At 40.5% G+C, this 143513-nt stretch overlaps 6 protein-coding genes across 17 annotated transcripts in view; 5 read left to right on the forward strand and 1 right to left on the reverse strand.

The window, feature by feature from the left end:
* Positions 1–823: 823 nt before the first annotated feature.
* On the reverse strand, positions 824–64142 carry PI4KA (phosphatidylinositol 4-kinase alpha). 3 transcript variants are annotated; one of them, XM_048963666.1, is made up of 55 exons: positions 63843–64142; positions 61922–62038; positions 60575–60668; positions 59820–59908; positions 59336–59408; positions 58774–59033; positions 58234–58300; positions 56253–56401; positions 55823–55888; positions 54735–54831; positions 54256–54447; positions 53464–53564; positions 52577–52706; positions 50769–50898; positions 50081–50176; positions 49453–49636; positions 48792–48892; positions 48314–48482; positions 44414–44464; positions 32486–32594; positions 31902–32038; positions 24845–24978; positions 23726–23808; positions 23405–23475; positions 23181–23305; positions 22694–22775; positions 22018–22101; positions 21735–21824; positions 20623–20742; positions 19478–19570; positions 17750–17906; positions 17391–17518; positions 16565–16723; positions 16154–16305; positions 15533–15640; positions 14687–14814; positions 14482–14601; positions 14043–14122; positions 13707–13900; positions 12851–12941; positions 11940–12107; positions 11391–11444; positions 10563–10683; positions 10164–10293; positions 8084–8154; positions 7112–7184; positions 6931–7001; positions 6244–6353; positions 5535–5639; positions 4921–5046; positions 4488–4608; positions 3717–3876; positions 2322–2411; positions 1388–1471; positions 824–1152 (listed from the first exon to the last, which is right to left on the reverse strand). In XM_048963666.1, exons 1-55 carry the CDS (start codon positions 64056–64058, stop codon positions 1101–1103), a joined length of 6363 nt encoding a protein of 2120 aa, XP_048819623.1. In that variant the 5' UTR covers positions 64059–64142; the 3' UTR covers positions 824–1100. The 3 variants fall into 3 exon arrangements, with proteins under 3 accessions (XP_048819623.1, XP_048819622.1, XP_048819624.1); XM_048963665.1 differs by having other exon boundaries at positions 48792–48895; positions 63843–64141; XM_048963667.1 differs by lacking the exon at positions 63843–64142 and adding an exon at positions 62460–63804 and having other exon boundaries at positions 48792–48895.
* SERPIND1 (serpin family D member 1) lies at positions 33930–42351 on the forward strand. The gene is made up of 5 exons (XM_048963668.1): positions 33930–34052; positions 35922–36786; positions 40573–40846; positions 41292–41436; positions 41854–42351. Exons 2-5 carry the CDS (start codon positions 35931–35933, stop codon positions 42043–42045), a joined length of 1467 nt encoding a protein of 488 aa, XP_048819625.1. The 5' UTR covers positions 33930–34052; positions 35922–35930; the 3' UTR covers positions 42046–42351.
* A 79-nt stretch (positions 64143–64221) lies between the features above and the next one.
* Positions 64222–72521, forward strand: SNAP29 (synaptosome associated protein 29). The gene is made up of 5 exons (XM_048963669.1): positions 64222–64552; positions 65767–65963; positions 66994–67079; positions 67636–67740; positions 69135–72521. The coding sequence occupies exons 1-5, from the start codon at positions 64352–64354 to the stop codon at positions 69290–69292; spliced, it is 747 nt and encodes a 248-aa protein (XP_048819626.1). The 5' UTR covers positions 64222–64351; the 3' UTR covers positions 69293–72521.
* Positions 72522–82240: 9719 nt separating this feature from the next.
* Positions 82241–132934, forward strand: LOC125701542 (clathrin heavy chain 1-like). 9 transcript variants are annotated; one of them, XM_048963707.1, is made up of 35 exons: positions 82241–82471; positions 87758–87820; positions 92035–92242; positions 97360–97628; positions 97909–98070; positions 98844–98957; positions 100277–100450; positions 100749–100946; positions 101364–101564; positions 101686–101838; positions 102452–102574; positions 103331–103468; positions 103687–103851; positions 104276–104456; positions 104770–104933; positions 105961–106086; positions 106792–106934; positions 107453–107687; positions 109536–109658; positions 110030–110175; positions 110588–110771; positions 111338–111530; positions 111968–112125; positions 112218–112382; positions 112781–112888; positions 113229–113396; positions 113503–113652; positions 114545–114676; positions 114997–115107; positions 115515–115685; positions 116135–116356; positions 117051–117071; positions 119870–119945; positions 120946–124258; positions 124928–126743. In XM_048963707.1, exons 3-34 carry the CDS (start codon positions 92086–92088, stop codon positions 121059–121061), a joined length of 4947 nt encoding a protein of 1648 aa, XP_048819664.1. In that variant the 5' UTR covers positions 82241–82471; positions 87758–87820; positions 92035–92085; the 3' UTR covers positions 121062–124258; positions 124928–126743. The 9 variants fall into 9 exon arrangements, with proteins under 9 accessions (XP_048819664.1, XP_048819661.1, XP_048819660.1 ...); XM_048963704.1 differs by lacking the exon at positions 87758–87820 and having other exon boundaries at positions 120946–123996; positions 124099–124258; XM_048963703.1 differs by lacking the exons at positions 87758–87820; positions 124928–126743 and adding an exon at positions 132827–132934.
* Positions 126928–136954, forward strand: SLC25A1 (solute carrier family 25 member 1). Its single transcript, XM_048963711.1, has 9 exons — positions 126928–127141; positions 132827–132934; positions 133028–133127; positions 133250–133388; positions 133487–133571; positions 133725–133829; positions 134014–134129; positions 134241–134314; positions 135138–136954. The coding sequence occupies exons 1-9, from the start codon at positions 127051–127053 to the stop codon at positions 135250–135252; spliced, it is 933 nt and encodes a 310-aa protein (XP_048819668.1). The 5' UTR covers positions 126928–127050; the 3' UTR covers positions 135253–136954.
* Positions 136955–137656: 702 nt separating this feature from the next.
* LOC125701544 (uncharacterized) overlaps positions 137657–143513 on the forward strand; it is an 8045-nt gene continuing 2188 nt past the window's right edge. Inside the window, exons 1-2 of one of the 2 annotated variants that reach the window (XM_048963713.1) lie at positions 137657–138849; positions 142223–143181. In XM_048963713.1, the coding sequence (XP_048819670.1) occupies positions 138493–138849; positions 142223–142387 (522 nt within the window). In that variant the 5' untranslated portion in view covers positions 137657–138492 and the 3' untranslated portion in view covers positions 142388–143181. Of the gene's footprint in view, positions 138850–142222; positions 143182–143513 lie in introns of those variants that run through there. The other variant, XM_048963712.1, reaches the window with a different exon arrangement.

Here is a 143513-nt window from a genome sequence, read left to right on the forward strand (position 1 = left end):
CACCGCTGCTTCCTCGGCAGTCCGTGAGAGAAAGGAAGCCCTACGTGTACAGCGTTGCCCCACCTCCCAGGTAGGGCCGTTCTCCGATAAAAAACTAGCTCTCATCACGACTCCCCAAAGTTGGGAAAAAAAACATGGAGTTGAAGTACAGTGAGCAGCGCCTAGCACATTCTGTGGCCTTCTTAGCAGGAAGCAGGGGGTAGGACGTGCTCCTCTACGCAGGAAGCTTGAACAAGTGATTTCTCTCATGAGTAACATGTGACCATGGAGACAGATGAAAATCTGAAGAAAAAACATGTTTCTCCAGTAAAAAAAAAAAAAAAAAAAGCAAAAAAAAAAGTCACATTATAACGACCAGGGCCCAGTACACAAATTGCCAGAACAAAATAGTGTACTGAGTTTTATTTCATACATGTCAAAAACCTTGCGACAAAGTTTTTATTACATTTTCTTTTATTACATTTTCTAGATTAAATATGTTCAGAAGCCTCTTTTTTAAAACACACAGAAGGAAAAAAATACATTCTTCATGTACATATTAAATACCACATAGCAGGCAGCATGTACAGCGCAAAGTAGGAACATAAGGTATCACCACTGTGGACAATTATCAGGTTTTTCTCCTGCAGTAAAGTTTGAGCAATTCAACATTACTGCTTCTAAAGAGAAATGCATGCCCTTCCTTCACTTCCATGTTATTTTGTGGGATCATGCAGGGAAGTTTCTTACTTTTTAAAGCTATTACAGAAATCTTTGCATCACATGAAAAATTATCGAACTCTACAACTTTACCTCTTTCACACATTCACGATTAGAGTACAGGTTGTTTTTTTTTTTTTTTTTTTTTTTTCTCCATTTTAAATAATGATTGCAGCCCAACTCCAAAAATCCAGGGAAAAAGATAAATAGAACCTGATAGAGAGAAAGTAATCAATCAGACTGATTGTTGTAGTGTCCAGGAAACAGGTACCCACATGTGCACAAACATACAAAAAAGTGGAAGATAGTAAGATGTGATTGACCATATCTTATTTATTAAAAGTCCAGAGAAAGCGCATTGGATTGCCTGCATCATGTCAGCAGTGAATCTTTAGCATCACTCAGTATGGGATGTCATTCTGGTAGTACTGAATCATATCATAGGTCCTACTCCTAGAGAAGAAAAGCAAAGCCAGAGGTAAATGATAAAGAAAAACCAAAACACTGCAACCACTGTCAGAAAAACCACCATCAAGATCCCACAGAAATAAAATATGAGTGAAGCACAAAAACTCTGTTTTCGCTGCACTCAGTTTTGCCAGCTTATGGGTTCACCTTTCCCTTAACTATAGAGGATGGGTTCACCTTTCCTTTAACTATAGAGAAAAGACATACATAAATGCCAAACCTATTGCTGAGGAAACAATTCTGGATGATCTTGATGATGAAAGTTGCAGCCTCCCGTTCGGTCATGTTGGGGCTGAATCTGTGTCTATATAGGAAAAACAACAACAGCACCACAAAAAATAGGAGTACAAATTAATGACGTTTCTTTTGAGCATGACACAAATATGTTTCTGCAAAAGCTCAGCCCCATGTTGATTTCATTTGCTGCAAGTACGTAGTTCTTTCAAGACAACATGTACATAATAATAATAATATTTTAAAAGCACTTGTCTTTATTCTTACAGTGGAGGCTGAGGCTGTGAACTTTTGACCAGCTGAGTGGTAACAGCAGGTCTCTCTAGACAGCCACTGCCTCTAAAATACCTTAATACCTAGCAATGACTGTGAGTTCTAGCCCATTATACTTCATGAATTTGTGTTTATTTTTAGGAAAATGTAGTTAAGTTATATATAGGAAATACTGACTGCAGAACTATTCTGGAGGCATTAGCCCGAAGGGCTGCTTAAAATGTATGTGTTTGCATACAAACGTCAAACGTGTTTGACATTACAACAGTCCCAGTTCAGTACTGCATCTGCCAAACAAATTTGAAGTTGCTGCTCCTCAGATTTCAACATCACTTCAGATAGAACACATTACCTCTCATTAACGCAGATCTTTTCTTTACGTTCTTGCTTTGGTAGTGCTAAGAACTTTAAGATAAAACATGTGCTCACATAGTCACTTAAAAACAGTTTGAACCTAATCTTATGAAAAGGCCTCTGAAAATCCTGCTTTGTGAGATACCTCCAAAAAAATCTTATGTTTCTATAACACTAAGAAATACAAGATATTTGAGTAGCATGACAACAACACTTGCTGCAGGAACTGTGACAATATACACGCTACAGAGAGCAAGCATTATGAATTCCAGTTCATATAGATGCTGGCTTACTTTAAAAGCTTGATTGTCTGCCCTCGGAAACATGGCAGCCCTGTATCCAGCATTAATGTAACAAGTGAGACTACAGCATCCATGTAAGGCCTAGAACAAAAAAAAGAGGACAAAAAGGTTACAGCACTTGAACTTCTGCAGCTTTAGTAGGTAAAGCAGGCAGGTTGAGAAGACTGAGGCTGGACTACTCAGTCCAGACTTTTCTGTAATTAAAACAACACATGTAATCGTCTCATATTTGTTGGCAGAGCTACATCATTGCTTGTGATCTCTTTAATTAAATTTCATTCCTTTATATTGGACTATCAGAGATTTAAAATGCTGCAAGATGAGGAGCCCTCGAGAAAGATTATATAAAGCAATACTTTGGGAAATAATACTACTTTGGCAACAGAAAGATCCACCAGTGCATCAAAAGTGATACTACAGTAATTAGGAATCAGAAGATAATCTGTTACTCTACTACATAATTGTCTGCTACATCAGCTCAGCTTCTCTTCTTCCTCCTCTCCTCCCACTCAGAGGAGCTCCCACTAAATCTATCACTACTCTGCTGCTGGAGTGACATTTCTGGCTTGACATAAAACTCCCTAGATTGCGCCACTTCAAGGAAGCAAATTGTGCTCAACTCCAAGACAGCCCCTTCTGGGGCTACTTGCTGAGTAAACTAATTCTGCAAGATAACATCAGTAATGTTCCACACTCATGATGATAGAACAATCCCTTATCTGGGCTCTGTCATACTGTCCTCCTAACTATATACAACATCCACTTCACATCCATTTCGTACTCATTCTCCATGTTAAAGCAAAACTTGCAATGCCAAGTGGGAGCCCAAGCGAGAGCAGCCACAGGAACTTCTTGTGGCTTACAAGCATTCATGCTGGACCCTCAGCTCCTCGTCATCTTCCTCCCTTGTCCTCCTCCTATGATTCTTGTTTGCTTGATGTAAAGCATAGTAAAGTTACAGATCTCTAACGTTACTGGCTGGCAATCATCGCTGAAAAGCACAGCTACAAAATCTCTAATATTTTACAAGAGAAATAGTAGCACTTTTTCCACATAATTAACTCTAGCTGAAATGGCGATTAATATGATTGTCTCAGTTGGGAAAACCAGGTTATGATTCTCCTGTAGCTTCTTGTTGCAAAGTTTTAATTAACAACATGCTAAATTGAAGAAAGATGATCACGTTTATAAATTGAATGTAATATATGATCTTCTCAAATGTCATGAGGTCAGAAAAAAACCACAAAGTTTGGCTACAAAATTTGTTTCATGCAGCAGTTTGACAGACTAAGACCCTCTACAGACTGCTGTTCATTATTATTTAACATCCCATCTGGTTTTTGTTGTGCAAACACTTCCACTTTTAAGCAGTTAATAATGCTTTACCTGACTGCCAGATAGCCTCTGACACACATCTCCATAAACCATTTGAATGGAGTTGCTTCCATTTTTCCTCCCATTATCATCACCATCTCATCAGTCAGCTTAATGTCAGGCTCCCAGCCCAGATTACCACCAGGTGAGCTCTCAAACATGAATCCAAAATCTGTACACAAAAGATAAGCTGCTTCAGACATTCTGGTGGTTAGTTGTGCTTTCTTCTGTCAAAGCTGACAGAAGAAAGGAGGGGTGCATTTCACACCATAATATCTATTTTCCTACCGGCATTTCAATTCCAAATGGAAAGAAAGCTTTGATAAAGTATAAAAACACCAACAAAAGAATTATTTAACATTAAACAATACTCAAGGATGATGACATCAGATAAATAGGCTAAAACATCTGCAGTTCTAGAAAAACAAAGCTAAAGCAGATGTTACAGCCTTATGCAATTATATGAATTTACTCATCAACTTTAGTTCACACCCAAGCAGTAAAGAAACGTGTATATGTGTATATGTATTCATACATCCATACATATTTGTATACGCTTGTATACGTATGAATACATATAATCCACAGATCTGTATTCCTTCCCGAAGCTGGTAAGACCTTGTAAAACTGAAATTACGCAGGAGCAGCTAACACAAACACACAACAATATTAAAACGTCGGGTAAAACGTCCCACGTATTTAAAAGCTGAAATCTGATTAATCTCAAATTGAAATTCTATTAGCAGTATTTTACAGCAGAAGGAAAAGATGACTATGACTGACCAATGTGAATGATGTGTCCCTTTTTGTCCAGCATGATGTTGCCATTATGCCTGTCTTTAATTTGGAGCAGAAAAAGGAGAAGACTATATGCAGCCATACTGCGGATGAAATTATAGCGAGCCTGTAAAAGCAAGAAGTCAAAGCAAATAAGAACACATAATTTAATAACTCACTCATCTCAGAAGCAGATACAGATGAACATTATTTTTCCTTTATTAATGATTAATTTGAATCTATGTTCAATAATACTGTCCACATATCTACAGCTGCAGTAATTTCTTTAGCTAGCTTTCTCATAGCTAAAAATGAACTGCCTACATCAGAAGCCAGGTACAGCATTGCAGTAGTAATTATCTAGTTATTTGTCATTATTTCTTATGGCTAGAACACTACTCAGTTGAAACCGTACTACGACTGCAAACTGATATTTTACCTTCTGGAATGCTAGAGTAGACTCATCTCCATATTGCCTTGTAAAGTAATCGTACATCCCAAAGTCCGTCTGCCTGCCCAGCTGGTCACGGGACGTACAGTCAGGAATGCATTCAATAACACCACACTGAAGGGAAGAAGAAAAACAGGTCTGTACAGCATACTCCCAACATACATTTTCTACGTGGCTCTTGGCAGTCACAGAGGTCTCCCAAGAGATTTGGGAAAGCCTTCACATCAACAAATACAGAATTTCTAGTATGTTCATTAAAAAAACAAAAAAAAAAACCAAAAAAAGCTACGCCCAATGTTTGAGAATTTCCATGCAACATAAGACACAAGCAATTTGTGATTTTCTACAGACTTGCACAAAGTTGTCCCAAAAATCAAGCAACAAACATGAATAACCACAAGCAGCAAGATTTCTGAGCCAAAAGCCTTAGAAAAGAAGAAAGTAGGAGAAGAACGACTGTGTCAATAGTACTCTAAGTATTTGGCGTGACGTGCATAGTATTTCTTTGCAGAAATGTTAACTTATGTGTGCAGGTAAAGATTACTTTTTGTTTTTAAATTAGGAACTGCTTTCTACAGCAATAGAGTTAACTGCTCACTTACCCCAGGAGCTGTGGCCACCACTCTATATGGAAACACAAAAAGATCCAAGCCTACCAGCTGAAATATATTCTTGAAGAGATCAATGATTTGTAAAGCTAACATGTCCTGTTATGTAAGAAAAAAATTGCACAAGAATTACAGGGGTTACAGATCACAAGTCAGATGACAGAAATGCTCTGAAGAGCTCTGAAATGAACATAACTTTCCCCAGAAGGTTGTGCATACACCGTGGCTCTGGGGAAAATCAAAAAAGGAAAAGTAAAGGATGCTCAAACGGGTAGCAAACAAAACCAAAGATTTAACTGCTGACAACCTTTCTATCGTTCTTTGATTAAGAGGAATACTAACAACTTCAGAGATAATAGCCATCATTCTCCTTCAATCAAAAAGGACCAAGCTTCAACGTACAAGACAGTACAAGATACCACCTTGGAAATTACTCTGACATTACCAACTGTTCAATTGAAAAATGAACTCTAAAAAGATTTGTACATCATGGCATTACGTGAACTAACTCATAAAAATGACATTTGTATCCAAGCCAAATTTTCCAGAATAATATAACACAATTCTCTCCCCTAGTCCATACCTAGTAGGGATTCTCAAAATTCCAAAGAAAAAGCATTTCCAAGCTAAAATTATTTCCTTCTTTTATATCGTCACCTACAAATTTGTTTTTATATAACTGCAAAGTGTAGTAGCTTTGTACCTGTCTGCAGTCATCACCCACTTTGAAGATAGCTGCTTGCCAACAGATTTTCTTACTGTCCACTCCTTCTTCTGCACTTTCATCAATGGAATCAGAACGACATCGCAGACCTGCACAAAGAATAAAAAGCAAAACTCAGATGCACACCTCAGTTAGTATTTTCATACCATGACAAGTGCCCTACACTCAAAACTACATTTTACACTGAAGTACCACTATAAGAACTTCTGTTTTGCAAGATGAATTTCCTAAGGCAGTTTCCTTTCTGTATTAGAGTTGGAAAGTATACATCAAAAATCTCTTCATGATTTACTTGATAAATGCACAAATTACACTAAGCTAGTCACTTAGATTACCCTGCAAAAAACCACAGAAAGGCAATTAATTTATATGTCAGTCTAAAGTAACTGCACATATTTTTTTCAGGATACTTCTGTGGCGTGCTTCCAGGGACTTAAAAAAAAAAAAAAAAAAAAGAAGAAAAACAGAAAAAAACCCAGAAGTTCTCAAAAATTTTCTTCTCTTTCCATTTTATGCATTTTTATTTTTGAGCTGAGCCACTGCAGATTAAGTTCAATATGGAAGCATTTCTTTAATGCAGCAGCACAGGTCACTAAAAGCAGGCAATTTTAAAGAAAGTGCTGACTCTTACTTAATAGCATCAGTGATTAAAACACATTCACTAACCTTCTTTTTCAAGCTCGCTAACTCCACATCGTTTCACTTTAAATTTGGCCAGGTAGGGTGCTTTTGCTGCACTACATTGTAATAAATAAAAAGATGATGAGTGCAAGTCAGCCAAATGAGGATTTACAGAAAGACTAAATATCATGAATTAACTTAATGGAAGAATAAAAGAGCACACTACCTCTGCATAGGGGTTCCTGATTTGTAATCAATGTCCAGAACAATAGCTTCAGGATTGCTGGGCAGGTAGCAGCCTGCAAAAAGGAGCAGAGAGTAAAGAAAAGATTTATTGGCCAGTGTGACAGTGATACTTGGAGAACAACTGTTCTTACTGTCTACAGCTTCATTACATACTTTTGAATTAAATGAATGCTAGACATAAACTGGAGGATACGGTCTATATGTCACAAAGAATGTAGAACCCTTCCCATTGGTCAATGATTTCCATTAATTTCCGGCATACAGTTTTGAACTAATACTGCAGAATCTTTACCATAGAAATGCACAGATAGGACTTCTCTTACAAGAGTTTCTAGCAAGAGGTAGCAGCATATTCCAGTGCACTGTTAGCAGAAGAAAAATGGTAGGAGAACTGAAACCTATCAGACAGAGGTCAAAGTGCATTTTAAAAGAAAGATTCAGATGGGGAAAATACGGTTAAAATATATGTCTATGTGTTTGTGTATATATATACATATACGTACAAATAAATGAAAGGACTTTGAGATAGTCAAGGTCATGTTTCAAGGGCATGTCTGAAGCAAGAAAAAGGAAAACGAAGGCAACTGGACGTGTTCTATTCTCAAGATAAAATTTTAAAGATATTTAATCTCTTTCAATAAAAGGTGGTCCAAAAGAAAACTGTTAACTTCCCCTCTTCAGATATACTTTGCTGTTTTTACCTGTGTTACCTAATTTGACTGTAAGCACTTTGGGGAAAACTTTGGTGCACAATATAGAAATTAACAGCTGGTAAAAATATTCAAATTGCTTCAAGAGAAACAATCAACTGTAAGAAGAACAGCAACCTTGTCACCAGCACCAGAACTGTGAGCAGCCACTTGCCAGACATTTAGCATTTACTTACAGAAAATTTTGCACTGACACTGAATGCAAAAAGACCACTACATTATGTGATGAAATCACTTCTTACCAGGCTGCACTTTCACCTCAGACAGAGCACTCAAACAAGCTTTTTTTCTTTCATCTCCTTTAGGAAACGGCCTAGGAAGATTAATAATATTTTATTTAACTATATTCTATATACTATTGTGTGTACTTCCCTGGTGTTCCGTTTCAAATTTATACAATGACAAAGATGTCTTACTGCACCACTGTCTTACTGAAGTCCTTGCTTTGTAGATACAACATTAACTGGATGTATAGGCAGCTGTCAAATCCAAACAGCATAAGAGCAGTGAATTAAATATGAAGATACTTCATGCAGAGAAATTTGCACATAAAGTACGCTTTTGTCAACAGTGTAACAGTATAGTTATGCCAATATAATTCTCCTTTGTGGAACTTACACCAGAATAAGAACACTGCTTTGGAAGTGGGATAAGCTAACTGAAAAAGGACAAGCCAACAAAATATCTATGCAATTACACACCTAATTTGTTCACATACTTCGCATGATTGCAGATGTCAACTGGATAATTGGTAACATGGTTAACAAGTAGTACATGCAATTACCCAATTTGCACAGGCACTTGTGTTAACCATCTATTGAAATCAGCCATGCAATTGCACACATTTGGCGTAGCACCACGGAACTGAAAGTTATTACTTATGCTCTATTTTTAAGCAGTACAGTAGATTACTGAAGCAGCAACATAACACTTACATAATCATAGATTATAAATTTACTCATTTATTCCATCTACAAAGCAAACAGTATCTCCTCTCTGTTGCCTTTACATGGGAAATGCATAAATCATGTCTGTTTTAAGTACCTAAGGTGCAAAATGAAACGCTTGCAAATACAGTTATTAACAGTTGCTTGATTATGATTCCATGCTAACAAAAAGTGGTTTGATTTCATCCTAAATTTCAAGGTATTCATGTCCGAGAGCCCTCTTTTAATTCATCCTGCTGGGTGAAAACACTGAAGACATGGAGCATTTGATAAGTTTCTGTGAAGCAAGTGTCCTTTAACCTAATGCCTTTATACTGCTGGTTTGCAAAGCTTCATTTTAAAGGAGGTATTTTCTAAGAAATATGTATTATACAGCTTTCGAACATTTTAACACACTTGAGAATGTTCTGAAAATATGCAATAAAACCACACGTACTGATTTTAGAGCTTGCGTGCTGGGCTGCTGCCACCCACTGGCAAGATTTATAAAAGTTAAATTGAGCATCTTGCAGTCAGCAAGACTTAAAGATCAACAATCTGCTAATTCTGACAGTGCATCTTTCACTGTAGCCACAATTTAGGTACAAAGGGAAAATACTTATGTATAAAAAAAACCAATTATTTGTATTTCACCACATGAGATCTCCTTGTGAAGGGGAAGAGTGTCACACAATTTTAGCAGAAGTTATTTACAAGTACTTCAGGTGTTTTTGTTGATTGGTTTTTCATCATGTTTCATTTTTATTTATTTAGAAGTCCACACAAAGTGTGGATAACATGTTAAAATATGCAAAAAAAAAAAAAAAAAATGACAGCCAGCCTGCCACACTTAAATGCAGGAGTACTGCTTTTCCTGAACCAAACTTTTCAGGAGAATGCTAAATGCTTAACCAAGAAGCCCAATTAACAATGTAGGTGACAAGACTGATAGAATTTCAAACTATGTAAGAAATCGGATTGTTTTTCCAACTCCAATCACATATTGGAGCGCTCTTCTATGGAACTTCATTTCCTATTACTAACCACAATGTCTTTATAAAAATCGAATTAAATCTCAAGTTTACAATCATCTGCTTCCAGAATAAGAAGCAACAGCTGGTTAAGACAGAACTGCCAATTTCAAGCACAGAGATTAAGCCAGATATAAATTACCTCTAAGAGTCAAAGTAAAATGAGACCTTTCATCCTACTATGACTGTTAAGTTACACTTAAAAAAGAAAAAAATCAACTTCTTATCATATAAGTAATTAACTCTCTTTCACTGAAGATACTCTTTCAATACGACTAAAAGCAACTTAGCCTATTAACTGTGACACTGTTAATTTCCAGAAGTGCACCCACAAAAAAGCACAATTTCTGTGGTGTAACACTTACTTGATAATGGCTGAAACATTAGTGATTTTATTAAAGAAATCAAATTCCCGCTGGTAGAATTCCTTGGCTGGGCCAGATAATGAGCCAGTTATCTCCTCTACTAGCTGCTCTAGAAGTTCCCCAATGTCAGCTACACATGAAAAAGAAAACATCTGTGTTAGAAGCTTATTTCAGAAAGCTAAGTGATACATGTGATGGGTACAAAAAAAAAGTAGCAATGCAAACATTGCTGCATCTCTTTTGTCAGGTAGAATACTTCAACAGAACATGCCCTCTCTCTCTACAAACTGAAGTAGTTTCCAGCTTAAAGGATTCCCTCCTGTCAGGAGAAAGGAAGGAGATTCAGCCTCAACTGAGGCAAGAAAGGGGCTAAACTATATTATATTTCAAAGAACTCACGATCTTTTTGGTGTCCTTCTTCATCCAGGTAGATATTGGTTTTCATGTTCCAGATGAATTGGTGAGCCAAGAGCTGGGATTTGGCAGCTGCCCACAAGATGTATTCTCTAACATAACCCATCTGCAATTATAGCCAGTCCAATAAGAAAAAATCATTACAAATCAAGCAGACTCAACATTACTCATACTAACAGTGATTCTTAAAAGTCAAAAATATTTAACGGATGGAAAGAAGACTGCTGCAATCTCAATCATGTTGCTAAAAGGCTTCTGAAGAATGATTCTGTACTCTAAAAGGTAAGGAATTGACCTAACACGTTTTAGCTTTACTACTGACATATTCCATCACTAGCTTTGCACATCTGTGCTATTTTCTCCATGTTCCACATGGTTTTCAAATTTCCTTAAAATCTAGGTAGCTCATACTAGGTATGCAAACCAGAGGAAATGCAGTGGAACTACTGGTATTGCCTGGCACCACTAAATGCTCCTGTATTATCAGAAATGCACATACTATCTTATGGACTGCACATTTGGTGTAAAGAACTAAGTGCTTGCACAGTTCCACAGAAATTTTCTAGGCAATAAGAACAAACTTAGAAAAGAAGTTGAAGTGTACAAATGAATTCTACTCATCCCAGGGAGGGCATAAAAGAGCGCATCCAAAGCAAGACAGTGTCTAAAGGCATTTGTCTTTTATGTATTAGTTATACCATAACAATAAGCAGCACTATTTTAAGCTTAAATTTTGTCTGCTTAGCAGTTTTAAAGTCTAAAAGCCGTTTCCAAAGTTTGCTTGGTTAATGTGCAGCTGCTTCATATTCTCACCTTATCATACCGCAGTGCCTGCACAATCTGTGGAATGTAGAATAAAATGGCATCCTGAAAAAGATGTCGGAGTTTTTATTGTTATTGTTTTAGTATTCAAGAGGAGAAGACAGGTCACATACACAGTGAAAAGTTTCCTTCAGTTATGTGATAGAATAAAATTGCAAATACCGCCCCCTCTTTACTTTAAACTGCATATGTGCTCTCTCTTTTAATACAAGCATTTTTCTGCCCCGTTCAACTTCAAAAGTATTAACGATAATGTCTTTTATAGTCCTCATGCAAGTCTGACTAGTATTAAAAGTTCTCTGCTGAAAGGAGAATTTGGTAGTGTTTGAGGGGAGCACTGAAGAATTCAAGTTCGTGCAATTTATGACCAAATAATGACCAGGTACACAAGCCAGTAATATGTTGGACAGTCAACTTTTTCATCCCAGTCTCTTCATGCTCTCCAACTGGGTGTGCCCATTTTGCACACATATCTTTCAACAGTGCTAAAATTAAGCCTGTTGCCACAATGACTATGGTTGCGACTATGCCAAAACTCACCGGAGGAAAAGACCGCAGGACTTTAACTCCATACTGAGCTGTTAGAGGATGAGGTGGATACATGCTTGAAAAATAGGAAAGGCCAGTTGGTGGATCTGTTGGTGCCCAGCACAGAACATGACTGAGCTCAGGTGCATCAGCATCAATTGTATGCCAGGTAACCAAGTACTGAAAAAACAGGTCAGACCACATTAACAGCTTACAGCACCCAGTAATATCTAGGAAATGCACATCAGATAGTAATGCTATAATCTAGCTTATTAAAGCAGGGCAAGAAAAAACATGCTATATTTTATAGAACCACAACTATTTTATATTCTTTGGAAATCTAACGATTGGAATCATTCCACTTTCTAGATCACTACATGAAGTTAATGAGGTCAAATTACTAAAAGCATGGTAGAGAAGTACGGGGAAAAATAAGAACAGATGAGTTAAAAAAAAAAAGTGCAGCTTTCTTGTCTGTTTTAGAGGTGATGTACAGAATGCTTTACTGTGGATGAACATAACAAGCCTCTTCCATTTTAAGAGGCTTAGCATCTCAAGAGAGCGGGTTAAGCTTAAAATAACTTCAGCAGCAATGCTCACCATGACTTGGTCCTACGGTCTTTCTATGCATTATTCAAAAGGAGCAGAAATAGCAGGTGTACTGCAATTTATGAGCTCTGAGAAATTCCGTGTACAGTGAGAGCACACTTGGGAGCAAGCAAGCATTAACTTGCCACCTACTTTTATTCCTGTGATTTTTGCCTCAGCATCTTATTTCCACAGCTGTTTTGTCATTCTCTCCTACAGAAATACACTTAGCATTAAAACATACACTGTTCATACACTACAGCTAAGGCTGTATTTCCAGTATAACTGAACTAAATAGCCATTTTGGGGCCCTGTACATAAATATTCATTAGTACCTTTATTGCTTCAGGAACATCACTAACAGCTCCTGGGTCCAACCGAACCAGACGAGTTACTTCTGTTCCAATAGCTTCAGTGTTCTTAAATCTACATATAACCAGGAATACAATAACCTTATCATAAAACTTTGAAAGCCACTTCTATTTACACCAAGATGAAAGCAGCAAAGGGCAGGAAAGTAAATGCTCAACAAACAAATAGTCCAATCATCAAACAGTACATGCTGAGGGAACAATATGCTGTCAAAGAGAGGATTCAGGTTTAGGAACAACTGGTCCTCATCCAGTGCTTTTGTACTAATGGCTAGCATTTTAGCCCATAATTGAATTATTGGTTGAAATATAATGTCTGAGATTCTACAGAAAGCTTCACACAAACTACCACTGTTTTGCAAAAACTATCACTATTATAAGGAGGAAAGGATTTCCTTTCCCTTTCAAAGCCAACTATGCTAATTCTCCTGCTAGGAGAATTGCTTTTTAAAGTACAAGCCAATATACAGCTAGAACACTTAATTCAAAGATACTTCTAGAACTGTTTAAATGCTATGCCTGCTAACGGTTTAAACACTACTAATAAAACGAACATAATTTCTGCTGAACAAAACACTGTCTACATGTTAACATCAAACAGATGGAAGGGATAGAAATTGGACTCTGATAGATATCGAGCCAAGTTAATATATTTTTAAGTAATCCACTTTTTATTTGAAATGTCTCAACCAGCTATGAAGGTATACAAGGAGGCTGTAAGCAAGAGCAAGTACCATCAATAGTTATTGTGCCTGTATTCACTCAACTTCTAAGAAAGGCAGCAGGAATTACATCAGCTTTTTCTTTTGAAATTTCTCACCGGGTAGGCAGCTGTACAGCAAGGTGAGGAGAGATGCTCCAAGCTAGATTCACATTATCTTTCCATTGCTTCTCACTAAGACTGATATACTTCGATCTCCAGTTTGCCACACTGCTCTCCCCAGTTTGATCCAGCTCTAATTCAGGGGAGGAGAGTGGATTGTACCATGTGATTAAGCGTTCAATTTCAGTAGCCTGAGAGAAACAAGGAAAAAAAAAAAACCAACATTCTGTTGAAGTAAAAATACTTCTACTTCACTCTCTCATGGTACTTTAGTCAATACATCATGCAAAAACAACTGTCTTCAAAACTCATACTGCTTCCCTACAAACTCACCAGCAACGAGAGCAGTAACGTCCTTCGCTTCATGTAGTACTTGTGTAGCTGCGTACCTCTGTTAGTCTTCTTAGACATTCCTCAAATAAAGGTTAAAAACATTTTCAGTGTTTTATTATTCAGTATGTTAGTCTATTTTTAAACTGTCCACACCTTGCAACTTACACATTTAAGAATTGAATCACCATAAGACAATTGTAAATTTACATTTGAATGATCTTAGAAAGTCAGCAATGCAGCTACTCATGGTGCTTGCTTTAAGTGGCATAATTTGGATTTTTTTTTGCTGTTTTTTATGCCCCCACAATTTGGCATTGATAATCAAATACCCTGCCAGGAGAACGCTAGCCTAATGTTGAATATTGCCTGGAGACAACATCAACATATAAAATATACTGCAAAGTTGGATATAGTCAGCTGGTTACAGTTTAAAAGATACCTGATTTTTTAGATATGGTTGACATGCCACTGGACAGAGGGTAAGTATTTATCCATCCTTGCGTAGCCTGCTGCCGAGACCCAACATTGATGTCCAGGTTGCTCCTGGTGTCTTGATTATCTAACAACAGAACACAGATCTGATATAGAATGTAACCAAATAAAAAAAAAAATGGGCTTTTGAAACTGCAGATGAAGGATCTCACCAGGTGGCACAAGTTGGCTTGCTGTGAGATACTTTTTGTCTGAGAACATCGCTGTCCAAAACTTGATCAATATGCTGATGTCCTCACGAAGCCTCTTTTCCCCCTGCGTAGGGAACTTCGATGGCCAACTCAAGAAAATCATACAAAGAATGTTGAATGTATTAAAAAAAGCAAACAAAAGCAAACAAACAAACAAACATTTTTTTTTCCCCTCCTTTTGACCACAGTCTAAAAGAGATGAGACCAAATGTTATACTGTATTTTATTCTTATTTCTTCATTCTGTCTGCCTGAAGCTTTCCATTATAATTGAGAATTAAGGTGGTAGCCTGTCAGCATCTTGGATTCATTTGAAATTTAATATTATGATTTAATGTTATGGCTTCCTCACATTGTCAGACAGTCCTATTACTACGTTATGTCCTGCTGTGTTCATGTCAAATCTTGGGTGCTTGTACTCTCAAAATGATTTCTGAAAACAATATTTCAGCCACATGTTCTATAATAGCAGTTCTGTACATCTAACATCTAGGTACCGTTTTGAGCACTGAATGAACTCCAAAAAAAGAACAGAAAGAAAAAGAAAACAACTGCAACATTCCTGAAGATAATACATTAAAAACCACATATACTAAAAACAAAATACAAATTCTGTCTAAAAATCAAGATGGTTTATGAGCCACAAAGAATCACAAACAAAAGCCTTCATTAGAATGAACAAAGAAAAGGAAAGGAAGTTAATTTGCTAGAGAAAAACAGCTTGTGCTTTGAACTTGTTTTTGAACTTGAATTTGTTAGGAAATGTTACACATGCACATTCAGTGAGTAGTAGCAAATAAGACAGTACCTGAAATAATCAAAGGCAGTTGAATAAATCTTCTCTCTCAAAACATTTCGAATAGTTGCATTTGGAACCACATCAGCATGCAGCAAAGACAACCCCAATGTCAGCAACCTAATACATTCAAGAGAATGAAAACCCTGATGTTCCCAAAACAATGATTAAAGCAACACCATACAAACCATAATAAAAGCAATACTATATCTATAATTCTGTTCAACTTGTTGAGAAGTGCCTGTTTCAGAGCTCTCAGAACATTCTTTTATCATCAGCCTGTTCCTAAAGCTGTGATGACTGAACCACACAAAGTTGAAGCCTTCAAGTCACAAAAGAGAAACTGATTGATAGAGCAGAATTATTGCTAACTGATACACAGAATTGATTCCTGATGCCAATGATTCACTATATAAAATTATCGCAAAGTTTTCTGAAGCACCAGAACTGACTTTCAAAATAAAGTTAATACTTCTACTTTGAAAACAGAACTTAAACTCTGCATAATTCCAGGATTTTTAAAGAATTTTCACCACTTGAAGCCAATGACAAAATAAACAGTTTGCACTTAGTTATTTCGTCCCATATCTCATAACCATGCTACTGCGACCAAGGAAAAGAAACCCTGCTCACTTGAAACGGGGTCCAATTGCTGCCACATGCCGATTCAAACTGCCCTTTGCCCCTCCAATGTTCAAGGAAAGAGATCTCTGGAGCAGGCTGGAGAAGATCTCTATTTGGTCAGAACTGCAGTACTTGGCTATTTCAAATCTCTGCACCAGAAACTGAGAAAGAGACAGAGATGCTATGCATCCTTCAATTTTATTTTCAATCTTAAAATCAAACAAACCAGTTTCTTCTGTTTCAGACACTTTCATAACCATCACGCTCCTGTAAAAAGAGCATGTCTCTGAGCTTTGAGACAGAGGGACTACCATCATGATTCCACTAGCTCTCCAAATCACAAGAACAAACAGTACAGAATAGCTTAATAACAGCACTGTTCCAACATCATCATAGGGGGGACATTCCAGAAATACACACCTCTATCCAGATGTAATGTGGAGTGACTTCTGGCGGACAAGGTCTTGGCTGGCTTTCCTCTGAGGCTGCTAAAGGATCTGCTTCTTTCTGCTCAGCAGAAAACAAGCCAACTTTCTGCTCTACTGTCATTTGCCAGGCTCCTGCCATTTCCCGCATGAACTGCAAAAGCAAGATTATAAGATTGAAAAGCATCTTCTTGTATGGAAAGCACAATATTTCTCCACAAGGTACACAACAACAACAACAGACTACTTCTGTTCTGAAGTTCAGTTAATAACAGAAATACCAAGGGCAACAGCAGACAAGTGCTGTATTTTGTTGAGGATGCCAAACTATCAGTAGCACATGGTGCTGTCCTTTTTCTGCTAAAAGTTACTACACCCTGCCATAGGATTATAACTTTTACAAGTCTATCTTTTACGCAAGGGAATAATGCCAAGTACCAGAGGCACTAAATGATGAGCAGAGATATTAATGACTGTTTTAAAATATCATTCTATAAACTGCAGTAGTTCAGGATCTAATTCATGAGAAACACAGGTACCTCAAGCAGCAAAGTAAGTTGTCTAGCTGAGATCCTAACAGCCTTTATTTGCTTTATCATCCCTGCTGCTAAGAAGCATCCATTTCCCACAGTCCACGTAGTGAGGGTGTTCAGATTCCCAACAATACATCAAGAGAAACTTCCTGGCAGGTTAAAGTGTTTAACAATGCATTTACTATTCTTATTTTACATGGATTCAGAACAACTGTGAATCTCTCCATATATTCTTCTTTCCCTTCCCGCTTGCAGGGACAGAGAAAGAGTACTTAAATTGCTTCCTACCGGCACTTCTATTCCATTCTTGGCAGCAAGCAGCCACTCCCAGCAAGCAATTGCTGTTTCCATACCATGTTCGTTGAACATTTGCAAAGGTCCCCAGCACAGATGATGAAGAAGCTGGGGATCACAGTCTGAAAGCAAACATTCAAACACATTTCCACAGCAGAATAAATAAGAGCATAATCGGCATAAAAACAGCTGATAAGAAGGTTCAAGTTTAAGAGCATTTTCCCCAATACAAGCCAACTGACAACAGTTTCACTTCAAGTTGATGCATACAGAGTTAGTATGCAGATACCTTCTGTGTTTACTACATGTGGCATTCACATCCAGAACGCAGAAGTCCACTCGGTATTCATTACCTTTGCTGCTTATTAATAGCGCAGTCAACTTAAACATGGCCTGCGTGTAGAATTCAGTCTGGCCTGATTCAAGAGCATTGTTCAGCTCTTTGACCATCAGTTTATTCAGGTCAGATGTTCGTCCTGTAGCATTTGAGAACTGAATCATTCCAGACACCTGAAAAATATAATGAGGCTTTAAATAAAAAACAATATTTCTAGGAGTCTAGTATGGTACTGGTCATATGCTGAGTAAGGAAACTCAATACAAACAGATCTCTTTTAATTGTATTTTGCCAATGCACCTTAGCTTTGCCTGTAATTTAAGAATTTGATACAAGATGAAGTGGCCTTCTTCGATGTAGTGACGGTATTGGTGGACAATAGAAAGATGATCGATGTCATTTTCCTGGACTCAAGCAAGGCCTTCGACATGGTCCATCACTAAATCCTTATCTCCAAATTGGAAAGATGTGGATTTGATGGGTGGACCACCTGGTGGATAAGAAGTTATTTGAAAGGCTGCAGACAAAGGGCAGTGATCAATGGTTCTGTGTCCAGATGAAGGCTGGTAATGAGTATTGTCTCCCAGGAGTCTGTCTTGGGACCAGTGCTCTTTAACATCTTTATTAGTGATATCAGTGATGGAATTGAGTGAGGAACCCTCAGCAAGTTTGCTGATGACACCAAGCTGAGTGGTGCGGTTGACACAGTGGAAGGAAGGGGTGCCATTCAGAGGGACCTCAACAGGTTGAAAAGGTGGGCCGGGGTGAACTTAAATGAGGTTCAACACACAAAACCTTGCACTTTGCTACTAGGACTGGAGGAATCCCAGGCATCCTTACAGACTAGGAGCAGCCTTTGAGAGCAGCCCTGTGGAGAAGGACCTGGGGGTGCTGGGGGATGAAGAACTTAACGTGAGCCAGCAGTGTGCTTTTGCACCTTGGAAAGCAAATGGTATCCTGGGCTCCAACAGAAGAGGGGGGGCCAGCAGCGACAGGGAGGTGATTGTCCCCCTCTACTTGGCTCTTGTGAGGCCCTGTCTGGAGTACTGTGTCCAGGTCTGGAATCCCCAGTACAAGAAAGACAGGGAGCTGTTGGAGAGGGTCCAGAGGAGAGCCACAGAGATGATGAGAGGCTGGAGCACCTCCCCTGCGAAGACAGGCTGAGGGAGCTGGGCTTGTTCAGGCTGGAGAAAAGAAGGCTGCGGGGTGACCTCATTGCAGCCTTTCAGAACCTAAAGGGAGCCTACAAACAGGAGGGCGAATTAACTCTTTGAAAGGGTAGATAACTGCAGGACAAATTGAAGGAGGTAGGATTTAGGTCGGATGTCAGGGGGAAGCTCTTTACTATGAGAGTGGTGAGGTGATGGATCAGGCTACTTAGAGAGGTTGTTGATGTCCTGCCCATCCCTGGGGGTGTTCAAGGCCAGGTTGGATGGGGCCTTGGGCAGCCTGGTCTAGTATTAAATGGGGAGGTTGGTGGCCCTGCATGTGGCAGGAGGTGGTTGGAGCTTCATGATCCTTGAGGTCCCTTGCAACCCTGGCCATTCTGTGATTCTGTGATCAAATGCAAAAAAGCTACTTAATAACCTAGGAAAATTATACTCTTCTGTCTTGAAGGAATTTAACTTTAGAGTCCATGCTTAAAAGAACCTAAAAATCACAGAATAACGTAGGCTGGAAATCAGAATGTCCTGACACCAGACCTGGTGAACACTCCACACACTGTCTAAAAGTGTGTACTTACCTCCCCTGCATAGCGGTTACGCAAATTAAGAGAAGCCATGAAGTTGGAATAGTCCTTCTTCACACAAGTAGGTCTTTCAGTTAGCTGAGTTGCCTATGACCAAATCATATACAGCTATTTATATTGTTCACATCTAGTCAATAATCTTTTTTCCTTTCACACCTTTATCTACATTTTAAGCTTAGTTTCCTTAGTGCTTATAATCAGAATAGTATCAGGACTACGAGATACAAAAATACCACAATGGATACACATGAAACAAGCAACATGTGCATTGGTTACATGTTTACAGTTAGAAATTTTTCAAAATTTACACGCATGAACTTTTTGAAAGATAAAAAAGCATGAAAAACGTAATGAAATTCTATAATCTGACAGTCTTCTGTCACTCGATCCTTATATTTTTTTCCACGCAGTTCATGTAGACAAGTCGATCAAAACAAGTCGTGTGAACATGAAGAAGCCTTTTCTATTATTTCCTTTGTAGTTTTAAAGTTTCTTCCAGCACATTCTTGATTCTAAGTTTTTTAACTTTCCCTCTTCACAGAACTATGTCACAGCATTCCTACACCCTGCAGGAATTCTTTATCCTATCTACATGTAGTGACTAGTATTAGCTAGAAGGATGACAGTAAAGAGGGAATGCAAAAGAAAATCCTGCTAAAGCTTGGAATGAGGAAAGTTTCAGAGCTGCTGCTAGAAAACAAGCTGGCTGATTACAGAACAGATTCTACAGATTTCTTCAAGAATCAAACATATTTAAGACAAACATAAAACTGAATGAAATATGCAATGTGAAAGCATATGTTAAGTGAACCTACAATGCATTAGAGCAAATGAGCATTCTATTCTAAAAAGCATTTCAGCGTTACATAAAGATTTTATTTTCAAACTAACAAATATCATCCCTAAGTGTTTCTTCAGAAGAAATAGATACAGTTTTACTTTCTTTGCTTGTTAGCAGCCTACTTCTTAGTAACTCATGCAACTGACTGGAAGATACTCTGACTTGAGATGGAAAGAAATGAGACATCTGAGTAATTTTCATAAGTTATGTCAAATATGATTTAGAGGCTCTGTATTATCTGTCTAAACTTCACGTCATAAAATTAACATGACTGCTACACAAACAAGCAAATACTCACGCCCAAAGTGGTGTTTTCTCTGTTGTACCCAGCAAAGTGAAGAACACTTTCTGTAGCCATAGCCAGTCCTGTGTGCTGGGACAATCCTGATACCCAGTTCTGATGTTTGTTTAGGTACTCCTGAGGCATCAAAAAACATTTGTTAGAAAACTACTGTGCTTTTCAAAACAAGGCAGCTCACAGGCTAACACAGTATAACTGAAGAAAGCTTAATTTCAGATGTATGAGAGGACAAGTAGACTACCTCTTGTAGGTACTGCTCGCCAGCAAAAAGAAGCCTCATCCTAAATTTGCAAAGAGAAGGAGTTGTTTCATTTTGTAAAATGATTACGTGAACAAGGTAACACTTCAAATCTGAGATTCTTTTTAAATGGAATCAGTTTTCACAAAAAACCCCACAAAATAAAGTGCTTTGGATCAGTCTTGAGCCATCCCAGAAATTCTGTTTACGCTTCTGGATAGTCATAAAATTGGTCTAATCTGGATTGCATGCCTTCTTCTGCTATTTAACAAAAAGAGAACTCCATCATACTGTAGTGAGACTTCTTGTTTACATAAAGTGTTTTATTTATTAATACATCATAAAAAGTTTTTGCTAAGTTGACAGTGGTTTTTTTGTTTGTTTGTTTTTACCACTTTCTACAGAGCTCTAACATATGCAAGTATCTACTACATCCATGCTTAGTTAACATCTACAGTTTGCCATAGATTCATATGCAATGTTTTTATTTCTTTAACTGAAAAATAAACAGCAAGAATGAAAAAAACATGCTCCCAAGAAATAAGACTTATAACCTAACTATTCATTTCAGTCCAGCTGGTATTTTAAGCTACCTAATCTTTGGTAGACAGAATTATAACAAATTTTTATCTCTGAATTAAGTCTGGAATGACCAACTGTTTTCAAACCTGTCATGTTAAAGATACTCAAGTTTAGATCAAAACAACCAACAATTCTAGTTGTTCTCTGCAATACAATAAGGAAAATTTTAGTGAGACAAAATTTAAAACGAAGTTTGAACAGTCTGAGAAAGTAAAGAAAACAACACAACTTAATTCTAATTTTGAAGATTTACGATGATCAAAATCTCTCACAGGAACAGGCTCATTACCTGTAGATGAGATTTTGTAACAGAAGGAGCCCACTTCATTGCCTCTTGCAGAATCATCCCACAGCGTGCAGCAAAGTCTTTGACTATACTCTAGAATAACAAAGCAACAACAATGGATTACAGGATATTGAACAAGAAGCACTGGTTTTAATGGTGTAATAAGTAACATGGGTACTAAGATGTGTCAGATAGTAATAGAGAACTTTACCCACAGATTTATTGTCCTTTTAAAGTAGCTCAGAGTAACTCACATCTGAGACAAAGAAAATCGAGTGCTACCTACCTCTCTGGCTTCATGTGTGTCAGGGACAGTTATTCTATATGGAGCATCAGGAATGTCATAGTATGGTTGGTCCTTGTGAATATCCTAATCAAAAACAATAATCAGTTCTCAAAATAAAATACATAATCACTTAACTTGAATATTATAGACATCACTCTTCCTAAATAACTGCCCCCGGAGTAAATCTGAACAGATCTAAGAGATGGTTTTTATTCCAGTAAGGTTTTCAGTACATTTAACTACAGAATTCCAAAAATCTTCTGAAAATTCAGCATGAAAATAAAACTTAAAGTATTTCCATCCTTAAAAATATCAGTAGGTAGCAACTGAAATATTACAGATCAGTAATAGGCACTAAATACAAAAAATACACTGGAAATTGTACATGCTGACAACCTTCATCATTCAAAAACAAAACAAAACAAAGCATCAACAAATTTCTATGCAAAATGAGATAGTTAAACTATCCCAAATTGGTTAATACTGTTTCCTTTACTACAAAATTTGATTTTCTGAGTATCTGATAACTTGCAAGGACAATGAAATGCCATATAACGGCAAAACAAAGCAAAACGTTCAGTTCTATAGAAGTTAAAAAAAAAAAAAAAAAAAAAAAAAGGAAACATGCATCTTGTATTCCTAATAACATCATTGCATCATTATAAGAGAAACTTACTGCACTAAGAGACAGTGATAATGTCTGCAGAATGTCAAGCATAGTCTTCAGCACAGTCCCGCTCCACAGCAAGTGAGGAAATCTACAGCAAGACAGGATTGGAAGGAAATTATTTTATCAAGAAATGGAGCTCCTCATAGCATGCTAGGTGAACTCATACTCTATAGAAATCACAAAGTTTGCCTCGGCTCACAACTAGCTGGCTCAATACATGCTTGAAATCTCTCTGAAAAGCAAGTTCAGTAAAGCTATTCCATCAAAAAAGATGGAATATTTTCTGCAGTTACTTCATGGGCGCTTTGCTTCATCCATGGGAATGCTAAGCAGAGACAATTTAAGAGACTGGATTAAAAATACTGTTGCCTGTTATTTTACAAGGTGATGTTTCAGAAGTATCAGCCACCAAATCCACATCTGTTTTCCTTAATTGTGAGTATTCACAAAGCAGTCAATGTGAAAAGAACAGCAGAGTAAAATCTATACTCACTTGTCTACCAGACCAGATAAGTACTTGTCTGCAACTCTCCTGATCCTCTTGTGAATGTGGTTAAAATTCACCAGTAAGAACTGTGCGTGTCGCTCCAGCTCTTCTTCATTCTCCTTGGTTTTAGGCTAAAACACATGCCAGAGAAGTATGAAGCCAAGCACATTCTCTTAAAATGAATAAGAACTTCCACATTAATTTTAAAGTTCAGAGGCCGTGTTACCTACTTTATCAGCCATCATTGTCAGGAAAGCTTCAAACACCTTATCAGCAACAGCTATTACACACTGCATCATTCCTGAAGAATTGAGAGAAGTTACAGGTTTGATAAGAACTGAGCTTTCATTATGCTTAACAGTTAAAAAGCATTCGTGTTCACCAAGCCAGCATTGAGCCAAGCTGTTTCAAAACTAAGACAGAATATTTGGCAAGGACAAAACAACAAGCAATCTTGTGAATGAGATTCCTTTTTTGTTGTAATTGCTGGATTTGGTTTAATTTTGCACGCCTATAGATAATTTCCATGCATCTCATCTTAGTAAACTTACCAGATTTGTCTTTCTGAATTGCTTTATCCTCAAAATAGCAAAACATGACTTGGAAGCGATCTTGATCAGTTGAACGCAGTACCCTAGGAGAGGAAGAGTTTTGCATGCTTCTTTTCCTCTTTTATTTAAACATCATCAACACAAAACGACATACTCTAACAATACATTATGTTACCACATAATCATAGTAATGATTCATTCCATTGTAACTTTAAGTTTCTAATAAATGCGATACTTCCATTTGTTTCTACATTCAACTAAGTGGACCCTAATGTTAGCGGAAAAAAAAGATGTCTGCCATCAAGAGAACAACTTCCACACCTTAGGAATAGGAAACCTGATGATAATGCACTTACAAAAGCATCGCAAACAAACAAATCTAAAAAATATACTATCTTTGACATTTCTATAGGTTTTGTCTGTGTTGAATTTGTATAATGGAAATATCACTTAGCAAAAAAAAAAAAAGTTTCTAAAAATACAGCCAATATGTTTTTGATAAAAACCGTATGTATTGTCAGCTATTATCAAAGTAAAAATAGGATGGGGAAGTTTTTACCTACTTTCCTTACTACTAGACTTTCACCTCAGCTTTCAGCTACACAATGTTTTGCATAGCAGCAATGAATACATGTCTACAGAAATAAAATACATGAATTCACTAAGTCACATTAGTACAAGCTAACACACACTACTGAGGCAAAAAAAAAACACTCACTACAAAAAAAACCAACAACAAAACACATTTTCACAGCATCTACATTACATTAATCTCACAGAACAGACTATTTTTCAGATATTTTAATCCTTCTGCAATGCAAGGATGGGACTCTGTGCAGGAGATACGTTATATTTGTAAGACGTTCCCATGAAGAATCCTGTTGTCCATCTTCTGTTAATTCCTATACAGAGGAGCTCTCCTTTTTGTGGCTCTGCTATATTATCACATCCTTTTACCTACCATGATTTCTGTACAGATGAATTCTTAGTCTCAGAATCTTCAGTACAGATATTTTGATTCAATTTACTGATTCTCATTTGCCACAGTGTCTGGCAAATCTGACTTAAACATAAATTTAAAAAAAAAAATCATCAGAAGAACGGTACATATGTATATACCTCATGTACTCCAGACGGTAAACAGAAAGGAGATAAGTAGACATGGCAAAGTCCAACTTATTGATCAAAGCTGACACTTCTGGAGGAGGATCCAAGAGATTTATTATGGTACTCCGCAGTTCGTTTAATTCAGCCTAGAGATGAATACATGCAGTTATGTGAAGTGGGAGGGCTATATTAGTTTGTGTTCTGAAAATATTCACTTTTAGCTATTAGTCTTTTTAATGTTCACAAATAATATGCCAGGATACCTCTGTATGCAGACTAGGACCAGCATGCTCTAACACAGCAAGTCAGATTCCTAGTATGCAGAATTAAACAGAATTTGGAGTCAAGCTCCTTGCTAAAATGACTACTGTGTATGGGAACTGCTGAGTCACGGCCTGAACCTCTGATTGATCACCTGAGGTGAGCCATGAGTCAGCCAGAGGAGCACAGGTGAAGGCAATTCACCTGTGCTGCCGGAAGGGGTGGAGCCAGGCTCCACCCCTCCTGGACCTATTTAAGAGCTGGCTACCAGAGGGGAAGGATCTCTTCTGGAGATCCTCCTCTTTGATATCTTCTAGTGAGCTCAACCCAAGGGTAAGCTCTTCTACTTATTCTCTTTTTTGATCTCTGTTTGCTGTGCCTTACTCTTTTGATTATATTGCAATTATAACATCTTGGTTATACATATTGCAATTATAACATCTTGGTTATACACTTGGCGAGCCAGGCAGGCTGAATATTCTAAAATTAACATGTCTTTCCTGTGGAATTTCTATAAATGGGTCAAGGGGGAGAACAATACTCCCCTAGAGAAAATGATTCCAGGGCAGATCCCAGGGTTTGAGGGATCGCCCTATTACGAGTTAGCTGCCATCATTGAAAAATGGGGTCCCTTACGTGTTATGGGCAATCTCTCCCCATATCGCATGGCAGACTATTTTCAAGGACTTGGCAAGGACATTCTCATCACCAAAGAAAGACAATTGGCTGCTTCCATGGTGGCATGGCCACTATTAACCGCTTTAAATCATGCGGACTCAAGAAATAATACTTTAGAAACCGAAAATCAACTTTTGAAAGATCGCATTGAAAAGTTAGAGCACGAACTTGGCGTTTTAACGGGGAAGAAGCCAATTCTACATCTTCCTGTAAGCCAAATTCGTAATATTTCAATAAATGATGACCAGGCTCCTGAATCAACAGACTTCGTTGATCAGGACAACAAGAAATCCAAATCAGACCTTGAATGTCCAATTCAAACTGATCCATTGGAGGTCCGTCCTGTGATAACCCAAAAAACAAAAAAAGTACAGGACAGACCGGCAGGGGTGCCACCTGATCAATGGCCCCCTGCCCACACTCATTTACATGTGACAGCTCGGCCATACACAGCAACAGAATTAATGGATTTAGTACAACGATTTCGGCAGAAGCCCAGAGAAAGTGTGCCGGCTTGGTTATTGAGACTGTGGGATTCTGGGGCAGAAAGTGTCGTGGTGAATGGCCCAGAAATATCTAAGTTGGCCACCATGACTGTCCATCCTGCTCTTAGGCAAAGGTTATACGTGGGCAATCAATATCGTGATGAAAACCATTCCATACTGGAATGGTTAATGGCGGCCTGCCGTATGGTATGGCCAAATAAATCAGACATACCGTTACATACAGGTATGTGGTCCTCCATGGAGGACCTTCAGAACTATATCCGTGAACTGGGTGTAAGAGAGGCCATCTATGAAGATACATTTGATGGCCCTGATATGGTTAAATTTTCAGCAGGGATGAGAGATTTAATTCTACAACAAGCTCCCTCCCATCTGTACGGTACCTTAGTTTCAATATTAAATCCCCTTGTAGCATCAGAAGCCGTAGTCCAGCAGGTTGCCCAGTTAGTTGCCGATTTGGGAGAAACAGAACGCCTGCGGACTAGGCGCAATATTCGGTTTTTGGAGGAAGCAGAGGTCCTGCCGGTAAATAAAACCAGAATGCCGGCTACTCGAGCTCCTCGATCGGGACCCATAAGGGTATCCCGAAAACAAATGTTTAATGATTTAATTCGGGCTGGGGTCCAATTTGCTAAGATCGACCGCCAGCCCAATCACGTCCTTCTCCAGCTCTGGAGACAACTAAAGGACAATCAAAAATTCCAGAGCTACCCTAAGAAATCCAGGGTAAGAGCTATAGAAAGGGTTCCAACAACAACATGGAACCTAGAAGATTTTATTGTTCCAAACAGGAAAAAGAAGCCACCTCAGGTGTCTCGGGCCACAATGCCTGAGCCATCAGAAGCAAAAGAACTGGCCCTAGCACAATTCATGCAGTGACAAGGGGTGTTAGTCCCCGTAGGGCCTCCAGACGGGACCGGAGGCCCTATGTAGAATTAACAATTTATTGGTCCCGAAAAAATATTCAGAGAGTTATGGCATTAGTGGATACTGGAGCAGAAACATCAATTATCTATGGAGATCCAGGAAAATTTCATGGCGACAGAGTGATGATTGGTGGTTTTGGGGGACAGACTATTCCTGTCACCCAAACATGGTTAAAATTGGGGGTTGGGCGTCTCCCACCCCGGGAGTACAAGGTGTCTATTGCCCCAGTCCAAGAATACATCCTGGGCATAGACATTCTATGGGGTCTGGCTCTCCAAACAACTGTGGGAGAGTTCAGACTTCGACAAAGATGTATCAGTATCCGGGCGGTGCAGGCAATATTAAGAGGCCATGCGAAACATGAGCCTGTTTGCCTGCCAAAACCGCGCCGGATTACTAATGTTAGACAGTATAGACTCCCGGGTGGGCAAGATGAAATATCGAGAACGGTGCAGGAATTAGAAAAAGTGGGCATTATAAGACCTGCACACAGCCCGTATAACTCCCCCATATGGCCAGTGCGAAAGTCGGATGGCACATGGAGGATGACAGTAGATTACAGAGAATTAAATAAGGTCACGCCGCCTATTCATGCGGCCGTACCCAATATTGCTTCCCTAATGGACACATTGAGTAGGGAGATAAAAACCTATCATTGTGTCCTAGATCTAGCAAATGCATTCTTCAGTATCCCAATTGCTGAGGAATCGCAAGATCAGTTTGCGTTTACGTGGGGAGGCAGGCAGTGGACCTTTCAGGTCCTGCCACAGGGGTACGTGCATTCACCAACGTATTGTCATAATCTAGTGGCGCGTGACCTGGCTGACTGGAGAAAACCTGATGATGTTAACCTATATCATTATATTGATGATCTCCTGTTGACATCCGACTCACTGGAGGTAGTAGGACAGGCAGCTGATTCATTAACTGCCTATTTGCAACAAAGGGGATGGGCTGTAAATCCCCAAAAGGTGCAAGGTCCAGGCCTGTCCGTAAAATTCCTGGGGGTGGTTTGGTCAGGAAAGACCAAAGTGCTACCCAGTGCTGTTATAGATAAGGTTCAGGCATTTCCAGTCCCTACAACATCAAAGCAGCTGCAAGAGTTTCTAGGTATATTGGGTTATTGGCGTTCCTTTATACCTCACCTAGCGCAGCTGCTAAGGCCATTATACAGACTCACAAAAAAGGGGCAGCTATGGGACTGGGGGAAAGCCGAACAGGATGCTTTCCAACAAGCAAAACTGGCAGTTAAACAAGCTCAGGCATTGGGTATATTCGATCCTACCCTCCCAGCCGAGTTGGACGTTCATGTTACTCAAGACGGCTTCGGTTGGGGCCTGTGGCAGCGCCAGAGTTCTGTTCGGACCCCCATTGGTTTCTGGTCTCAGGTTTGGCACGGAGCAGAAGAAAGATACAGTATGATTGAAAAACAGTTATTGGCTGCCTATTCAGCATTACAGGCAGTAGAGCCAATAACTCAGACAGCTGCAGTTATAGTCAAGACCACTCTGCCAATTCAGGGGTGGGTGAAGGATCTGACCCACCTTCCTAAGACAGGGGTGGCCCAAGCACAAACAGTGGCACGATGGGTCGCCTATCTCAGCCAAAGGAGCAGTCTGTCTTCATCCCCCTTGAAAGAAGAACTTCAGAAGATCCTAGGCCCAGTTACATATCACAGTGATGCACCAAAAGAAATACTGGTCGCTCCACCAGAGAAGAGTCCCGTTCACGAGGGAAAATATCCTATCCCTGAAGATGCCTGGTACACAGATGGGTCCAGCAAGGGCAACCCGAGCAAGTGGAGAGCAATAGCATACCATCCTTCCACCGAGACAATCTGGTTCGATGAGGGGGATGGTCAGAGCAGCCAATGGGCAGAACTGCGAGCCGTGTGGATGGTTATAACCAAGGAACCCGGTGATGGTATCCTGAACATCTGCACAGATAGTTGGGCTGTGTACCGGGGGCTCACTCTCTGGATTGCACAGTGGGCCACCCAGGAATGGACTATCCACGCCCGACCGATCTGGGGCAAAGACATGTGGTTAGATATATGGAATACGGTCAAACACAGGACTGTACGTGTCTACCATGTTTCTGGTCATCAGCCCCTACAGTCACCGGGAAACGATGAAGCCGACACATTGGCCCGAGTTCGATGGATTGAGAATTCACCATCTGAGAACATCGCCCGCTGGCTACATCAGAAGCTACGGCATGCTGGACAAAAGACAATGTGGGCAGCTGCTAAAGCATGGGGACTGCCCATACAACTATCTGATATCGTCCAGGCATGCCAGGATTGCGACGCTTGCTCCAAGATGAGACCGAGATCGTTGCCCGAAACAACAGCCCATCTTGCTAGGGGACACAATCCTCTCCAGCGATGGCAGGTCGATTACATCGGGCCCCTTCCTCGTTCCGAAGGGGCAAGATATGCCCTGACCTGTGTCGACACTGCAAGTGGGCTACTGCAGGCCTATCCAGTACCGAAAGCAAACCAGGCATATACCATCAAGGCACTCACTAAACTGATGTCTGCCTACGGGACACCTCAAGTCATCGAGAGCGACCAAGGGACTCATTTTACTGGTACAACGATACAGCGCTGGGCAGAAGAAAATAACATCGAATGGCGATTCCACCTGCCATATAATCCAACAGGGGCAGGCCTCATCGAACGTTATAATGGTATTCTTAAGGCTGCCCTGAAGACAGACTCCCAGTCCTTGCAGGGGTGGACAAAAAGACTGTATGAAACCCTGCGGGACCTGAATGAAAGACCTCGAGATGGCAGACCCAGTGCCCTGAGAATGTTGCAGACGACATGGGCCACCCCGCTTAGGATCCAAATTACGGGCACTGATCATCAGGTAAGACCCCAAATTGGTAATGAAAATAATCTTCTGCTCCCTGCCCCTGAAAACTTAGAGCCAGGTACCCATAAAATAAAATGGCCCTGGAAGGTGCAGGTAGGACCCAAGTGGTGTGGCCTACTTGCACCTTGGGGGAGACTATTGGAGGTGGGAGGCTCAGTAGTCCCTCCAGTAATAGGTACATGGCCTACTGATATTATGGTCAACACTCCGATCTTTATTGCTAAAGGGACCCCCATCATGTCCCTATGGCAGATCAGGACACCTCCTTTGGTGCCTGATATCGTTATGCAGCCGCAGATATCCGGCAAAAAGGTGTGGTACAGGCGGCCAGGACGTGCCCCAGTACAAGCGGAAGTGTTGACCCAAGACAGAAATACGGCCTGTATCTTGCCCTGGAGAGCAGACCTTCCCCTCCTGGTACCTGTAAAACATCTGTATTACTCCCCGTGAGTCTGTGAGCCTTCAGGACCACCGGAAGGAACAAAATGCCATCAAGCGTTCCAGTGTTGCTGTCAGATCACGTACAACACCCGGTGATGGTCTGCATGGGACTGATGGAACATAGAATGGACTTGCACCTCAGGACCTCATGCCTCCAGGCACATCATCGAGCACTGGCCCATAGAAGAGTATGGACATCCACTAATCATCACTTGTCTTGAACTGTACCAACATACGTCGCGATAAAATTGTATAAGCGTCGCGATATACCGGATCTCTGTATTAGGGAAAGCTTACCCTTTTGTTAACCTGATCATTGGTTCACGCCGTGAAGGGGTGGAGTGTATGGGAACTGCTGAGTCACGGCCTGAACCTCTGATTGATCACCTGAGGTGAGCCATGAGTCAGCCAGAGGAGCACAGGTGAAGGCAATTCACCTGTGCTGCCGGAAGGGGTGGAGCCAGGCTCCACCCCTCCTGGACCTATTTAAGAGCTGGCTACCAGAGGGGAAGGATCTCTTCTGGAGATCCTCCTCTTTGATATCTTCTAGTGAGCTCAACCCAAGGGTAAGCTCTTCTACTTATTCTCTTTTTTGATCTCTGTTTGCTGTGCCTTACTCTTTTGATTATATTGCAATTATAACATCTTGGTTATACATATTGCAATTATAACATCTTGGTTATACACTACTAGTTCCCATGCAATTAGACCATGAAGAAATACAATTCCTCTAATTAACGTAATGTAATTTTGATCAATACTGATATTGTTCAGCTTCTGAAACTTCATGGAACCACTGCTTTGATGTTACAGAATTAGGTATATATGCACATGCAGACTTCTGTATTGTTCGGGAGCCAGAGACTTCTTATATGCTGCTGCAAATCAATTCGTCACACACTGCTACCATAAATGGCCCTAACATAAACATATACCCTAAAAACACTAGAGAGAGTATACTAGTACCACGCCAGAGAATAAAAGAAAGTTCAACTAAAATACATTTCTTTGAACAAGGAGAAAAAAATGAATGTGTTGTTTTCTTCCAAAGCTGTTTCTTTTTGTTTTCTCCCTACAGTTCAAGTGTTGTCTCCATCTGATACAGAATGGGTGAAACTAACTACTAAAAGGCTTCCGTCTCCGCAAAGACTTGATTTCTACAGCTAATGAAAATAGTATAGCTGCCAGCCTAAAAAAATATATTAACACACAGTAAAAGAATCTAAAACATTTCTATATACTGCTGTCAAAAGAGCTGTTTAAACAAGGCATTTTTGCTAAGAGGAGGCAGGTTAAATGCATACTCCGCCTTTGAAATATACAGTAATTCTTGGTTAATAAATCAATATAAATGCAATAGAAGAAACCAATACTTACAGAAGTCACAGTATCATTCTTCATGGCAGAATTGTACTGAAGAACAGATCTGAGTGGTTCTTTGCTAGGAAATGTGAGTAATGGAGACTTGGTGGCAATTTCACATACACCCTCATACCATTCCTCTGGCCAGAGACCTGAAACACAAAAAATGAAATGTGGAACAAGGGAGAAAAACAGAATTAATACTCCCTAGGTTAATCAGCATTACCAAGCTCTACGCTATTCCTCGAATCATTTTTTTTTATGCTCTTCAACACAAACACAGTGGTTCATGTTTCCAAGTATAACACACACATTTAAGTGATTCCAAGTGAAACTTCGAAAGGCATAGTAAGTTTCTACTTCTTTTCCCTTTGTACCCCATACATACCATACCCCATTTTCCACTTCAGGAACTTGGTGGTCAACATTAATACTTAAGTTACAGATAATTGCTGTATTAGCTTAAAAAAAAAAAAAAAAGTCAGGTTCAAGGATAAGTTGTACTGTGTTGAATCTCACAGCTAAACAGAACAGTTTTCATCTGCTTATCAGAAGTTTAAATACAAGCAGCAATGTTTTTCTCTTCAAATTTACATTACCTGATCCTTCCACAGCAAATCCCATGAGCACTGAATACAACCAGAAGTCACGGAACAGCTTTTGCAATCTGGGCTTGGCTTCCTTGATGGGTGGCAAGCGTCGAGTGAGCTAACAGAGAACAAAATAAAATCAGGAAATGGTGGCAATTACAGCAACCTAATTCCATATGAAGAAATCAACTTCTGTACTTCCATTTACTATGATTTACAAAGGGAATATTTTTTGTCACCCAAAGAAACTAATATAATATTACTAACATTATACTGAAGAAAACTATTTTTTTTTTTTTTTTTTAGAATAGCACAAATTCAAAATGCTGAAACTAAATTTCTGTGGTTTCACACAGGAATACCATCATACTGATACAGTAATCCAAAAAGAATACCTTATATTAGTATGCATCAACTGTAGAGAGGAAGAGACCACACGGTCTTTCAAACCGTGAGCTCAAGACAGCACCTTTAAGCTTTGTTTTAGCACAGAGGAACTCAAAATCAAAATATTAGTCAAGCATACTTCTGGTTGCCATTGTTTATTGGATTTGTGGAAATACACTGAGGCTCCAGCTGGGAATCTTTTATTGTTTTCGCCCACACACATAATGACATCAGTCCTGGAGAATTTACTATCTAAATAAGCAAGTAAAGGAACACCATTTTTAACACATCTATTCAAGCTGTCTGATAGCCTTTTCACAGACAATGGAGCAGTTTATACTCTCAAACAACAAAATGATGTGGAATTCTTACAAATTCACATCGAAACCTGACAGTCTTTTACCCTAAAATTGTTAGCAGCACAGAAAACGTTTAAAAAAATGAAAGGAAATCTTCACTAAACTGTGAACTTTACTAATATGACCAGATATTATTACTGTAGTCTTCATTTTCAGAATTGTATTTAATCTATCCTGAAGAGATCTTTTTCTTAAATGTAAAATAATTCTGTTGTGGTATGAAAACAGACAGGACTTCAGTAAAACCTTACATAAAGCTAACTCGGGACATATTTATAGATCATAAGGCAGTCTGCCATTAAAACAAATAACGGAAAATTCCTATACTGCAGTAAAATTAACCTGAGTCCTAGCTGGTGAACAGCACTGCTGAGTTGACAGCAAATGTCTATCACTGTGCCTCTGGTGCAGAAGTAGCCTCACAGATCCAGTAGCTTCAACCACATTTGAGGTGACGTTCAACTAATAACATAACCTCATCTTAGCACAAAACAGCAGTGACATGGTTTCTACTAGTCTTAAACTGCCAAGTTTACGTGCATGCTTGACTGTGAAACAACATACACACCAATTTTTGCTCAAAGATTTTCCTCAAACATGAGCCTGCAAAGCCATAAAAGTAGTTCAACAAACAACAAACAAAGCAATCCAGCAGAGATCACTAGGCAAGGGAGGGATTTTGGCTGACGAAGTAAGTCTAGCAGTGTTTGATTTAGAAAATGTTTACTTTGGGAGATATACAGAAAACTAGCACCAAAGTTCAGATTTAAAACTTGCCATTCCCCTCACTTGAGCTGCTCAACACATCTTTTCCACACTGTGACTTAAAGGTAAGCCTCATTCACATCCTCTGTTATTTTACGTAGATCTGAATCAAATGCACGTATATTGCAGAGTAGAGGAATGCTCTGTATAGGTGGAGGTGAGCACTGATTAAATGTTAGTGAAGATGAGAATATAAAGTTGGGAACTGCTGACAGCAAACTCTTATACGGCAAAAGCAGAAAATATTTTTCAGTAGTTACCGGACAAAGAATGTCAGCCTAGAGAGAAAAAAAAATAATTTTTTTCTCTTCTGGGGGTGGGGGAAATAAAAAAGAAAGATGAATTTATGATTTTATCAAGTTCTTTAATCACAATGTAAATCTTCTAGTGATCCTTCATCGTTGTAAGAACAATTCATTTTCTATATTGGTTAATCATCCTGTTTTAAGATTTTAAACTAATTACTTTCAGGGGAGAGTTCAAAAAAATTAAATCTTAGCTTAGTAACTTCAGTCCTGTTACGAGCCTGAAAAGTGCTGCAAGCAATGGTTTACAAACTTGTGCACCTATGTCTTTTACTTCTACAGCTCCTTGGTCTATTTGCTAATTTGCAAAACATTTTAAATCAACCTCTTAGTAAAACTTTACTCTCGTCATATTCAACTTTTTTTCCTACATTATAAATCTGTGTGATTATTTTCCTTTACTCAAAGCAAGTGCTATGAAGTGAAACTGATTTTATAAAGTCACCAAATAACTTTCTAAACAATCATTGTAAAAAAAAAAAATAAAAAAAAAAAATCAAGACTTTGGCATTCAGACACCCATTTTACAGTGTCACCTGACACAATTATCAAATGTTCATGTATTGGTCTTTGACTACTGCAAGAAGAAATTAAACTTTTTCATACCTTTTTAAGATCACTGTAACTACCGCAAGTCAGAATTATGGTGAAAAGTCTCTCAGACCTACTTCTTGTCAAATGAGTAAGGTTGATGGATTAACTTCAAATTACGTATCTAGAATTAGCTCTTGATTTTGAAGTCATGACACACCCCCCCCCCCCCAAAAAAAAAAAAAAAAAAGAAAAGAAAAGCAGCAGTGCTCTGCTTAAGAGACAAACAAGAGATGAAACTCCTTTTTGGAGAAAAAAAAAAACAAACAGGTTCTGCTTAAATATATTCATAGATACACTAAGCGAACTGAGAAATCTATCATCAAGATAACACTAAGACCGGAAGAACGGTTGCAAACAGGAACTTATAGAACTTCACATCATGAAGAAAATAGACAACACTACATACTGTGCAGTGCTACATAAAAGTAAATTGAAACTAAATACAACTAAATAAGAAACAGAATCAAGAATCCAAACAGGAGAGGCAGATAGTTGTACCACAGTTGTAAAAAGTGAGCACGCCCATGGCGTAACACACAAGGCAACAAACAGGCCAGCATGAACATTTAAGCATTTTACACACTGCAGCCCCACTAACAGCATGCAGTGCAGATAAACGTCTTTCGGTGAACTCCTTCAGTGGACCCCAGTCCCTCCTCCTACCAACCTCAGATCATTCAACTTCTCTTCAACTCATATTTTTAGTAATGAAGTTAGTAAACTTTAAGCAATTGTATTTTACACATAAATAGATCAGTGTATTTCAGGCAATGAATTTGTTATCACTGAGATATGTCAATAACTATTACTTAAGCAGGAGGAGTTCAACAAATTATCTAGCAGGATGGAGACATTATGTAAGCAAAAATGATTGCCAGTAAAACAGATTTATCTATCTACCTAAGACAGATAAATACTGTTGAATAAAGCAACTACAGACTTTGTGGCCTGACAGAATCTATTGAAGACCTAAAATTCTGGAACACACAATTAAAATTCAATTACCCTCTTTCTTTCAACTTTGTTGTCTTCCAGGTTTTCAGAATGAAGTTCCTATTTCATTTGTTTGCTTTGGCTGTCATCATAACCTCCGCATTTTGTGGAATCAAGGACTTTGGTGACCATTTTGAAAGCCTCAAAGATGCACATACACATGAAAATGGAACCTATGATATGCCAGACCTACCACTGGAGTTCCACAGAGAAAACACAATCACCAATGACTTGATTCCTGAAGAGGAGGAGGAAGAGGACTATCTAGATCTTGACAAGATATTGGGTGAAGACGACTACAGTGACGTTATTGATGCTGCTCCACACATAGTTTCTGAAATTCAGCAAGGAAATATTCTGGAACTTTTCCAAGGCAAAACCAGAATCCAGCGTCTTAATATCCTCAATGCGAACTTTGGCTTCAACCTTTATCGGAGTGTAGCAGACAAAGCCAACTCCTCAGACAATATTCTCATGGCTCCTGTTGGTATTTCCACTGCAATGGCTATGATTTCCCTGGGTCTGAAGGGTCAAACTCAGCAGGAAGTATTATCTGTTCTCGGTTTTGAAGACTTCATTAATGCCAGCACCAAATATGAGCTCATGACAGTCCATAACCTCTTTCGGAAACTCACTCACCGGCTTTTCAGGCGCAATTTTGGTTATACTCTGAGGTCTGTCAACGATCTTTATATTCGTAAGGACTTTTCCATTCTGAATGATTTCAGAAACAATATGAAAACATACTACTTCGCTGATGCCCAACCAGCTGATTTTTCAGATCCTAACTTCATAACCAAAACCAACGAACGCATCTTGAAGTTGACCAAAGGATTAATAAAGGAAGCTCTTGTGAATGTAAACCCCACAACGCTTATGATGATTCTTAACTGCCTTTACTTCAAAGGTAAGTAATCCCAGACTAAACTTGAATAGATTCTGTAGCTCAAAATAGACAAATTCTGATTCTGAAACTGATTCTCTCATCAAGAACACTCGCTATTATTAACCCCTTAGCTTGCATGTCTTCGTAGCACATCGATGTTCTAGTTACGCCTTGAAATCAATGCGTACTGTAGTAGAACAACACGAACATGTTATAGACAAATGCTTATAGTCCAAAAGCAAGACTAAAAAAAAACAACACATGAATGCAGAATAGCCTCAGAAAGCATGGACTCTGTATGAAAAGCATGAATCTTGGGTGGTGAGGAAGTACTTACATGCAAGTTACTAGACAGATTCATTCCCATTTCAGGTTATCGACTTCACTAAAATTGCAGAGGTTGATTCCAGTTAAAACGTTTAACATTCCTTAAGTACTATGGATTCAAAGGAATGACTATAAACACCTTCTAGCTTAAAGTACATGTTTATGTGATCAGAGTGTGATCCTTGTCAATGAATCTATCCAGAGAGCTAAAAACAATAATCAAAATATTCTTCTAAAATTAAAAAAGACATTCACTACTTGGAGTGTTTCAGAAATTCAGCGTGGCCTGTCTGCTGCTATGAGCTCCTATATGCTTCACTATAGACTGAACAATCAGAAATAAATATATATACACACAATATTCTCTTAATATTAACTCTTATTTTCAATTTCTTTACTCTTCAGTTTAGAGTCCCTAGTAAGATTTTCAACTTTGGCTATTTGCCTAAGGTTGAAAGTTGACTATGTTTACTTTTTTTCTAGTTAAAAAAACAAAACAAAACAATATTAAACAAGCAAAAAAAAAAAAAAAAAAAAGGCAGGAGGTGCAAGCAAAGAGGAACTGAGGAAAACGTCAAAACCCGTTACTGTGTAAGATGAAATCACATAAAAGCAAAGTAACACATCAGGAGGGAAAGAGAGATTACCACAAATAGCAAATACCACAGATAGCAAAGTTTGAGTACAACACACTGCTTTCTATAAAGGAGTTTCCTTTTCTCATTATGTCCCTGCTTCCTGAAAACACATACTCAAGGTCTCTCTTCGCTCTGCATTCTTAGCATTTGATTTTCCAACAGCGTTCCTCCAGCTTTACACAATGTATCTTTTTCATTTGTTTATAAGGAATTATTTCCTTGAATTATGTTGCTTTTCTCTTTAAAAGATCTGGAGCTCTCAGTAAGCATAAGATCCAAATAATTCCCTATTTCAAAGTACCTTCAAAGTACCATCCAAAATAAAAATATTTGTATCCTTAAATACATATCTAACAGTAATGTCTTGCCATAACAAAGGTGTTGATTTACTATCCATTAGACTACACAGAAAAAAAAAAAAAAAAGGATTATACAATGTGAAACAGATGCATTATTTTTCATGACGTGGTCACATTTAAAATATCTTCTGTTTTAAAATATGTACTCTGAAATCATTAAGTCCTTGCACTATCTCAAAAAAACAAAGACACCAACAGAAGTTAAATAGCTTTAACACTGGAACTCCTGAGCCATCAATATCAAAAAGACTCCTGTTTTTTTGTTTTTTTTTTTCTTTCCTTTCCCAGTCCTGTTAGTTTGAATTACCACTGTACCTGCTGCTGAAGATAGTAAATTTCTAACTCATAAAACCAAAACCAATCAATTCCATATCGAGATGCGTCATTCCTTTATCTTACAGTAACTGTCTCCTGGTACAGTCTCCTGGTAATTCCATATCAAGTGAAATAACTTTTCAGAAGCAGGTTCTGCTCCTTGTGTACCCAGTGTCTTTAATAGTTCATTTAAAAATACGACGTTTGTCCACATCTTTCGAATTACAACATTTACACTATTTGTATCACTGCAGACAAGCTGTGTTTAGCCTTCAAAGCCAAGAAACCTTTGAGTACTCTCATGTACGCAGAGAGGCTCAGTACAAGAGTCATTGAGCAACAGTATGGCTCCAGATATCAAAAAGTCTTAAGTTTCTCCTACGCAAAATCCATCAACAATTAACTGGAAGCTATTCAGTCTTGGTTATAAAGTTTTATCTTGAGTAGGTATCCAGCATACATCTGAGACCTATTCTCCATTCCACCTACCAAAAATAAGTCAGTTATTTTAGCCACGGTAGACCACAGCAGCTTCTGATGACTGAAAAATTTAACAGGTTCAAAATTGCTTCTCTGATACTCTAGTCATGCATACAAGACAAAAGCTTACCACTGAAGACAACTGATTGACTCTACCACCTAGATGGAACCCAAAATATCATCCTGGGAAGACTTTAAACAGTCAAGAAAGTCAGCACGGTGCCAACTGGTTTCTGCTAAACCCAGACCACATGCTTCCTACTGGAGAAACAGTACTTTATACCAAGACAAATGCACTTGCCAATGTGAATCCAAGAGGAAGTTTTCAGCTCCCCTCTTTTACTAAGAAGAGCTGATAGACTGCTCTTACCCCTTAAGAGACAGAGCTGCTGAAGCTCCCACAGCCCACAATGGCTTGGAGTCATTACCTAGCTTGAGTCCCATGCCTGTGAATTCTGCTCCTTGAAGAAATCCAGATGGTGCTTCCACCTGACAGCTGAGGCAATTTGCTTGGGAATAGCATAATCCATTTTATATATCCCTTCAGAATAACTACAGTCTGATGATCACTTTGACTGCTCCTAATACATCAAGAAAACATCAGAATGGAAGTCAAGGCTTTTTGTTACCACACAGTCAATTTAAAAGTCAAATTAAGGGGCTCAGAATCATTAATCTAACGTTTCGAAGTAAACATAAAGTTTGTAGTCTATCCACACATTTGCAGTCATGCTCCCCATATACTTGCTTGCAAATGACAACCTAAAATCTAAAACTTCAACAGGAAGTACCAGTAGCCCTATCTCCACTAAAAAATTCTAGCTTTGTCTGCCTATTAAGAATGTTTTTCACAGAGCTACAGCTCTAAAGAGAATAAAGTAGTACCGCTTAAAAAACTGCTGGCTTTTTTTTGTTTGTGTGTCTGGTTGGTTTTGTTCCTTTGTTTTTCTTTTCTTTTTAAGCACAATCAATAAATACTTTGGATACCAAATAAATCTTTACACAGCTTCACCATCAGGGTTTGAATCATGTTTTCTCAACTGCAAAATGTGTTGAATTGCATTCTTCGGGAATAAATTAGACGACCAACAAGCATGTTGAAATCGAATCAAAATGGATCATACAATTAACTAGTAAACACCCAAACCGTCCAGAATGTCTTAAGATGGTACACTCATTGACTTGGACTGATTAAATCAAGATCGTGCCTTCAGCATAATATCCTTGAACTATTATGCAAAATGAGAACAGCTATTACATAGCTTGATGCATCAATAACATGCCTGATGCAGTCTACTTCATACTGGATTCAAATATCAGATCTCAAAAAAAATACAACCGTACTGTTAGGTGAAAGCCCTGTCAAGTGGTTTACATATATATTTTTTAATTTCTAGATTCCTTATGGAAAAAAAAGAGCACATGAAGCCATTTCACATACCAAATTTGTGTTTTACTTCTGTAATTCAGATAATTAAGATCAGACAAATATTAAGCAGGAAATGAAGACAAATATTAAAAGTTGCTTTAAAACTTGTGTCCTGATTCTGGCTTAATTAAAATTAACATTCACCTACAGCAAGTTCTAATTCACATGAAAGTATAATGTATACTGTTACTCTGGAAATATTTTTCTAAATAAGTATATTTGCTTTTTTTTGTTATTTATTTGTCTTCTGCATTACCAGGAACGTGGGAGAATAAGTTTCCAGTGGAAATGACAACCAAGAGAAGTTTTCGACTGAATGAAAAGCAAACAATAAAAGTTCCTATGATGCAGACTAAAGGGAACTTCCTAGCTGCTGCAGACCCTGATCTGGACTGTGGAGTGATCCAGCTCCCATTTGTGGGGAACATCAGTATGCTGATTGTACTTCCACACAAGCTCTCTGGCATGAAAGCACTAGAAAAGCAAATAACCCCTCAGGTGGTGGAAAAATGGCAGAAGAGTATGACAAACAGGTATCGGCTGAAAAATACGTTTCGTTAAAGTCTTAAATACTTTCCTGGTCATATTGGCAAGGAAAAGTAGGCAGCCTAGAACATAACATTTTGACTTAAGCTGAATGCTTTAAGCTTAATACAATCTATACAGAAGCTACAAATCGCCAGCTTAGAACCCCAGAAAATTTCACAGTTCCTTACAAGCATACCCAATCACTCATTAAAATGCCCAGACCCTACATACTACACACAACCAAAGCAAAGCATTGTATTATGTCAAACTAACAGTATGTTAATTAATTATAAAGAACATAGCTCAAAATTAATAATGCCTGATTTGTAAAAGCAAAAGCGCGGTACGAGTTCTTGTGTTATTTGCACCTTAATTTTAAAACAAATGCATAGCAAAGAAATTATGCAAATTCACATCTTCAACAATTTTTTTGCATTTTCTTTCTACTAGAACCAGAGAAGTAATTCTGCCTAAATTTAAGCTGGAGAAGAACTACAACTTGATTGGTTTTCTAAGATCCATGGGAATAGAAGAACTGTTCAGTGAAAAAGGCAACTACTGTGGTGTATCAAAAGAGAAAGTCTCCATTGACAGAGTATTTATAACTCTCCTTCTCTTCATCTCCTTTCTGATTAAGCAATATAATCTGAAAACAAAGCACTATAGTAATAATTCACAGTTTAAGCATCCAAAATATTGTTTTACATAGTCTTTCTTGGAAGATGGGGGGGGGTTGTGGGTTTCTCTACACATCCTCTTTTTTTTTTTTTTTTTCCTTTTAAAAGAAATATGTTCAATTAGATGTCAAATCTACTAGAAGTATTGTGGTTGATCAGTCAGTCAGTAACAGAGCTACTCAGAAGCCAAGCCCAAATGATTGCTGCCCCACAGGATCTACCAGCAGAAGCATCACAAGGCAGCCACATGCAGGACACAGCTTTGCTGGGGGGAAGGCCTTGAGCCCATCATTTGTGTATACTGAGACCCTCCTTTTTTATTTTATTTTTCACAGTTCAATCATCAAGGCACAATTACTGTGAATGAAGAAGGCACAGAAGCTGGAGCAATAACCAACGTCGGATTCATGCCTCTTTCTACTCAGATTCGCTTTATTGTCGACCGCCCCTTTTTGTTTTTGATCTATGAACACCGTACCAGTTGCCTTCTGTTCTTGGGTAGAGTTGTCAACCCTGCCAAACCATAGAGCACAGAGCAACACCAAAACGCTTTCATACACAGGCTGTATAATTACGCATTAATATATCATAGAAGTATCACAAAAGGCAATTTTCTTATCATATTAGTTAATACAAAAGCCCCGGTATAAAAAAAAATATATTATATATATAGCATCTATTAATAGTTCTACGTGAATGGACTCAATAGTAGATGATTTGTCTGCAGTGTGAGGTATCAATACAAGTATATTAAGAAATATCTCAAAGTAACTTTGTGTTTTATTTACTTCACTTTATAAAATGTAATCAATAAAATATGAAGACTATCTGGATTCTTGAAGTTCAGATCTTAAAGTTTTATTGCTGGGGAACCTATTCATAATAAATAGGAAAAAGAAAATCCTAAGTACCTGACTGGCATTAGAAAGCTACGTCTCTCCTGGATACTTTTACATACTCTAATAACAGTAGGTGGCCAGCATTCTTGCTTTTGCTTGCTCTATTTAACATTCAGCAGACCATGCCATCAATCATGAGCTTTACTGATCAGCAGAACAAAAATGTCCTGGTGGAATGAAATCCTAACGGATCCACTACCTTCCCCCAGTCTGACTTTGTTGGTTTCAACACAGTTCTCTAATCTCCACCCATATAAACAATTTCAGAATTAGGGCAAGCAGATAATTCCTTAGAATACCTTATGTATTGTGAGCAGCTAGCAAAATGCTCTTTTTTTTCAGCTCAGTATCACCTAACTCTCTCTACAAAAAGTGATTTATATCAAAAACAATGTTTGTTAAAAATTCAAATGCACTCTCCATGCTTCATTCAACAGACAAAACCTTTCCAGTCATACACTAAGACTGTAAACAAGCTTGCTTCATATCTGAAAAACTGAAGATTTGCCTGCACTCTGTAGAATATTACTACCAACCTAGTATCAAGAACAGAGTTACACCTCACATACAAACTACTGAAGTCCCTGAACATGTCCATGTCATACACTTTCCTTCACATCTTAACATCTAAAACGTATGTGTCTCAAACCAGTGATTTTTTTTTCTTACATCTAATATCAAATATTGTGTAAATCTAAGTATGTTTGTATTTTAAAGTTTCCCTCATGTTACAAAAACACAAAAAGCTCCAAAAAAAAAAAAAAAAAAGCCATAAATAAACCCTTTAAACAGTTTAAGAAGTAAGGCAGCTCTTTAGAAGGTGTTTTTCAGTACTAACTTACTGATTGCATACTGTGGTAGATGAATAATCACAAATGTCAGCAATTATTTGCTGCATACACAAAGTCATTTTTAGCAGAAATTAACATAAAATGAAAACCCAGCTGTTTCTATTTCTAGCTTACACTGCACTTAATGAAAAGCCAATACTGGGAACATAATTTTTAGTACTGAAGTTTCACTACACAAATTGTTGTAATTCATGTAAACATTTCATCTTTTTTATCTACATACAAATACTAAATATTCACACCCCAAATATAAACTGTGTATCAGATTAAATGGGCTGGAGGATCCGATTTTTCCCTTTTGTCTTCACAATCTAAGTAACCAGAATTATTCAAGGGAAAGAGGACAAGCACAAAGGCAAATCAGCTACTGTTCAAAACTCACGCTCTTCATACATTGTGCAAGAAAGTCAAATATTTGCTTCAACAACCATAAGTAACCATTAACTCTTACTACAGATTCTGGCACTCACTCTATTTAAAGGTCACATTAGTTAAGAAAAAAGCAGTTTTCACTGGATATTCAGAAAAAAAAAAAAACCATCATCAATAAAAATTTGAAACAATACTATTTCCATAACTTTTACACGAAGTCTTTAACAAATACTGATGTTTCTTTTTTTTTTTTGTCTCCATTATGTAAGGCATGATCTTGCACTCCAGTCAGTGCTGACACTAACATCCGCTTAACTGATAAGTCAAAAATACTACCCATTAGATTATGCATCTCAACACAAGATTGGCTACTTCATTCAAAAATTAAGCAGCTACTGAATAGTAATACAAGGCATTTATAAACACATTTCTGCAAATCTAGGATTTGGTTTGGCCAAACTAAGATTTATTTATATCTTTTGGTCTTCATTTTTTCTCTAGACACTCTTTCTTTAGTTAAGTGCGTTTATTACACTGCACACCAAATGTTACACAGAGTATAACATGGTATTATTTAGTCCACAAATCCCTCTGAATTCATGTTTAGTGATATTTTGCAATTCACAGTTAAATTATTAGCTATACTACTGCATACTGGATGCTTGCTTGTACACTAGTTCACTAGCTGTTTATCAAACCATTTGACTTTGCAATAGGTACTGATACTTGATATGAATGAGAAAAATTATTCAACTACCCAACTGGGTACTTACCACAGCAATAACAGGAATGAGCACACCAAGATTCCCTGCGCTACTGGAAGCCTGGGAAAGAAGAAGGAAATTATCATCAAAAGCCTCTACAAAAATATTTCTAATACTTGCTAGATGACATTTCAAGCATCAAGCATTCCTACCACCTATGCAAATGAAAACATACACTAAAACATACACTGCCAGTTACAATCCTGAACCTTTCAGCTGGATGTGTGTAAGGTGGTCAAGAGAGCACCTTCAAAATCCACAACACTGGGCAGAGAGCCAGAAGCCTTTTCAATAAGAATCTTTGGGCAGCCTCCTCCTGCAGGCTCCTGAAGGAAATGTTTCCCCTTTCAGAGCTCAACTAAATTAAAACTTCCAGAATCTAAACTTCAAAATTAGATACTACACCTTGAGCTAAGGTGGAAAATATTCATTATATCATCTTTTTTCTGCTATCCAACAATCACAAGAAAAATGCCCATGTTAAATCACAGAATGAATCATAGAACGGTTTGGGTTTGAAGGGACATTTAAGTTCATCTAGTTCCAACCCCCTAATATATGGGGGTTGTTCAGTGCCTCATCCAGCCTGGTCTTGAACACCTTCAGGAAGGAGGCATCCTCAACCTCTCCTGTTGCAGTGTCTCACCACCCTCACAGAAAGAATTTCATCCTAATATCTAGCCTAAATCTCCCCTCTTCCAGCTTAAAGCCATTTCTCCTCATCTTGTTGATGCACACCCTTATAAGAAGCCCCTAACCAGCTCTCCTTCATGATCCTACAGTGCCGCTTCAGGAACTAGAAGGCTACTGTAAGGTCTCCTCAGAGCATTTTTTTTTTTTTTTTTTTCAGGCTGAAGAGCCCCAGCTCTATCAGCTCATCCTCATAGGTGAAGTGTTCCAGCACTCTGATCATCTTCGTGACCCTCCTCTGGACCTGCTTCAACAGCTCAATGTCCTTCTTGTGCTGGGGGCTCCAGAACTGAAGGGGGTGGGGTCTGACAGCAGCAGAGAAGAGGAGCAGAATCACCTCCCTTGACATGCTGGCCACATTTCTTAATGCAACACAGAATAGAGTTGGCCTTCTGGGCTGCAAGCACACATTTCCAGCTCATGTTGAGTCTTTCATCAACTGAAACACCCAAATCTACTTCCTCAGGACTATTCTCAAGTCATTCTCCACCCAACCTGTATCTGCTTGGGATTGCCCCAACCCACATGCAGGACCTTGTACTTGGCCTTGTTGAACTTCATGATGCTGGCACAGGCCCACCTCTGAAGCCTGTCAAGGTTCCTCTGGATGGCATTCCTTCCCTCTAGCAAGTAGGCTGCACCACTCAGCTTGGTGTCATTCTCAAACTTCCTGATAATGCACTCAATCCCACAGTACATGTCATCCAGAAAGATGCACCAGTCCCAGCATCAGTTCCCAAGGAATACCACTCTACACTTTCCACCTGGACAGTGAGCCGTTGATCGTAACAATCTGAGTGTGACCATGAAGCCAATTCCTTAATCAATTCATCAAATTTATTTTTCTCCAATTTGGCAATCAGGATGTCATGTGGGACAGCATCAAAAGCCTTGCACAAAACCAGGTAGACAATGTCAGTTGCCCTTCCTTTATGCACTGACACGGCAACTCCGTTATAAAAGGCCACCATGTTTGTCAGGCATGACTTGACCTTGGTAAAGCCATATAGGTGAACCACCAATCACCTACTCTTTATTTTCCATGTGCCTTATTAGGGCCTTCAGGACAATCCACTCCATGATCTTGCCAGACACAGAGGTGAAACTGACTGGCCTCTAGCTCCATAGGTGTTCCTTTTTTCCCTTTTGAAAATGGGTGTTTATGTTTACCCTTTTCCAATCAGTAGGAACTCCAGACTGCTATGACCTTTCAAGTATGATGGAGAGGGGCTTGGCAACTTCATCTACCACTTCCCTCAGAACCCATGGATGTATCTAATTGTGTCCCATGGACTTGTGCACCTTCAGGTTCTTTAGATGGCCTTGAACCTGATCTTCACTTACGGCAGGCAGAACTTCCTTCTCCTAGCTCTTACCTGTGCTTTCTGCAGCTTGGGTGGTACGGCTAGAGCCTCTGTCAGTAAAGACTGAGGCGAAGATGTCATTGAGCACCTCAACTTTCATAGAATTAGACAACGGCCTGGGTTGGAGGGGACCTCAAGGATCATGAAGCTCCAACCACCTCCTGCCACATGCAGGGCCACCAACCTCCCCATTTAATACTAGACCAGGCTGCCCAAGGCCCCATCCAACCTGGCCTTGAACACCCCCAGGGATGGGCAGGACATCAACAACCTCTCTAAGTAGCCTGATCCATCACCTCACCACTCTCATAGTAAAGAGCTTCCCCCTGACATCCGACCTAAATCCTACCTCCTTCAATTTGTCCTGCAGTTATCTACCCTTTCAAAGAGTTAATTCGCCCTCCTGTTTGTAGGCTCCCTTTAGGTTCTGAAAGGCTGCAATGAGGTCACCCCGCAGCCTTCTTTTCTCCAGCCTGAACAAGCCCAGCTCCCTCAGCCTGTCTTCGCAGGGGAGGTGCTCCAGCCTCTCATCATCTCTGTGGCTCTCCTCTGGACCCTCTCCAACAGCTCCCTGTCTTTCTTGTACTGGGGATTCCAGACCTGGACACAGTACTCCAGACAGGGCCTCACAAGAGCCAAGTAGAGGGGGACAATCACCTCCCTGTCGCTGCTGGCCCCCCCTCTTCTGTTGGAGCCCAGGATACCATTTGCTTTCCAAGGTGCAAAAGCACACTGCTGGCTCACGTTAAGTTCTTCATCCCCCAGCACCCCCAGGTCCTTCTCCACAGGGCTGCTCTCAAAGGCTGCTCCTAGTCTGTAAGGATGCCTGGGATTCCTCCAGTCCTAGTAGCAAAGTGCAAGGTTTTGTGTGTTGAACCTCATTTAAGTTCACCCCGGCCCACCTTTTCAACCTGTTGAGGTCCCTCTGAATGGCACCCCTTCCTTCCACTGTGTCAACCGCACCACTCAGCTTGGTGTCATCAGCAAACTTGCTGAGGGTTCCTCACTCAATTCCATCACTGATATCACTAATAAAGATGTTAAAGAGCACTGGTCCCAAGACAGACTCCTGGGAGACAATACTCATTACCAGCCTTCATCTGGACACAGAACCATTGATCACTGCCCTTTGTCTGCAGCCTTTCAAATAACTTCTTATCCACCAGGTGGTCCACCCATCAAATCCACATCTTTCCAATTTGGAGATAAGGATTTAGTGATGGACCACGTCGAAGGCCTTGACAGGCCTTTCTCCATATCTCTTGTGACCAGGTCTCCAGTTTCCCTCCAGAGAGGGCTCACTCTGTTACCATGATATGCTTAAGACTTAGAGGCCTGCATTGACGTGGAGGATCTTCAAAGGCTTAAGATGCACCCGTCATAACAATAGTAAAGGACTAACAGAATAACACAGATGACTACTTTGAGCAGAAGTGTTAGACTATGTGATTTCTTGAGGTCCTTCCAACCTGAGATTTTCTATGATCCTATGGCACTGCTAAAATTAGGAGCAGAGTTCTGCTAAATTTTGAGACACTCCAAGTAAGAAATATTCAGAGATCAGTATTCCCAGTTTCTCTTTGAAGTTCCACCTCTGACAACTGAACACTTCACATAGTGATACCAAGGCTAACACAAACTCAAGAGAAGCTGTACAACAGGAATTACCACAGCCTTATCTCAGATACAACATTCAGGTTAGCCAGGCATTTGGAAGACATACCAGTCTGTGCCCTAATTCCAGGACAGAAATACACTCTTAGGCTTTAGGATATGGAATTTCATGAAACCCACATGTAAAAATGCGGTTTTACTGCATACAACTGCAAAAAAAACCAAAACATAATTATCTTACTTTCAGTGCTGGACCTTTTTCACTTGCTCTCTCACTAGCCCTCTTTCCTTCTAGCCCAAGCTGAACAAACAGTTCCAGCAAGTTCATCAGCAGTTCATCCACAAGGTGCTCGCCTTGAATGTTAGCAGCAATGTTAGCTAGGGCATTAATGACTGCTAAGGAACAGTGTCTGAGAAAAAAGAAAAAAGAAATTTTGAAGAAGCAACCCCTCAATACAGATTTCTCCAATTTCAGTCCTTTCTTCGTAATTCTGACCAGTAATTCTTTTAATGAAGCTACTACAGTCACTATTTAAATGAAAAATTATTTGTCAGCTTTGTCTGTGAATGATCTGTTGTTGTTTATGATTTTTGTCACTACCAAGAAGAAATTACTTTCTTGTTACAGATATGGCTATAGACAAAAAACAGCAGAGGGCTGTGTTTCTGGAAAGGGAAAATAATATTCTACACAGTACCAGCACACATTTAATTCTTACCTGTATCCATGATCCTTATAATCTTTTGTGGCAGAGTAAACAACTGAACTTGCTTTAACACTGATTTGCTGAAACAGATTCCACACCTCTTGATATATGTACTGCTATAAAACAAACAAAAATACTACTCAGAGTACTTACTGAATATTATCTCTCCACTATGATGAATGACCCTGTAAAGTACATTTTAAGTATTACAAAAGTTCTTCAAGCACCTACTTCTAACCTGAACAATAGCTTCAGCTTCTAAAGAGCACACAGTTGAAGTGTTTTCATTAATGTTTCTCACTGCTTGGATGCTCACTTGATTGCTTTAAATGTATATATTTACAAGACTTCAAAAGCTAATCGCTGATATGAAAAATGATGATGCGCACCTGTTGGGAATGCAGACCACATTTAGAAACAACTTCTAAAAACATGGAATTTATTTTCTGAACTTCCATAGTTTCCTGTAGGGATGAATCTTGTTTATAGGCACAGCAGTTTACACATAACTATTTACCTTCTGTTTTCTGATGTCACTGAGACTAGTATTGCACAAGCATGCGAAAGTAAACTAAGAAAACCTTTCAAAATAATTCTTGAAGACGCAGTTTCTAAAGGAAACTAAATCAAAAGGAGTATAAATCGGAACTCTTTTGGCCAGTTCTTTCCTTACATTTCCAGTGATGACCAAGCAGCCTAGCTGGTCAATGATGAGTACATCAAGGTTAGAAGGTGGCTGGCAGAACTTCTGCTGTAAGATCTGTAGGATGGGTTCCATCATTTTCGGTGTGTCCCTCAGTGCCACTGCAATGTGCCCAAGAGCACGAATTGTGTGGTCAGGAATCAAATGAGCTTCCCTGTTATAAGATAAACAAAAAAAAACCCCACGCAGTCACACATGTAGTTGTCCAGCAGTCAATAAGCCCTCAAAGCAGGCTTACGTTCCATGTAAGAAACAACTGGTATACTAAATTTAAGCGTCATTAAACTTTACTGTTGCCCTCTACACACCTGCCTACCCTCAACATTTAGCATTAGAGACATACACGTACAGGTTTAAAAAAAAAATATCAAAAAACACCAGAAAGTACAAATGCACTACACAAGAATCTGTTTTTAAACTGCTCTAGGAACAATAGAGAACGGAAGAAAATGTGACAAGCAAAGCAATAGGACAAGCTACTGTAGCACTTATCCTCAGACATTTAATTCTAAAATAATGCTGCCAGTACTTATGTCTTAGAATAAGTTTCAGGCTGGTTAAGTGAAGGAAAAAACTGGTTTTATAAATAACAGCTTACTTATCACTCTCTTGTGAGATGTACAGGCGGTTAGACAAACTGGCAAGAAAGGCTTCAACAATCACTGAATCTATAGTCAAGCCAGCTTTCAAGCACCTGGAATGAAAATGAATAGAAAGCATGCTACAACAGGTAGAGGAAAAACAACAAACAAACCAAATATTTCAGTTTGTACAATTGTACATGTGCACCAGGAATAAGGAAGTCTATACTGAAGTCCAAGAACAAACTGTATAGAAATACTACAGATATATTAAAAAATGGGCGGAACTTCTACTACTGCTTTATGCAGCAGCAAAGATGGGAATATGTAAAAGATACAATTAGAACAGCTTAGATTTGCTTAGCACCCTTAACTCCTCGTCTCTGATAGCCAACTTTTTGTCTTCCCTACAGTTCTGTGAAGCTGTCTAGAAGAAAATAACAGTCGTTAGAGGAAACAAAAACCTGGCTGAGCATCAAAATGTGAATAGCATGAGTTAGGTATGTGGGAAGCAAAACAATGAAACTAAGTGACCATTCTGAATTTAGGACGCATACAGAACCAAGGGATTGTCTAAAGAAAAAAAAAGGTCATAACAGAAAAGTGTGCAGTACCTTCTAAATGGTCACAGTACTTTTCCTGCTAGGGAAAGAGAAAATACATTCCAAATGTCATACACCTTCTCTGTTATCACACACTTCTTACCTGCAGATATTATCTATGGCAATGTCGCGAAGTTGTTCATACATGGATGGCTGACTTTTCTTGCCAGGCATTACATTTAGAGTGGACTCCGAATGCTCATTGGTTACACTAATCTTGATGTCATTAGCACCTAGTCGAAGACAGTAGAGAAATCAGCACCATCCAAGATGTCCTTGCCCCATCACCCGAAACGTGAGTATACAGGCAGAGCTACATCTGGCAAGGTAAAACAGGCCACTTGACAGGTCAGAGTTCAGCTGAAGAAATTTGAAACTTCATTCGCTACTTTGGCAAGCTATCACAGCATTTAATTATTCCTAAATTAAGTCACCTTCAGTTCTCATTTTATCTGTCCTGCCTTTGCATTACAATAGTACTTTTGCATTAGCGAGTAATTTACATCGTACACTTTCTTTACAGAAATCATAACTTCTTAGTACAATTAAAAAATAACGACAACAAGCACGCCATCAAGTATCCTCCTAACACAATGAATCCACAAATCCTCCCTACTCACTGTCTATCACCAACACTGCACAGAAAAACCTGTTGGTCATTAAGCAAAAGTTTTCTTGATAATTTTAATGCCACTTTCATGTCTTTCAAGCCTAAAGTGGGAAGATCCCACATGGCTGCCAAACCAGGAAAACAGTATTTTCCATGGCAATCTGAAATCACAGAACAAAAACGGAATGCTATACTGCTAGCCACTTTTTCCAAGATTAACTCTGAAAACAAACCTGAAAAGACTAGCATTTTTATGGATTAAGAAGTCAATTCACAACACTTGCTCACTTGTGTGAGCAAGTAAGCACAATCTACCGCATACAAACGTATGACCAAAAAGTATCGAAATACAGCCAACATGTCTGCATATTCAGTTATGATTTGCCTTATGAAGTTCACATTCTTTCATCCATCTTATCTTGGTTACATGCTGTAACACTATAGTGCAAAGGAAAGTACAGCAATAATAGAAAGGTGGCAAAGTCCTAGGCTGCAGTAAGTGGGGATAAGCCCAAGTGCAGCAGCTGTGGACACAGAAACAAAGAAATAAAGCTGCTTACCCTTTGAAGGCCTCAGGTAGGCAGGGATCTCCAGCAAGATACCCTCACCTCCACTGCCATCACTTAAATGAGGTCTGGGAAAGGATGGATCCTGGCTCCAGCCCTTCAAACCACTCACGTGCACTGCATGCACCTGAGCTCCTCTGAATTGGCCCTGCCTTTCCACCAGGTGCTCCATCACTACTTCAGGCTGTGACTTAATACTTCTGCTACACATGCTAATGCAAATGTAACACAACCTGTAAACTGAAAATAACCATTCCCTGCTTATCACCACACGCTGTGTTATCACCACAGCCTACACAACAGCACAACAAGAAGTATTTCAACACACTTGTTTTTCTTGATCAGAAACACAATTCTTTAGTTAAGCTACATATAAAATAAACTGACATCACCGGTAAGTTTGTCATAAGCACACATAATACAGGGCAAACTAATGCATATTCACACTACAATGGCTAGTGATCTCACATAGTCTTATCTCAAGAATTTTTGCCCTGTTTTAACAAAGCAGACACAGTGATGCTGCTCAAAAAGTAAAAATTAGTTGTACAAATACTGTTATCTCAATTGATAGATACACTTCTATCCCAATCTGCATTGCTCCTCTCTATCTCAAAAAAAAAAAGTTGCATCACCACAGAACATCTAAAAGCTTCAATAAGCCATAAAGTAGCAAAATAATAACTAGCATATCCTTTCTAATACAGCCTTTCCCTTCCCACCCCAATCAATCACCTGCGTGATACTGGCTATGATACTTGTAAAGTTTCACAAGCACTGGGGAAGGAATCACAAGGAAGTCTCTCAAAGATGGATTGACAGAATGAACCACAACAGGAAATCTCTCACATAAACGACCTAGACCCTAAAAAAGGAAAAAAAATGAAATTATTTCAATATAGGTTTTTATTTCAACTGTAAGCTTGCAACATCAGCACAACACAAAAAAAGCTAGTTTTAAAGTACTCAATTTTTAGAAGAAGACCTAGATGTTTCATAGAATGGCTTGGGTTGAGAGGGACCTCAAGGATCATCAAGCTCCAACCCTCCTGTCACACATAGGGCCACCAACCTCCAACTCTAATACTAGACTGAAAGCCTCCAATTCTTTTAAATTAAAGTGTGGTATGTCAGTCAACTCTTGCTGCCTTCTTCATAGTTAAGTTCACAGGAGGCATACGAATTGAGTTGCATACTCTAAAGATAAAGTTACTGGACAAGTTCCAATGTGTGAAAAACCCTAACAATTTCCTTAATTCTGGAAAACAACACATTTGCTAAAGTGTGTCCAACAAGATGACATGATAATCAGAATAACCAAATCTCAAAGGTCAATAATTCACCCATCCCAGTTTATGTAACAACTATAACACTAACTATATCAGAAACAAGATACCAGTTAAAAACACTCAGTGTTATTCTTCAAGATCAAGTAGAGCTAAGAAGATTTTGAATGCATTTCTCTGCTGCAGATCTAGTTTCTACACCAGAACTCTGAAGTCCAAATGAAAGACATAATGAAAAATAACACAAACAACAGATGTAAAACGCTTTCTAGTAACTCATAATCCCCCCCCACCCCCCACAATCATATAGTAAAGTAAAATACAGTAAGGACAAACCTGCAAACAGCAAATTAGCAATGGTAAATGAGCAATGATGACTTTGCTGGAAGTTTTTGACTGCAGCTTCTCTGATAACTTGATGCACAGGTTTTCTGCACCTTAATACCAAAAATCCAACAAACATCAATAAGTTGGTTAGTCCTGTTACTAGGCCACACATAACCCAATGCTTATTGGATTGTCTAAATCACACAGACAACTAATCAGCTTCGCTCTCCTCATACTACAATTCCTCAAAGATGTTTTGGAATCTTAGTATCTGCACTAATTAGCCCCTCCAAACACTATGGCTGAAAGAAAGACAGTACTTAAAGTTGATTTTGAGCAGTCTTCATATTTGACAAAAAGCATCACAAGGATTAAAAGAAAAAAATTACATGCATTCAGAGAATACATAATTATATAACAAGAAAATAGAAAAAGCTAGAAGAAGCTTCTAATATGCACAGCAATGAAGAAAAACATTTTCAGTCAGACTGAGAAACTTCTAAAACACTAAAAGCAACAATTCAAAATTCCAGCAACAATTATACAGTTGCTGAAATTTAGATTGCTCGTTTTAGCTAAATAAGCTAATCAGAAGCTTTGATTTTATTTATGTACAGAGATGTCTAAGCACCTGGTCATCCAATTAAACAATGTATTGATCGAAGCTTGACTCGAATTCTAATAACAAAGAGTATTCCGTCAAATTTATTTCACATTTCTCTGACATCAGAGAGTTTATAAATATTTCTAGAAGCTAAAAATAAAGAAGACACATTCCAGAAATGGGAGAGCATTTTTCACCTTGCTCATCTTTCACAGCCCACACCATGAGATCCACACAGGCAGCATTAGCTTGACAGCGCAGTTTTAGGGGACTCAGTTCATTGTGCAGTCGATCAACATCATGAAGGATTTTCTGAAGTTCTGATTGGCTGCTGTTGAATTGTTCTAGCACAAAATCATGGATTTCCTTTACAAACAAGTTGGGAAGGTCTAAAGAAGTAAAAGAAGAAAACATTTAGCATAGAAGAAAGGGATCCACCGGATCAGAAAGACGGCACAAATAAAATTCATTGCCATGTTATAATTGAAATTATTTCGTGAAGTTTATGCTCTACATAAAAGACAGCCTTCATAGCAAAGTACGCTAATAATCAGACAATCGAAATGCCATCTGTTGTATACAAAGTTTTTTCCTTTCCTTGCACCTAGGATGATGCTAGGAAATGTAAACATTTCAAAACACATCCTAAATTACACAAAATACACATATACTATACCTTTCATGTAATATAATGTGTCTCTCAGCATTTTGAACTGAGCAAGATAAAGAGGATCACTGAATGTTTTATAATAGAGATCTGTATTAGTGCCCATCTGCAAAAGAGAAGCATGCTTTCAGAAAATAAAAATGAAGTATTTTATATAAGATGGATAAATAAATTTTCACATTCAAGTCACAATTGTCTTCCTCTGCAACATAAGCAAACATTTAAAACATGTATCAAAAGTAACCTCACAGCTTGTTGTCCTTGCTATATTTAGCAGAAGAATAAGTACAACTTATAAGTACAACTACTATGTACATTAAATGAACTCAGTGTACTAAATAAGATTCAGTCCGTCTTTTGACTTGAAGACAGCATGCATGTTTGCTCTCTTAATAATAATAAATACTAACAATCAAATCTATAGTTTTACTGAGAAAGGAGAGACAGAAGATGTTCGCCACTTCGGCCTAAATCAAAATATAGCAGTACTCAAGGGAAGGCTGGAGAGAACAAACACATTCTCACAAAACTAAACACACACTTCTTCCAGTTAAGTTCTACACCTCCAGTGAAACAGGGCTAACCCCAGAAAACACTGTGGGGAAAGAGAAGAGGGGAACAACTACTCACAGGCCTACAAAAATAAACATACCATCTCTAATAGCAAAGGTCAATGAAGCATAACACTATTACACTTCTTGAAACAGAGCAGTTGTGATTTCCAAGGCAGGAAAAGGGGAGGGAGAAATAAAACCCATCAGCAAAATTCTACATTCTATCACCATGAGAAAAGACAATATAGGAAACCAGTTTGGGAAATGAATGTAATTTAGAAAGATAAAAGAGCTTAAGTAGCTCAGTACCTCATTTGTAAGAGAGCAATTATTTCCTTTTATGTTTGTGAAAAATATTCTTTCCCACTTTTGCATAATGCAAAGGTACATGTAAAAAAACTAAAAGAAATAAATGAACCAGGAAACTAGAATCCTTTTGCAAAGGCAAGGCATATCTTACATTTTAAAAATAATTTTCAAGTATTAACTATTAAGACAAAATTGGAGTGCACTAGTCATTAAAAGGGGAATTTAAAAACATACCTCTGCAACTTCAGCTACAACCGCATCTAAGGTCTTCAGCAGAGAATCCTCAACGATCTGTTTTACCTGCAGAGCAGGAATTTAAAAAATATCTTCCTACATGTAAGAGGATACAATTTTGCACATGCAAAGAAACACCCATCACAACTGCAAAGCATCAGACAAAATTCAAGAATTTCCAGTTACAACACTATTTAATATATTTTGGCCTGTGTGCGCTACAGCAAAACAGCTGATGCGTGAAGCAGCTGGAGCCAGTATCCCCTGCACTTTTTAGGAACATTATGATGTTTAATGCCATAAAAATAACGTTACATAAAGCTTGGAAGATGAGCATAGTCTTTTTAATTGAATATTTAACTGAAATTGCATATTTCTCTAATAACGATATCTAGAATCACTGCAGCCTGCATAGTGTTTCATCACATACCATATTCAAGAGCTGACGGAGCATTTCCAATGGGATATTAAATTCTTTATTGTTAATGCCATTAAAGAGAGGAGAAACTGAAAAACTGGAGCTGATAGTAGTGAAGTAATAATCAGGATCCAGTGCACTACCATCAGGAAGATAAGAACCTGATCAGAAAATAAAAAAAAAGTTTAGGGAGAAGAGGGAAATACAAGTTTTGTTTAATGGCAATGCTGAATCACCACTAAAAAGAGTTATTTTGCAACACGTGTACAGTCACTAACTTGCGAACTACCTGGAGGCTCAATTCAGCTATTCTGTTGGTAAACCAAGGCACAAAACTACAATATCCATTAGAAAGCAACAATCATGCAGACAGAATTGATTTCAGTTTCTCACGTTCACGTCAGACATGGCTCACAAGAAGTCTTACCATGCTATTGATGTCCATCTATCTGGAAATTTTTCGGTAAATGCAGCGTTAGTAATGAACATAGTGGTAAGAAGAATAGGCCGAGACAAAACTATCTTGCAAAGTTTTTCCCTATATTAGTCCAAATAAACATGTGGAAAAGCCTTTCATCTTAGAAAAGAAGTAAATTCATTACCTGCAATTTGAAATTGATTATTTTTTAAGATTCAGGTATTCTGTTAAGCAAATAGATTGCAAGTTATAGTGCTTTTGGCGCTGTTTGCACTTTTGAAATTACATCTTTGTCTTTTCAAAGTACTCAGTTGTCTGTACTAAAGTAGCACTCCTATGAGTAACAGGCTTTCAAGCAGCACTGATTATTAATAATAATTTTTAAAAGTTTCCAGTCTTTTTTTTTTCCTACCCCTAAAGCCCCAGTCTTGGCTTAAGGGGGAAAACAAACAAACAAACAAGGCCATTAATCCTCTTCAGAAAAAATAAGACTATCACTTATTACTCGAAAAAAGTAAGACTTGCTTTCATGTTTTCAGACATTTTCTTATGTCTCACTCTAACCCACTGCATTTTTTCCTTAAACAACAACAACAAACACCACACACAACAAAAACACACAAAAAACAACAAAAAAATCACCAAAAAATCATTCAAAACACAGAGAACCTAGAGCCCAGTAGTAAACCTAATAAGCTTGGTTCAACAGGATAGAGATTAAACAGGTTTTTTCCTTACTTGGCTACTTCAGAATTTTATTTGAACTACCCTGCACCCCAGTGATTTAATGAAGGAAGACAGACACTACAAATAGTAACATGAAGAAAGGGGAAATTTAAGATGGAAGAAATCAATTTAAGCCAGTTTCAGAGTGGAAAATGACCTAGAAATATAGAATGCACACACTTATAAACCTCAAACGGCCAGACAAAATAAAATAAAATAAAAAAATAATCAAGAGACACCAAAACACTCAGAACAAGTTTGCCACTGGACTTGTCCAAGTCTTGGTTTACTAGAAGTCCTAGACAAGCCCTGCATGTCACAACATAAAAACCTTAAAGCTCCATAATTCAGTGGTTAAGAGTCAGCTTCAGTATTTCCTATATTATCATCAACAAATTACTAGGTCTTAAAGAGTGACCTCTATCAAGTTTACTTCAAGCGGAGCTGTTTTAGACTTAGAGTGACACAGAGGACTCAAAATTCCAGACACTAGCCCACAATTTACTTGTTTAGTGGAGTATTAAGATTTGTTTCTGAAATTTACTCTGTATAATCTCCAGAAATATTTTTTGCATAATTGAATTAAGCTTTGCAGAGCTATGTACTGCCTAGCATCAGGAAATCATGCTTCTCAGAAGTCTGCCAGAAACAACTAAGCCTGAAAACCAGCAAAATGACTGTTTTTTAACTCCGCAACTTTCCTGAACTCTAACAGACATGTCCCTGGGAATTTCTCAAAAGTATCCTAGAAGGCAGAGAATAAAAATCAAAAAGATTTTGGTTCTCAATTTTCTGTAGAGAAAGAAAAATAATAAAAAAATCACACTGTTGATTTGCCAAATAATTTACCTTCAAAGTAATGAACTGTAGATCCTCCAGGAGAACTAGGTGGGGGAATTCCACGTTCAGGACTAACCTGAAATGCCACACAAAAGGCATACTTTGAAAACTACTGTTAAGTCTTCCAGACAGTAAGTTCTCACAGTAAGTTGACCCCTAACAACAAATACCCTCGGCTGCTGGTAGAACTAGCGAGAACTCATATAGACTCAGCACACCACATAAATCTAGGTATGTAGTGCCAGTTTCCCCAAATTCTCAAAGCATAATGCTTTTTTTCCTCATAAGAATAACATGAAACATAACACCATACAACAAGAGGAACAGAATTTGTCAACTGTTCCATATGAACATTAATACAGTTGTTAGTTTAACTGACACTAATTATTTTGAATCTTAGTCATGGAACCAAAATAAAGATCATTGAATGTGGTAAAACACTGCGTTAAGAGAAAATTCTACATATTCAGGGCTAACATTATAGTAATTTCACCAAGATCATGGACATCTTCATAGAATGAGTTCCAAAACAGAGCAAGTTATACAAACCTGTGAGATGCTAGACACACTGCTAGCCTTTCTCTTCAGTGTTCCTTCTTGGCAAACCATGAGTAGAGAACTTGGAAGAATGGATCTGAAATCATTGAAGGATCGTCGGCGAATTCCTTCAAGCTCTTCTGGAACTCTCAGGGAATGTGGGGGAATTTTTGGAAAAAGCTTTGAAAGGAGAGCCTCCTCTGAATTGCTGTAGCGACCAAAGGCTCGAGAAATTCCTATCAAGCATGGCACTGCATACTTGCATAAATATTCTGTAGAAAAAAAAAAAAAAGAAAAGACAACAGTGTTAAGAGCAACCTTAAGCTACAGCTCCATTAAACTGTTCATTAAACTGTTTCAGCTCAGTGTCTTTACAAAGATTTATTTGTGGAAGCAGAGGAATAATCGTATCTAGCTGCCATATTTAACAGACAGCAACAGAGCGCGTGCTAAGAGAACTCGGAGAGAATTGCTTATATCTCAGAAGCAATCTTCATAATTAGAAAATGTAAGAGATCTTCAGAGAACAGGAGTTCAGATACAGAAATGACATTAAGACATATTTCAACAGTACCTTTATCATGCATTTGTGGAGTCTGACACATTCCCAGCAGAAACTGCATTACTTGCAGAACTGCATCCAAAATCTAAACCAATCAAGACAGACATATAAAAAACACATTTTGGTAAAAATAAATTATCATCTTATCTGACATCACTGCACCGCATGTAAAACTTGCTTATGAACTTAGAAATGTAAGCATCTCTGTAAGCAAGATTTTTTAACATTACATGACTGGAAGTATATTGCTCTCACTCAGTTTACAGATCTTTCCTTTGTAAAGCCTTCAGCTAACTGGCACAAACAAAAAAAAAACTGTAGTAGTCCTGGCCTCAGTATCAAAATTTAAATACTAAAACTCTGCACTCAGTGACTGTCATTCTTTGGAACCCAGAAATAAAAACAGACTTAGGAATATCTACTGCGTACCTGAGGTTTAACTAACTCGAGCAAAGTAAAGCAACAGGATAAGTGTCAACACAAACTTAAATTCTACCTGTTCTCTGAGGGAGGCATCCCTGTAAGCAACGTCTGATAACAACGTTACCAAGCAGAAGCTGAAGTTTTCTGCAACTGGAAGCAAGCCTACAAAGTAACATACCAAACCCTTGAGCATTGCTAGAGAGAGCATAGTAAGAGCAAACATAAAGAACACATGAGTGATTCTCATGTCATGCAGTTCTGAGACAAATTTCAGATATAGTACAAACAAAATTTAAAAGTATATTCTAGCCATCATAATTTCAGCATGAAGTATTAAAATAATATTTTTTATTTATAAAAACTTCTCCAGGTTTTCAAATACACATTAAAAAAACAAATTGAGTATCTCTTGTGAAACAGAATTATTCTTATATTAATTCTAAGAGATATTAAAGGAGCAAGAAATTAAGTATTTAACTCAGTATCTAACAAAAGCAAAGTATAAAAATCTCAGGTTCCACTCTCTTGCTCTAAATTACTATGTAATCTTCCCTGATCTAGTACTAAGATATATTGAATTGTTTGGAAAATGCAATTTATCATTTAATTTATCACTTAGCAGTCAAGCAGGAAAGCTAGGAGGTGTTCAGCTTCCCTTCCATTTCTAAAGAACAATTAACATTAAAGGCTGTCAGATGAGAACCTCATGACAACTCTCACTTCCCTCTATACCTCACACTGAAGAGACTTATCTTTATTTGGTGGCTGTTATTTATTGAGAATGATAATTAAAAAAAAAAATAATAATAACACAACAATAATCATCACCTCTGCCTTTCCGTGCACTGCTTTCTTCTATCCATTGGACCTTGGGAAGTCCCTTTAAAAGCCGAAGGAGGTAAGGAACCACATTATCTTTGTGCTAAAAAGCAAAATATTATATTTAAAATGGAGACAAAATGCTAAAGAATATCATCCCCAGTAACTTTAAAGGAATGAAAAAACCACATTAACCACACACAGAACTCCTAACAATTACTCCACACACTTCTTGAATACTGCAGAACAGATTTCAACATAGGCAAAGGAAAACAAACAAATTTATTCAGTGCTATAAACTCAAGCATTTCATTCTAGTTAACAAGCTCATTCTCAATAAAAGTTGGGGTTAATTAAGTTTCTGGATCTTCTTTTTCCAGTTCATGTACTGATTTACAGCAAAGTCACAAAATAATTTGAAGGCAGTTAGATGTTTAGAAGTGACAACCTCTATATACTATATGAGACCCACCCCATGGCCTTATGCAAATCACTTAGCACAACCATTTAAGAACTCAGTTAAATCTACAAATCAAAGGATAACATTTTCCTTACTCACAGAGCTGGATTAATTAAAACTGCTGGCTTTGAAAACATCACAAAAATGCTAAGAAGAATGAATACAATTGCCTTAAGTTTCACACTTCAAAAAAAGTCTACTATGTATACAAGCTGAATCACAGTAAACAGTTGGAAACATAAGCCCAATTCAAACCATGGCAAAACTGAAAAGTTTGAAGAAGTCTAATGTCTTTGGACCCTGAAGTCAATATATACTTTCTCTTTCAAGAAACAATACTGCATGCAACATTGGATGTGAAAAGAACCAGCCTATCATAATTAGATACAATATGGATGCTCGAACACAAAGCCAACTACATAAACTAGTCGTCCTTTTATCCTAGCTAATGCTGAGGCATAATAAGGCTGTTATAAACCTGACAATATAACTCATGCTTCCCCTCAGAAGACACTTCTCTCCTTTATTACCTCGAATTCAACACCATGCGGTTGATTCATCACCTACCCTTTAAAATTTGTAAACAAGTGCCTCTGTCTTGTCTACCACCACCTGCAAGCCCGCATAAATTTACTTAATCTTATCCGTATCTACTTAATCTGCAACAAATGAAAAATATAACAACGGTCTGGCTGTGGTAGTACCACAATTGCTGTCACATGCGTCAGAACTATTTTTGCTTCTTTTTCTCTCCTGATTGCTCTGTTACCTCCGATCTTTTATCATGCCAACTTTTTTAGAAAGAACAATAATAATTTTTCATTAATTGTACTACTGCATTTGAATTAATCCAATATCTTTCAAGCTCAGTAGAGGAAGCCTAACAGGAAAAATACCTGAAGATCTGATTCAATTAGGAAGATTCCCAGAGCAATCACAGCATCTCTGCGACGTTCATCAAGCTGAAAAATTCCATGGAAATCCACTGGACACATACAGAGCAGTTTTTGTACCTGAAGAACAGTGAAGCAAAGAAATGGGGGGAGCAAAGCCAAAAAAAAGTCAGAGCAATTCAAAAAAAAAAAAAACCAAAAAAACCAAACCAAACCAAAAAAACACTCAACAAATGAGTATTAGCACTATCTTTCAAAAAAACAACAATGAAACACAATAACAGAAAAACAAAAGCAAAAAAACAACTCAGTAGACCTTGGGAAAATCCCAGCTGTCTTTTTGTAAGGACCAGCTCTACTTATCACATCCACATCCCACAGCACCCCAAGCAGAAGGTCAAGGCTGCAGCAATACTCATGTGATTATTTTCACAGTAGAGAATTGTATAATCAATGGATATCAAGATGTTATAACCACAAAAGAACAAGACAATTAGGCAAAATAGACTAGGGTAATAAACAGAATAAATGGAAGGCTTACCTGTATGCTAGGCTCACCTACAGAAAGCACCAGAAGGAGGGATCTCCAGAAGAGATCCTTCCCCACTGGTAGCCAGCTCTTAAATAGGTCTAGGAGAGGTGCAGCCTGGCTCCACCCCTTCCAGCAGCACAGGTGAATTGCCTTCACCTGTGCTCCTCTGGCTGACTCATGGCTCGCCTCAGATGCTCAGAGGTTCAGGCCATGACTCAGCAGTTCCCATACAAGAATCAATCTTGGGGGCTGTGGATTTCAGGACTCATCCAGAGCTCCTGTAATTGAAGGGGACAGTACTCTTTCCAGTTCCTGGCCACACGGCTCTCCTTTAAGCATCAGTATGTGAATGAAAATATCTAAGGGCCAAGAAAAATAAACAAATAGCAGATACTGAGAAAATCAACAACTATTTGACATGTGTTGATTTCAGTTTCCTTCAACACTTGCACAAGCTTCTTTTTGTATTTCAAATTTCTGAAACTTTTCAAACCATCACAATTAAAAGGCTCATCTACTGATATCATTTAATGCCTACTATAGTTTCTCACACTGGAAAAAAATAAATTAATTAACAGTCGGTAACAGGGAGCCAACAGCAGGACATTAAGAAACTGCCCAGGGAGGTGGTGGACCCACTGTCCCTGAAGGTATTCAGGAAATGTGGAGATGCAGCACTGGGGCGCAAGGCTCAGTGGGCATGGTGGGGCTGGGTTGACAATTGGACTAGACTGTTTTAGAGATCTTTTCCAACTGTAACGATCCTACGATTTTATGATTTGCAGCTAGGTGTACAACCAACAACAGGACTTGAGAAGAAGAACTAAATAGATGCACTGTAGCACCTGGGTGAGAATACCCCCGAACTGCAGTTCTTGGCACAGAGCTGTGCCACCCAGCACACAGGCACCAAGCCGTGATGCTGCCTCCTGACAGCCACAGCTCCAAGCGGAGCAGAGATCACAGCAGGAAGCCTCCCAAGACTGAGATCCTTCTACAGAGTAATACCTTTGTCAGATGTTTACCTCAACTATTTTTTTTCCCCACCCTGAGCAGATAACATCACTCTGACTTCACCAAATACCGCAATTGCGACCAGCTCCAACAAGGCCAGGACCAATTACGACCCACAAGCCCCAGCCCGGGCTTCCTCAGAGCACAACGCTTTCGCCGCGGGCCCACGAGAGCGCCCTCTCACGCGTGGGCACGCCGCCCCCAGAGAACCGCTCAGACACGCACAGTGCGACAAGACCCCACACAACCTCCTCACAGGCGGAGCCTCAGACTTTCCCTCGCAGCACCCAAGGGTCTCATTCGCGTGACGCGCCTCGCACACAGTTCCCACCCGTGTGACAGCCCTCCGTGAGTCACACCCCCACACGGCGCCCCCACCTTCTCCAGCGGCGCCGGGCTCTGTACGGCCAGCGACCGCGCCAGAGACAGCACCGTATTGAAGTAGAAACCCCGCGCGGTGCTCACGCCGCTCCCTCGGCCCACGCCCGCCGAAGGAGCTGCGGCGGCGGCAGAGGGCGCGGCGGCGGTCGCGGCGGCTGCCGCCGCTGCCGTAGCCGCCGCCGCTGCCGCCGCCGCAACCGTCGCAGCCGCCATTGTGTGAGACAAGTCAGAGAGCGGCTAGTCCCCTCTCGCGAGAGCGCCTATCTAGCGACATTGTAGATCACCAATCGCGCAGAGAAGATGGCGGCGGCCTGCTTCGCTTCACCGCTCGGAGCTCCCCGCCCCGCCCCGCCCTGCCCTGCCCATCCACCGACGAACCGCCCTCTCTCAGCGGAGCGCTTGGCCCACCCCGGGGAAGCGGTAGTTCCGCCCGGTGCCTGCAGGCGGAAGAGGGGGGGTTCGGTCAGCGGCGTCGTCTGAGGCTTCTTAAGCTGGGGAAGTTCGCCATGTCGGCCGTCTCGAGGAGCTACAACCCGTTCGACGAGGACGAAGAGGAGACGCGGGGCGGTGGAGAAGTATGCGGTGCGGAGCGGCAGCGCTACCTGCAGCAGGAGGCGCTGCGCCTCTCCGCCGCTACCGCCGACAGCACCGCGCGCTCCCTCTCGCTTCTCTACGAGTCCGAGCGCGTTGGTGTGGCCGCCTCCGAGGTGGGTCTGGGCCCCTGCGGTAGCAACACGGCGCGAGGCCGTTGCCCCTATCCGGTGTGGGTTTTGATTCTGATGTTTTCCCGTCCTCTGGATGCTGTCGTTAGTTCTCGGAATCGATCAGCGTCTCAGAGGCAGTACGTCCCTCCTTATCACGGTTTGCTGCTGGAGAGGGCTGGTTTTTAAAGCATGGCATCCTAGTTGGAGTCTCTTTACACAGAGAGCAGAGCTCAGCTGTGTCAGTTTCTTACTGGGTTTTGTTAACAGTGCATATATTTAGTTTTCAGCAACTCTAATAAAATGAGAAGTCTGCACGCTTAGTCGTTGATCATACTCTTGGTTCCACCTTTATTAATCATTTCCTTCATTCTCACGTGCTTGTTTTGGAGTGCAGTTTATATTCACATGTCACTAATGAGGGCCTTGCCATGATGTCATCCAGTAATTGGGAGTTTGCCTGAGCGCAGCAGCATGACCGTCAAAGTGACCGAGCTCTACCTTGTGGTGTCTGTGTCATGAATGGCTGAAATGAGAGACTGAGAATTGAGGCTTAGCATTGTCCTTGGTTTTACACCAGCATTAGCTGAGGGCAGGTCTTCTGTCAGAATGAATCTAATGAATCTTTGGACTGCTTTAGCATAGTGCCATTGAAATAACACAGCTGTGTGTATCAGGATTTGTAACTGTTAGCATTGCCTTAAAACTGCAGTAAAAAAAAAAAAATATTCTAGCTGTATTTGCTTTCTTTAGCTAGTTTGTTTATAAATCATCTAGAACAACCCAGCAATGTGAAGCAGAATCCCTTGTTAATTTCTAGTTTCAGAACTAGACGTAGTTTTCATTTGCCTGTTGTAAACCTTTGCATTTTCACTACGTTGCCCATTAGGTGCAATACTTGTTCAATCAATAAGCAGTGCAATCTGACAGAAGACCAGCATGGAAAGTGCCTGAATCTCTTTTGTAGTATGTACCGGGAAGCTAGTTGTGCACAAATGAAGTTTTTGTAGCTGGCCAATGCCATACCTGGTTGCCAGCTCTTCACTGAAATGCCCCCAGAACAGCAGGAGTAAGTGAAAAGGCTTGCAAGCCTTTAGGAGTAGTCTGCACAGTTGAAAGAGTTGTTTTGTTTTGTTTTTAAAGCACATTTATTAAAAATGGTTGGTTTTCCAGTTTACCTTGGCTTAACTAGCTTCATTTTATCTGTCAATGTCCATTAGGAGCTCATACGTCAAGGAGAGGCACTGAAGCGTACAGAACAAATGGTTGATAAAATGGACCAGGACCTGAAGACTAGTCAAAGGCACATAAATAGCATTAAGAGTGTTTTTGGAGGCCTGGTTAACTACTTCAAAGCCAAACCACCCGAGAGCAAACCAGAACAAAATGGAATACCTGACTATTATGGCAACAATAGGTAAGTCAAATGAAAATTGTATTGGGGTGTGGTACTGTTTTCTTGGGTTCAAGCAGGGGAGTTGCCTGTCATCAGAATTCTTCTGAAAGAATCTGGATCTAGAGCAATTCTTCTAAAGTATGTGTTGAAGTGGGAATAGTGCTGTCATATATATTTCTCATTCTGTTACCAGGGCCTTAGCTGTCTTCTCTGTGCTCTTTGATCCCTCTCCAATTACCTGACTCTTACAAAGAGAGTTTCCTCTGTTTCCTCACAGCGTCACTATTTTCATTCATGTGTCTTTCTCCTAAACTCCTCAATATGTCTTTCCCCTTCCTCTCTCCCCCCCCCCTCCCCCCACCTGCCAGCTTCTCTGAAATGTCACAAAAAAAAAAATAATCAAAATTTAAAAATAATGTATTGATTCTGTAAACGCCTGAGTTGGTGCCTGGTTCCCTTTTTGCTTTAACTCTGAAAAAGTTATTATTTTCCTTACATTTGTAATGGTAAGAATAACTTCAGATTTTTAGGAGTTTATTCACAGGTTATTTTTCAGAGTCGCTGAATCATCATGCTTAATTCAGTTGTATTAGGAAACTATGATTTTGCAGCATTGGTGTGCTTCTACTTAAATATTATGCATCTTTCTCAACTTTTTTTTTAATTAAAAGCTATGAATGGAAATGAATTACTATGTCTTACAGCATTTGTCTGTCTTCAGCTGAGAAATTTATGTAAAGCATGGTAGTGCTGTGTGGATTGATTTTCCTGCTTCCCTTTTTCATTTTCAATTGGAGGAAAGGAATGGGTTGCCTCCAAGACTGCAGATGTGGTTTTGTTCTTGATATCAAAGCTTATACTACTTTCAGCACTAGAACAACCAATTGTGTTTTCACTGAAGATGTGATTATAATTAGTTGTGAAGGGATATGTTGAATCAGGTCTAGTAAATTCTCTTCTCTTGGATAATTTTAATGCCTATTCTTGAACTGATTCAAAATGAAGCCTTTGATCCGTAAGAATATTTTTGGTTTATTATTTGTATTACCAGATTAAAAGAAGCAATGATGTCTAGCAAAGATCAAGACCCAAAATATCAGGAAAGTCATCCGAATTTAAGGCGCCTAGATAATTCAGGTTTGTTTATTTTATACTGAATGCCTGTCGTCAAAGTGGAGGGAAACTTGCTCAGTGGTGAAGGTAGGACAAACTGCTGACTTGTGTTGCTACCTAATTTCTGGAGGCTGGTATCCTAGCATTCCTGATTTGTAATTCTCTGAGAAAAGAAAAGCTTTCTGGTAACATCAATCTCCATTACGTTTCACATAACGTTAAGAGTCTGTCCAACAGAGGGCAGAAGTGACTCTCTAGTGGCTTTACCTGAGCAAATGTTAAATGCCGATAGAAGGTAGTAAACTTGCTTTGTTGGTAGTGGGATTTATTGGTTATTTTTGGTTGGTGTCTTTTTTTTTTTTTTTAGCTACACAATAGAGTTACAAAAGACAACAAGAGAGTGATTATAGCTTTATAATTGTTTATTTTGAGTGTGTCCAGTAGGTAGTGATGTTGGACTGCTTTTGATGCTCTTGCTAACTGGTTATATAATTACATGGCAACTATAGTCAAATTAAGTTTTGATAGCTTTCCAAAACTTGATTCTTGTTTCTTTATTATATACTTGTACTCTTAACAGATAGTGATTTCAGCAGCATAGATTCGATTTCTTCAGTGCAACGGGATGCCTATCCAAAGAATCAACGTCTGCAAGCCTACCATAAAAAAATTGATAACAACTTAGGTAAGTGAGAAAATTGAAGCTGTTTGACATAGTATGATTTTCAATTTTTTGTTCTCAAGCTAGAGAAGGCCTAATATATCCCTGATAACTTTTTTTTGTATAGTTTATATGAGCTTTGATATTAAAAAAAACACGCTTATAGATTGTCTTTTCAAATCATCTACACCAAAACCAGGAGTTCTCTTAGATCATATATTGACCATACGAAAAGCAGTCTTACTAAATGTGAATATACAAGCAAATCTCTGGTCTTTGAATGAGGAAATGCTGCTGATGTATCCCAGGGTATGAAAATAATTCCCAGGATATGTTAATATTTCTTTGAAACATGCTGTAACTGAAATATCATTAGGACAAGCAGGCTAATCCTTCCATTTTCAAGGAAAAAAACCCAATAACAAAACAACCTAATTAAGATACTAGTAGTGTTAGAAAAAGTAATGACTCAACATCTGGATTAGAGTAGTATGGTACTTATTACCTCATTATGTAAAGTCTTCAATATATCTTTCAAGATAACTGGAACTTATCAGACTGACAGCTGTATCATGCCTGTGTTAAATTGTACATTGATTTGGACCAAGAGAACTTAAAACTGCAACTTTTGAAATAAACATGTTCTGCAGAATATAGAACAATTGAAAGGTACTGAATAATTAGTGAATTTGCTGCATTTCTTTTTTTACTTCCAAAAATATTCTGAGCTGACCTTTTCATTTTACTGTAGCGTATATACAAAGTGCATGCCTTTCTGCTTACGTGTGTCACTATTTAGCTGACCTAACAAGAAAAGATTGGGAGGAAGTCAGAAAGAAATAAATCAAAGAGAAATAATCAAGCATAACAGTTAGTGGAAACACAGTTGTTCTACTCGCAAATCACGCAAAACTTACTAGCTTCAGAAACATCTGTACCAATCATGCACACAACAGCATAGTTTTCTTGTAGTCAAATTCTGGAAACTTAATTTTCTCATCTGTGTTAAATAATAAACTGCTTCAATCTTCAGTGTATTTAGAATATCTCTGCATGCAGATCAGTTGGGAAAAAATAGCTTATTATTAATACTGTGCTGAGGAAGGGTACAGTCCAGTTTTCATCAAGATCCTTTAACAAGTGAAAACTACATTAGAGGGTGCTTCATCATAAAAGTCAAATTTGGTTTTAAGCATTTAACTTGTAATGGAAATAAAGATGATTACTTTCTGATTGTAATGCAGTAGCAGTGTTTAAATTTTGCTTCTTGCATTGTTAGAGAATACTTGGGCTTGAGCAGTTGTAAATAATTTTTTCTAACTCAAGGTTTTGGAGGAGAAGAAATCCTGGTAGTATCCATTTAAAGCAATATGCTTTCTACTGCTTTGAATCCTTATGGTCAATCTCTCCTTTGACAGATGAGATGTCTTCTGGATTGAGTCGTCTGAAAAACCTAGCTCTTGGTCTGCAGACAGAAATAGAGGAGCAAGATGATATGCTGGATCGGCTAACCAAAAAAGTAGAGATTCTGGACGTCGGTATTAAAAGCACTGATAAAAAAATTCGTCAACTTTAAAGATCTAACAAATTTTGTCCAGCATTAGTTCTTCTCAGTTGTCTTTTCTCAGCAGATCTCTTTAAAAAGAAAAACAACCTTGGATGATATATATTTCTTTTTTTTTTTTTTCCTCCGTTAGGCTACTATTTTGTTGACATTAAAAGTGTGGCATAATACCTTGAATTTCTTTCCAGTGTACATGGGAAAAGTGCATTTTGAGTAAAATCTCTCAGTACTCCGTTAATTTGTGTATTACTGTGCATTGTGTGCATGGAGGAGTCCAGAGTCTACAAAGCTTCAGTATCCCTGGCCTGGAAGCTGTGATGAGAAAATCACCTACCTTTTGCCTTTTTAGTTCCAGGAGGGGCAGGGAGAACAGAATGTATTCCTTTGTTCAGATCAAGCACTGCAAATTCTGTTTACCTACAGCTATTTTATATGATGAAAAATATGCCAATTTTCAGCTGTACAAATAATTCTAAGTGATTGCCTTCTGGCATTCTTGGGGCTTAAGGAGCTAACTGTTCAATGGAAGGTGTAAAAGGTAAACTGTCAAAAGTGTAATGCAAGAATGATACTTTTTCTGTAGGTGTTCTTGTTCCTAAGATTACTTCTTCCAATGAGCAGTGGTATTTATGAGTGGATCACTGGGTACTATCAGCTTTATGCTACTTTCAGGAAAAATCAGTAAGGGTATGTTATGGTTTGCAAGAAATGTTGATTGGTAAGTACCCAAAAAGTTTGGGTAACAGAGTCACAATTAATGCATGTGTACTTCCTAAGATTCCTATGTAGCAGTTGTCACTATCTGCTCTCATTTTCTGCCCTTTCTCAACTTAGTTACGTAGGTGGTTAGTTTCTATTTTAGAAATGGAGAGTTGGTCTGCTAACCAGTGCAAACAGATGTTAGGAATTAATTCCTTAATTGAATATTTATTTCAAATAGAGGTGATTCAGGAGTGAGCAGATGCTGTGTTTTCCTTGAACACACTGACTGTTCTTAAGAAGCTCAACTGTGATGCACATACTTCTGCATTAGCTTTAGCAGATACAAAAAGTTCCCATAGATGAAGAAAAGCTCAAAAAGTTTTGAGTCTTCCAGATACAAGTTGGGTCTTCTATTTCATTGTATTCATTTGTAAATACAACTGTAGAATAACTACACTTCTGCTCCAAGCTGAAGACATGACAATGAGAACTAGATGTCTCTTTTGAAAACAAGTAATTTCAGTTTGGAGAAAACCTGTGTCAGTATTGCAATACTCTCTATCAAAACTGACAGTGAAAGGCCAAGAAGAGAGCCACTTTGTGCTGGTGCAATATTCTCTTCCAAGTTAATACAACTAAGGTGTTTAGAACTATCAGGCTTATATCTTTCATGAGTATTACATTCATACTTTTTTTTTTTTTAAAGGGAATTTGTTACATTGACTTGCTATGAAGTTCACCCAATAGGATAAAGAGACCTAAGAAAACTTGATCATTTCTTGACTTACCGTGTCTCTGGGGAATTCAACTGTAAAGACAAATGAATCACAAAAAAAAAAACCAAAACCACACACTTCTAAGGCATAGCGTTATGAAAAGTACATGAGAGTTGTGAATTAGATTGAAGGTGTGCTTCTGTTTCTCCTAACCTTGCTACTATCATTAATTTAGTCCCTAAAAAAGATAGCACTTGCAGAGACTTAAAACTGCATGAGCTTTTGAGCATGAAAAGCCTTATTTGCTTTCTCTCTAATTTATACTAATATGAAGTCTTGAAAAAACTTAATGTCAATGTTATGATCTCCCTTCTTGGTCAGTATCATAATTCTCTTTAACTGTTAGAATAGTCATGAATTATATGATCTGATGCCTAGAGAAGGTTTAGAGATTTGTTATACTAGTCTTTATTTATCAAAATCTATTAAGCATCTGTTAAGTCAGTGAAGGAATATTGCAATTATGATTGTATTTGTTGTACTGATTATAAATTTTACTCACTCCCCGTTTTATTAATAGGATATAAAGAATGGTGTTTTTACTTACCCAGTGCTGATTAATGGAAACATTTGCATCTTAAAAAGGATTTGTAATATCTGTCAAGAACATAGGATACTCAACAACAACAAAAACCACCACAGTAAATAACTCAGTGTAGGTTGAAATCTGTCCTCATTTATATGCAGATATTTCAAAACTAAGTTTTTTCCAAAGTCAGACTTCACTAACTTGCATTGTAGATTGATGTTTTTTTTCCCCACAAAGTTTGGGTTAGTGGAGGAAGAGCATAGCTGGATGATCTTGTTGTGTTACATGAAATAAATGCAGAGCTTGATTCCCAGCTAAAATTTTAGCTTACTTAATTGAGCGTTGCCTTAACAATACGTTGTCTTTCTGAAGCCAGCTCTTCATGTTTTTAGTTTAAGTTAATTTACAGAATGAACTCAATTGTTTTGGTCAACAGCTTAGCTGTATCAGCATTACTAAACGTTTTGCACATCCTGAATGTCTTTGGCCTTGAAAACACAGGCAAAGAAGGGGAATAAAAAGAAATTTTTAAAATCCGTATTTCTGCTTTGAGAGCCTTATAATCCAAGCAAACTAAAATCTCCAACATACAGAGGTTATACAGAAGTCTGACTTCTCACATCTTTAACAGTTTAATTCATTGTCTCACTAACTTGTTGTAATGCTATAAGGTGATGGGGAAAGCACAGCAACAATAGCAGGGTGATAAAATCTTTAGACAAAGGAGGAGGAAAAAAACAAAAACAACAACAAAAAAACCCCCAGCTGCTTACTTTTTGAAGGCTCAGGAAGGAAAAAACCTCCAGCAAAACATCCTTGCTTCCACTGCCGACCCTTAAATGAGGCCTGGGAGTAGGTGGATCCTGGTTCCAACTCTTCAGGTCACTCAGGTACATTGTATGCACCTGAACTCCTCTGGGCTGGCTCTGCTTTCCCACCAGGTGTTCTGTCACTGCTTCAACCTGTGACTTATCATGTGCACTGTGTGTCGTTATTTGTTTTTGCTACTTAGGCTTTTCTGTTCCATTTATTAATTTTGGTGTTTTTTTTTTTTAATAGCCTTTTTTAAATGATTGCTTCAGATGTGAGTTTTCTTTCTTAGGGAAAGAAAAATGTTGATGGGAGTTATTAATATTTGCTACTAACTGAATTACCTTTCTCAACTTTCATGCTTTATGTTTTCTGCTGATTTACATGAAGAAACAACAGTATTTTGTACGTGATATTTTTTTCTCATTAGAGTAACTTCTCCTGCGGGAAGGTGGAAATCCCAAGGTAGGAAAAAAAAACACCATGAGCTTTGCCTTTCCAATAATGCCACTTTATATATGTAATGATAGACTTTCTGTAACTTTTTGTACTCTTTTCTGTGAAGAAGTACGATTTTATTTCTTTTTGGATATTGTTGAAAAACTTACTTTGTATAAAGTATAGGACTTTCAGAAGACTCAAGTGTAACTTGATAACTTAAATTGTTTTGTCTAGGTTTGTGTTGGCATAAGATGTTCTTGCAGCATAATGGCTCTAATTAGTATTATTCCTATTGGCTTGAATAGAAGCCTAATACTAAGGTCAGAGTAAGAGAGGAAAATGTTATTTTCAGTCTACTTTGTAAAAGAATACATATTGTTTCTCAGAAAGTTTGCTAATAAATTTTTGAAGAGTTGTTAAACACTGGGAACTAGTATATACTTTCTAACGTATGTATAATAAGATATATGCTAAAAACAGGAAGGAGGAAAAAAAAGTGGGAATAGTCAGATATGTTTACTAGTTTCCTCTGTGTGTATGATTTGAAGTTGCTTGAGTGTTGTATTAAATACTGTAACAAATTATGCATAGTTGAATTTTAGTCTGTGCTACGAAGATGTGTTGCTGCACCTGAACTCTCTTTTTACTGAAATTACTCAGACACTGGTCTGTGCCCTATTGGAGTGTACCATGTGTGCTATCCAACATTTCAAAGAGAAACTACTGCCTTTATTTGGGTTATATGTAAATGCTCTCTATGTGAATCTGGTCTTTTCCTGAAGGTTTTACAGTTGGTGGTGGTATTTTTGTTGTTGCTTTGATTTCTAATTTGTGAAATTTATCTGAAATATTTTGCTGCCTAATAGCTTTTCTGAAGTAATGTTGTTTGATAAATGGTGAAATAGATAATATGACCTCTGCCTTCTAAACCAATAGACCTTTATAGGCATTTTTAGAAGTATACTTTTTTTTTTTTTTTTTTTTTAAAACAAGACTTTATGTCTGTACCATCTAGGTATATCACTTGCTTTTTCTTTTCTTTAAATGTTAAAATGAACTGCAATTTAGAAGATTGAATTAAATGACTACTGAGTGGTAAGCTGATTAATAAAGATGTTTATTGTTAATTGTGGGATTTTGCATTTATTTCCTTTTTTTTGTTTGTTTTTTTTTTTAATTACAACTTCAGATAACTCCTTTCCGTAGTAAAATCTATTAAATTCCTCAACATTTTCTGTAAATTTTGAGTCAAAATGGAAATTAGTTTGGAGCTGAGTATAAAAAGACGACATTGCATTTTACTTGACTCTTGAGTAGATTTTCTTTGATAGTGAAAGTGGAATGCAGGTAAGCATTCATTTATGTAAAGCCTTTACTTGCAAAGAAGAAATAATCTGAGATGTTACTTGAGGAGTAATGTAGCCATAGACTCTGATATTATAAAGAGTATAATAAACGGTATGCATGAGGAGGACAAGTACGATAGGAATAAGACACAAATAATTGTACCATCTTGAAAACTTAAAAGCAACAGGTATATAATATTCCTGTATGGTCCCAAATTTTGTGATGGCAAAAGTCTTCAAAATGTCCTGGTGTTTAGCTGGGTTCTCACCTGTGTATGAGGGCAGGAACTTGGCTTGTGTGTTGTTTGTTTTTTCATAATAATTTTTTGGTTGGTAAGATTCTTGAAAGAAAACATTGGCGCCCATGGAATAAGTGGACTGCTAAATTAGGAAGATCTCTGGATGCCAGGCAGGGTTTTCTAAGTACAGACACTTTGGAGCCCTGTTTCAGTTATTCTAGATGGACTGTGACTTTGTTCTTGGCAAAACAGAACTTCATAGAAAACGGCCTTTCAATTCTATTGGTGTATATTTTGGGGAAAGTGGCTGTCCTCCTTGGCATCTTAATTCTAGATGATCTTTCATTTTCCTTTGTGTTAATTGTAAATCTATTCATTCTTTTAACGATTAACAGTCATTTGCCAAGTTATACCTGCATGTAAATACTCTTAAAAGCTGCAGGATTTTCTATTGCTTAGAAAAAAACCTTTGCTTGGCTTCAGTGTGTCTCACAGCCCTCACAGCTAACGCTGCATTGAGTTCAAATAATGTGAACACTAAAATCTGACTTGCTTACCCTGGGATTTGAGCCTTAGACTTCTCTTAGAATATATGCGTAACACCAGTATTTGTTTGCATCTATGAAATATTCATCTGCTATACAGGGATTGATGGGTAGTATGACCGAGTGTGTTTGCCTTCAGGAATTACCTGATTTGTATTCACCTGTTGATGGAGAGAGCTTTCTGAGGGAGGCACACCATCACTTTCTATTTTACCTACTGGAATAATGTATGCAGGCAGGATGACCTGGACTGAGTATCCAAGAACTTGTTTCTTGTAATTTGACTCTTGTGGAAAGACAAGAACTCTTAAAAAGAAAGAATTTGATGGAGACATTGAGACAATTGCCAATTCAAGCTTCTGCAACCTGCCCTGACAATTCTTGTGCCATTAACTGCGCCACAGAGGGGATGTGAGTAATTTCATCTGCTACACTGTGCGTTGTTAGATTACAGCAGTTGATATTTCTTACTTTATTTTTATTCCTCAAGTAGCATGCAGCAATGTAGCATTGATGGGAGCTAGTAGAATTTGTGGATGCTAATCATCAATCCTGGCCTTTGGGATTATGCCCACTTCACTGTACATGTTCAGAATAGCACCACAGACATAGTTGTCAACAATGCAGTCACCTGCTTTGGTATGGTCACCTGTGAGCTCCCATCAATAGGCCATCAGGCAGATATGGGTAGGTGGGTATTTTCTCCGTAAGGACACAGCTGCAATAGTTCAATGATGTGTTAGTTTTCGTTGGTATGTGAGCTAATGCACTGAAACTGAGGTGTGCCTGTAAGCAAAGCACAGGTGGGGAAACTTGTCAAGGTCCTGTCATCACTGACACAGAACAACTCAAACTCACTACAAAATGACATTTATGGCACAACAGGAGCAGCCTAGAATCCACGTCCAGGTGGATTATTTGTTATTGGCTGAATCCCTGCTCTTGGCTCCTTTGCATGGCTCTTTACTGAGCAGTGTTTCAACTGCTTGTCCAGCTCAGTGCAGTTGAAAGTGATGGAGAGGAAGCTCATTCTTAGGACTCTGAAGCACCTGAGTGCTCTAGCATTTTCAGCTTCATATTTCTGAAACTGTTTCCTTTCTGCATAGATACATAAGCTAAAGAAACATTTTTTTTTCAATTGCCTGCTTTACAGATGAGGGTTTGGGACATCATTGAGGTCTTATTCACCTCTCAAGGTAATGTGCATTCTGCTGGGTTTACAGTGGCAACCTGCCGGAAGCCTGAGGGCTTCATGAGTGACCAAATGAGATAAGATGAGCAACTCAATCAAGGCAACTTTTCACTGTGATGTATATAGTAGGACATCACTTATTTTCTAGTGTCATTAGACACCGGCAGCCAGTGGCAATGACAGAACAGTGGGGTTTGGGTGCATTAGATAGCAAGGAGCTAAGTCCTTAATTCAGAAATGAACTTAAATATAAGCATATTTTTGCGTTGTTGAGAATCACATTAAAACCTGTTAAGTTCCTTCCACTGTTATGGTTAAGCACATGTAGACATACTTTTAGAGTCAGTCCTACCATGTTAATGATCTTCATGAATCTCTAGGGGTGTCTGCTTCCTTGGATCTCATGTGTCAGGATTTAGAAGGTAAGTACTGAAAGAATACTATTTGAGAGAACCATTAATTCCAATTTACCCTTCCATGGATCAGTGATAAATTATGGAATTGATAACATTTGGAAATATTTCTTAAGCATCTACAACCTTTCACATGCCTGTTCAGAACTACTTAAAATGAATGTTCTTAAGGAAAGGAACTTCTGAAGACAGTCTCAGATGCTCTGTGATTTGTTTATTCAATTATTCATAGGCCATGTGGTATAAATATATAATTTATTTCTATTTTGACTCTCATCAACTGTTCTGCTACCTTAGTACCTCTGTTGTAGTATGAAAGAAGTATGAAGACTGGAAGGTTGCTGGGTAAAAGTGTCTGTGTGAACAGCTGGAAGCGATAATATGTAGAACTAGTGGAAAGAAGAATTAAAGATGATGTTGAGATAGGCTCAATATTGTCTATTTTCCATTCCCATCAGAAATATCAACATAAACAGCTGCTACCTTACAAAGTCTCTGAAGTGAATTCTGCTGCTTTAAGTAACTGTATTCTGCAGAAAACAGATGGGTTATGCGGTCTGTGAGCAAACTTCCGGGAAACATCTTGGTCTTTAGGAACATGTCCATGTTGATGCTCATCATACCCTCCTAGCACAAGGGGGAGAACAAAAGGCTTCTTTTTCCTGCTGCTGTATTTATATGATTCAGACAAGAGCTGGAAGGTTGGATTAAGTGCAAGCCAAATATACCTGACAATAATACCACAATGTCCTATGCAACTATGAAAGGAGATGACTAGAGAGGAAGTGATGTCTGAGATAAGCAGTATAAGAAATGCTGTTTTGTTGCTTCATAGCTAATCATTTGAGGAGACAACATACAAACAAGTCAGAGAACCCTGACTAAGCACACCAGGACCATGCCACTCATTTACCAGAGTCTTAGTATCACCAGCAAGTGCAGCTGCATTGTTTTTGAAAAGAGCAGTTGGACAGGGAAGGGACAGACCATTCCAGAATGTTCGACTTTATATTACAAATGAAGATGGATTCAGTCTGTGTTTTGTGTTTTAATCTTATGGCCTATATTTGGCTATCTCTGTTTTGATATTATTGGTTGAACACAGAATTTCCACTCTCTTAGCAACAATTTGTTCTCTTGCTTTGTGAATGAGTATAATCAGTCACAGTCCAGACAGAATCAAAGGATTTCTCAGGTTGGAAAAGACAAATCCAAGCTCCTGTTTACAGGCACAAACTTGGCAATATCTGCTAACTGAACATACTTCTTGCATTGGGCAACACAGTGTATGTTTTCTCAATAACATTCTGGGCTAGGAAAGAAGCATGTAGATATTTAAAGATCTTCGGGAGGGCAGACAAAGTCTGTGGTTCTTTCATTTATTTAGCTCTCACATTCCAGCATAACCAAAGAAACAAAAGAAGAGTTGCTTATTAGTAGTAGTAATTATGTTTCATAAAATGACAATAGATAGAAATGCACAAAAAGTTTGGATTTGCCCTGATAATGCAACCTTACTTGATCCAGTGTTCACACCAAGCTCTGGTTGAATTTCAGCAAATGATAGCCAGTACGGAAGGGGGAGAACTCTGACACTTACTTACTTCCTGGGTGCAATATTTCTTGGTGCAGAAAGAGGGTGATAAATAAAAGCCACTGCTTATCTGGACCTTCACACATTCTTTTGAAATTAATGTTTCATCTAGTCATATTACTCTATGATGAACACCAAACATCTGCAAATTATGGCAACAAAATACTAAATATATATTTCAATTAGTACTTTCTATGTTTTCACCTTTCCTTTTTTTTTCTTTTCATTTTCTAAAGATACATATGTGGCACAGCATATTTTGCTGAAATTGATATTGCTTTTGTAGATGTCCTACAATTTGCTGTTGTAGATTTTGTTCTTGTAGGCTTATAGAAAAAGCAAGAGTACCAAACACTTTTTTTTGGTAATCTGGGCAGATCTTCTTAAAAGATGTGCATCTCTAAGAAGATTAACTATACTCTAAAAAGACAGGATTACAAATTCCCTTTCTTATTTGTTAAGGCTGCCTCTGCATAAGAGCTTTTTCCCTTTGCTTAATATGCCTGACGCAAGAAGTATCAGTTACACTGAAAGCACTGGCATAAAGGGGCACAGCTATCTTAATCACTGTGTCATCTAAATTTATTCTAATGGCAGTTAGCAAGAAATGCTTACATATTGCTTCTGTTAGCTCTGGTAGGAATATTTTTAAAGGTCGATTAGACATACTGTTCTGATGACTTTGTGTCAATCTGTGTAAATCCTACACTTTATGTTGTAATCTCAAAAATCTGGAAGGTTTTCTCAAAAATCTGGAAGGTAGCAATGTGTATGGCTGTTGAACCTCTCTGGGAAACATCTGTGTTGGTGTCTTGAAAATATTACTTAAGACTGAAGTTCCAGAGAAGCCAGTCTATTACTTTTAGGTTGTATATATCACAAAGAACTATGAAGTGTGGAGAACTCCTATTGAAACCTGTTTCACAAACAACTCTCAACTGAGAAAGATGAGAGTAAGAAAACTAGTGATTTCATCTTCAGCTTTCTGTAATCCTACAATGTAATGGGAGAGGTAAAAAGAAAAGTGGGTGGGTGCTCTGTTAACTAAGATAGCATTACACGGTCTACTAAGAACCTGTTTTTGAAGAGGGTAAACTTGAGAAAAATAATGCTGTTTTCAGGAGGAGGTTGAGGATTTCTGAACCTATTTGTCTCTAAAGTTAACGCAGAAAAGCATACAGGTTTCTACAAAAGCAGGAATTTGGCCATAAAGTGGAAAAAGCATTTCCTTAATAATTAATGCAAAAGGGTGCTAGCATTGATCAAAGATTTTATTTTTCCATGATTTGGGTTCATTTTTTTCACAGATTTACCAGTTAGTCTGTCTAATTAAAAGTCTCCATTCTTTGGCTGCCTATTCTCATGAAACTTGCAAAAATCTATTGTCTTTGAGTCTATTCCTCTCCATCACATGGCTGAATTTGGCCAGTGGTCTGGAATCTTGTTATGATGAAAAAGAGCAAACTGGAAAACATAGTGGAAGCATAACCATAAACGACTTGTCTGCTCCTGGAGATGACGGAGAATTCATAGCTTATGTTTTTAGCAAATGTTTCTTTCCAGGATTAATTGAAGAGAATGAATATTGTAACAGCCCTACAGAAAATGAAAAGTCTGTTTACCATCTGCATGTTTTACTGCTATCAAATATAATTAGGTTTATGCTTTTCTTGGCTTTATTCTGTTTCCTGGAAAATAGAATTATGTTAAGAAAATGAACACTGAAGTTTCCTTGTCAAGGGTCTATTTTGAAGTAAATTGCTGAAAGGCCATAACAGTCAATATAGTCAGTATTTCCTAATTCACTTTATTAATCTGTGATTGGAAAACATTGGTTCACTAAATCTTGCTGTAGGGCAGAGGTAATAACCAAAGACCTCTTTAGACCATTTCCAGCCTTTTATTCCAATAGTCTATTTATGCATGCTGACTAGTTATTCTGCTGAATGGCATTTAAGCCCATTTAGGCTAAGATTCTATTTTGTCTACTTGTAGGTACAGTTAGGTTTCTGTCATTCCAGAACTAGTGAAATTAGTGATAGAAGCGCATTTGATTTATGTTAGTTACCACCTTTCTTTTCACTGGTTGTATTTTCTAAGAACATATAATCTCTGTCCATTTCATGGATGTATTGCCTGAGAAAATTCTCTAAAGGAATTCAGCTTCAAAAAAGTTTTGTGCAGCAAGCAGCCCTGATCCCTCTATCTCAATTTTGAAGACAGATATTGATTCTCACACCCTTTCTTCTGCTTTGCATCACTGACCAATAGACCTCTGTTTTTACTAAGATGAAGAAGTTGCAATTTCAATTGCCCGATACATTACCATGCAAGCAATTCAGCATCTGCATTGCAAACCTGGAGAATGCAAATGTCCAGAGAAGAACCAAATGATGATGTTGAGACAAAGAGAGCATAAATGTCACTGCTCTATGCAGAGAGAGACAGAAATAGCTTCTTTAAATGAAATCATTCCTTGGAGGAAAGACAGGTGTACTGCTTGCAAGTCACAAGTGAATTACCATCATGGCTTTAGCTCTGTGGGGAATCTGAAGACCCCCAGCCTGCATTGCTATTATCCCTCAACACTTCTATACATTTTTACATAAAATACCATTAGAATTTATCATCTCCAGCTTAGCTTTCCATGCATAGGGAATACAGGATGGGACTTCACATACCAGCCTATAAATTCATGAAGAAAGTGTCTGTAGTAAATCCACCATAAAAGATTTCCTTTCAATGCTATGTGTGTAAAAACTCATGTCTCTGCTGGAGAACAAACTAGAAGGAATTTAAGCATGAAACATTCACCTATTAAACAGTGCTGCAGCAATTATATATATATATAATATATACATATGAAAACTTTCAGATTATTTTTTGAAAAATGCTGTTATTTACTGTTTTCACCAACCTGCCGCCAGGAATGTGCACAATGACGGGTGAAAACCACAGAACTTCAAACACTATCAACAAATGTTTCAGAGCTGATCAGGCTTCAAACAAGCCAACCTATATGCTCAGCAAAGCAAGACGTTAAAAGAACAGTTCTTTAAACACAGAACTGGATGGAAAAGGCAAAAATTAGGAGGAAAACATGAGTGGACAATAGAGTGCCAAAAACATATATACAAAGTAAGATGCTTTTTTTTTTTTTTTTTTTTTTTTTTTTTTTATATCATGAAAAGGATGGGATGCTGTAATTAGCAGGATTTGGCCAGTGGGCACGTGTATGGGAATTGTTGAGTCCTGGTCTGAACCACTGATTGAGCACCTAGGGAAAAGACCAGCTCAGCCCTGTGAGCACAGGTGAAGGCAACTCAGCTATGTGACTTTATAAAGCAAAAACCCCCGTCTCCACCTTGGCTCCATTTTTCCTCGGTGCCTACCACCATCGAGGGACGTAGAAAGTGGACTTCCTGAGGGATTTGGCTGTACAGAACCACAGAGCTATTGAGGTTGGAAAAGACCCCTAAGGTCATTGTGTCCAACTATCAAACCGCTCACACTGAACTACATCTCTCAGTGCTACGCCTCCATGTTTCTTGAACACCTTCCAGGGATGGTGACTCTAACACCTCCCTGGGCAGCCAGTTCCAACACATTACCACTCCTTCTGAGAAGTATTTCCTAATTCTTCCTTCAGCGGCACCTCTGCCCCTGTGCCTTCTACTCATAGTTCCCCAGCACCTGCAGCCCTCCAGGTTCCCCTTTAGGCTGTGCGGGGCGTCCCCCATTTGATGGGTCGTCGATGGGGATCAAGGTTTTAAAATAACAGAAAGCTCTGATTTATGGCTTGCATCGGACCCCTCACTCCTCAGTTACTCAACAGCTTTCCAATTCACGATGTCATCTCGTGGAAAGATCTGTGTTTCCACTTCAAAGCTCAACGGCGAGGGCTCCACAACACCCGATAGCCGTCCTTCAGCTCCTGTCAGCCCCTCTCCCTTTTGGTCAGCGGTGGCGGGTAGCGCTGAGGGCAGAGCAACACCGCTATCGGACCCTGCCTCGAAGGGCAGCCTCCGTACCACCGGCGGAGCAAGGAGTCAGCGGGACAGACCCCCGCCCGCTTCCGCCGTATGGAGCTGGGGAGGGGGCTGGGTCTCGGGGCGCTGCGGAAGAATATCGCACTTTGACGATCCGGAACGGAGGAGCCCCCTGTCCTGGCAGTCGTTTCCCCACTGCTCAGCGGGAGCCATGTGGGCTGGAAAGGCGGTGACGGTCTGAGAGACAGGCGGAAGACGAGGGGGTAAGAAACGGGAGGGAAGGTGCGGCGGCACGGGACTATTTGAGAAGACCCTGGCGGAGCTTGCGAGGAGCGGAGTGATCCCACCTCCGGAGTGAGCGGCCCCGCGAGGCAGAAAAGGGCAGCGGGGCGCATTCTCTGTGAGGATACCGCGCCTGCGTCGCCCTTCGTTTCCATTTCTTCCCCCTCCCCTTCCCAGCTCTGTCTCCCCGCGCTTCTCCTCGCCTTGTGCGGGGTGCAGCTGTGCCCTCTCATCCGCTTTATTTCCATCTCTTGTTCCTCGCACCCATCCCTGGAGAGTTTTCCCCTAGCCATGGCCCAGATCCTGCCTATTCGCTTCCAGGAGCACTTCCAGGTGAGCTCAAGGAAACGGGGAACACAGGGTGGGGGCTGTTCCCGTCTGTCTCCCCGTGCACCTCGGAGAGGGGCGGCCGCGGCCTAGTCCGGGGTGAGGGGAGCGTGCGGTGCGGACCGCGGGGCGCAGCGCCCCCATCCACCGCCGGGCGCGATTTGTGCAGAGTCACTCGGGGCCGCTCCGAGAAGGGAGAGTGGCTCCCCACGCTTCTGAGGGAGCCGTCGCCTCTCGGGGTGCGCGGGGCTTTACTCTTCTTCACAGCGACCTTCAGCCTCCGGGTTTCGGGGAGCCGTGTGGCTGCGGGTTGGGGGTCCAGGGCCCGAGGGCCTCTGCCTCCCTCCCAAACACAACGATATAGAAAAGAAAGAAAGCCCTTCTTCAAAACGGCGCAGTTTTGATGGCCTATGAGTAGCATCAGTGCTGGAAGAGGTCCATCTCTAATGGGTGCTGTGCAGCCAAGCCGGTTTCTCTGTTCCTTCGTAACTTGGTGCTAAAGAAGGGTTAGAAACGGAGTGGGAGAACAACAGGCAGCGAGCATGCAGTGTAAGGCAGGAAGGAATTAAAGGAATTCTCTAAATGAATGAGGGAACAGGAAGTGGAGTTGGCAAGTCATCCCTGCTGTCTCTGCCCAGCCTTCTTCTGTCAAATCAGTCTTTCATCTCAAAAATGAACTGTAGACCCATCCTCTGGGAGACTTGGTACTACTGCAGTTCCTTTTTGGGGAGGGATTTCGGGTGACTGTGAGAACTGCCTTGGTCATTCTGGGAGGAGACCAAGGCTGGAAAAAATGATTGGGCAGTGAGTTCCAGAAATATCTGCTCTGTGCCAACGTGAGCACACACCTGCCTACTCACTGGAGCTGAGAGTTTAATATAGTGAAGAATTACTCCTCCTCCCCCCTTAACCCTACAGGATAGTAGCGATTGCTGTAATACAATTAATTCATGGTAAAGGGCAGCTGTCTGAGTAAGAAAATGAAGATTCAAGGTATTTTTAATGTCGGGCTCACCTTAAGAAGAAGCATTTGGTTCTCACAACTTAAAGCTAGCAGGTGTCACTGATCCTGCTGGTTGTTTTTGGCTGTGCAGTGATAAGTGGATGTTATGGTTGATGTTATAGGTGTAGTGTCCTGCTTTGCATGTTACGTGACTGTTTCTGAGGGCTAAGTTCTGTCTTACAACACTGTCTGTGTGAGCATTAGAGCACTTCTGGTTTGAGTCTGGGGCTAGTAACTTCCCCAGGGAATCCTACTGAAGTCACATGCTATTTTTTGCCACCACCTGCTTTTGATCCTAAATGTTATGATATTACTGGGAGGACTGAGCGTGTGCTGGAGCGGACTGCACAGAGGAGTGTGGGAAACCTTAGGACCATGCCACTGATCTGTTGAACTGGATTGTTCTGTGGGGCTCACGCCTCCCCACTCCACTTCCACTCCCTCAGTCTGAGAGCAGTGGCTCCAAAGCAGTGTTCCACACTAGGAAACTAAGATTAGTGACTGGGACAGGAATTCATCAGTCTCCTTAGTGTTACTTCAGCACCTGTTTTTACATGACAAGTGTAATGGGGAGAATCAGAAGACGTGTGGGAGCTGGTCGTGTTTGTTTTGGCTGGATATATGAAGTATGGTTTTATCAACTCTAACTTACATTATATGTGTCTACTCTAGATGCGTTAGCTCCTTGCTCCTTGTTGGCCAGTAGGGAGTTTTCTTATGACAAGAGTAGGCCTTCACTCCTGTTCATAATGCTTCATTATCATCCAGCTTAATTTTTTTTTTTCTTCTCGGATTTCTTCCAAGGAATAGGTTTGGCTACAGTTAAATTGTCATATTTGAAATGAGTAGTATGACAGATCTACTACACTGCTTTATGATGTTAAATCAAAAACAGTTTCTTACAACTGCTGTGTATCAGTAATTCTATATTGATTTGTTCTGCATCTCAATTCAAACTGTACTGCTTATCTGTAGATATTTTAATTAGTATGTTTGTAAGTAGCTAGAGTAGCTGGTTACTCAATTTCAAATTCAGCCTGGTGCTGATGGAACCTTATTTCCCTTATACTAAGTCTTCTCTATACTCAGCTAAAAGGAGAAATGAAGTACGCAGGAAGTGGTCTTTGGGGAAGCTAAACAAGTTGTGGTGCTAAGTACTGAACTCTCCCAGTCTCTACCTGGATGAACAAGTGTGGGGAAAAAAAAAAACTGTGATCTTGGTTCACATAAAATTGAAGGAGTATTAGGTAGACTGCTTACATTCCTCATGCAGCTTGTTTTGTTTTATGTTGATAATTTTTCTAACTGAACTGTACCTCCAAGGCTGTGCAGGAGGAATGTACGCTGGTCACAGTGCGTGTGAAATTAAAAGTTCTTACAGCTTGCACCTTCAACCCTGGTTGAGCTTATGAGGAGACAGTAGCTACCGTAAGAGATACAGAAATTGATCAGCTTAATACTGCCTCAAGTCTTACTGTTTAGGTCCACATAACACAATTAAGATACTGTTTTTAGTTGTAAACTGTTCACAGTTCCCCAAAGAACTTGCTTATTCTTCCCTCAGAGAATATAATAGTTTAAGTCCTACAACAAGGATTGGCAATAAGCTAGTAGCTGATCAGCTGTAACAGAAGTATAGACTACTGCAGCCCTGCTGTAATGATGAACTGCTGGGATGTACTATTAGGATATAATTGGATTCTTAATTCCAGTGCTTCTGTTGGAGCAGTGGATTATAAATTATTTACTGGATTGCAGTTTACCATGTGTTTGGTTTGCCATTGGGCTTGATGATCTCTAAGGTCTTTTCCAAACCTCAATTCTATGATTCTATGAATGGGAATGCCATAAAAGACTAAATACAAACAGAGTGGGACTGACATTACTGGAATTCAGTGAACAAAATGTTCTAGGTCTGAAGTCGAACTTTCCTTTACTTAATCATAGGCTTGTTCTTAAAAGCTTAATTTCATCTTTATTTTTTAATTTTATTTTTTATCTCTCACTATTAAAAATCTCAGCTAGCCCTGTAGAGAAAACAACAGTTGTGCAAAGACTTGGATTTCCTGGCTCTTTGTCCTGTAAATGGACAGGCACAGTGATCAATAGGCAGGTTTCTGCTTTCTCTGGAGTAACTAATACAAACTCTTAAGCACAAACAGCTGAAAAAACCTGTGTGCATGTTTTGTATCCTTTATGTATAAATTCTATACATTTTAGTTTGGTACTGAGAAGCTAAAATCTGGTCTTAAAGTGATATAGATTTACTTCTGTCACTTCATGGGCAAAACCACTTTCTTTTGATTAGTCTGAGATGTCCTCTTAAGGATTACTGTCTATTGTGGGCATGAAATAGCCTGAGGCAATAGGCATGATTAAGCTGAGCTGTAATGGATTTCCAAAGTTTGCTTTGGCTAGACATATGTGAATGTAAAAGCATTCAGGATGATTCCAGCTGTAAATAACTTCTTGGACTTGTATTCAGAAGGTAGAGCTAAATATTGTGGTGACTCAGCTATTTAGTGTTGAGGAGACCATATTTGCCCAAAGGATTGGGAAGTACCCTGTGTGTGTAGAGACTCTTTGAACAGATGATCTAATCACCATCATTGACATACAGGAATGGGTTTGTATAGGGAGTGGTTTTTTTTTTGTTGTTTGTTTTTTGTTTGTTTTTTGTTTGTTTTTTTTTTTTTTTAAAAAGAGAAAAGTGTAATTGCAGCTATAACTAAACACTGTGATCCTGTGGTCTTGCATGTTTCAGCTGACGTGTGCTTCCTTGATGTCCCTTGCCTACCAAGATGGGGAGCAACAGCAGGGGGGCTGGCAGTGGGGACAGGATGTCCGATGGCTATATACAGTTCCTTACTGGGCATGTTGTTTTAACTTTATATAACTACACAAGCTACGTAAGTGCCCTGAGAAATTACTACCATGTTCTTAGTTTGTATTGTGCTTTAAATGATATGTTCTTACAGAGCTGCTAGTGCTTAATATTTAGATACCATAGCCTCTGTCCAAGTCTTACTCTTCTGTAGTGGGATTGAAGCAACTGTTAATTGAAACCTCTGAAAAGTGTTTCTGTTAGAGCTGAGTGGAACTAAGCTGAAGTGGGATATTTTCTGAACCCCATCAAGTTATGTGAGCTCCAGCATTTAGCTGATGTTATGTCCCAAGTATTTGGAGATAGTACTAGGCAGACAGTAGGTTGGTCTTAAGAACTTACCACTAGAGAGAGGGGTTTAGCTTGAAGACTGTGTCAATGTCTGAGTTGGTCGTTGCTGGTTCGGTCTAGATCACTGTTTTTCTGCAGAAAGAGAATAGCACTAGAAAGCCCAATGCTTATTAAAATTCTCGTATTACAAGCATCAGTAAACTGGAAGGGGAAAAAAATTATTAAATTTCAGGTGAATAGTCACATTTTATCCTACTTGTGGCATTTAAATAATATATCTCTGGCTAATTTTTATTTTTTTTAATCATTACAGGGGTTATCAGTATCTTAACATTCTTAAAATTGTTTGATAGGCAATGATCTAATCTAGTCTATAGTAATATTAGATGCGTTATCTGGGTCATTCAGACTTACAGTGAAAGAAGCAATGCTGGCTAAATATTCATTTCTTATGGTTGTAAAGAGTATCTGCTCCTGTTCTTATGTGTAGTCATAGGGAACATGCTTGTTGAACAGTTTCCATGGAGCACTGCCCTCTAATATGGATGCTTACTGTTGCACTGATGGAAGTAAATCTTCAGTGCTTTCAAATTGCAAAAATAAGAAGCTTTTTTTTATTAACTGAGGCAGTAATTACATGACCATCCTTTAGGAAATAGTAATATTTTTTGCCTTAAGAAGTTTACTTGCTAGCCTAATAAGAGGATGGCAGCAGTAGTTACGCACCATGGATAGTTAATTTCTGAAACTTTCTGTAGATGTTATGGCAGTTAGAACAGGAAGTTATGCTAGAATTTGAGGCAAAAACTTATTTCTTAGTAAAGGTACTTAAAGCATTATGGTTCTTCAGTAGGGACCAGGTTTTGCAAGGGATAAGTTTGGGCTTAAAAGCTGAACTTGAACTAGACTAATACCTCAAGATTCTCACTGTACAGAGTGTCAAGTGGCTGTCATGAAGAGGATGTCAAGCTGTAGCACAGTATCTGAGAAGAGGCATTGGAGAGGCTGTGTGCTAATTCAGTGCTCTGAGTTAGGGCTAATTAAAGCAAGACAAGCTTGGCTATCCTATGGTTAAATCACTTGTGATGCTTCACTTTATCATCTTTCATAACAGGTTATATTTTGGCAGATGAACTGATTTCATGCCCAACACCAAAGCGTGAATGCGTAATTTTCGGTGAGTGGATATTTTCAAGTCTAGAGCGTATAATCAGGAACACTGAATCTAAGGGACTATCGCTTATCCTCCTTGTTCAGGGTCATAGATGACTTGGCTACTACTTGAGTGTTTATTGAGTAACAAACTTTCCTATTGCATGAATCTTCTTAATGTGGAGACATTTTACCTTATTGATACAGAAGCCTGTAATAGCTACATGCTCTCTGGACAGTTCTTGAAGTTCTAGTTACAAGTTGCTTCTGATACTTTAGTGTCTAAACTTTGATAACCTTTTGGCATGAATGGCACCTACTTCTGTTTACTAGCTTGTATAGAAGTATGTGTCTATAAACTGAGGATACAGCTGAATGGGTCTTGATTATTGTGCTGATGTGTTTGTTCCTTCTTCAGATATCATCTTACACATGCATACATTTAGCTTGTATTGCATTCCTGAAGCTTATGTATGTCAAGATTAGCAACTACTAAGCTGAATAACTCTTCTTTAGTAAGCTGAAAACTATTCCTGAGATTTTTCTTGGGTATGGCTCCAATGCAGTGCTGCATTATCTCAGTTACGTACCCAATTTATGGGTTAGTAGCTTTACATAAGCTGCAACAAGCCATGGTCAGTGTGTTGGGGACCTAACAGCCTCTGACTGAAGAATGATCCTGGGATGAAACAGCATTCTGTTTTAAGGGAACTGATATTTGTAGCTGTAGCTGCAAGTATCTTGTTTTGTAGATAGAGCCGACCTTGGTAGTTTATCTTGTTTATGCAAAGGCTTGTTTTGCAAACAGTTGTTCCTCTTGGGCTCTGTATTATGTGTTGGCTGCGTGGGCACAGCATGCAATGGAACAAACCTTGAAGACCCTGGGGAAATCAAAGCAGGAGAGCGATTGCAGAGGGGATGAAAGGCAAAGTGCCCTTTGAAGCAGGGGATGCCCAGCTGGTGCTGCCTACAGTATCCACTGCCAGCATAGTCCTTCTCTCTCCTTTTGGTGGTTTGCTGTCTCTCAAGGGTCAGAAAGTAATAGTGCACTTGCTTAGGGAGGTTCTGCTTCCTGCTTGCAAGGATTATCTAAAAATGAATGCCTGTGTGTGTATATGTTGACTAAAACTTGTAACCCTCTGTGCTGCTCTGAGTGCATAGCTTGCTTGCCTCTGCTCCTGAGACATCCTGTCTCAGATTCAAATGTAACCTGAAACAATCAGCCAGATCAGAACATACTGAACAGCTTGTGACACTAGGTTGGTCCTGAAGTCCATGAAAACTACAAGAGATTCAGTGAGCATAGTAACAGTGTTTGGGAGAGCAAATTTGGAACTACAGAACACCTGTTTTCAACAAAATCACAGCCAGTAGCTGTGCATCTTTGCCAGTGATGAAGAGCCTGCATGCTATGCTTGTGAAAGTCTGCACCTGTGGGTTTGAACCACTGCTGCTGTTGTCACTGCTGAAATGCACCACCCACTCCTGCACTGTGCTCACATAAACTGGTCTTGATAAATGTTCAGGAAGCATTGATTAATGCTTCAGTGGGTGGTGTTTTTTTTTTCCTCCCTAGAGGACTTGAATTCCTCAACTTTGCTTCATACGCACTTCCATGTCAGACACCATTTTGTGAGATTGCCCTTTTGCTGCCATCTGTCACCCAGCAATGAAATGTAATGGAATATTGGCAGGAAGGTTCAAACTCTACTACCATGGCACCAACGTCTCCCTCTAATGTTGTGGGCCAATATAATAAAATAGGAGGCATTACTTTTGGAGCAGCCCTCTTGAAAACGATTCCCAAATGTCTGTATCAAAACAGAAAGCAATTTTTTTTTTGTGCATATTTTTCACTTTTCCCAGGACTGTGTTTAGCCGATGTATCAAAATACAAAGTTATTTGCCATAAGTTGAGTTAGCACTATACTGCATCCTCCCTATGGCCTGGACAGTGCCTGTTGCGCTCTGATGTTTGGCTGTTGCTGAGAGATGGGTGTGTGCCTGGGGCAGGGCCAGGCTGTTTGTTCAGCAGGGAATAGCTGCTGCCATGATGGTGCAGGGCAGAGTTTGGACTGTAGGATGGGGTTAATCTCTTAAGAAGCTTGGGTAAAACTGATACTGCTGTTTCTTTGCTTGAAAATCTGTGCTCTGGGGCATGAAGCAGGTCCTTGGGCTTGTCACAGTTACTGTTGCATGAAATGTAGCTTACGACCATACCAAGTTGCTGCATTAGGCACTGCTAAATCTGAGATATTACAGACTAGTTGAAACACTGATCCACCTTCACTGCTGCCTCTTCTGACTAATCTGACACTGGAAATGGATGGAGACAAAGCTAATGAAGATGATTGAAAGTGAGAAATCTAGGCATCTACTCAGAGATACGGAATGACTTGAAGTTGCTTTAAGAATAGCTAGTTTGTCATGTGCTTGAACTCAGGTGATTGACCATAAGTGGTGAGGAGGCATCTACATTGAAATCCCTGCTTGTGCTGTTAATCTAAGTGATGTGACTACTTGGGCAGAGAAAGATGGAATAAGTGGTTATTTTAACACTTTTCTTAGCTTGCAATAGTAAGTTCAGAGGAGTGAGATGAACAAGTCCACTTACAAAATTAGGCCATTGAAAATAGTGCTGAACTGCATTATTTTTGCAGTCACCCAGCATTTCTACTAAAGCTATTAAATAACCTGGAGGCTTTAGTGCTGGTTTCTTTGGGAGAAGAAGGAAGAGGCTGGATAGCAGGAAGTAGCTGCAAATTAAACAAACAAAAACACCCAATGGCAGCAGCAAACAAAACATACACACAGAAACCCAAACAAAAACATTTGGATTTGGTATGATTGTAACATAGGATTACAACATACAACACATACATTCCTATTGTTGTATTGACTATGTCTAGAGGTTTATCTGAAACCTAAATTAGCAAATATCACTATGGTAGCATTCACATTTTGGTTGATGTAACAGAAGGTATATTTTAACAAGCCATGGTAGCTGTTACCAGGTAAAAAAAGGTAGCATAAATGCTGTATAAACACAAGCTATGACTGCAATTCCAATGCATTCAGGTTATTGTGTGCTTCAAGGAAAGTACTTGGTGCTATACTCAAAGGAAAAGAGGAAAGATGTGTCTGAGATATTCTAAACTGATTCTGGGGATGCCTGGACCTGCTAATCACAGAATCACCAAGGTTGGAAAAGACCTCTGAGATTATCCTGTTCAACTGTCAATGTATTGCCAATATTTCCCAGTAAACCATGTCCCTCAGTACAACATCTAAATGTTTCTTGAACACCTCCATGGTTGGTGGCTTGGCTATTGCCTCTGCCAGCTCTTTCAGCACCCTCAGGTGGATCCCATCTGGTCTCATGGACTTGTTGCAGCCCAGGTGGAGCAGCAGGTCTCTAACAGTTTCCACCTGAGTCAGGGCGTTTTTATTCTGCTCCCCATCCAAGTCTTTCCAGTCAGGGGTTAGGGTACCCTGAGGATAACTGGTCTGGCTTTTAAAGATGGATAAAAAGAAGGCATTGCTAATCATGCACTTTGTCTCCAGATGAAAATAAGAGTTGGCTTACATCCTAATTTTTAGTCCTGGCAGTACTGTGAAGATAGAACCTGGTGGTCTAGATTTGCCAAGGTAGACGTGGTGTGGTCTCTGCAGTGAAGGACAGGCCCTGGAATGAAGTATGTTTTTCGTCTATCTATTGCTCTCTCAGCTTTCCTTTTCCTAAAGAGATGATGTGGAGTTGACAGTTGGGAGGGAGGTTAAAGGACTTAAGACTGCTTCTTTAATTGTATTATAAATGCTGTAGATGTTGCAGTTGGTGTTTCTGATGTCTTCAGGCCATTCCTTGGGAAGGAACTCAGCATTACAACCTTACCTTGGTATGCTTGTTACAGTATCTGAGCAGAGAAGCTGAAGTAAAACCTGTGAAGATAAGTGTTACTAATTCAGTCCTTACCAGTTCCTGAGTATATTCAGATCAATGTAACAGTCTGTCTTAGACTGGTAATTGAACTACTGATGCCTTCCTTAAATATTATGGGAATTCTGCAATATCGATCCCTTCTAGAGGGAGAAGAAAATAAGTCTGTCTCTACGTATGATGCGAGCAACTGAAACAAGGGATCAGGTGAGATAGCAGGAGGGGATCTTATGTACAGGAACTTAAGTTAGACAGATAAATCTTCATGATAAGAATATTAAAGGACCGTTCCCTCTTTCTAGCTCCAAAATTTGGGCATTAACCCAGCAAACATTGGATTCAGCACCCTAACAATGGAATCTGACAAGTTCATTTGCATCAGGGAGAAAGTGGGAGAGCAGGCACAAGTAGTAATAATTGACATGAGTGATCCAACATCACCTATCAGACGTCCAATTTCTGCTGAAAGTGCCATCATGAATCCAGCCTCTAAAGTAATTGCACTAAAAGGTGAGTAACCCTTTATTCTTGTAATATGAAGCCTACTATTTAGCTTCATTATTGCTCATGTAAGCTCTAAAGCGTAAGAGCTGTGTAAGGTTTATACGAAGAAAGTACAGTAAAATAATATCTTGCCTGCTAGATCTTGGTTGTGAATATTTCAGTAATGTTTGGATGGTTTGCCTACCACTAGGTGAGAGATGCTTGGCAATGCTGCCTGATGTTTTCGCTGAGTACAAGTGGATGTTCAGAGAATAATGGACACTTGTAGGGATGAGTGGGGAAAGACTAAAACTGCTTGTGCCCTCTGCTCTGTACTTAGCTTTGCTGTAAGTGCTTACTGGATACAAACAAATTATTATAAGGCTGGCCAGTAACTACATGAGACAGCATGAAAGTCTGAATGCATGAATTTGTTTAGTTTGATAACCTTGAGAACCTACAGATGGAAGACCTCACATGTGGTGTTTATTTTGTTTTTAGGTCTGAGTGCTCCCCCCAAATATTTTTTACTATATTTCTTAGATGAGTAATTTCTAGTACTTAGCTTCAATAACTACTTGTCACTGGCTATGTATTTTCTTCTTGCATCTTATGTAAACAGATGGCGAGTGAACTTTATTTCATGTTTAGTACTACAGACTGGTCTAATCTCATAAAAAGTACTGAACTTTGAGATAGCCATTTGACAGTTCACTTCATAGCCATATAGAGGATCTTAGTCTTCATTTGTCTGTTTTGACTATTGACTGTACCAGGTGGAGGAGAAGAGTGTTCTGTGTGTGTGAATATATATAATGGAAGTACAGTTGATAGACAAAACCACGTTCAGTACTTTCGAGAGACTTCTGTTAGCGGGTCCTGTGTGCTATTCATTTCTTCCTAAATGTGATATCCAGTGTGAAAATCTGTGATGAATTTCTGTAGGGGTCTAAGAAATAACATTCCTCAAACTGACACAAAATGTGTATCTTGCTGTCTATAATATTGGACTTACACTGACATTAGGTGAGAACTGATGTGTTAACATTTGACTTGAGCTGTAATTGTGGTTTAGTTGAGATGCTTTTACATCTTGCAAAGGACTGCATTACTTGGGATATGACTTAAGTCAACAATGAACAGATTTATTTCAGATTTATTTGATTTCACTATCCTTAACTTCAGACCTCTTTTAACAAACTTTATTGGCAGGGAAAGTGCCTTTTTTGTACTAGCAGAACTTAATCTAGCTCTTAAGGAAACAGGATCATCTGTTTTTAAAACTCACCTATTCATGCTAACTGAACAGATTATCATCAGATTGTAACAGTATCACTTTTCTTGCCAGTGTTAGACTTGCTGAAAAGTATCATCCTGTCCATGCAGAGTGAGTAAACTTGTCCTCTGAACAAAGTTATTTGTGTGATGTCACATGGACTTGCAAAATTGCCAGGTATTGCAAACTTACAGCTTTTCTTATATCATGTCTAGTAGCCAAAGATTAAAGGAGAAAAGAGAACTAATAGAGCCACCTAGCCCACATGCTATTGTTCAAGATAACTGGTAGAATTGCAGTAAACTGCACCAAAGACATGGTTGAAGTTAGCCTGTCACAACAGACTTTCCCTGCTGACTGACAGGCATCAGTAGCTGAGGCATCACTAGTTAAAACTGTTGTGTGTTGTGACTGAGTGTACTGTGACTGGGAGCTGCTCATTATCCAAGAATTACTGAGCAATTAACATACGATCCTGTTCAAACTATGAATGAAACAGTGCATACTCTCATTTTAACTCAAGAACTGTTTAATTTCTGGATTGCATGTGGCGTTCTCCTGGCATTACCAAGCTTCATGCATTATCCTTGTTCCAAGGTTCTGTTGCTTTGCTTTGCACTGAAAGTAGTCTCCAGTTGTTACAAGTGAAGGATGCAGTACTCAAGGCATTCTTCCATTCTTCACAGAATGGAGAAACTTAATGTTCTGGTAAACTGAAATCTAAATTCTTGTGCCAGTGTTTATAAGAACAAATGGAGCAGCAATCAAAAACCCCAGCTTCCTTGACTACATCTGCAGTGAATTATCTTAAATATACCAATCAGTCTGGTGTCTTGATAAGGAAAACCCATGGAAGTCTGGCTCTTTGTCTCAGGTTTTGGCCTGAAAAAGCAGTCAAGTTCACAGAAGACTCAGTCACTTGCCCATGCTGTTTGTGATCTTAGTGCAGGTTCCTCTCTCTCTCTCTCTCTTAATCCAAATAACTGAATTACTGTGGTTTAATTACAGTTTAGAGCTCTGAAGCTTGAAACTGTGTTGCCAAACTTAAGAAATAATATTGCTGGGGACCTTTTGATCACCATCAGAGCTAGTCAACTGATGAAGCCTTTAAAGCAATTTCCAACTCTATTACAACAGTTTTTTATTCTAGAAAATAGACAAGCACAAGCTTTTAGGTAATTTTGTAGCTTATTGATTCTTTCCATATTCTTTAAGCTAGGGTTGTCTTGCTTTCTTTTGAGCAAGACAAAGCAGTTTCTGTACGCACATACTGGCGTTCTTGTTTAGATGTTGAACTAGTGCTCTTTCTGAACTGCTTATCTGTCTTCTGGATGCCACACACTATAGCCCACTATAGGTGTCAGTGCTTTGATAGCACTAGTCTTTTGCCTAGGTGCTTCTTGCATGCATATAATACAGTAACTGCATGTGCAGAAGTTGCAGCATGATCAGAAGAAGGCCGCTTTTTGTCTAAATAAAGCTCACAGGCTGTTACTGGAGCTAGCTGATCAGATTAATAGATCTGCTTGCTGTTAATCTGAGGAGCATAAATTCAGCATGTAGTAACTCTGAAGTCTTGCTTTGTGTTTTGGCACTGTGTTAAAGTATTATGATCAATTTAATGTGTATGTTATTCTAGACTTTTACAAAGCAATCAGGTAGGTATTAGCTTGGGATTATTATCTCTTGGAAGCAGCTTACATCTATCTTTCCAATATTGCAGAATCATAGAATTGCAAACTTTGGAAAAGACCTCTAAGATTACCTGTCCAACTGTCCACCTATTGCCAGTATTTCCCTCTAAACTGTGTCCTTCAGTACAAAATCTAAGCATTTCTTGAACACCTCTGGGGCTGGTGACTCCACCACCCTGGGCAGCCTGTTCCAGTGCTTGACCACTCTTGGAGAAGTGTTTCCAGCCTGATTCTCCTCTGGCACAACATGAGGCCATTCCCTCTAGTCCTCTTGCTAGTTACATGGTAGGAAAGGCTGACCATCACTTCATCACAGCCTTCCTTCAGGTGGTTGTAGAGAGCAATAAGGTTTCCTCTGAGCCTGTTTTCTGGACTGAACAATCCCAGCTCCCTCAGCTGCTTTTCATAAGGCCTGTGCTTCAGAAGACCCCTCACCAGCTTTGTTGCCTTTCTTGGAACACACTCCAAGGCCTCACTGTATGTCTTGTCATGAGGAGCCCAACACTGAATGCAGTACTTAGTGTCACCTCACCAGTGCTAAGTACAGAGGACTGATTACTTCCCTGCTCTTGCTGATACAAGCCAGGATGCCACTGGCCTTCGTCGCCAGCTGGGCACATGGCTGGCTCATCTTCAGCTGAGTGTCAGCTGATACCCCCTGGTCTGTTTCCTCTATGCAGTCTTCAGCTACTCTGCCCCAACCCTGTAGCATTGCCTGGGGTTGTTGTGGCCAAAGTGCAGGACCCAGCATTTGGTCTTGTTGAAGTTCATTCCATTGGCCTCAGCCCAGCTATCCAGCCTGTCCACATCCCTCTGTAGGGCCTTCCAACTCCCAGGCAGATTGACACTTCTTCCCAACTTGTTGCCATCTGTGAACTTACTCAGGGTACGCTCAAGGCCCTCATCCAAGACATCAATAAAGATTTTGATTGGGACAGGCCCTGGTACTGACCCTGGGGGAACACTAATTATGACTGGCCACTGGCTGAATGTGACTCTATTTACCACCACTCTCTGCATCTGACCGTCAGGCAGTTCTTTACCCAGAAAGGACATTTCAGAAATATGCAAGTAAAGGAGATACAAACCAATACTCTAGCGGTCTGAGTGGGTGTCTTGTGAACAGTAAAAATGGTATTTCCTAGAGCTAAATTCTGTTATTTGAAGTTAAGTAAAATAACACTTCGACTTCCTGCAAGACATAGAATTCGTTATTCTTTGAAAAGGATTTGTCTCAGTTATATAAGTTGTAAATCTACCCGCTGCTGCTTCTGGTGATTCAGTGTTGGCTCAGTTATTTTAGTTGTAATTCTACCCTTGCTTCTTCTGGTGATTCAGAGAACCGCTGAAGTCGAGCTTTAAGTTTCAGTATAGTTACCCAAATTGTGAAACAATCTTTTATAGAACTAAAGCTCCAAGCCTCTTTATAAACTTTCTGACCTTTTTAAAAGCCTCTCCAGCAGGTAGTTTGTACTACTGTTTTACAGAGCCCATCCATTTCCCAGTTAAGTGCAGAGCCTGTTTGGTTCCAGAAAAACAACAACAACAACAACAACAACAAAAAACAAAAACAAAAAAAACTGCACCCACAAAAACCGTGGTCTAGCTATTTCAAGAGCTGTTGCAAGTCTGTTGCTGCTGGCTTCAGTCTGGGTGATCTACAAAAGCTACTAAATTGACGCAAACTGGAGCCATTCTTTCTGCTATACTAAATTACATCAATTAGACAGCTATAATTTGATATCCCAGTGCTCCTATGTAAACCAGAATTTACTCAAGTAAATTATATAGTTTAGGTAGTTTATTATCATATAGATATCTTATAACTATCCATATATAGATATCTTATAGTTTATTATTTATTATATATAGCTTAGATAGTTTATTAACTGCACCTTGTAGTTAGACTGCTTTTGCTTGTCAGTTGTTGGTTAGAATGTCATGTAGGTGTCCATGAAGACTCTTTTGCTTCGTGGCTGGAGGAAGTTAAAGGTTGGGAAGGGTTTCCATTTTGGTACAAGTCTGGTATCAAAGTACACTTGGGTGTAACATGGTACTAACTCTGCCTGTAAGATCACCAGAATAGCTGTTTAAGCAGAATTGTAAGTAGGCGAACTACAGGATGGTTATTACAATAATTGATCAATGATGTTTCTTGGGTTTTGTCATACCAGCTGGAAAAACGCTACAGATTTTTAACATTGAAATGAAAAGTAAAATGAAAGCCCATGCTATGGCAGAGGAGGTGATCTTTTGGAAATGGATATCTGTGAATACAGTTGCCTTGGTGACAGAGACAGCAGTCTACCACTGGAGCATGGAGGGAGAATCTCAGCCCCAAAAGATGTTTGACAGGCATGCTAGTCTTGCAGGCTGCCAAATCATCAATTACAGAACTGATGAACATCAAAAATGGCTGTTACTGATAGGAATTTCAGCGCAGGTAAGTTACCTGGAATTATCATGCTAAGAAAATGGTCAGGAGAGCTTTGTTCCATTTTCCTTTGCTTATAGCTGCTGTAATTTCTTAACTTTAGTTTCTATAGATCAAAACTTCAAAAATTCCTATTTTGGAAGACTAACCTGACCTTTAATATGATTAAAACATTGGTGGAGGGGATAAGTGGCAGTTGTCTCTCTTTAAGCGACTGTCCCTAAAGTCTTGTTCTATAAATATTTGAAATGTTATCTCTAAAAGCTGATGTTTTTCCTTTTTCCTCTAGCAAAATCGCGTGGTTGGTGCAATGCAGCTCTACTCTGTTGATAGAAAAGTCTCCCAACCTATAGAGGGCCATGCAGCAGCTTTTGCAGAATTCAAAATAGATGGAAATGCCAAACCTTCCACCCTCTTTTGTTTTGCTGTGAGGAGTCCTGCAGGAGGCAAGGTAAAGTTTGCATCTGTTTTCTTGTTCTGGTATAGCACATCTCATTACTAGTAGAACTTCAGCAATCACATTCAGCTGACTGAAGAACAGCTTGTGAACCATACATGCAGTATATTCAGTTGGTATGTAAATGCTTTATTTTAATATAATAGAAACTGCTAAAAGTCTGAATTCCTTTAGTAAAGCTTAAGCAAAAGATCCAATGTAGATGTAATAAGAACTGAGATCAAAGCATTGAGTTATGGTCACATTATGTTTTGTGTAATGAAATCGAGTCATAAAGCAGCCATTTATGTCTAAAATTTAGAAGAGACTAGGTAAGCCTTAGCAGCTTGGGTAGGTTTGTATGTAACTTATAGTGAGACTCAACAGCAGGTCAATATCCTACAATGTTTGTTAGCAGTCTGTAAAGGGCAGAGGTCACATTACAATTTTTTATTCTTTCATTCTTATATTTTACACATTGTTGATAAATTGACAAACTCAAAACATCTGGAACAAGTTGAGTGCCTTGAAATAGAAATATACACTATGCTTTTATAGAAGACATTCTTTAGCTTTTCCTGGTATTTACATTGTTAAGTTCTGGTTAACTTCATTCTTTTTTCTCTTATAAAAATCTGGAGCACAGTTCTCCAGAGTATTTCTGAATTGGACAGATATTTTAGTGGCCAAGGGTGACAGATGACTTCATCAACTTATCTGAAGATTGAAACTTCTTTCATGTGACTGGATTTGCTAGTGATCTTGTGACATGTACTCTTTCTTCTTAGCTTCACATAATTGAGGTGGGTCAACCAGCTACTGGAAATCAGCCATTTGTTAAGAAAGCTGTTGATGTGTTTTTCCCACCTGAGGCACAGACAGACTTTCCTGTGGCAATGCAGGTAAATGACCAAAAACGCAAAGCAGCGTAATAGCTGGCAAGTAGCAGGCATCTGTCATTAAAAAAAACAAACACACTTTCTACAATTGCTTTGCTGTTATTCTTCTGAACTTTGGAAATGGTATTAATGGATTTATGGGAAGCATACTAGACAGTAAAACAGTAACTCTCACACAAATATGTAGGCTGTATTTATCTAAATATGTGAACTTTAATTATATTAAAAAAAAAAAAGCCACAAAAAATTATTTGTCTTCTGGTAGAATGTTTCTGACATTGGTCAGAACTCCTTTTGAATAGCTAAAAAGTTTGATGAGCTTTTGCTTTGTCTTAATAACAGCAGTTCGAAAGTAACTTGATACCAAGCATTGAAAGCAGTCTGTCAGAACAGCAGTACTCGTAAGTTCTTGTCTAATTTGATAATGCTTGTTGATAGCAGGATAATTCTGCTTTTTTCAGGCTATTGAACTGTCTACTAATGGTCAGGGTTTTAAATATAATTGTTACAGTGCTTGGCATTTCATCTACAGGTAATGTCATAAGACAAACAGAGCGGAGAGCCCTATATTAGTCTACCTCCTGTAGTAGCAACAGAGAAGAAGATACCTTAGGATATTAATAGGAAATTTTTTTTAGGAAAAGAACATGAATGGTTACTTTAACAGACCAAACTTACAATATGAAAAACAAACCATCTTGGAGCATGCAACTGCTGTCCAATCTAATATACCAGCTTTGTGAATAAACAAAGATAAGCCTTAATGAACTGAGGTAAACAACACAAAGTGTGTGCATGGCAGGCTTCGTGTACTCTGAAGTCTTGCTCCAAAGTGGAAGTACTTGTTTCTAAATACAGTATTGGCTTGAAAGCTTCCTTGGCTTTGAGACTTGACAGCTAAACAGTAGCCCTCAGCAGCTGAGCATGGTTCAGGTTCTGCTGGTGCTTTGATTGGTTCTTGCTGGAAAAGAGTGGGATTATCACACAAGATTTCTGAAAATGAACTTGTACTGGTGTATCTGACCTGAATACTAATTATGCCCAAATTATATCCCTCATCCTCACTCATTAGAACAGTATGGTCTTTGTTGCAGATGAATCTTGGTTTTCCTTCTGCATGTGTTCAGTGGAGGTATGGCTCTAAATGGTTATCAGAGCCATTCATTGCTTTGAATTTGTAACAGAGAAGCCTGAAGCTGTATTTGTTCCTAGTGTTAGTGCAAAGGCATGTCATTGCAGTGCTGTCTTGTGACTAGGCTAAAGGCAGTTGTCTTAACTGTTGCTGTGTTAGTCTATACTAGTAAAAGATTATCTTTTAACAGATTGGAATTAAGCATGGTGTTATCTACCTGATCACAAAGTATGGATATATTCACATGTATGACTTGGAGTCTGGAGTTTGCATCTACATGAACCGTATTAGTGCCGACACTATTTTTGTCACAGCTTCTCATGAACCTACCTCAGGCATTATTGGTGTCAACAAAAAAGGACAGGTAACTAATCCAGTAGTGTGTTTTTAAGTCTTCTAAGGCTGTGATGGAATGTAAGTAAACCTAATGAGTGACTTGATATAAAAAAAAAACATCGTTGCAGGGATTGAGTAACTACTTGATTTTTATCCATTTTTTAACCTCTCCTAGTACAGACTGCTTGAAAGGAGAAACTGACTTGTTTTCCTTTTGGATAATCTGCTGCTTTGCTGACAGTCTGAATAGATATTCAGTTGTTATGTTGTATACAGTAGTATTGGAAAGGGCAGTAAGTCTTAGTTATGCCTTTTATCCTTTCCAGGTGCTTTCTGTATGTGTCGAAGAAGACAACATTGTGAACTATGCCACAAATGTTCTCCAGAATCCTGACTTGGGTCTGCGTATGGCTATACGTAGTAATCTTGCTGGTGCAGAGGAATTATTTGCCAGAAAGTTTAACACACTGTTTGCTCAAGGAAGCTATGCAGATGCTGCTAAAGTAGCTGCATCTGCACCAAAGGTGAGTTATTTTAAGGGTAGAGGTTAGAATCCATTTAGACCGCCATAGCTTAGTTGACTTGCACTTCAGCACTTGACATTCAAGAGCTAAAATGCTTCAATACTAACCTAAGCTGTCTGTAGTTCATTTCATTGTTCTGTCTAATATGTTCTCCTGTATACCATCAAGGAGCATCTGCCATACTTTTCCAACACAGACTTGACTTGCTGTGGGCACTGACTTCTTTCTAGAAGATCTTTTGGTTTAGGTTTGATTAAAGTCTCCACCCTGAGAGATTAAGAGTAAATTCTTCGGTGGATAGCTGAACTTAACACCTGCTTTGGTTTTTTTTTTTTTTTTTTTTTTTTTTCCCCTCCTCTAACGCTATTCAGCTTTCACAAATTAAATGTTACTTCTCTGTATCGTGTGCCTCTACAGGGAATTCTACGTACCAGTGATACAATCAGGAAGTTCCAGAGTGTACCAGCTCAGCCGGGGCATGCCTCTCCACTGCTCCAGTACTTTGGAATATTGCTTGACCAAGGACAGCTGAACAAGTTTGAGTCTCTGGAGCTCTGTCGCCCTGTTCTACAGCAAGGCCGCAAGCAGCTTCTGGAGAAATGGCTGAAGGAAGACAAGGTAGGCTTGATCTTGATGCTAACTTAATTTGGCTGCCTTGTAGCAGTTGAGTGTGAACAACTCTTTCACTCATGCTACATATATGGATACTTGTGCTTGACAAAATATCACTTCTCTTCAGCTGGAGTGTTCAGAGGAGCTGGGAGACTTGGTGAAGACAGCTGACCCAACCCTTGCACTCAGTGTCTACCTTCGTGCTAATGTGCCAAACAAAGTGATTCAGTGCTTTGCTGAAACTGGTCAATTCCAGAAAATAGTACTGTATGCTAAAAAGGTAAAGTTGTTTATCACAAGCTGCCAGACTATATCTTATGTTTAATGTGTATGTGTTCTCAAGTTATCTTCCATGAGAAATTTGATTATTTTTTTTTTTACTCAAAAACAGGATAACTAGCAAAGACTAAGAAACAGTAGAATTCATAGTATGTGATTAACGTCTAATAATATGGTCTATGAAAGTTGAAATTAGAACCTCCAGAATTCTTATACTATCAAATTATGAACTGGCTCAAGCTGCTTATAAAAAATGACTCTTCCTAAATCGTTAAGGAAGAGATTTTTTTTTTTTTTGCAAATTACAAAGTAGTTTGTGGGATATGCACTTATAAATTTAGGACTGTGTATGATAATGCCTTCAGACTCTTGATTTGTTTCTAGTAATTTTCTAAGTCAACAAGAAAATTGCCCTAGAGTAAGTTCAGTTGCTAAATAAGCAAATACTGAATTTGTGTTAACGTACAAACAATGCTTTTGTCTGAGAATTCCTGGAAGATGGAGAATGGGTGTTACAAGGTTCCGTGTGGCTCATAGCACTTACACTACAGATTTAGAAGGCTTAAAATATTTAAAACTTTCCAGACATGCATGATTCTTCCTGAAATCTCTAGGTTGGCTATACCCCAGACTGGATCTTCTTGCTGAGAAGCGTGATGAGAGTCAGTCCTGAGCAGGGCCTGCAGTTCTCTCAGATGCTGGTACAGGACGAGGAGCCACTGGCTAACATTAACCAGGTGATGCCTAGAACAAGAGCACTGGTCTCTTTCTAGACAGAGGTAATAGCATAGTACCGCTTTGGGAACTGGTAAGGCCAGTTCAGATCTTTAGTTGGCTTGGTTAGAAAAGGGGCTAAACTAGTCAAGTTTGGTTGCCATTAGAGGCAAGTGTTCTTGTGCAAGCTGGCTCTATTACAATTACCTTGATCCTGAATCTGCCACAGTCTTAGTCTATGCAATGAAGAATGTTACTGTCAGTTTAGAAAGCTCCTGCTGACTTTAGAGCACGTGTGAACTCTTATGGTAGCAGAGAATTTATAGGAAGATAAATGAGCACTAAAATGAGCACTTGCTCACAGAGGCCACTTGTGATTAAATCATTAGACAACAACTTACTTTATTAAATAAGTGAAGTATTTAGAAAAAGTGTTAACTTTTCTTGCAGAAACTTTCCTATCAGAAAAGAAGGGATGGGCTTTGCTTGCTTTGTTAGAACTAAATAGTTGGTGGCAAAGTCTAGCATAATAGGTCAAAGTAGTGTACACCTCAAGTTCTAGAGAAAAAGGAAGTGTGAAATTTTTGTCATCTTTATCATCTTATGATAAAAAAAGTAAATATAGCACATTAAGTGCTGGAGTGAGCTGTCTTTCTAGACAGGCTGTTAGGTGTGTACAGATAAAAATATAAATGTGTACATATATATATATTATATATATATATAGACTCCCTTTTCTATATATAAATATATATTTTCAACTTGATGATTCTCAACAGATTGTGGATGTATTCATGGAGAACAGTCTTGTTCAGCAGTGCACATCCTTTCTATTGGATGCTTTGAAAAATAACCGTCCAGCAGAAGGCCACCTTCAGACTCGTCTGCTGGAAATGAATTTGATTCATGCCCCACAGGTAAGACTCTTAGCCTAGTTCCTCCAAAAAATGAAGGAGAAAAATTGGAAGGCTTGTGCTGATATTCTGCATCTGCACTTCTTACAACAATCTGATGTCTATATATAGTTTACCAACATGAAAGACTATGAGTCAATCACTGCTATGTCTTTTCAACAACTTTTAGTCTGAGCTGTTGTCGTTTTCTAACAGTCTGCATACAAAATCTAATCTCGTAGGTTGCAGATGCCATCCTTGGAAACCAAATGTTTACACACTATGATCGTGCTCATATTGCCCAGTTATGTGAAAAGGCAGGCTTGCTCCAGCGAGCTTTGGAACACTACACTGATCTCTATGATATTAAACGTGCTGTTGTTCATACGCATCTCTTGAATCCTGAGGTAAGTCTGTGCAAATGAAAGCCTGAGGTTCTGTACTTGAAGTGACCACTGCTTAGCACTCCAGTAGCTGCTAAAATTCCTGCAGCAGCTTTAAGATGTTTTGTAGGTACCCAAGCAGTATGTGTAACTGTGACTCAATAACATTTATTCAGTTAATTATTAAACCTCAGTCTATATTTTTGATGGCTTAAGTTTGCCCTCAGTTTCCTCGGTGGGCGTTTCAAATCTTCCAAGCTGTGTTTTTGCTTTAGTTGTGTTTATTAAAAAAAAAAAAAAGTCAGTCTGTTTCATTTCCAGTCTTTGGTCTTAATGTGTGAAAGATTTACCTACAGTAGCTGGGTAGAAACTCTAGCTATTTGTCACATTTAAAAAAATTGGTTGAATCCTCTATAATTTACTGAGTGAAGCTTCTTTCTCTTCGCAGTGGCTTGTGAATTTCTTTGGCTCTCTCTCTGTTGAAGACTCTGTAGAGTGCTTGCGTGCTATGCTGTCAGCCAACATTAGGCAAAACTTACAACTCTGTGTACAGGTTGCTTCTAAGTATCATGAGCAGCTTGGCACCCAGTCTCTTGTGGAGCTTTTTGAATCTTTCAAAAGCTATGAAGGTACAGTATTAAAAGGAAGAGCAGATACAAAGGGCATCAGCTTTTATGGGAAAGGTACTTTCACTTGGCTGGATCCTAGCATGCATTTATTTAAGTGCATTCTTGGGATAACTCTTGTTCTAGAAAGTCTTTTTGCTCTCTCTCAAAGAGAAAGAAAAATCTGGAAAGGAGGAAAAAAAACCAAAACTGGTTTTTCTGTAGTTAAATGAAAACTGCTCTTAGCAATGTTGAACTAAATTATAAAATGAAGTTCATAAGTCTGTTCTTACTTGACTTGTCCTTCTAACTGGGTTAAAAACGTAATTCTTTCTAGGACTGTTCTATTTCTTGGGTTCCATTGTAAACTTCAGCCAGGATCCAGATGTTCACTTCAAATATATCCAGGCAGCTTGCAAAACTGGTCAGATAAAGGAAGTAGAAAGAATCTGCCGTGAAAGTAACTGCTATAACCCAGAACGGGTGAAGAACTTCCTGAAGGTAAATTCTCTGTCCAGCAAATCAATCTCTGTAGAGTAGCAGAACTTCAGCCTTTTAAAGGGAGGATAATACCAACTCAAGTTTTAACTGACATGGCTATAAATAGTCAACTATGTAAGTGGAATAGGAATCCAGTCCTTTTCCAGGCATGCAGTAGTTGCTTCTTGGCAATCTCTGAAAAAGCCACAGTTCCTGTAAAAAATTAACCCATAGGTCATAGAATTAGTAAAGTTGGAAAAGACTGGAAAGATCATCTAGTCCAACCATCAGCCTTCCCTCATGTCCACATATTGTTCATAAGTCGCTTTCATGGTGTTGAATTGGCATGATCCAAAACATGTCCATTTAAACAGCTGGACTGTCACATACCAGCCTTCATGCCTTTTGCTTGTTAGTCTGGACACACTCCAGTGTCTGAGCAGCTTGGAGATGTGACAGAGTGGACAGAAAGCATCCCAATCCCACTGCTCTCCTCCTTCAACTGGTACAAGCTATCAAATTGGTATCATACTGGTACAGAGATCGAATGGGGTACAAGCTATCTTCACTTAACAGTAGGTGGGTCAGTGTTGGCAGAAGGAAGTAATATGTTGAAGTATTCAGCTGAAACTTTAGCAACGGTATTGATTAGACAAAGCTTGGCAAAACTGGAGTCAACTGTCAGAATGTTTTGCATACTTTGTGACTGGTAAAGTGGGATTTTAATGCCATTTGATTTTTGCACTAAGTTGTTGCCCAATAATCGCCTTCTGAATGGATATGTGAATAGATAGTTCTGCTGAAGCTAGGGATGTAGGCCTAATGTGCAACTTCAAGAGCTTAAATTTAAAACTCAATTGCTAGACTGACCATATGATTTTCATAATGGCTAACTTGCTTTTGAAGTTAATTGTTTGCTCAGCAGTCTTAAACTTGAATGTTTTGTGATTTCTAGCTGTGAAACAACTCAATTATGCTATACTACTTTGAAAATACTTTAACAAACGGTGAATGCTATCTCACATTTTTTTTTTCCCACACAATATAGGAGGCAAAGCTAACAGACCAGCTTCCTCTGATCATTGTCTGTGATCGATTCGACTTTGTTCATGACCTGGTGCTCTACTTATATCGCAATAGTCTGCAGAAGTATATAGAGATCTATGTGCAGAAGGTAAGGCAAATGCACTTTTAAGGTGTTGCTCTTTCCTTCCTTCTAAGAAATTTAACTTTTTGGTTTGTTAATCATGGAATCTTAGAGCGGCTTAGGTTGGAGGGAACTGTAAAAGATCACCTAATCCCAACTGTCAGCAGGATTGCTACCCACTAGATCAGACTGTCCAGGATTCCATCCAATATGGCCTTGAGTGCCTCCAGAAGTGGGACATCCATAGCTTCACTGGGCAACCTGTTTCAGCACCTCAACATCCACTGAATAAAAAAAGTCTTTCTCATGTCTAACCTCAGTTTTCCAATTAGTTTAAAGCCATTCCCCTTTGTCCTATAATATCAGACTGAGTAAAAAGTCTGTCCCTCTCCTGCTTGTAATCTCCCTTCAGGTACTGAAAGGATGCAATGTGGTCTCCTTATTATCTCCCCATTACCTTCTTTTTTCCAAGCTAAACAAACCCAAAATTAAAGTAGATCTAACTGTGTATTTCATGCTCGCACTTATGCAGATGCCTTTTACTGAGCTCTTGTCTATCACAAACCTACAAGCAGAGTTTTTCCTAGAATTCACGTAAAAATGCATCAGTAACTCAAAATACACTGCTCTTAAAGCATAGTTTAAACTTTTAACTAGAACTTTGTGTGGAAGATAGGGGATGGGTTATTAATAGCACTAATAACTGATTTTAATAGTGGTGGCTTATTCCAGGTGAACCCCAGCCGCATACCAGCAGTAGTTGGAGGGCTTCTTGATGTGGATTGTTCTGAAGATGTCATTAAGAATTTGATCATGGTGGTTAGAGGCCAGTTCTCAACAGATGAGCTGGTGGCTGAAGTGGAAAAAAGAAATCGGTAATGAAGATACACCTGTAAACACCATTCACAGGCTTTCCTGACCCTGATATATACCCAAGTTGGATGCAGCTTTTTTGAATGATACAATATTAAATTGCTTTTGTGTCTTATAGAGCAACAGCTTAGATTTTCTATCAAGTCTCCTGGTTGTTTGAACAATATAGGAATGCCCAACAGCACTGCATGATGAATAATACAGCGTTTGAACTCTAAATTTGCCATCCATGAGATGTGCCTTTGGGGTAAATCTAGATAAAATTGTCTTCATGGTATCATTTTTGGCACATAGCACCTTGTGTAATTAGTTTGCAGTTACCTCTAAAATGAAAAAAATGATTTCAAGTGTTAAGAGCCATGTAATAGAACAGAAGTTGAAAAGAAAGATGATAATACTTAATGGAACCTGCAGGCTTCTCTTACATTTAACTGAAGGTCAGATATGGCCAGATATTTGTTGATACCTGTCAGGCTTCCTTAGCCCAACTTACAAAGCTCAAATGTTTGCTTCTTCAAAGGCTTAAATTGCTGTTGCCATGGCTTGAATCAAGGATTCATGAAGGCTGTGAAGAACCTGCGACTCATAATGCATTGGCCAAAATCTACATTGACAGTAATAATAATCCAGAGCGGTTCCTTCGTGAGAATCCATACTATGACAGTCGTGTAGTTGGCAAATACTGTGAAAAGAGAGACCCTCATCTGGCCTGCGTTGCATATGAGAGGGGCCAGTGTGATCTGGAACTCATAAAGGTTAGCAAAACTGCATTTATAAACATGTTAAAGAATGTACTTGCTGCCTGAGGTGAAAGCTGAGTTAGCAATTTGTCCAACATTTGCAGAATCCTGTCTTGCAGTCTCACTAAGGATTTGAGGTAGACATGAATCTTCTGCATGGAGACAGTAACATTTATCATAACAAGGAACTATAATGCTCTGCGTCCCAACTAAAATTATGTAATTGCAGATTTAAGGTGCCATTCATGTTTTTCATCCACAGGCTGCTCAAAATTAGGTCAAGTTTTCTGGACTCAGCTGATAAGTATGGCAACTGTTAAATCTTTGTTAACTTCAGTGTTTTTTGTTCTTTTGTTTTGAGCCTTGAGTACTTGATCAGCAGAAAGGACAAGTTGCAACCTAATGTAACGCTACAGGAGGAGGAAGAGTTTCCCTGAAACTTCAGTTTGAAACTAGAAGGTTTTCCTTTGTCGTGATTGACCCTCTGAGAGCTGCTCTGATGCTAGAACAAGAGAGATGCTCTGACAGCTAGAACAAGAAAAAAATAAATGTTGGTAGTTGAACTGCAAGGATCAATTCAGATAGCATTCCTCTCCTGTCTAAAACTTATTCATTCCTCAAAATTCCCTTGGAAGTTCAGGGGAAAGTGAAATTTTGTATGGTTCTCCGGACACGTAGTGTCTCATACTGAGCATTAGAGTTTAATGTCAGACTGCAATGCTAGTGACTGCTGTGAAAGAAAGCATTCTCCTACCTGTACTTCTATGACAGTACATGCAAAGATTGCCAGCTGAGTAGGGGTAAGAACTAATTTGTTTTTACCCTGTTTAAAAAAGGAAGTAAATGTTATTTCCTGACAGGACTGGCACTGTGGCAGTTAGAATGGTGGTATTATCTAGTTTTTCCTCTCAAAAGGGAGAGCTTCCCTGTCTGAAGCAACTATGTTTGAAGTGATACCTTCTCTGTAGTTGTAAAGTTAAAATGTGTAGCTAGCTGTATTCAGCTCGTTTCTTACTTCAGGATATGAAGGTGGCTCTCAATTGTTTTGATAGGAGATATTGCTGGGGTAAGTTTTAACTTTCTGGATATGTATGAAAACTCTTCCTTCTGTAAGAACTATACTTAAAAAACATTGTTCTTTCCTGGGAATGGGCTCAACTTCTGTAACTAGGCAACTCATAAATGTATATTGAAAAATAAAAGAGAGCTACCACTAATTTTCTTACAGCAAAGTACTTTCAAGAGCTAATTCTGGTACTAACAAAATATGATCTGTTGGTAGAAGAAAGTGTCTGGTCCTTCAGATTTCTACTCTTCCAGCTGGAAATATAAACTAGTGGCACCAATAGGGTCATGATTTATAGCTGCTTGTTGCACTTCTGTAGGAAATCTCACATTTGTTTGCATTTTAACACGGGGAACGTAGCCACTTGCTACTCTGAACATTTCTAAAGTAAAATTAATGACACCAAATATGTAACCTATTTCTGGCTTTAAACACAAGCACCATTCCTCAATTCACTATTAACATTCCCCAATTAAGTGACACCCTTTTTAGATTTAAAATGTAAGTTCTTCAGGCTTCTGCAGGTCTTCACTTCAAACAGAAGCAAATAGTTACTGTGAAACCACTGTCACAGTATTTGTGTGTCGGGCAAAATCAAGAGAAGCTATAGGAATTCTTCTGGAGACCTTCTCCATGAGCCTTCCAGATCAAAGGTTGGGTAAGAACATTGTGACATTAGCATTGGTCAGCAACTAGTTTTAGTCAGTCTTTTAGAATGTTTGACTCATAGCTAGTTAACCTTGTCATGTGATACTTACCCTCAATATTAATTCTAATATTTGCATCTTCTCCTTCAGGTATGCAATGAGAACTCACTATTTAAGAGTGAGGCTCGCTATCTAGTACGCAGGAAGGACCCTGATCTCTGGGCAAATGTTCTAGAAGAAAACAACCCATTCAGGCGACAGCTTATTGACCAAGTACGTTGCAAAAGACAAGCTATTTCAGTATAAGAATTACTCAGACCCACTATGGAACGTTAAAGTAACAGGCTTCTCCCACAAGGCCCCCTGAGGCCTCGTCTCAGTTGTGCGGAAGCTTAAGAGTTTGAGCATCAGGTATTAGCTCAGAATTTCATGGTCAGACAACTTAGTAAAACATTGCTCTTTCCTATGGAGTGATGTGCCTCTAGTTCATTTGCTATGCACTCTGAAAGTGTGATTTTAGTAGCCATATCCACTTCAGAAGCAGCTCTTTCTTGCTGAGGACAACAGTTCTGAAACCTTATATTGTTGCTCACTGAAATCTCATTTTGGAAAGACTTATACTCCTCTCCCACCTTCAAATCCAGGTTGTCCAAACAGCTTTATCAGAGACACAGGATCCAGAGGAGGTTTCTGTCACTGTGAAAGCTTTCATGACTGCAGACCTTCCAAATGAATTAATTGAGTTACTGGAAAAAATTGTCTTGGATAATTCTGTATTCAGCGAACACAGGTAAGAAGAGAGCATTTCCCCCCCAAAATTTAGCACATTTGGTATGTCTGTTTAGGTTGTGAGGTAATCCACATCTAGAATCCAAATCCTTTATTTGTGGGTTCCTTGGATCTAAGACCTAAACACTCCTAAATGTGAATTGTCAGGTGAAAAAGCAGAATTGGAGGTGTTATGTGTTTTTAATATAAAGCTCGTTCATGCTATTCAATTTGCAATGACCTATTGAAAGAGAACAGCACCAACACTGGCAAGCCATTTCTTTTGCAAGGCAAATATCAATACTCATCAATCTGGGGATGAAAGGTTGTTGCTATCAACAGCAAGCAGCTGTATGTAGCTTTTGTTGCATGTACGATACGTGTCACTTAAGTAGGTGTTGTTTTGCATTGCCTATGCCTTTTGTTAACCAAAGGAATCTCCAGAATCTGCTGATCCTGACTGCCATTAAAGCCGACCGCACTCGTGTAATGGAGTACATTAATCGACTGGATAACTATGATGCTCCAGATATTGCAAACATTGCCATCAGTAATGAGCTGTATGAAGAAGCCTTTGCTATATTCAGGAAATTTGATGTTAATACTTCAGCAGTTCAGGTGAGGTGTGGTTCCTTCACAAAGGTATAGAATGCTAGTAATAGAAAGCATGGGAAGAAGTATATTATTGATTCTCTCAGAGCAGCTGTAACTTAAATCTCTGAGATGTAACAGTATGGTTCCTGTATGATATCAAATTGTATGGAGAAGTGGGAATATGTGTGAAGAATAACAGAACAAATTCAAAGTAACAACTTCAGATGCATATCTGTTAAAACTAAGAATATCTGTGTGTTGTGCTACTTGCTTGCATGTGTGCTGTGTTTGATTCTGAGTGGCTACCTCAGAACCTTGCACCTGAAGGGGATAGGAGGATTGAATAGTATCAGGTGTTATTATGCTTCAGGACAGCATGCTGATTTCAAGGCAGAAGAGAAATTATAGCAGCTGGAGTTTTATTCTTGCTGCCTCTACTTTACTGGATAGAAATAACTTTTTCTGAAGGCAGTTAGTTTTGCATTGCTTGCTTAAAACAACCTGTATACTTGAAGAAGGACAACTTAAGGCTTTGATCTTTTTTTTTTTTTTTAATTTTTCTTTTAACTCGCAACTTTGACTTCAAACAGGTGCTGATTGAGCACATTGGGAATTTAGACCGTGCTTATGAATTTGCAGAGAGATGTAATGAACCATCAGTATGGAGCCAGCTAGCCAGAGCACAGTTGCAGAAAGACTTGGTAAAAGAAGCCATTGACTCTTACATAAAGGCAGATGATCCATCTGCCTACATGGAGGTTGTTCAAGCAGCTAATAGAAACGGTAAGCCAAATCATCCTCAAACTTAAGGATGCTCAGATATGAATTGGGTTATTTCATCTATCTTAAACGGTAAGGGTTCTTGAAATTTGCAAGATATGTTTCAGAGTAAATTGGATCAGCTAATCTATGGATTAGTGAGATTCCTGTCAAAAAGCTTGTCTGTACTGCTACATCGAAGAGAGACCTTTTATGTAGAGATAATTTAGACAGTTATGGCCTAATTACAGCCAAGTATAGTGTACTGATTTAGCTGTATGGCAGAATTTGATGGCTATGTGAAAATGCCCCTTGTTTAGTGGGGAATACCTTATCTCAAGTGTGAATGGTTTAGTATCGGTATCACGGGGTATTCTAGTAGAAACTGTTCCTAACATGGGCAAGGGGAGCGATACAGAATAACTAAATAGAGGGCATTAAATATTTCTTCTTTTTTTAAGATAACTGGGAGGACCTAGTCAAGTTCTTGCAGATGGCCAGGAAGAAGGCTAGAGAGTCTTATGTAGAGACAGAACTTATTTTTGCCTTTGCGAAAACTAATCGTCTCTCAGAACTGGAGGAATTTATTAGCGGCCCTAATAATGCCCATATACAGCAGGTATGCCTTGATCACTGTTCCCACATCTGACTTGCTGCTTAGCTGACTTGATTCTTGCTGTTACCCCTGCTTACTTTGGACTTCCAATCCAGGTTGGTGATCGTTGTTATGAAGAGGATATGTATGAAGCAGCAAAACTACTTTATAACAATGTATCTAACTTTGCTCGCTTGGCATCTACCTTGGTGCACCTTGGAGAATATCAGGCAGCAGTGGACAGTGGCCGCAAAGCCAACAGCACAAGGACTTGGAAGGAGGTAATTTAAAACTTGTTTTTTGTTTATAGAATGTGTTCTGGTATTGCTTTTGAGCATAACTGGACTCCTTTTCTCTGTCAGTAATGTGGGACTTAATGGTTGATTCATGCCCATCTACAGTGATCTCTGCTTGCTAACTGTTTCTAGCTACAGAGCATGTCTGTATCTATCAACTGTAATAACCTCCCCAAAATTATAAAGCTGGATTTTTATAACAGTATGAAATGAATGGCACAGACTTTAATTATAGAACAATTATAGTAATACCTGTTTGGAACTGGAGTAAACCTTGAGTTTGGTAAAGCTTTGTTAATCAACTTTGTTCTTTGATATGAGGAATTGACGTAAGCATTGCAGTATTCTGCTGTGCACTCACCATTTGTTACCTCTCATTGCAGGTATGTTTTGCCTGTGTGGATGGAGGAGAATTCCGCTTGGCACAGATATGTGGCTTGCACATAGTCATCCATGCTGATGAACTTGAAGAGCTGATTAGTTATTATCAGGTTAGGTCACTGTTTATGCCCTAGAAAATTTATACTGCTTGGTTATATCTGCTGATAAAATAGTTACTGCTAAAACTTGACACCCTGTGAGACTGAGACTGATCTTTAATGACTAAAGAAGTGAATTAAATACGTTTTTCTATTTTGCAATAGTTGCGTGCAATTTTTTTTATAGTAAATGTAAGGATGGTATTTTTCAGTTTCCTATCTCTTACCGTTCCATTGCCTCACTGGAGTAGTGTCTTAGAAAACTCATTTGGGAAGGAGAGTTTATTGAATTGAGCTTTAAGTAGTAGTTGGCCATAAATTTGCAATTAACTGTTATTTTCTTAATATCCAGGATCGTGGCTACTTTGAAGAATTGATTGCCCTTCTGGAAGCTGCTTTGGGCCTAGAGCGTGCTCACATGGGAATGTTTACTGAACTCGCCATCTTATACTCCAAATTTAAGCCCCAGAAAATGAGGGAACATCTGGAGCTCTTCTGGTCTAGAGTTAATATTCCAAAGGTATTCGACAACTACATTGCAAGCAAAGTTAGGAAGATATCAGTGAATGCAAGTGAAGAAAGGAAGATGTCAGTAAATTGGATTGACTATTTTCTTCTTCTATCAGGTGCTCAGAGCTGCAGAACAGGCTCATCTCTGGGCAGAGCTTGTATTCCTCTATGACAAATATGAGGAGTATGACAATGCAATAATTACTATGATGAATCATCCTACCGATGCCTGGAAGGAAGGACAGTTTAAAGACATCATTGCCAAGGTAAGTGTTCTGTTTTCAGCTGAGACAGTCTGGAATGACTAGTTAAGTGAATTAATTCTATGATTCTATGAAGGTACTGAAAGATTATTTCAGAACTGTGGCAAAAATGTACAACAGAATCCCCATTTAGAAAGACTTGCTTAAGCTACTTTTTCTTGCTGTAGTTAAAACAAAACTTACAAATTTTTTATAAATACACGTTAATGGAAGCTTGTATCCTTTGTTTTCTGTTGTGCCTCACATCCTGTTGAGTAGCATCAGACAGGACAGTGTTTTCAGGGTCTGTTCAGGATCATAGATCACAGGCAGGAGGTATGACCTCTGTAGTTTCTGTAACATGACCACTGTCTTAGAGGGTGTAACAGTTCTTGAGAGACTTTTGCAAATGTTTCCAGCTGTGGGAGAACTGGGGTGACCAGTCCTACGAATGTAGTGGAGAATAGTGGGATGATGAATAGTTCAGATAACATTCCAGATTGTGTACCTATTCTTACTGGCTTTACAGGTTTCAAGGCAAAACAAAAAAACCCAAAACTATATTTATCTATATATAAAACTGAGTGGTTAAAACCACAGTCTTTAGGGGTTCAACACATACCCACATTACCTCCAAGTCTACTGGGATGCTGATACCAGGATCTCTTAACAGTAGATGCGTTTGTATTGGTTTGGACTACTCCTGGTAGGTTGTGACTTCATCTGGAAGCAGATGACACAAAGAGCACTCATAGAATTGAACAAGAATTCTGAAAGCAAGTGTAAAGCTTCTGGCTTGTAGAAGGAAACTTACTCCTTTAAGAATCACGTAAACTTTGTACTGAGTTAAGTTGCTTATTTTGGATCACTTAAATTCACTTGCATTTGAAGTACTAACTAGTGTGTAACCACACAGGTGGCGAATGTGGAGCTGTATTACAAAGCCTTGCAGTTCTACTTAGACTACAAACCTCTGCTGATCAATGATCTTCTGCTTGTATTATCTCCACGACTGGATCACACCAGGACAGTCAATTTTTTCTCGAAGGTTAGTTTGGGAGGTACTGGATAAACAGAAAGTCCAACCTCTGTCTGGGGAAGAAGGAGCTGGTATCTGTCAGGTGGTTTTATCTCCAGCATGAAGGACTGAGAAGCAGTCCAATCCTAGTTTGATATGGGAAGCACTAGAAGAGTTAGCATAACTGGCCTAAGAGGCCATTTGATTTTATTTCTGGCAACTCAAAATGACGTGTTGGCAGTTCTGAAGGATCCTGAAAGTAGGCATAAACTTTTGTAATAATGAATGGGAGTTTGTTGTGACACTCAATACTCCTGGTTTAATTGTGTATTAAATTATCTCAACTCCAGGTTAATCAGCTGCTACTAGTAAAGCCTTATTTGCGTTCAGTGCAGAACCACAATAATAAAGGAGTTAATGAAGCTCTAAACAACCTTCTAACACAGGAGGAGGACTATCAGGTAAGCCTCACAAAAGATACCTGTACTTCTGTGGTGCGCATCTTGTTCTTCAAAAAAGATGAAGACATAGTTTGATTGTTTCCAAGCTGACAAAGCATGTTTCCCTTGAGCAGAAGGGATCTTATGCAGTACAGCAGTAATGGGGTTGTAGAATCAGACCATTTGGGGGCATGGGTGGGGCTTGTCATAATGTGATAACCTGAAAATGAAGCAGATATCAGTTATATCAGAGACAACCGTCAAGACAAAAGCCTGAAATGTGCATGGCAAAAAAGCTGTAGCCAGCCATATCATCAACATCCAGCTGGAAAAACCTAAGCACTTGTGAGCTATGTTTGGATGCTTCTCTTCTGTAGTGCTCATCTACTACCATCTGGAAGCATGGGTAACAATTCTATCTCAAACAGGGTTTGAGAGCTTCCATTGATGCCTATGACAACTTCGATAATATAGCTTTGGCTCAGCGTCTGGAAAAGCATGAGCTCATTGAATTTAGGCGTATTGCAGCATACTTGTATAAGGGTAACAACCGCTGGAAGCAGAGTGTGGAGCTATGCAAGAAAGACCATCTGTATAAGGTGAGCTAATGCAGCCTTTCTTCCTAACTGTGAAAAGTCTGATCTCAAAGCATAGCTCTTCAGGAAATTGAGTGAATTCTGTTCTCTTCATATCTTTGGATTGTTCTACTAAATCTTAGGTCTTTGCTTGGAATTTAAGGAAAGAATCTTAGAATAGAATAGCTTGTAATTTCAAATAAATCTATCTTAAATCTAATTTGATAAAGTTATCCTGTATTCAGATCACTCATATCTACCAATAGCATCTGTACAGTTTTCACTCAAAATAAGAGGACTTAATTGAGCACTTATGTTGTGACTTAGCTCCTACACAACAGTGTTGATATATAAGACTAACTTCATTTTTTGCCTAATACCCCACTCATCTAGCTAGTAGTAGCATGTACGTAAGGTGGAGAGCAAGAAGCTGACAGGCAAGGGTCAAGCTTAACTGTTGTCCTTTTCTGCAGGATGCAATGCAGTATGCTGCAGAATCCAAAGATATAGAACTTGCAGAAAAGCTGCTTCAGTGGTTTCTGGAAGAAGGCAAGCAGGAATGTTTTGCAGCCTGCCTTTTCACGTGTTACGACTTGCTGCACCCAGATGTAGTCCTTGAATTGGCATGGAGGCATAATATCATGGACTTTGCAATGCCTTATTTCATCCAAGTCATGAGAGAATACCTCACCAAAGTGAGTATTGCATAGGCTGAGAAACTGTAACTTGTAGTTCGCTGTACAATTAGTTTTATGCAAACTGAGTAAAGCTCTCTGCATTGTACTTGGAGCGTTATTATTCCTCACGCTAAATCCTCTGGGAATTTCTCTGAGTTCAGTCACTTCAGGCTAAATAGCTACACTTCTTAATAGGCAGCTTGGCACTTGAAAGAGATGTAGTTAACTTCTGCTTTCAACAGGGTACATAAGCAATGATCTACTTTTTAGAATGTCTCCGTAGTTGATTAAACTACAAATTTGCTAGAGAGAACTATTATCACTTTTTGCTTGATGTAACTGTGAAAGCACTCAGTTTTCTTGTTACAGAAAGCATAGCTTCTGTGTGACTAACAGTACACCAGCCATAACGGTAGACTGCTGAAAGTGAATTTTCATTGAAAACAGAATTTCAGTGCATAATCTGTACAATACCAGTTTGATACCAGTAGTTAGTCCTGAATTGAGAGGAGAGATTCTGATCATGTGCAGTCTAGGAATGCTTGTCTCAAACAGCTCTAGCATATTGAACTAAGATTCTTCCTTAAAAGGCTCTAGGGTTGCTTAGATCATCAGAATTAAGAATTTTGTTGAAATCAGTAATCTAGAAGTGATTTCTTCAAATTGCCTCTAATCAGTCATGTTAAGAATTCCCCTCTGAATTTTCTTGCAGGTTGATGAGCTGTTCTATAAGGTGACACTCTGATTTCAAACTTTGTGTTCATTTGCGTTTCTCAATATCCTAGGATTCTCTTACAAGAATCTAGCTGTAGCTTCTGCCAGAAGAGCAGTGTCATTTAGCTCTAACTCATTTTCTGTTCATTTCTAATGCTACGAGGATGACTGATCATAAATGACTTGAAAATCCAACCAGTCTCTGCCCTTTTTTCATGAGAAATGGAAGCAAGTGATTGAGGACTTGACTATTGGGACTCCTGATTATTGTATCACAAATACCTTGTGGCAGGGAGGATGATATTCGTAAGATGAAAGAAGTTAATACATAATATGATGTATTCTAAGTGCAAATTGCTTGTTAAAATATAAATTTCTAGGGTTTGTAGCTTTCCAGGCACTGTGAGCTTGACTAGTAACCTAAAGCATCAGTAAAAGATTTGCACCGATCTTAAACTCTTCATCCTCATATTCTACTGAAGGAAAACTTGCCACAGAAGTCCACTTGTATTCTTCCATATAAGGTTTAGGTTAAGATCATGGTTTTTAAATTGCTGGTTGGATTTACAAGCGGTTACTTACTAAACACTGGGTAACTTGCCAGAAGGAAAATGTGCGTGGTGAAAACGGTTTACACTGGAACTAATTTAGTTTGAATTAACTAAGTCATAGCACTAGAGAATGGGTCTTGAATGTGGTATGTCTAAAATTTTGTCACATGTCTAACTTTAAAAGCCCAAAACAAATTGTTAGTTTATCAGCGGAGTGTATATGTTTTCTGGAACTTACCTTTGGTTTAATGCATAAGCTTTGGTTTAATGCATAAGAGAAAGATTTGAAAGCATAGGCTAGCCTGTGCCCCAGAAGAAACTAGGCACACACAGTATGATAGCATTCATTTGGAAACCTCTTGAATAACTTCACTTTGAGGCAGCAAACCAGAAAGATGTTTAGCCTCTGCTGCTTTTGTCCATTCTTCAAGATGTCTGCTTTCAGCACGCTTGCAGATTTTTCCAGCAGAGGGAGTAACTGAACTTCTGTTCCAAGGTCCTTAGTGCTTTTGGGGCTGTAAAGAGTAAAGACTAATTCAGGAGAGTGGGAATTAATGGTCATAAGTACAACAATGCACCTCATTTGAAAATGGTAGACCTTAATTACTTTGGCCCATATTAATAGGGATAGTATTCATAATGCTAATGTTTAATGTCATTCTAAAGAACTGTTAGGTTGACAGCTGTAAATTTGTGATTTGACCCTGCAGATGGCTGAGCACTACAGTCATTTGCTCACTCTCCCTACTCCCACTGGGATGAAGGACAGTTTTTTTTTTTTTTTTTAATAAAAAAAAAAACCCACCAAGAAACAAATGGCAACTCCAAACCAACAACAAAGTAGAATTAGTGGGTTAAAACTATTTACTAAGATAGGGAGAAGGAAAATAGTTACAGCTGTGTGTGTGTATATGTATAGGTATATATCAAGTGGTGCACAAGAAATTGCTCACCATCCCCTGACTAATGCCCTGCAATCCCCTTGAGCAGCAGAAGAGTGCCAGATAAACTCCTATCCCCTTCAAAACTCTTAATGTCATATGGTTTGGAATATCCCTTTGGCTGGTTTAAGTCAGCTGTCCTAATCCTGTTCTCTCTGAGCTCCTTAGGCCTTTCACTGAAAGTGGCCTTAGCTCTAAACAGCACTGTATAGCAGTCAACTGTAAACATCAGTGTGTTTTCAACAGTTTTTCTCCTAGAACCAAAACATAGCATCATACCAGAAACTCTGAAGAAATCAATTGCATCCCAGCTGAAACTAAGACAAAGTTGAATGAGTTAAAGGCCTATGGCTGCTTAAGTTTTTGACGAGCAAGCTTCAAAAATTCAGGGAACTGTTAAGAACTAGGTAACCTCTTTGAAGTATATTAGAAACACCTTTTGCAGCACTTGTCATACTGGATGTGATTCTTTTAGTGGGAAAGGAGGCCAAAAAAAAGTACTGAGCAACTGAAATGTTTTTTCAGGATATTAGTACTGCCTGCATCTGGGTATGAATTTGTATGATTTTGTGGCTTTGCAGCTTTCATTCTCAGTGGTTTGCCTATGGAATATGCAACTTTTTAAACCTGAAGGAAGGTACTGTTGCCTTTTCTGCCCACCGTTTCATTCTTTTCCCAGTTTAAAGCTGTGTTCAGGTTTCCTGTGCTACTGTAACATTTGGCAAAAGACTTTGTCATTAACAGCTTTGTTTCTCACAGATGGGTTCTATATAGAAGATGGTACTACTAGAACACACAGCTCTAAAGTTTCTTCCAAGAAGAGTCTATGTAAATATTAATGCAGTTAAACCAGTACACTGTAACGCAGATTTCTAGTTGTAGATAAGATATTAATGGATCTGGAATATTTGCACATATCTTGGTGCTCTTTTTGAAACAAAGAGGGCTTGCAGGTTAATAGGTAACTGTAGATTAGGCCCGTTTGAGATGATCCTTGGAACTACAATCTGTTGGCTTGTTTTCTAGGTCACTGAGTTAACAGTGAATAGAACAGCGCCATGAAAAACCATGCACTTTTGGAGGTAATGGTGGTTTTTCTCAGCTACCCGTGACAGCAATTGCAGTAAACTTAAAGCAAACTGGGAGGGCAGGTTTACAATATGTGGAATCAGTCTGCACGATTGTGTGTACCCAGCCACAGTCTCCAACCTACATTAATAATGAAAGGATTCCTTGATACCTACAGTACCAGACATGAAAACTCTCATGTGATGGTACAGTTCCTAGACAAGTCCTTCATACATCTCCTGTTCACTTCAATGTAGGTGGATAATCTTGATGCTTCTGAAAGTCTAAGGAAAGAAGAGGAGCAAGTAACTGAACCTACTCCAATAGTATTTGGTACGTGAGATACTTGGCTTTGAGAACCTTTTGTCACCCTGGTCTCTCTGTGGAGGTAACTTAAGTGACTTACCTCCAAAGTACACTGGTTTCCAGAAGCTAGCAAAGTCATTGTCTCTGCTAGAAAAGCTGTGCCAGTGGAAGGGACGTCTCACTCTTAAAGTGCAGCTGAAGACCTACTTCTCTTACATGGCTGACAACACTAGCTTAGGAATAGGCTTTCAGTATAGTAACAGGAGAGGGGATACCAAGGTGTGCCCAACTCCAGAAATAACTTATAAAGCATGGTAATTCCTCCTACTGTTCCTGTCAAAGAGGAATGTGTCTGCTTTCTGCTCTTCCAAGCTGAAAGACAGACTGGCTTTCTATTTCATTCATTTTGAGACAAAAGCAGCCAAAAAAAAATGTAGCTGTCCTCAAGTGTGCTGCTATTTTAGAAGCCCTTCTGAAGAGGCATTCTGCTAACAAGCATCTAGAAGTGGCTGGTAAGGGAAGGATGTGAATGGTTCACTGTCTGATATGAACATGAACTTTAAATCTAACATATGCATGAAGCATGTGTGCTCTTAGTTATGAAGACAAATCTGTTGAGGTGTGTTCAGATCTTTTGTAGCACTCTCTGGATTGAGACCTAACAGACTGAACTAATTGCTTGAATTGCTTTACTATTCAGTTCTGACCATGCATGGTGTTTAAAGTATCAGTTTGGCTTTTAATATGGTCTCTTCAAAACAAGCCATCATTATTGTACCCTCAAAAGCAGTTGATATTCCTCTTTCATCTGAGTCCTGTCTTGCTTTTAGTTTTCTGGTAGCAAGAGCAGATGGCCTAAATGCCCGCTCTGCTGCATGTTGAGTAATAGTGTAACTTGCTAATGTGTGCTTGCACTGTGGCCAATTTTTAGCGAAAAGTCTAATAATCTTGTCCCATAGTACAGCTAGTATTAGGAAAGCTTGGGTATGTAAACTAACACTTTTTTTTTTTTCTCATGCTTTTCCAGGCCAGCAGTTGATGTTAACAGCAGGCCCCAGTGCAGTACCTCCCCAGACAAACTTTCCATATGGATACACAGCACCAGGATTCACCCAGCCACCTGTTTATGGTTTCAATATGTAACTAGTTCTCTGACAGACAGACCTTCACTGTCTCTTCTTTCTTCACTTCCCTTTTTAACTTCTCTAAGGAGTGTACGATGGTCCTAAAGGCACAGATGACTTTCTGTTGTCTTAACACACTAGCTGCCCTGCTCAGTGAGGAGACTTCAACAGGATGCCTGTTACTGTTATTTATTGATTACTGTCCGATTACATTTCAGCCTCTGAAAGGCAGCTTTTGTTAATGACATTGTGAGATTCTTGTCTGAAGTTAAGGCACTGCTTCACTAACCCATATAGCAATAACTGCTTGAGGCCAGGGAGAAGAGAGCATATTTTTCTTTCTTTTGCGAAGCCCATTAAAGGTAGCTGGGAAATTGTATGGTACCAAGTTGTTAAAAAGCTTTAGCTGAAGCTGCTGAAGTAGCAGAGTTGTTAACAATTCAGTGAAGCATCTCCTTAACGAATTCATCCAACTACCCCATTTTGTTTGCAGTCCTGTGTGTGGGGGGGGAAAAAAAGGGCTTTCTAATACTTATGCTCTGAATGTTTAGAGGAATAATGGGGAAGTTTCCTTTTCTGGACATTAGTGCTGTTGGAGTTTGATGCTGTTTGAGTCTGTTCTATATTTTCTGGAGTAGATCTGAAACTCAAAGAAAATAAATCTTCTTGTGGCAGAGAGCAAATATTTCCCAGATCCTTTTTGTTTAACAAGTGCGGGACCATGTTACTTGTTGACATTTAATAGTACTAAAGAAAACTTCATCTGTGTGTGGCAAGTGAATGTGGGAGTGCATATGGCCTGCCAAAGTTGTTGAGGTGCAAGAGCACAGTATCAGAACTAGGAAGGGAGATATATTATTAAAATAATGAGGTAGTAGGGAAATGATCCTGTCTTTTTATTTGCACGTTTAGTTGGTTCTGGCATTGGCTTCCTGCCACACTATGTTCTGACCTCGTCTGATGGGCAGTCAGCTCTACCTGAATCAACAAGATTCAGAGATTCAGTTCTGCTGTGCTGCAGTAGCATCAATGGTGTCTACCACCCACCTCTTTCTTTTGAGAATGCCTATGAGGCTGTATTACTGTTTTGTGCCGCTCTTCAAATACCTGTATCATTAACATTTTATGTACTTAGATAACAATGTATAATTTATGGTTATGAATCTTGTGCTAATCTTAATTATTATAAAAGTCTAACTATAAATGTAAATCTGCAGTACCTATTGTGTGGCTCTAGTCTTCATGTCCTGGGGATGGGGTCTGGTTATTATTACTAATCTGCCACATCAGGTATCTTAAACTGATCAATAAGGATGCCAGGCAGCAAAAAGGGAAACTTATACCAAAGCACATAATATAGAGGGCTCAGCAAGTGATTTAAAAGGGAGTAGCAGTCTCTTCACCAGGCACATCAGCACACTTTGTCATGTGCAGAGGTAATGCTGCAGGAGGCAGTCACGCTTATGTAGCTTCATTCATTGGTCTGGAAAATCATAAGCGTAGTCCCATGCCAGAGGAGGTGCTACTGTTAGTCTTCTAGGCTTTCTCCAATGAAATGCATTAATTTAGCAGCAATAGCAGTGAGCTATACCTTTCATATCATGTTCTACTTGAATGGGGCAAATTGTCTTTAAATGCCAACAAGTACAGAATTAATCATAGAATCCTGGAGTAGTTTGATTTAAGGGAATCTCTAAGATTATCTAGTTGCAACCCACTGCTATAGACAGGAGCACCTCCCACTATACTAGATTGCTCAAAACCCCATCCAGCCTGGAAAGTTTTAAAATCAGTAGCTGTAGACAGTGTTGGCACAATTCTAACAATTATGTTGTCTCTTGCTTGCTGTACTGTGTGATAACAATGGCAAAGAGATGTGGTACCTACCTTTCTAATGAAGGCCAGAATGCTCCTAGTGCTTATGTAATGCTTTCGTTTTGTGCTGGTCAGCACTTAATGGCTAAGCTTGCAATAATGAGCAGCTAATGATTTCAAGTAAATCTGCGCTTCATCTAGTCTTAGTCCTAGCAGGAGCTAGCTGGATAGAGTGCTACTTTCCAGACAAACAGCGCTTATACTCTGTAATTGGTTTCTTGTGGGTCAACAGCGGTTTGGGTAAGGCAGCTGGAATTAAAGAGAAACTCTAAAATTAGTATGACTGTGGAAGTTTCCTTCTCCTCAAATTGAAAATTTAGTGCAACTTTATAGTAACAATTACAAGCTCATGTTGGAATACAGTAAACTGCTAGATTAAATACTAGAACAGCACATGACCTGTAGAGAACTGAACTAGCCTGAGAATCTTTAATTGCTTTAGTCTGGAAATTTAACTACAGGAATGACTGGGTTCACAAACAAGGTAAGGCAGTCAGCTCTCTTAAATAGTTCTGCTTCAATTGGTCTCCTGGTATCTTAAGATTTTGATGCGTATAATGGCTTTTATAAGTTCTGGAATGTGTTCCGTTCTAAAAAGCATCCAGAATCCAGAAGCATACTCTCAACTGTTACTGTGTGGCTGTAGCTAAAATATGCAACAAATTCTTGCCCATCATTTAGTGGTCTAAGTGGAAGAATTAAACAGTTTACAAAGATGTAGTGTTCATCCAAGTTTAAAAAAAAACTCATTGTACCAAATCTCCAATCACAAACTCCCCTGGCTTTTCTGAGTTTGAATGCTATCATGCAAAATGGATTGTGATAGGCTTGGGATACTGCTAAAGAGTAATTTGCCTAAGGATCTACATAATGTGTTTTACACACATGCTTTTTTTCTTTCTTTTTTTTGAGAAAGCAGGCTTTTGTGATTTCTCAGATGTTAGGGGAGATTTTCCCCACAATGATGAACTTTGCAACTATGGGTCTGGCATCAGATGACAAACAATTCACAAGCACTGCACTGCAGCCATTTTAATGTCTTGTGACCTAGGTGGAAACGGAGCTCTCATCAAATAACTGTAAGGGCACGTGCTTATCTTGGCATAAAATTCCAACCTGTGTTCAGTTGCTCATTCTGAGCTGGCACTTACTGATATCCTTTGTTCCCTCACATTTTCAAGTGTTTCTGGGTTCTTTTGGTATAAAAGCAAGGAAAAGGAAAAGGAAAGAAGAATGTCCAAGAGCTACTTTTGGAAGCAGAATTCTTTTATAGCTGCTGCTGTCTGCTCTGTTGAGCCAAATAAGCCAGCCCTAGAAACTGAGGAGGAATTCATCACTGGGGTAAGTTCTGTTTCTTTCTGTCTAAATTAAGTTGTGGTGTTTTACAAAACTTCTATTTCCCACCCTTCTTTTTAGTCTTTTTAGAGAACTATACAATTAGATTGTAGTGTAACAGAAGAAAATGTTCTTAAGTTGTTTCATTGCATTAAAAAAAAAAAAAAATCTAGGTAGATAAAGTCTATTCAAATGAATACTAATTATGAAGGCGATACAGGAAAGATGGTAGTGGCTGTAAGGTGTGAAACTGAATTTTCTTCAGTTCCTTCAACTGTAAAACTGACAAGGAAATTCAAATAACTTTTGTATTTGAACATACGATATGTTTAGGCAATGCTGTTCTTAAGCTTCTGCATGGTTAAAATTTCTGCTTGTTTGTGATATTTTAATTGGCAGGCTGGAACTTAGAATTGGGAAACTGTTAGTGTGATTAAAAGGCGTTGTACAACGCTGATTTTCATTGAGGAAAAAAATGGAGGTGAATCTTAGAACAAGTAGCATTGTATGTAACAGGTTTCTGTAACAGTTTGGAAAGTGTGCATAAACCTTTATAATAAAATATATTTCTTATCTGTAGAAGTATGCTTCCCATACTTCTTCATCCTCTGTGTTCTGTGTAGTTTCGCTCATCACTGTTTCCAGTCTGAATACATTTCTCCTTTTGTTTTACAGTGTACGCCAAGAGTGCTTCACTCTCATTTATTCCCACAAAGTCAAATTGGGTCATCTTGAATATGTGATAAAATGTTAAGGAACGTAAAGCTGAGAAATGATTAACAATAGGAGAGTTGCTTTGTAACATGGGTGTGCAATTAGGTTATGTTTTGCAGAGTGAATCAGTACTTTCATAGCAACCTGCAGATGTACCAGTTTAATGGACCTGGAGTTTTTAAAATTCTTTTACATATATATATATATATAAATATATATATATTTTTTTTACTTCAACAAGCTTTCAAAGAGTTGTGTGGTTTTTTTTGTTGTTGTTGTTGTTTTGTTTTGCTAGTATAGCTTTCTTGTTTTTCTATACTGCATGTTTTCTGTGGGTATATTTCCAAAGGTAAGGATAGATCCTGACTCATGTTTTACTATTAAAATGCCGTAAAATTGTTAGCATGCCTATGTCAGTCTAGGTCTTTCAGTCTGGAGCCTTTTAGATCTTTCAGAAAGGTAGCAGAAACCATCAGTTTTCTTTCTTGCTTAATATAGACAATGTCAGCCTTTTAAGTATTCATATGAATTTGAAATGCAGTCAGTGAAAAGTAAATCTTGTCTACCTGTTATGTGTCAGAATTTGTTTATTCAGTTACATGTTCTCCTGTGTTGCTTGGTGAGTCGAGGAGAGGTGCTGCTGTTTTTTTTTCCCTGTTTGCTGTGGTTTTAATCAAGACTTCAAAATCTTTTTAACAAGGATTTCTAATGGGCTGTTAATAGAGACAATGTTGGTAACTGCATGTGTGTTCAAGTGGTGGTAACACAAGTTGTTTCAGAAGAGTATCATCTTTCTCATTGTCACAGAGGTTCCTGCTGCACACACATGAAAGCTAGTGAAACATTGACTCACAAGCATTCAATATGATTGTTTCTCATTGAAGTCTGTTATGCATAAGATCTTTTTTTTTTATGCCTAAGAGAACCTGAGAAGAAATAACGTTTATTAATGTACCATAAAACTCCAAGTGATGTGGATTAATAATGCATGAGGAAACTTCTAGTGGTTTGAGTTGTAATGGTTCTGATGGTAGTGCTGTTTGTTTAATGAGGTGAAGAAATTTTCTGTTTCAAGGATATGTAATAGAAAACTATTGGTCACTTCTGGTCTTTAAAACCATGGTGTGCTTGCAAGTTGTGCCAATGATGGGGGTCAGTATGGTCAAAGAAGGGATAAGTAGGAGCTGATCAAGCATGGTCTTTGTTTATGGGCTTTCCAGAATCCAGAATATTATTTCTGCAATCACTGTTTTAAATAAACAAAAAACTATGAATGTTGCTTTCATCTGCAGTAGTTCTCTTCTCTGTTCCAGTTGTTGGTATCTGAGGAAGGAATACCACAAGGTGTACAGGATATAATAGCACTTGGCTATGTCTTTAACAATTCTCCTCTCTGTTTCTGTGGTGGCAGAAACAAGTCACAGCCAATAGCAGAGAAAAGTGTATGACCAGGTGGTTGTTTCCATGAAAATTCCTGGATTGAGAGCTGTAAAATAGAGGACTTGGTATCCTGTCTCTAACAGTTTGTTGTATACTTTTGACTTTGGGCCTTCTTTCTTTGCCTTTATTGTTGTTTGAGGTGAACTGGCTCTGGAGGAGCAAAATTACTTTAAAGCACTCTTTTTTCCAGAGAAGGTCAAACGTGTCTTCCTTCAGACTCAGGGCAGTGTTAGGAAAACCTCACTGGATTGGCTTATAGGAGTATTCTACAGTAAGATCTGACTGCAATGAGCTCTGGGGGGTTCTGTTTGCAGACAGCAGTTTGTTGCTTTGCTTCAGCGAGACAAAGGCAGCGCCAGCAGAGTGACTCAGTGCTGCCTGGCAGACATCTCCTTCCATCCATCGGACGCTTCCCACATAGTTTAAGGGGGAGTGTGGGGGGTGGGGAAGACAACCGCACTGGTGCCACGACTGCGCTAACGCTGCGTGCCGTCCCCTGGAGTGGAGGGCCCACTCCCGCCCCGCAGCACAGCATGAGGATGTGACGCCACCTGGGCCGCCTCTCAGTAGGCGCGGCTCTGCCGTTCCGCCCTGAAATACGGCGGTGGCCGCGAGCAGTGTAGGAGCCGCGGAGTTCCGCGGCCATGCTCGTCCCTGCTGCGCCTCGCAGCCTCGCTGCTGCTGCCCCCGCCGGCAAGGCCAAGCTGACGCACCCCGGCAAGGCCATCCTGGCGGGTAAGCGTCCGCAGGGCGGGGTGCAAAGCTGAAGGCGTGCCGGTCGTCTGCGTGTAAGTGGGGAGCAGCCCCGGTAGTTGGGCTGGGGGTTGGGGGGGCACCTCAGCGTTGCTGGAGAGCCGCGCGCCCGAGTCCCCGCTTCGGAACGCGCCTTCCTGCGTCCATGGGATCGCGGCGGGCGCCGGGTAGCTGCCGCGCTTCTGTCTGCCTGCTCTGAACAGAACGGAGCTTAGGGCGGGGGCTCTTTCATCTTCTTTTGTGGCTGCTCGTTTGCTCCCCACTCGCAGGACGGCTCCCAGAGCAGAGCTCAGCGCTCGCCTTTGAAACGTGCTCCCGCCGACCTGACCTGACCGGCACGTCCCTAGCTGCTGTGCTGCAACCGACGTTCCCTCCTCCTCGGCCGACGCTTTGTTCATCCGCCCGCTACCGGCCCTCCGCTCTGGGAGTGGCCCGGGACCGAGAGAAAGGGCTGTGCCCCCCGGCACTGAGCCTGGGCCTGGAGTAGCCGTCGCGGGGCCGGGGGGGGGGGGGGGGCGGAGGAAGAGCAGCGTTGGGATGCGAGTCTGCTCCTTGCTTACAGCAAATCAGAGCAATTGGTGAACGGACATACATTCAGTGGGCTCTGTGGCACCTAATTACATTACAAAGCACAAAAATGGGCAAAGAGCTGCAGTTAACTCCTTGTGCCCTGTCTGTAACTCCTAACTGCCTGTTCCTGGGGTGTGCTGTGAGGCTCTGGGGTCTGTGCTGACCTGAAGGCATTTGCTTTTTATTTTTTTTTTTGCTTTTTTTTTTTTTTTTTTTTTCCTCCAGAGACCCTCCTGCTGTGCTCACAGCTCTGCTGTCCGAGGAGTTGAAGGGGCTGGGAGGCTGTGGGGCTGTGGTCCTCCTGCATTAGGTACCTGACTGCCATCCTGGGCCATCTCTGGCCCTCTGCCAGAGCCAGCACTTTGCCACTGCCACACAGCACCTTGAGCTTGGCAGTGTGGGTCTGGTGTCCTTGGAGGATGCCAGCAGAGCTCTTGCTGCCAAGAATTCTCACTGTCGTTGAAGGCAAGCAAAATGTTTAAAAAAAAAAAAAAAAATTGATAATAATTTGCAAATGGACTCTTGTTTGTTCAGGAGGCTGCTGGGTGCTAGGGCAGCAGTTACCTTGTTGCCTGCCATTAAGCTGCTGAGAGTGCCACAGCCAGGGGGTCGAGGGCAGCCTTCCACACTGCTGCATGATAGTGCTTCGGCTTGCTTAAACTTAGTTAAAATCCTGCTAAACAATCAGGCTCTGCGCTGAGAAGCACATTTTGTAGTTATCTGGCTGCAGAGCTGTCTAGGCTGCCCTGGAGCTCTTCACGCATGGTTTTCTGGCACTGCACAGCTTGAGGCTGGCTCTCTGGAGCAGGTTCCCTGTGCAGCAGGTGAATGCCTTGCTTGGGAGGCCTTTGATTATGGTGGGAGGCTATGTTTGGCTAGAACTAAGTGCCGCTCAATTTTTAGCTGGCTTTGAGGCCTGGAGTCTGCTCCTTTTCACAGAGAAGCTGTTGCTGCTCTGCTCTGCTTTCGGACACCTTGGTGGTCTCCATGCTTTTCTGTTCTTGGATGCTGTCCAATACAGTGCTTGGCTTTGGAAGAGCCAGAGCAGTGAGTGCTGTTGGGAGCAGCAAGTGCACAGCGAGAGAGGGCAGGTGGTAGAGAGAGAGTTGTGCGTTAGGGCAGGGAGCCTCAGGGTCAGAAGAGGAGAAAAGCAGCAGTGAAAGCTTCAGTTTCCTCTTGTTTGATAATCTCCTGATGTGATTTTTCTTAGGAAATGATATACCTGTCAAAGAGAGCAGTCAAGGCCTGGGTGTGAAACCTGCAGCTCACTCCTTGCAGAACCAGGCTCCTTCCCCAGTGTTCTAAGCCCAGGGCATTGCCCCTCCTGGCAGGAAAGAAGCGATGCTTCTGGGTGCTGTCTACTGCTCCCCAGGCTACAAAACTGTTTTGAGGTGCTGAGGCTGAACCCAAGCATTGGCAATGGGTATTCAGTGTTCACCTGCCTGCTGCTCCCCAGGGCACCATCATCTTAGGACTGATGTCAGTGGTCAGAAGGAGCTATCCGTCCTCCTGGCAGCCATCAGCAGCATGCTGACAGCTCTGGGATGTTGCTGTGCCTCTCATTGCTGAGGGATGTGTGCATAGCATGCCAATGCAGGGCCCCCCTCACACCCAGCCAGGAAGTGGTGACCCTGTTCATGTACTGTGTTCTCAAAGCTGACTCTGCAAACTGTGTTTTGCTGTTGTTGTGCTCTGGTGCCCTGTGCTGATGGCTGAGAAGTGTGGACTGTCCCCAGGCCCTTGAGCCTAGCAATGCTTTTCTGTTTGAGCTTAGTTTTGGAACTGCCACCTTGGGGTGCTCAGAACTTGCACCAAGGTGAGACTGGGTGGTGCTGGGGCTCTAATCAGGAGACAGTGGATCCTGCCATTATGCTTGTAGTCAAGGAGTTTTAAATGCTCTGTAACACATTATAATATTAGCCCATTAAGAAGCAAATGCTAAGAAAAAGTGAATGAGTTGTGGTAGTTCAGGGAAGGTCTGGGCTCCCTGTCCCTAGGGTTGTCAGCCTAGGGACAAACAGCTCACTATGACGCAGGGGAACTCAGTGTTGGCACTGCTGTGTGTGCCTGTGAGGTGCAGGGCTCCTGTCAGGCATGGGGCTGTTGCTGCAATGAAAGCATTTCCCAATTCACATGATGAAATGCAGCATTCCCAGCTGGCCTTGCACCTATCAGGAGGAACTTTTCAATGTCTTTGGTAGTGAAACAGGTAGTGAAGCCCTTCCGTACCCCATGCTATAAGTGGATGTGTTCTGAGGTTCTGACCCATTGCAGGATGCATTTCCCATTCAAATAATACTGTAGGAGTGATCTTTGGGTGACCTGGTTTTTAGGAAGGGGCCATGCTGTCAGTGCATCCCCTCTCCGCCCCACTGAGCAGCCCGGTATTGCCTTTCTCCAGACAAGGTGCAACAGGGAAGATAAGGAGGGGTTGGTCTATGGGGGTATGTTGCAGGAGGAGGTGGCCAAGCACTGGGAGGGCTGCCAGATGCTGCTGCCATCCCACCCACAGCCCTTTCCCTTAGAGCAAACTGGCACCATTGAGTGCCTGGTGCTGATGTAGGAACTGTTGGAGCCTGTTGCACAACAGGGAGTAGCCTGTGGAACCTGTTTCACTACCAAAGACATTGAAAAGTTCCTCTTCTCGAAGAGCATAAGTTGTGCTGGGGAGATATAGATTAGACATAAGGAAGAACTTTTTCTCTGAGATGGTGATCAAACACTGAAATGGCCTGCCCAGGGAGGTGGTGGAGTCGCTGTCCCTGGCAGTGTTCAAGAGGTGTCTGGATGAGGAGCTACAAGATATGATTTACTAGCTTGTGGTAGTAATGGTAATGGGAGGACAGCTGGACTAGGTGATCTTGTAGGTCCTTTCCAACCTTGTAATTCTATGATTATGTGATTCACTGCCGCACTGTGTGTATGGGGTGGTACTGGTGTGGAAAGGACAGATGTGGGGCACATGGAGGTCTCTGTGGCTGCAGGAGTGAATGAGCTGTGGTTGCGATTCCTGATTTGTAGCACCCTGCTGCTGGACTTTGTGCTTTTTTTGTTTGTTTGTTTGCTTGTTTTTCTCAGCTGTAAAGACTATCTGGGCTCACAGGAAAGGGCACGAAAGTCCCCTGGCAAGGAAACAAGCCAGATGCTCTGGGTGCATAATTAGTGTGTAGGGTAAAGCTCAAGGCACAGATGTGCACCAGGGGTTCCATAGAGGTCCCACTCCTTATCAGCAACGTTGGGCATGGACTAACCTTGCTCCTACTGCCTGATGGGCCATTAGAAATTATGTCTCTCAAGAAAGGATAGCTGAAGGCAAGAAGAGCTCTTTGTTTGGGAATGATGTGCTTGTGTGTCTATGTGGGAAATTGCCCTTAGAATGGAGAGGCTGAGATTGCTCTCCAGGTGCCCACTTGTTATCAGAGCTGTGCAGGCACCTGCTGCTTCTGCTGATGCTTGCAGGAGCATGGAGCAGAGCAGCATGCTGTGTGCAGGGTGGCAGAGAGCTACTGCCACCTCCCGCTCCCTAGTTCCCAGAAGGGCACTGGCTACTGTCTGTGGCTTTGCAGGGGCAGCACTCACCTTCCTTAAAGGTGCAACCCTATGGCTTTGTCATTCTGCTCTCAGCCAGCCATCCTGGGAAATGTGGTTGCATATCCCCAGAGCGCCCTGAGGAGCTACTGGTGCTGTCCCCAAAATCCCTTGGGGTAGTTGCTCTTGTGCTGTCCTCACAATCCTTTTTCTCCTTCCTGCTGAGTCCTGGAGCTGTGACCAGCAAAGCACAATCACAGTTATCCTGGGGAAGTAATGGTGAAACAACACTGAATTCATGGCAGGGCTAATACATGGTGATGAACAAAACTAATAGGCTCGCTGCAAATTTAGTGTCCAATTTGGGTTCTGTTTGAAGGAGAGGGAGAAAGGTTAATGTAGGATATCCCAGCCCCCCCAAACACAACTCAAGGCACTCATGGCTTTCAGGTGCTCGTCTCTCCCTCTGCAGCAGCGTTGTCTATGCTGGCTGTGCTGCAGGGTTCATGCAGGGGTGGGGGGGGGGGGGGAGAAGGGGGGGAGGTTTGGACACAAAACCCTGGAGCGGCCCTGGAGGACGTCCTTGTGCTTCCTCCATCTCATCAGCTCATGGCTGAGGACCTTGGCTCGGCAGCACAGGGTGGGCCCCCTGCTCTTTTACCTCTTGTGCACTCACTGCTGGCTGCTTGCGCTTAGTCAGCAATGTTGCAAGCACCAAAGCTCTGCTGGGTAAAGTCCAGGTAAACAGACTGCAAGGTCGCTGCACCCCTGTGAAGGTGGCACATGAGAAGGAGCTGGAACCAGGCTTGCCTCAGGGGATGGGGTGATTGATTTGCGTAGAATGTGGCTTCTGCTGGAATTGAATGACTCCAGGAAGGGAAGCTGGGGCAGCGGTGCCGGACCTGTGTTTTGCCTTGCTCTGCATCTGCAGGCACAGCTCTGTGAGGGAAATGAGGTGTGCCAGGGTTCCATAAGGGATGCACCCAAGATGCTGCCAGTCTACAGCCTTGGAATTGCATTCTACTTTGGCTCTCCCACCATGGGAGCATGCACCCAGTGCCTTGCATCTCCTGAGGTTGGTGCTGCTGATAGCTGAATGCTGCCATGGCCTTGGCTGTGCTGTGCACTGGGGCTATCCTAACGCTGTAATTGGTGTGGGGCAGCCAAAGGGTGCTGATTGCAATTGTGCTTCCATACCTGCGTGGTGCTTCTGTGAGTGGTCTCCTGCCAGGTGTGGTTTGGCAGTAAGTTCAAGTGGCTGTGCAGGTTTGTAAATGGCTGCATTGACTCCTCACCTCTGCATCTCCAAAGGGAACAGCATCTTTGAGTAGAGGCACTGTAGTGCTGACTGGGTTTGCTGTGCCTATTCCCCACCACTTTGTCTGATGCCTTTGTATTAACGCTGGTCACAGGGCCCTGGTGAGAAGGAGGATGCCATGTCCTGGATGGCCCACGAGCTGTGAGATGTTGGGTCGAGCATTGTGAGGCCACATCTGTGGAGTCTGTAGTACCCATGAGGTCGGGGCTCAGTGCAGCACTACTGGAGCTCCAATTCCATCTCTTTTCTAGGTGGCCTCGCCGGAGGCATTGAGATCTGCATTACTTTCCCCACTGAATATGTGAAGACACAATTGCAGCTAGATGAGAAGGCCAACCCGCCCCGCTACAAGGGCATTGGTGAGACCAAGGGGCTTGGAGGCATCCTGGGGGGGCTAAGAGTGTCCCTTGGTGTGTGCTAGGTGACAGTGACACTGCTGTGCTCTGCTCCAGGGGACTGCGTGAAGCAGACTGTCCGCGACCATGGTGTCCGAGGGCTGTACCGTGGGCTTAGCTCACTGGTGTATGGCTCCATCCCCAAGGCTGCTGTCAGGTAAGTGTGTCATGGAGGTCCCTGGACTGTGCTCCCCTGGCAATGACCTTGGTCTCAGCATCCCCAGTAGCTTCTGGTCCCTTGTTGCGCACCCCAGGACTGTCACTGTGGCCTCTCCACAGGTTTGGCATGTTCGAGTTCCTCAGCAACCAGATGAGGGATGAGCAGGGCCGGCTGGACAGCACGCGGGGCCTTGTCTGTGGGTTGGGTGCCGGTGTGGCTGAAGCTGTGATGGTGGTGTGCCCCATGGAGACCATCAAGGTGGGAGGTGGACAGGGGCCCCCTGCTTGTGGCATCTCCCCCAGAGGAGTCCCAGGCCACATCACTTTATTTGGGCCCAACTCATTGTCTCCCCACAGGTGAAGTTCATCCATGACCAATGCTCCTCCAAGCCGAAGTACCGTGGCTTCTTCCATGGTGTCAGGGAGATTGTTCGAGAGCAGGGTGAGTCATGGGAGTAGTGGTCAGGGGCTTGGGTCATGAAGGAGCCCATCGAACGGGCCAGGTCTGTGCATGGGGCTGTGGATCCAATGGGAGGAGCTGGGGAGCAGGGCTGATGCTCTCCTTCAACACCTTCAACACCCTTCATTGCTGTAGGGCTGAAGGGGACCTACCAAGGCCTAACTGCAACTGTCCTCAAGCAAGGATCCAACCAGGCCATCCGCTTCTTCGTCATGACATCCCTCAAGAACTGGTACAAAGGTACTGTGTCCCTATGTTCCCACAGTGCTGCGCTGGCTGTGCTGCCAGTCCCTGGATTGAGTTCCCCTTGCAAGCCCCCAGGCTTCCCAGGCCTCTCTCTCACAATGGAGTGAGGTGAAAGCCAGGGATAGGGTGTCCTAGCTCCAGGCTTTGTCACTATTTCCAGACATCTCTTCCTCTACAGGAGATGATCCCAACAAGATCATCAATCCCTTCGTCACAGGCGTGTTTGGAGCCCTTGCAGGAGCTGCGAGTGTCTTTGGCAACACGCCCTTGGATGTGGTTAAGACCAGGATGCAGGTGCAGCACTGTGGCATGGAGATGCCATGCACTCACTGTTTCCACCATTAGCCCTAATCCTTCTAGTGTACCCCAGCTCCAGTGCCCGACCCTTCTTTTCCTTTCCTGCAGGGGCTGGAAGCACATAAGTACAAGAGCACGTGGGACTGCGCCTACCAGATCATGAAATATGAAGGGCCCCTGGCGTGAGTGCTCCTGTAGACCTGGGGCTGGGTTAGAGGGTGTTATGGGATAAGCAGATACAGAGTGAATGATACAGAGCAGATTAGCATGGGCACTGTAGAAGGATGATATGAATTTGTGGTTTTTTTGTTTGTTTGTTTTTTTTTTAGCAGAAATAGTGTGGTCAGCAGGACTAGAGAAGTGATTGTCCCTCTGTACATGCCATTGATGAGGCTGCACCTGGAGTGCTGCATTCTTTTTGGGGCCCCTTGCTGCATGAAAGACATTGAGGCCCTGGAGCATGTCCAAAAAAGGCACAGAAGCCAGTGATGAGTCTGAAACACAAGTCTTGTGGGGAGTGGCTGAGGGAACTTGAATGGTTCAGTTGAGAGAAATAGGCTAAGGGGTGATCTCACCTCTTCAACTTGTTGACTGCTTCAGCTACCCAAAAGGAGATTGTATTGAGGTGGGAGTCAGTCTCTTCTCTCAGATAATGATGATAGATTGAGAGGTAATGGCTCAAGATGCACCAGGAGAAGTTCAGGTTGGATATTAGGAAAAACTTGGAATGGTGAGGCATTAAAAGAGGCTGCCCAGGGAGTTGGTGGAGTCACTGTTCCTGAAGATGTTCAAGAAACACATATGTGGTACTGATGGACATGGTTGAGTGGGCATGGTGGTGATGGATTGACTAGATGATCTTAGAGGTCTTTTCCAACCTTAATGTTTTTATGATTCTGAGCAAGGATGAGAGCAGTGAGGAGTGACTGCATGTGGAAGGATTGAGGCACTGCTGGTGCATTCCTGTGATCCTGCTTTGCCCCTTAGCCCTCTTCATTCCCACAGGTTTTACAAGGGCACCGTACCCCGCCTGGGCCGTGTCTGCCTCGACGTGGCCATTGTCTTTGTCATCTATGATGAGGTGGTCAAGTTCCTCAACAAGGTCTGGAAAACAGACTGAGTGGCTCTGCCAGTACCGCCGGGCTGCAGCTGGAAATTGATGACCAAGCGCAGAGCTGCCATCAGCGCGGCCAAGGGTCCAAGTCTACTGTACGCGTCCGTGGACCGGGAGCACCACTCAGTGCCCCCATACATCCTGTGCCCTTTATTTATAGCAGTGAGCTGAGGAGCAGTTACATCATCAGCTGTGTGTGTGAAAATGGCCCAGGGAGCAGGACAGAGGCTTTGCCAGCACCCCAGGCTATGCCCCCAGACAAGGCTGCAATCCTGACATCCCACTCCAGGTATCACTCATCCTGGGGTGCTGAGCACAGCCAATTCCTGATACTACCCGGACCCTTAATTTTCCCTACTGTGGGGACAGCATTTGGGTGAACTAGGTGCCCCCACTTGCAGTTTACAGTTGAGACGTGTGCGAGAGATGGGGTGCAGAGGCACAGCCCCTGTCTCAGACTTGGCTCCTTGGCGTGTCCCCTTGGTGGGGGGCAACCTCCAACACAAAGCCCTTCTTCCACATTCCCATCCTGCCCTCTCATCACTGTCCAGGGCAGCTCCTAGCTGCCCCTATAGCTTTCAGACCCAGTACTAACACCCACGCTACTCCTGCCTTTGTGCCAAAACCTCCCTTGGGGGAGCAGATGCAGAGCTGGAGCTGCCTCCCGCCCCCCACATTGTGTTGTAACATGTGCAGCATTAATACTAGTTCATGGGAGGGCCAAGGAAGAAAAAGAGAGCCTGGGAGCAATTTTCCTTTGGCTTTCTTCTGTGAAGCCAGTGAGGGCTGGTTGTTTTTTGTTGTTGTTGGTTTTTTTTTTTTCTTTTTTTTTTTTTTTTTTCTAATCTGTTTCACACGCAATTTGAATAAAATCAGTCTGGCTTCAGTGGGTGCAGTGCATGGAGCATCGCTGGCCATGGAGGTTGGGAAGTGCTGTCGTTACGCAGGTTGGCGATGCAGTGTTGAGTTGGGGTATGTGTACAGCCAGCTGGGTGCCAGGTCACTGAAGCAGAAGGAAATGTACTTCCCACATCTGGGCAAGGGCATCCTCCACAGCTACACCTTTGCACCTTCACCAGGGTGCTCCAGCTACAACAAAGGGAATTTGTTCCAGAGAAGCCGATACCACAAAGATGACTGGGGTTGCCCACAGTCTCAGTCACACCCTATCATTTGCAGCAAGAAAACAGCCACATACTAAAATACAGAATAGGAAGAAACAGACCAGTGTGAGAGCCAGAGTGCAGTGCAAGAGTAAGGGCTGGCAAGCAGCAAGGCCATGAGCTGCTGGAAAGCAGAGGGGGGAAAAAAGAACCCTTCCACACTTTCAGTGGAGCTGCAGCCCCAGGTGATTGTTTATGGGCCTCAGCACCTGTGCTCAGCAGCAGGGAGAGTGAGCATGGTGTGTATGTTCCCTCCCTCCAACCAGGCCTGACTTGAGAGCACAGCAAGGTAAGTGCCCTAGAATGCGGTTGGAGAGGTCCCAAGGATGACAGTGACACTGCTGCCTTTGTACACAGCTCACCTGGTACAATCAGGTCCTCTTCTTTGTTAAGGTCTCCAGGTACTATCTCAATGTTACCTCTCTAATAATAACGTTTAATTGATTTGATTAGTTTAGACTCATTTGATTTTTGCAAAACACTTTTAATCACTTTGCAAATTCTCCATCATTATGAACAGAACCACCATGTATATTTTCAGCAAGCCAAGTTTAATTTTTGGCTTTTTTTTTTTTTTTTTAATGCAAGAGCAGTATTTGTGGAAAAAAAAATACATTAAAAATATTGTAGAGGAAATGCTAAGTCATGGCCTGAAGCACTAATTGAACACCTGGTGGGAAGGCAGGGCCAACCCACAGGAGCTCAGGTGTGTGCAATACCACTGAGTGATAAAGGGGTGAAGCCAGGATTCACCCCTTCCCAACCCTCGTGTAAGGGCTGGCAGAGGAGGTGAGGATATCTTGCTGGAGATCATTGCCTACCTGAGGCCTTCCAACGGTAAGCAGCTTTGTTTTTTCTTTCGTTTCTGCAGCTACTGCTACTGTGTTTGGGTGTTTTCATTTGCTGCAGCCTAGGATTGTACCACCCTGCTACTATCACTGTACATCACTTTACAGCACTACAACCATGAACAAGACAGGCTGAAAAAACACAAAGCTCTTTGCTTTCTGTTGATGTGCCTTCATTTCATTATCATTGAATTTACCAAGTAGTTAGATTTTGGTGCATGAATATTTAAAAAAATGTAATATGCTGACAAAGGAAAGTGCAACAACATCAGATTTTTTTTTTTTTTTTTTACAGGTATACATAAGCAGTTAACACAGGTTTCCTAGGTTTTGAGAATTTTTCCTTTCTTCCTTTTTTTTTTTTTTTTCTTTAATACTGTGTTCTTCACCTGAAATCAAAAGGAAAAAAAAAATAGAGAACAGAGCACCTGAGGCTGTGCTCTGGCCCCCACCCAGAAAGGACATGAAAAGGGCCAGAAAATCAACCCTATGCCATTGCTGTGGGGAAAGAAAACTTCACGGTGTGCCTCTTTTCCCTCATGCTTCATAGCAATGGAAAACCACATTTCCTGCAGTGTCGCAGAACCCAACTTTGCTGATGGGCTGCTGGGTGCCCAGGGAGGTATGGGGGGCACATGCATCCACGCATGCACTCACTGTATGTGGTGACACTGCAGATGAGCCCAGAGGTGCTCAGTACACTCCAGGACAACCTGGATTTGTTCAGGGAGCTCGGTAAGCCATCTATTGTGGCCCAGGATATAGTGGGATGTGCTTAGGGTGCAGCAGGCTACACTGGAAAGTCCCTGGGGAACCCTTAGAGTGCACTAAGGAGCTCAGGGAATATTGTAGAGTGCTCCAGAGTCCACTTTGGCATTCTTGTAAGCCTCTGGGACTCAGTGGAAAGCTTATAGGGCTCTGGAAGTCCATTAATGTGCCCTAGAGTATGTTGGGTCACAGAGTTTTTTTTGTGCCTTGAATTATACTACACCTCGGAGTAGAATAATTAGATCCAATATCCCAGAGCCACTGTTGATAGTGAATCCATGATCATGAGTCTGAGTTGTATTCAGGAGTTACTCCAAGATGAGGAACTGCTACTGGTCCTCAAACAGGTAGGAGTCTTTAATTAACACATAATATAGTGTTCCTTTTTCAGCTTCCCACCCCCAGTCTGTGGCAGCATGCAGTCTGATTCAATGCGTTTGAAAATATTTCATGATTGTTAGGTGACAATGGTAGCAGAACACTGGGCCAGTGCAGGAGGAAGAGAGGGGGAAGAAAGGGGGAAAACACCAAGGAGGAAAGGGGGAGGGCATTTTGAGCTCCTGCAGTGGGAAGAGCTTGAGCAATTGGTGCAGTCCATGCAGCCCTATAGAATTGGAGAGTGTCAAGGACAGCCCCCTAGCCCCAGGCTGCAGCTGGATGAGCTTCCTCTGTGTGCCCAGACTGTGGGCTGTGCAGCTGTGCTTGGCTGCACTGCTCCAGCTGAGAGCCCTCTGCCTGCACTGCAGCTGCATCCCTGCTTCTTTGCCTCCCACACAAAGCCCCAGGGGTTATCCTGCAGGTCCGTGTTCACCCTCAGAATGCTGGTAAGACCTTTGGCAGTAGGACAGAGAAGTCCCAGCTTCCTGGTTTCCCTCTGCTTAGAAACAAAGAAATCTCTCTCTACTTGAGAACCAGCACGTGCACTCCGATTGATCAGGATGAAAAGGCGGAAGTAGCACAGCAATCTGATTTTTTGGGCTGAAAAGGCTATTGTGCTGTGCTCTAATTGGTTGAGATGAAAAGGGTGGGATGCAGCAACGTGCTCTGATTGGTTAGTCTTAGAAGGGTGGGAAGCTGTACTGCTCTCTATTGGTTTGCCTGAAAAGTGATTGAAGATCTGTTATGCTCTGGTTGGTTGGGCTGTAGTGGGCTGGTGGTAATGCTGTTCTCTGATTGGTTGGTCTGAAAAGGTCCAAAGCAATATCATGCTCTGGTTGGTCTGGAAAGGTCAGGAAGTAGCACTGCGCTCTGAGTGGTTGGTCTAAAAAGGGATTGATGCCTCAATGCACTCTGATTGATAGAGCTGAAAAGAGTGGGAAGCAACATAATCCTCTGATTGATTGGGCTGAAAAGGATGGGAAGCTGTGCTGCTCTAATTGGTTAGGCTATAATGTACAAGAAGAGGTGCTGTACTATGATTGGTTGGGCTGAAAAGGGCTGGATATGTTAATATGGTATGGTTGGTAGGGTCTCCTGAAAAGAGAAGGAAGCTCTGCTGCATTTTGGTTGGGCTAAAAATGGGGAAAAGCTGTGCTGAGATGTGATTGGCTGATCAGCAAAGCAGCAGGAAGCAGCATCATGCTCTGATTGACTAGGCTGAAAAGCACTGGCTGTAGCAATGCGTTTTTATTGGTTGGGCAGAAAAGAAAGGGAAGCAACACTGCTTTAATTGCTGGGGATGAGAAGGGCAGACACTGTGTTCTAATTGGCATGGCTCAAAAGGATGGAATGCAACACCATTCTCTGCTTGGTCCGATAAATGTTGGCTGCTGTGCCATGCTTTGATTGGATCGACTGCAGTAGGTGTAAGGATGCACTGCTCTCTGATTGGTGGAGTGGAAAAGGCCTACAAGCAGTGCCACACTCTGATTAACTGGACTGAAAAGGATGGGATGCAGCAGTGCATTATGATTGCTTAGGCTGAAAAGTTTGAGATGCAGCAATATGCTCTGATCGGTTGGTCTGACAGTGGAATCATAGAATGGCCTTGGTTGCAGAGGAGCACAATGCTCACCCAGTTTCAATCCCCCCTATGTATAGGGTTGCCCACCACCAGACCAGACTGCCCAGAGCCACATCCAACCTGGCCTTGAATGCCTCCAGGGATGGGGCATCCACAACCTCCTTGGGTAACCTGTCCCAGTGCCTCACACCCCTCTGGGTGAAAAACTTCCTCCTAATATCCAACCTAAACTTCCCATTTCTCAGTTTAAGACTATTCCCCCTCGTCTTATTACTGTCCTCCCATGTAGTCACTCATTCCCCCTCCTGCTTATATGCTCTTTTATATGAACAGGATGGAATCTTAGAGTGATGAAGCAAAGTATGGAAGCTGTTACTATGTTTTTTTCTAAAAGTTGCTTGGCTGTTTGGTGCTGCTCTTTTAATAATTTCAAACCATTCTTGGCTTCACTGCATGATCTGTCCAATCAATAACAGATTTGTTCATCATTCCAGGCGCTGTGAGAAAAAAAAATGTAAGACAACATGAATTATTTATTAATTTACAGATATTCACAAGCACTCAGAACAGGTTTTCTGGGTTTGGAGAAGTTTTCCTTGTTTTTCTTAGTGCTTTCCTTTTTTTTTTTTTTTTCCCCCCCTGTATGTCCCCTTCCCCCTCTAACTTTGAGTTATTACTCTGCCAGCAATAGAGAACGGGCAGCCACAGAAAATGACGCCAAGCCCATTAAAGATTTTTCCGCGGTCTCTGCTGCCACCCAGTGGCCAAAGTGCAAAACCGCGACGTTTATATGTGGACTGCGGAAATCAAGGCGCATGTGCGAACCTAGACAAACGCATGCGTATTGCACTACCACAAAAAGCGCATGCGCAGCGGGATGCCGACACTGGCGTGCGCCAAGTAAACCGTCGTTGCTGGCGCATGCGCAGTGCACAATTGAAGAAGGCGCATGCGTATTGGAGTGTCGAACACAGAGCATGCGTAATACAGTGCGCTAAGTGGCCCAAGCGTGGTGCTCACGCGGAAAAGAAGGCAGGTGCATACTGCTGTGCTGGAAGTGACATATGGAGTATCAACAATAGTGCATACGTGTTGCAGTGCCGAATCGGATGCATATCTATTGCTGAACAGAATCAGGGGCAAACGCAGTGCTACGCCAGACCTGGCACATGCATAGTGGAGTGCTTCAGTTGGCACATGCACAGTGCTGAGATGCCATTGGCACATGCATAACGGCGAGACTGAAATACCCTCACCCCCAACATTACTCCCTGATTTCACCCAATCATTGATACCCCAACATCATTCCTTAACATCACTGTCTCCCCAACAATATCACCTCCCAGTGTCACTTCCAACATCATCCCAGTATCTCTGCCCCACATTACACCAACAACATCCCCCCAGCATCACTCCCCCAACATCACCCCAGCATTACCCCACTGTAACCCCTGTCACCCCCCCCCCCCCCCCCCCCCCACCCCAACAGTGCCCCAGGGTCACTTGTATGTGACTTTGCAGCGTTACCCCCTAGTAATACCCAAAATCACTCCCTCAAGAGTGTCACCCCCCTGAACATCAGTGTCACTGTCAGCCCACAGTCACCCCCCAGCATCACCCTAAGAACATCCTCTACGTCTCTCCCCAGCAACGTTCCCCCACACCATCAACCTTCACCACAATCATCACCCCATCCTCTCTCTCCCCCATCACCACCACCATCATTCCCACCCCATCACCACCCACATCACTGCCCCTCCACTGTCACCACTATCATCACCTCCCCTCCACCACCCTCATAATTGTCAACTCCCTCCCCACTGCCATTGCTCCCCCATACCTCCATCACCCTCCCACCGCCACCATCATATCCATCATCTCCATCACCATTATACCCCACACCCTCCCACCATTCACCACCACTGTTACTCCCTATCACCTCCCCACCTGTCACCATCACCCCAGTGTCTCCCCTCAATGCCACTCCCTGATGTCACCCCCCAGCATCACTCCCCCAGTATCACCATAATTCCCATAAACAGGAAGCAGAACCTCCCTAAACAAGTGCACTGTTAATTTCTGACTCTTGAGAGACTGCAAACCACTAAAAGATGAGAGAAGAACCAGGCTGGCAGTAGATGAGATAGGCAGTACCAGCAGGGCATCCCCTGCTTCAAAGGGCACTTTGCCTTTTACCCCCACTACAGCCTCTCTCCTTCTTTGATTCTCTCCAGGGTCTACAAGGCTTGTTACATTGTGTGCTGTACCAGCCTGGCCAGTGCATAGTACAGAGCCCAAGTGGACGAGAACCCTTAACAACCTTGCCTCCAACAACCAACCTCATTCCCAGTGACAAATCTTGCCCCTCAACACCACCTCACCGCATTGTCACTCCCTGATGTTCCTCTGAATATCTCCTCAACAGTGTCACACCCCAGCATCACTCCTCAACATCAAGCATCACCACAACAATGTCAGTCTCCAGCATCATTCCCTGATGTCCCCCTCGGTAATACCCCATCATCACTATAGTGCCACCTCCACAGTGAGCTGGAAAGCACAGCAGTGATAGCAGAGCAGCCAAGCTCTAGGTTGCAGCAAATGAAGACCAGCTCTAACACAGCATTGATAAGCACATTCACAAAAGGAAACCAAACTGCTCCTCCCAGGAAGGCCTCAGGTTGGCAGGAACCCACAGCAAAAGCCCTACTGTTTTCAATGCCAGCCCAAAAATGAGGGCTGGGAAGGAGTGGATCCTGGCTCCACCCCTTCATCACTCAGCAACATTGCATACACCTGAGCTCCCTGGATTGGCCCTGCCTTCCCACCAGGCGCTCTATCACTGTTCAAGCCATGACTTAACATCGCCACTACATCCTCAACATCATCCTAACAACGTTACCCTAACAGTGTTACCCCACTGTCACTCCCTGGTATCACCTCAACTTCTCTGGTGTCACCCCACAGCATAACTCCAACATCATTCCTGCTCTCCCCCCAGACTGTCCCCTCTATCTCTCCATCCCTCCCCACATGCCATCCCTATCTGTACATCCCCCCCATCCCCCTACTGTCCCCTTGCTGCTCCCTGTCCCTCCATCCCTTCCCTGCCCCCCATCCCCTTCTGTACAGCCCCCTGTCCCCTGTGTCCCCCGTGCCCACCTGCTGACATTGGCCCCCAGCTACAGTGTAGTGCCCCACAAGTGGTTATATGTCACCTCCACCAGCACCTATGGGGGTAGCCCCGTGCCATGTCCCCCATGTCATTATGCTCCCCCATGTCCCAGTGTCCCCTTGTATAATCAATGGATATCAAGATGTTACAATCACAATATTATCAAGAGAGTTAGGCAAAGTGGACAAAGAGAATAAGTGGAAAGCTTACCCTTATGCTGGGCTCACCTACAAAACACCAGAAGAGGCAATCTTCAGAAGAGATCCTTCCCCACTGGTAGCCAGCTCTTCAATAGGTCTAGGAGAGGTGCAGCCTGGCTCCACCCCTTCCGGCAGCACAGGTGAATTGCC

Source organism: Lagopus muta, chromosome 17 (genome assembly GCF_023343835.1).
Source record: "Lagopus muta isolate bLagMut1 chromosome 17, bLagMut1 primary, whole genome shotgun sequence".
Classification (NCBI taxonomy): domain Eukaryota; kingdom Metazoa; phylum Chordata; class Aves; order Galliformes; family Phasianidae; genus Lagopus; species Lagopus muta.

Coding starts and splice junctions, on each gene's coding strand:
- SERPIND1 (XM_048963668.1), top strand. CDS start 35,931: ATGAAGTTCCTATTTCATTTGTTTGCTTTGGCTGTCATCATAACCTCC. Junction 36,787..40,572: donor TAACTGCCTTTACTTCAAAG/GTAAGTAATCCC, acceptor CTGCATTACCAG/GAACGTGGGAGAATAAGTTT. Junction 41,437..41,853: donor AGAAAGTCTCCATTGACAGA/GTATTTATAACT, acceptor TATTTTTCACAG/TTCAATCATCAAGGCACAAT.
- PI4KA (XM_048963665.1), bottom strand. CDS start 64,058: ATGGCGGCTGCGACGGTTGCGGCGGCGGCAGCGGCGGCGGCTACGGCA. Junction 19,571..20,622: donor GAGAAAACACCACTTTGGGC/GTGAGTATTTGC, acceptor ATTTGGTCATAG/GCAACTCAGCTAACTGAAAG. Junction 10,684..11,390: donor AGGCACTGCGGTATGATAAG/GTGAGAATATGA, acceptor CTATAATTGCAG/ATGGGTTATGTTAGAGAATA.
- SNAP29 (XM_048963669.1), top strand. CDS start 64,352: ATGTCGGCCGTCTCGAGGAGCTACAACCCGTTCGACGAGGACGAAGAG. Junction 65,964..66,993: donor GACTATTATGGCAACAATAG/GTAAGTCAAATG, acceptor TTGTATTACCAG/ATTAAAAGAAGCAATGATGT. Junction 67,741..69,134: donor AAAAATTGATAACAACTTAG/GTAAGTGAGAAA, acceptor CTCCTTTGACAG/ATGAGATGTCTTCTGGATTG.
- LOC125701542 (XM_048963703.1), top strand. CDS start 82,430: ATGGCCCAGATCCTGCCTATTCGCTTCCAGGAGCACTTCCAG. Junction 104,457..104,769: donor ATCTTTCAAAAGCTATGAAG/GTACAGTATTAA, acceptor AATTCTTTCTAG/GACTGTTCTATTTCTTGGGT. Junction 112,889..113,228: donor AGCTGATTAGTTATTATCAG/GTTAGGTCACTG, acceptor CTTAATATCCAG/GATCGTGGCTACTTTGAAGA.
- SLC25A1 (XM_048963711.1), top strand. CDS start 127,051: ATGCTCGTCCCTGCTGCGCCTCGCAGCCTCGCTGCTGCTGCCCCCGCC. Junction 133,128..133,249: donor ATCCCCAAGGCTGCTGTCAG/GTAAGTGTGTCA, acceptor GCCTCTCCACAG/GTTTGGCATGTTCGAGTTCC. Junction 134,130..134,240: donor TGGTTAAGACCAGGATGCAG/GTGCAGCACTGT, acceptor CCTTTCCTGCAG/GGGCTGGAAGCACATAAGTA.